This window comes from Tyto alba, unplaced genomic scaffold, assembly GCF_018691265.1.
Source record: "Tyto alba isolate M040663 unplaced genomic scaffold, T.alba_DEE_v4.0 Super-Scaffold_9, whole genome shotgun sequence".
Taxonomy (NCBI): domain Eukaryota; kingdom Metazoa; phylum Chordata; class Aves; order Strigiformes; family Tytonidae; genus Tyto; species Tyto alba.
Window position 1 is genome coordinate 36,353,275 of NW_024881330.1, and position 101,567 is coordinate 36,454,841.

At 42.1% G+C, this 101,567-nt stretch overlaps 1 protein-coding gene across 1 annotated transcript; it reads left to right on the forward strand.

The window, feature by feature from the left end:
* Positions 1-22,146: 22,146 nt before the first annotated feature.
* SLCO5A1 (solute carrier organic anion transporter family member 5A1) lies at positions 22,147-100,453 on the forward strand. The gene is given in 10 exon segments (XM_032995118.2): positions 22,147-22,757; positions 22,759-23,377; positions 55,581-55,713; positions 62,174-62,400; positions 69,242-69,406; positions 74,247-74,445; positions 87,247-87,406; positions 91,019-91,260; positions 91,916-91,980; positions 93,223-100,453. Coding segments are annotated over 10 exon segments (2,616 nt in total). The 5' UTR covers positions 22,147-22,397; the 3' UTR covers positions 93,669-100,453.
* The last annotated feature ends 1,114 nt before the right edge of the window (positions 100,454-101,567 follow it).

Genomic DNA, 101,567 nt, shown 5'->3' on the forward strand with positions numbered 1-101,567 from the left:
TTTCCTGTAATGAGTGATACTTGGAAAGGAAAAGAGTATTTCTTCTATCAACTACTGCAAATGATCACTCTGAGATGTTACTTTCTAATGCACTCTTCTCTCTCCTTCCCTCCCTCCCTCTCTCTCTCCCTCTTTCCCTCCCTCAAGACCCCCAAATCATGTAAATTGTTGTGCTGGCAGCAGATCCATTTGGACTACTGCTTCGTCTGCTTCTTTCTTCTCCCTTCCCAAGCAGTGTCACTATCTGGATATAGGCCTATGTTCCTTAAATGGATGAAACTGCACATTCAGCAACAGGCAAAAATGCATTTATAAATGGGTTAACCTCTTTTCCAGTTGAGTTTATTTTCAGGGAATCTTAGCCCTTTCTCCTCTCCTGGATTTCTATATACACAGGCCCATGTAAAGCTAATGATATAAATCAGATAAACTCCTCTGAGATTAGAGGTGTGGGAGCAAGGCAGAGAGAACATAATCAGTGCCTGCACACTGCTACAATGCTAACGACATGGTTACAAGGAGTAACCTTAACCCCAAATGTCCTATGTGTTCTGAAAAAACATGTCAAGCCAACCTGCTAGGATTTAAGATAAATCCACTGAAATGAAGTGAACCATGACTTTTACCATTTTTTTAAGTGGCAGATGTGAGTTTAAAAAAAAACCCAAACTCACTCAAATGCAGAGATTTAAAAATAAACGCTAAAACACTTTCAACTTTCTGGCTAGATGGCATATCTTCTGGCTGCAAAAAACAATTTAAAAACTATGGCCAGAATATATTTTAGAAAACAAAAAGTTTCATTATAGCAGTGAAGAATGAAAACTAGAGGAAATCCATATTTCTCCAGCATTTTCAGCATCACATAGGTTCTGGCTTCAATTGTCTGCAACAATTGTGATTCAGCATATGCAAAACTATGAGCTGACTAACTGTGCAATTCCATGCTGTAATTATTACAAACATGAATAATTAATATTTGGGGAGAGTATTCTTGGTAAAAAGGTCCTTTTTAAAAATTATTTCTCAAGGTGCTTTGTTATGTAAGTATATGAATCCCAGCTTGGTACTTCTAATTAAATCAGAGGTTTCTTCCCAGGTGAGCACTTCAGATAACAGTGACACAAAGTAAAATGACCAAGCACACAAATCTTTGAACATATTTTTGACCTTTTTACCATAGTTGGTTGTTGTCGTTTGAGCCTACTCAGCAGCTAAACACCCCGCAGTCCCTCCCCCACCCGGGAATGGGGAGGGAATCGGAGGGGCAAAGGGAGACTCGTGGGTTGAGATAAAAACAGTTTAATAACAGTAACAGAACTATACGCTAACAGCAGTATCAGCAGGTAATGCACAATACAGCTGCTCGCCAGCCGACACCCGCCTGCCCCCGGCCTGCGATCCCCAACACAAAGGCCCCACAGCCACAAGTGGCCCTCTCCTGCCTTTATATAGTGAGCGCAAGGTCACGTGACACAGACTATCGGCCAATCGGGGCCCAGCCCTCCAGCTGTGCTCCCCCCGCCCCCGCGCACAGGTGAGGGCACTGGGCCCTGGGGAGCCCCTGGGGTCTCAGGGGGCTGCAGCTCCTCCCGCTGCCAGACCAACGGGAGCTCTAGGCCAGCCCCAACCAGGACATTGGTCCACCTTTCCTCAAACAGATCAGCCACTAATAGTAAAAGTATCTCTTACTGGTTTTGGGACTTGTTAATATTTTTGTAGCATCAGTCTGCATCAGTCTGCCAGCCACTTTACATGGGGAGCCTAAATTTTTAACACTGATGGAGGATTTGGCTTGAAAATGCCAGAACCACAGCTACAGGACCAGGATTTAATCAAATACAGTGGGTAGCACAGCACAAGTAACGAGCTCGAATTAGATATTTGAACCTCACTGGATGCTACCAATGTTTGGGTCCTGCTAGCCCCATCTTTCACCAGGTGCTTTTATACTTTTGCATTTAAATTGATAGTGTATTTTCTGGGTTTTATGAACAGTGTTTTACTGATTTAACATAGCAGTGTAGTGCAAATTTGTACTAATGGTTGTTCTCATGTTTACAGAGTTCGTGGCTTTGGATAATAAGATCTGAGAACAATCTGATGTTTCACTGAAACAGGTAGATTAAAGAAACAATTTCTTAATGGGGGAAAAAAAAAAAAAAAAAAACAACAAACAAACAACCAGAATGCTCCTGAGAAGGAAGATTACAAGAAAACATTTAAAGAATTCACTCCTTTTATTCAGCGACAGGTTTCAGTACAGGATCCAGAGTGCATGCAGCTGCCTGGGCCCTGCCTGCCTCAGGCTCTGGCCCTCTACCAAATGGGTACAAAAGGTCTGGGGAGCACCGAGGGGACTGCTCTGCTGCTGCAAGGTGACAGCTGTGCTTTAGGGTCGAGATCCTGTTGCTGGGTCATTGGGCAGTGGTTGTGGTGGTCCCAGCTGGAGGAAGGCAGTAGGGAGAAGGGCCAGGATGCACCTCTGGGGTCAGGAGGGTTACGGAGATGTGGGGAGAAGGTGAGTTGTGGGTCAGGCCCCTGTACCATAGTGGCAGTGATCTGGAAAGCAAGAGCCATACTGGGAAAGGAGATTGGAAGGGATTAGGGATTGAGAAGGGCAAGGAAGAGAAAGGCAGATGTTTCAAGTTGACCCCATAACCAGGAGGTCAATAGAGGAGAGAGGAACTGTTGAAAAGTGTAAGTCAGATAAGCAGGGTGACAAAAATGGTCTTTAGACTGATGTGTGGTTTTAGTACAGGGATACATAGGTATAATAGTCAAAAAAGGATAGCCAGTGTCCTCTACCCATTATACAGGAGGAAAGACAAAGTTCGGAGCATTGGAACAGAGCTGCCTACTTCAATCTGTAAAATAGTCAGAGGTACAACACTTAATGCAAATGCAGATGCACTGGAAAGTGCTGACTTACAGCTCTTCTTTCTTCACACTTGATGAGGAGGAAGCACTCTTCCTGGTGCCAGTCTGCATTGGTTCTGCAGGGTGAACGGAGGAAACAGGCTTTTGGAGTCTCTTGCGGAGATACACAGCCCATCTGTACATTACAGAACTGTGACTGTCCTTCCAAGTTTAAGCAAGAGGGTTTGGGGAACAGGCTGGGGGGCATACAGCCAAGGTGAGCAGATCAGCATCCTCTTGACCTTTCAGTAGAAATATCAACGAAGCTTCTGGATGAATGATTTATTAATTGCAAATGCACTTGGCACACATTATTTGGCTGAATGTAGGAAAATTATGGTGGCTGGAGAAATAAGACCAAATTAAGATAAGTTTGGCTTTAAAGAGCATCTGAAATAACCACACCTTTCATTTGGGAAGGTTGATATTTTTGTTAATTTGTTTTACTATGGAATGAATTTTTATTTTTTACATGAAATAATCTCTATTTGAAGATTGCCAGTTTCCCCCTCCCCAAATTCTTAGCTAATTACACAGCTCCTGAAAGCGTAAATCAGGCCTAAGACTTCAGGTAGGTCTAGAGAATCTATTCAAGAAAAGGATCCTTCCGGCTCCAGTAAGGAGTCATACTTAGGTTAAATAACAAGACTAGGTTTTTTTTTTTTTTTTTTAAGAGCTTAAGGTACTAATATTTTCTTCTTTGCCATATATTTTATACCAGAAATTGGTTTTTCCATGAGAACATGACCATTTATTTCTGTAATCTTTCAGTTCAGCCCTGGGAGTGAGGAGATCTGAGTTTCATCTGAGGTCACAGTAGTGAAATTCTGGGTGAACTGAGGATAGATGAACATTTTTATTACAAAGCCCCCATTGGCTATGGAAGCATCCAGTAGTCAAATGCTTCTTTATGGCCATAAATTTATTTGCAAAAGCCTATTTCACAGCCTCCAAAAAACACAACAAACTTTTGGGAAGACATGTTTCCTGACTCTTTTGCCAATTAGTTATAGTCTGCAAGCTTCCTAAAGCTAAATTCAACTTCAAATACTCCTGAATCAAAGACATGTGCCTGAATTGCATGTGCACTGCAGAACTAAGATCATGCACCTGAAGACAAAGCCCCTGTGTTGCTTAGAGAAAAGCAATTTCACCAGCTGATGTGTGTCAGAAAACTGCTGGCAGCTACAGTGGGCACTTGAGCATGATGAAAATGTGATTTTGTATTTACCTTATGACTATGCTCAGAAATCCATTTAGCCGAATTTATTTCTTTTCATATTTCCACTGAGGTGCACAGCAGACAGGAGTTGCAAAGTCTTGTGCATGGGCATGAGATTTAATGTAGGACATCATGTGTATATAGACGGAGCTTGAGTTCTGAATCAGCAGACCTGTTAAGCACATCTTAAATTCTCTGAATATGCTACAATGCTTCACTGAATAAAGACAAAACTTGTTGCACACTTAATGGTAAATACTTTGCTGGAGTGGGACCTTACCCATCAACTTATTCCAGGTGGTGTCTAATTCTGGAAACTGCTGTTCGCTGAAACAACGGTGTTACCTGCTGCACAAAACATTTTACTTCTGTCTCTGCAATTCCCAATAACTTTGTGTTCTTATCTGCACACCCATGCTGAGATTCAGCACCAAATCATGGCCACTTAAATTTAGGTACCTAGATGTAGGTAATGACATGGGAACTAGGTGTCTAAACTTTGTTGCACTCAATGGAAACCCAAGTGATGCAGCTGGCAGACTGCTTACTGCTGTTGAGTTCTTCAAGTCACCCTTAAACAGCAGTTCACGTGAGGAGCTCCAAACTCTACGGAGTTTGTCTAATGGAGGAGTCTAATGTCCTTTGGGTGTCCTGCCTGATCTCCTGCTGAAGTTTGGAAAGCCATGGGTCTCCTCTGTAACTTGTGTCACATCTGCCACCTTTGTGCAGTGCTCCCAGGTGTCCTGTGACATCTCCAATGGCAACTGACATCTATACTTGGCAAATGAGTTAAGTACTTTATCTTCAGTGACTAGAGCAGGAACATCTACACATAGACACCTACATTTAGACACTAAAATGTCCCACAGGTTGGAGAGTGTCAGCATTTTTTTAACATATTCTCACATTATCCATACAAAATATATTCAAAAATAGTTATATTCTTTAATGCTAAAAGCAACAACAGAGTTTTGCCTGAGTTTTAACACAGCTGATTAAAAATCTGTGCTTCCTTACAATTCATTGAACTGGCAGCAGAGAACTGACTGTATGGTGGTCTTTGAGGGAAGAGTAAGAGCTCTGTATAGCTAGGAGATATCTGAAATCCTTTTCCATCTACAGTGCTTTGAAGCTCTCCTTACAGACTCTTCACTGAAACTCTTGACTTCACAGATTTTATTTTGCAGGCAAGATAGGAGAAGTAACTGTAGAAAATCTTTTTCCCCCAGGGCCAGCAATTCTGATCAAAAGAACCCAATGTATGGCCTTTTGCAACACTAGCAAAAGGTATGAGATTTCAATATCGATGTGCCATGCATATCCTGAGCTTTAAGAAAGAGCTGAAAAAGCTTTTTGCAGCTGAAGAGTCGAAGCTGGGGGGGAAAGAAGGGGAAAAAAAGAGATTTCTAAGTACTTTGCCCCAAATGTAAGCTTGTCTAAGGCAGGTCACTCTGTGGACCATCCATACTATTCCCATAGTCTTAGCTAGTTGTAACTTCCTATGCTTGTATTTGGATGTGCTAGGATATGGCAGTCTTCAGTCATTTCTGTTATTTTAGAGCACTATAGATGGTGTTTTACAGCCATTAATCTCTCAGCTATTAAAACTATTAAACTTAAGGAATTTGAAGTGTCTAAGTGCTGGGAACACTTTCTAACTTGTGCATTTCTTCTGCGTATTGAGGTATGAGAAAGGTTATAATAGAACTTGCATGTCTATAAGGTCTGTCTGTATTAAAAAAAAAAAATAAATTAAGAGCTTACTAATGCATTTAATGTATCAGGTGCAATACTTTGTTACATCACGATGCCTCTGATGATATGACACAAGCTCTGCTTGTGTAATGTAGTTTTGCTCCAAAAGGTAGATTCAGGCCAGCTTGTTTGGCTGACCAAGATGAGAAGAGTACAAAGCTGTGCCATCGTGTCAAAGTGAGGCTGGTAGGAATGATTCGTTCTTGTGTGATCAGCACCTTCCTTATGATGCAGAGACCATGGGCCGTAGGAGCTGGATGTCCTCCTGCACACCTGCTAGGTGACTTTTGGAAGTGCTGGCAGAGCAATGGGCCAGACCTTTTTGGAAAGGTGGATGAGGAAGGGGACAGGGATGGATAGGAGGAATCTAAAATGTAAGCAAGCCTGACACTAATCACTGTACTTTTTAAAAGTTTTCTTTAGGATTTCTGACTAAATATGAGTAATAAAATATACAAACTGTACAAATTCTGTGGGTATTTTTGTTTGTTTGTTTGTTTGTTTGTTTGTTTGTTTTTCTAATAACTAAAAACCTAAGGACTTTAAAATCCCGTATATGAGAAATGTATCATCCAAGCACTAACACTGAAGGGTACAGAGATAGATGTAACATGTCTGGATAATACAAAACAGGTAACTGAAATCTTAAGTCCTCACCCATTTTAGTTTTTTATAAACCCTGCTGATACTAGGCAAAACTGTTCAGAGTTACTTCATTGTACAGCTGTTCTAAGTATTTTCACACTGGAGTAACCATTTTCTGTGGGCATATAAAGTAAAGAGCAAAAGATACCTAGAGGACAATCACAGACTTCCCTCTGTATTCGTTGAATATGGAGCCTAGTCCACAAACCCAGCATGGATGGCCACATACTAGACAATTACAGTTAGGTGAGTTGGATCCCATCCACTGCTTTTAAAATTTCTTGGCCTGATAAGAGGGAAATTAACTGACTTTCCGCAACATGAAACTATAATTTATCTGAGAAAAAATTTCCTCTATGAACTTACATTTTCTATCTTCCACAGCTGCAAAAAGAGTAACTAACAAATGAGAAAAACACCACAGACTGATGTCATGTGAATGATGACACCTTCAGCTGATGGCAGTCTACTAATAGATAAGTTTTAAAATAAATAAATGAAGACAAATTTAAATAATGATCTGGCTCCACACATGATTATATTCTATATTCTGCTTAAAATTGGGTGGTGAAGTTTCCTACTGAATGAGACAATACACTTCCTTGCTATGCAGTGTCTGCTCCAATCTTATCTAAATCAGGGGAACTACATCTCTGTAACCTCATTTTGGTGACAGAACACAGTGTTTATGCCAGTAATATTGCAAAGATGAGTATAGTGAAACTGGCAACTCAACATGAACAGTGCTGAAGGCCTTAATATGGAAATCTTCTGTCTTTCAGTACCCACAGTTTTAATTTTGCTTTTTGAGGTTTTAAAATTCATTAAACTAATCCTTGCCTTATTCATCTGAGTCATTCTTCAGTCTCCTTCCAGCATTCTGTTTCTGCTTAATAGTTATTAAGTAGTAACAGCTAGCATGGGAAAATGACTGGTTTGTCCTGGAAAATTTAGCAGTTCTAGTAACTGTTAGTATTTCCACAGCTGAATGTGAACATATAGAATACTATCTGAAGCAATGCTAACCTTTTAAAATATCTCTCTCTAAAGAATATTGTATTTCTTTTGCATTTTCATTATGACTGCGAGCTACTACATTTTTTCAATAGTTCATTTTAATAAAGCTGATATCTCCTTATGTGTAGTAAACAATAAAGCTGATTTTTCTACTGCAGAAACAATCTATGCTGTAGAAATAATTAAAGCTATAATTGTACAATATGCCAAAAAGAAGGGTAAATTGGCCAAACATCTGTTTTTGTTCACAAATGCAATGTAGAGCTCCATAAACCCATCCAGGGTAAATACAGACTGCTTTGTATTTAAATTCAAATTAACTACCTACAGAACAGTATGTCTATTTTTTTTTATTAGACTGGTTGGGTTTCAAGGTTCTTAACAATGAGACTCAGTACATATTTCAGGTGAAACCATGGAAACAGCAGGAGCCATTTTACTCAAAATAGAAATACCACAAATGACCTTGACATTTAAAAGCTGATGCTTCACATTGTGAATGATGGGCATATTATCATGTCCTCTGTTCTGAAATTGTTCTTGGTCTTCCAATAAGGAGTATTTGAAATCTGGGGACTTCTATCATCTTCCCTTTTTATGGGTGCAATGTAGAAAAGTAGGAAAGACGCAGGAAGACATGACAAATTGTAAATGATGGCAGTAGAGCTTGAGAGAGTGGCACTCAGAGGAATTAATTTGCACCTATACACTGTGGTTTGAATTCTGTCTGAAGACCCAACGCACAAAACTTCTCCCCTCAGGTAGCTGAGTGAGGATGGCTTTTTGCTGTCTATGAGCAGAGAGACAGAATTTTTCCACCTGACTTGTCTGATCAATACTAAACATTTCAAAATACTGCTGAATATTTCCTCTTTTGAAACATTGCCGGACAATGCGATTTCTTACTCTACAACACCCACATAAAAACTTAACTTCTACTATCTTTAAACAGTTGAAAATTGCAAAGGTATTTTGTTTTTTTATTGTCAAGCCATCCTTCTGGAAGCCATATTCCTGTTCAAATGATATGCTTGTTGCTGAAACATAATTGCTGACCCAAGGCCGAGGGAGGGACGTGAGTGTCAAACTTCTCAGCATAGGGCCCCTCTTAACAGGGTCCTACTGGAAAACACATCTTCCGAGAGGGGCTGTCTGCAACTGCTTGTCCCTGTCATAGGACCTGCTGCCAGAAACAGGCAACCTGAGTGATGGTTAGCGCATATGTTCTGGCATCAGCACCCTGTGACCTGGCCCTTGTCAGCAGTGAAGAGTCGGGCAACGCCGTGTTCAAGTGGGGTTGATGGTTCAAGACCATTGGGTTAAGTTCTTTGCTGGCGCTACTTCAGAGGCACTAACTGGAAGTCACGTTCAGGAGGACGGGACCGGAATTCCCAGTTCTCCAGCCTGTTCTCCTTTGAGAAGACTGGGGCATGTGTTTTTTCCCCAGGTATTCAGGATCCCACAGATAGAGAGTCAAAGACACTCCGAAAGGGGTTTCAGATGTATGTAGGTTCATTGTTTCTCAGAAGACAATACATGGGTTGAAGGTGGCAATAACCTGGAGAATAAGTGCCTGGCAATGTAAATTTTACCATTGACTTTCGCAGGGCCAGGATTTCACCCTTTGACTTTGGACAGCATTTCATCTCTTGGGTGTATCTAATGCTTAAATACCCCCATGTTGAATTCACCACTGTCCTCATCTACTAATTCACAGAATACAAACCAACATGTCAGTGGGAATTTCTGCTTACATGATGAGCAGTAAAAGAGCTAGCACTGGGGACCTTATAAGGGGAGAGTTGAAATGCCTACTGCAGCTTGGATTGTCTTCTCCAGCGGTTTTATACAGCTCCATTGAATTCAGACCCTTTCTTTCAGTCTTCAGTTCAACTCTTCCCCTTTATTTATTACCAGTGTGAGTGTAGTCTGTGAGTGTGCCTGTGTGCATGTGTGTGTGCAGATAAGTAATAATAGCTTTTACTGATCTTCTATTTCACTTTGTTGAATAATATTTGTACTTCTAAATAGGATTTTTAATACTTAAAGAAGCCTGCTGACACTGCCCTTGAAGCTTTACTTACTTTGTCTTGTCCTCATGATGGGAGCAACTCCTTCCTTTAGGTGACAGATGTGAAGCCCATTTTCTGACATTTTAGATCCAGTAGTGTCATGGCACAAAAGGCAAAATAATAGCTGCAGGGACAACAATGACAGACTAAAAACATCTGAGTGAAAATCTGCTTTATGATCGTCATTCTAGGTAGGTTTTCCTTTTAAAACTATTTAGGATTAATTTTATATAACCATTTTATATGTAAAATCACTTAACTCAATTCATCACAGGTAACATTGCATGTTGAATGTGAATGCACCACAGCATTTCTTGTATGAACACAAGCTCTGCCCCTGTGGGCTGGAAGGGTTTATGAGGAATAGTGAAGACAGTAAGGAAGACAAGGTTTGCTCCTGCTGCCAATGGGAGCAGCAGTCCCAGAGGTGTTGTATGTGTCTTCAAGCCTACCGTGAGAGCCTTGAGGTCACACTCCACAGTGTATCCTTGAGCATTACACAACACCCAGGTCTTAATGGTCCCACAGACATCTAATATTAAGTTAATAATTAATCCAAAACATTTTTTTAAAATAAGAAAAAATTACCATCTGGGTGAAGTGAGGGCTGTAGTGCTTGGCTTTGGCTTGTGCTCTGGGACACACTTAGGTCAACAGCTTTCACACGCTGCTCCACCCCTAACTCTTTTGCAAGTTTCATGATTGATCACAGATATAACAGTCAAAAAAACATTTAGAATAGAGTAGACTAGACTAGACTAGACTAGACTAGACTAGACTAGAATAGAATAGAATAGAATAGAACTGGAACAGGTTGTCCAGAGAAGCTGTTGATGCCCCATCTCTGGAAGGGTTCAAGGCCAGGTTGGACGGGGCTGGGAGCAATTTGGTCTAGTGGAAGGTGTCCCTACCCACGTCAAGGGGTTTGGAAGTAGATGATCTTTAAGGTCCTTTCCAACCCAAACCATTCTATGATTCTATGAGCAGAACAGAATAGTTTAGTTGTAATGGACCTACAACGATCATCTAGTCCAACTGTCTGACTACCTCAGAGCTGACCAAAAGTTAAAGCATGTTATTAAGGACGTTGTCCAAATACCTCTTAAACACTGACAGTCTTGGGGCATTGACCAGCTCTCTAGGAAGCCTGTTCCAGTGTTTGATCACCCTCTTGGTAAAGAAATGCTTCCTTACTTAGTAACCCTGCCAGTATCCAGTTTCTAGGTGAGGTGAATGGAGAAAGGGAGCAGAAAGAGGCTCCTCCCTCCACAGCAGAGTGGAAACTGAATTTGCAGAAGGGGAAAGTACAGTCCCTCAGTCTCTCTCGCAATTCCACTTCTGGCAATGCTTTTCTCTGTTCTAGCTCGTACTTCTAATGAAAATCTCCCACCTTCCTCCTATGATTTAATCTGATAACTGAAGCTAAAATGAAAATAGGCCTTCCCCAAAATGTCATAAGTATCTTACAAGTATCTGTGACCCTAAGCTGAAGTGCTGCACAGACCAGTGACTTAGTTGATACAGAATATTATTTTTTAAAGAAGCACCACAGCAGTCACCTTCCTCTTCTTGGCAGCAATGAGGTAGTGTCCTGGGTTGAGTGAGTGGTGGAGTTTTTTGGTGGCAGGGGAGGGGGCTATCGGGGCGGCCCCTTGTGAGAAGCTTCTTGAATCTCCCCCAGCTCCACGTCAGCTCCACTTCTGTTTGGGAAATTGAGCCCATCAGCTGTGCCTCTGCGATAACGTATTTAAGAAGGGACGTGGTGATGGGCAGTGGGACTGGTGAGGAGGAGTTGCTGCAGCTGCATGAACACCAAGGTCAGTGGGGGAACGGAGGAAGAAAGGAGGGGGGAGGTGTGCCGGAGCAGAGACCCCCCTGTATCCTGTGGGGAGACGGCAGGGCGGCCCCCCCCTGCCACCCGTGAAGATCTACGGTGGAGCAGACATTGATTTACGGCCTGTTGCTCCTGCTCAGCTGATCAAGGTGCTGTGCCCGAAGAAGGCTGGGGTCTCATGGGAAAAGGCAGCCCCGCTGCTGTAATTCAGCACTGGGAGGATTGCAGCATGCGGGGGTGTCCCACGCCGGAGCAGCTCGGGAAGGGCTGCAGCCGTGGGAGGGAATCCAGTCGGAGGAAGTTAGTGACCCATGACGGAGCAGTGTGGGGAACGCTGCGGCCCATGGGAGGGACTCATGTCGGAGAAAGTTTGTGGAGGACTGTCTGCTGTGAGAGGGGGACCACGATGGAGCAGGGGGAACAAGTTTCGGACACTCCCCTCACTGAAGATGAAGGAAGTGGCAGCACTGACTGCACCCCCCATTCCCTGCCCCTGCGCCACTGGGGGAGGAGGTAGAGATATCGGGAGCAGAGCTGAGCCCGGGAAGAAGGGAGGGGTGGGGGGAAGGTGTTCTCAAGATGTGGCAATGCTTCTCACTGTCCTACTCTGTTATGTGTTGTTAGTGTCTGTAATAAATGTATGTTCTTTTTTTCTTCCCCTAACGAGTCTGCCTCTTGCTTGTGATCATAAAGGGGGAAATTTTTCCCCATCCCAGTCCTATCTCTAACCCCAAGCCTGGCTCTCTGTCCCTTCTCATTGCCGGAGGGGAAGGGAGAGAGAGCTGCTGCATTGGTTGGCTGTCAATCAGGCCTAAACCACGACAGGTAGCTGGATCACATCTGGAGGTAGCACTAGAGCCTGCAGTAAGAGGCGCAAGGCAGGAAATTCACTGGAGAAAAAAATGGGGCTAGCTTGCTTTTCCCCCTTTGAGAAGGTGTCCTCTCAGCCTGATGTATGTCCACCTGCCTCTGGTGACATGCAGGAAACACTAGAAACACCAGCCTCACTGTGTTCAGGGTCCATCAGGTCAATGGTCACCGCATCACTGCTCTGCTGCCTCTCACTTCAGTGCCAGTGCAGCAAGTTTCCCCAATCTCTACCCAACTGTTGAATACTGGATTAAAGACTGTGTTCATCCTCAGTGGCAACTGGATGGCTGATCTCAGTCCTGTGGGTAGAACAAACCCAATGGTATTTTCCTGAAGCCAGGGGAATTGTTTTGTCCTGTAACTCAGATAAGAATTTGGGCCACAGAGATTAGAGCTCTGGGCAATAGTAGGGTGGTCTTTAATACAGAATGGGAGGCTGCAGTAGTTTAAATTTACCATTGTTTTTCATATATAATCCTCCATGACTGCCATGCCTGAAAGCTTTCTTGGGTCAGCAGCTGCAGAGGCTACTGCTTGCTGAAATAAGCCTTCAGAGTGCCCACATCAAAAACATGTTTTCAAGGACAAAAGGTGAATGTTTCAGCATGTGGTTCCTCTTGGAGCATTTCCTTCGGTTCTTTTTTTAGCATGATAATAATAAATACATAACTTCAAGATAATTTTGCATGCAGTTCTCTAAGAGGTCTGCAAGTTTTATTTTTATAGGCACCCTAAGGCTGTAAAATATGCCTTGCTGGACAAAATATTCTTCCTAAAACACAACAAAACCATGCTCTCATATCTGGCCTAAATCTGTTTTGAACAATGGTGCATATTTACCAGCTACTTTCCTGTCTAGTTTTTTGTATCTCTGCTTTTTACACTGTATTGCCTCAGACCAGATAATTATAAATAGCTGACTGCATTCCCTGCTGGTTTTCATGTTCAAAGGGACAAAGGTTCTGTTACCCTGTCAAAGGGAAGGGGTTTGAAAGGGCCAGTTGAATCTGGCAAATCAACAAGCGGTCACGGGACTAGTGCCACAACGAGGGGTTCAGCTACTTAGACCACGGGACTTGCTTTGAGAAACTTGGGGGCTGATGGGGTCCATCTGTCAGAGAAGAGGAAGAGCATTTTTGGACATAAACTTGCCAAGCTGGTGCAGAGGGATTTAAACTGAAGTTGCTGGGGGAGGGGAACCTCAATCCATCCCACTCCTACCATCCTGACGCCAGTGCCAGCAACAGATGCCCAGAGCCTGGAGAGAGGTCACAGGTCAGCAGGAGAGCACCTGAAGGGCAGAACAAAGGAATTCCAGCCAGTAAATCAGCTTCATCGGGGGCCCAACTTAAATGCCTCTATGCAAACGCACATAGCATGGGGAATAAACAAGAGGAGCTGGAGATGTGCACATGCCTGAAGGGCTCTGATCTTATTGGCATCACGGACATGTGGTGGGATGGCTCGTATGACTGGAGTGTTGGAATGGAAGGATGCAGGCTCTTCAGGAGGGACAGGCAGGGGAGATGAGGAGGGGCTGCCGCCCTCTATGTCAGTGACCAGCTGGAGTGCCTGGGGCTCTGCCTGGGGATGGATGAGGAGCTGACTGAGAGCTTATGGGTCAGGATTAAAGCGAGGGACAAGTAACATTATAGTGGGGTTCTGCTACAGGCCACCTAATCAGGAAGACTGAGTGGATGAGGCCCTCTATAGACAGATAGGAGCGGTCTCATGTTCACAAGCCCTGGTCCTCATGGGGGACTTCAACCACCCCAGTATCTGTTGGAGGGACAACACAGCAGGGCATAAGCAATCCGGGAGGTTCATGGAATGTGTTGATGATAACTTCCTTCTCCAAGTGATACAGCAGTCGATGAAGAGAGGTGCTATGCTGGACCTTGTCCTCACCAACAAAGAAGGGCTGGTGAGGAGCGTGAAGCTCAAGGTCAGCCTTGGCTGCAGTCACCATGAAGTGATGGAGTTCAAGACCCTTAGGGAAGTGAGGAGGGTGCACGGCAAGCTCGCTGCCTTGGACTTCAGGAAAGCAGACTTTGGCCTCTTCAGGGATCTTCAGGGAAGAGAAGGTTTTGGTGAGACTTTATGGCAGCCCTCCAGTACTTCAAGGGGGCCTACAGAAAAGATGGGGAGGGACTCTATCAGGGAGTGTAGTGATAGGACGAGGGGTAACAGTTTTAATCTGAAAGAGGATAGATTTAGATTAGATATAAGGAAGAAATTCTTTCCTGTGCGGGTGGTGAGGCATTGGAACAGGGTGCCCAGAGCAGCTGTGGCTGCCCCCTCCCTGGAAGGGTTCAAGGCCAGGTTGGACGGGGCTGGGAGCAACCTCGTCTGGTGGAAGGTGTGCCTGCCCGTTGCAGGGGGGTTGGAACTAGATGATCTTTAAAGGTCCCTTCCAGCCCAAACCATTCTACAATTCTATGTTCTAGGCAAGGAATTTGGTTTAAGTGCTGGAGGTATACAGTAGCTTCGGGGCATTGAAATGGCTTTACCACTCCAGTGGTAGGGAGTAGAAGTCTTATGGACTTATCTCAGAGTATCATTCTCTTAATTTCAGCATTTTTCTCCCCTTTCAGGTCTACTGAAACAGGAGGAAGCTAGCTTCTGTACTAGCAATTGAAGAACGTTTTTGATATTCTCAGATTTACTGAACTGATCATATTAAATCACACTTTAGATGGCAATGTGTTTCATGAGAGTCTATTCTCATCACTCCTTCTTGTGTTACTCTCATTTTGTGCTACCTTTCTCTATATTCATCATTGTTCAATTACTTTATTGCTACTCACTAATTAAACTTGCTCATGATTTTATTTAAAGTTATTGGTTCTGAATGATGTGCACTTTCCCTGGAGAAATCCTCTTTCTCTTTGTGTGAAGGCACAAGTGCTGATTCCAGCTGGCACATTGCTGACTGCCATCTGAGGTGACTGACTGGGGTGACACCTTGAAGCACCAATTCAGATACTGTCATGGTCCAGAAAGATGTATTTGATGTGTCAACCTCTAGATACACAGTAGATTTACTTAGAAGCTGGCAATGAAATACTGATTTTTCTCTTGCTCTCTGTTTAATTGTGCATTATAGACTTTGTGGGGTTTTTGGTGTTTTGTAATAAACCCCCTATGTTTTGCAGTTAGTGATGTTTGTGGTCAGGCCACACGGTGGCCCACAGTAGACTAAAAGCCAATAGTGTCATGGTAAGTGGGACCAGGGTTTGATAATGCAGGAGTTCCCAGACGTTTTTATGTTCCTGCGTACTGAGTTTTGGAGAGGATATTTTTACTTGGTGGCATTCTTCCATGATTCTTCTATTGTGGTGCTGATATTTTGTGATTTTGCCAGTGCGCTTCCCCTGAGAGAAACTAATGATCAGGTGGGGGAAAAAACAATGAGCAAATGTTCTATTTTAATTTGGAATTTTGAATTTGGATCCGGGCAAGGAATTTAAGCAGATTCAAACTGTTATTTCAAAGTATTTTGACTTTGTCACTTAACATTCAAAACTAGCACACTTAAAGGCCTGTAAGTGTAGAGAGGAGAATAATGTTTAAGCATGGTTAAGGTCATAATGCATATATTAACCAAATATAAATGCATTAGCTTATACATGAATACAGAATTCTTGCCAAAAGGCCGCTGAAAAGTGACATTGATATAAAGTGGCAGATGCTGAGAAACACGGTCTCTATGAATGAGAGTGAGAGGGAAATCTGGTTTAGTCTTTGTTCATGGCTTTGATCCTGGGTTCAAACGATGCTTCCACAGTTTCAGATGAATGCTTGTATCATTTTAAAAGCAGGATGTAGTAGAGGAACTGGGACTTCCAGGGAAAAAAATGTGAACATAATGAATGAAATGGCATAGAAAATCACAGTACAACTCCCTTCTTCCTCTCTCATGTAGACTGTGTGAGTTGCTCATGTCTCCTTAATTCCTGAAAGTGCTCGGGCAGTAGGAAAAAAAAAAGGCTTAAACCCAGAGGTATAGATCTTAGGAAACAATTGTAGGCACTAAACATGTCTTTGCATCCAAGGCATATACCGTATCTCATCTTACTGCTGCTAGGCTACCAGAGCCCTGTGTACATTCCTAGCAGGGTATCCTGGTGTTTAATACTCTGGTATATCTTACTTGTAAATAACCTGGAAGAAGGATATCTTTGATGACTAGCTAGTGAATTATCTGCCTTTAGATACTCCTTGCTTGGGGCCGGAGTGCAGCACTTGCAGCACTGGTGATCCCAGCAGAACGAGCTGTGGCTCAGGGCTGCCCAGAGCCTCGGTGCCCTGCGGTGCGTGAGTGGGGGGGCTCCAGCCCCGCTCTGGAGTGAGGGAAAGGGCCTGCTCCTCTCCTCACCGCAGGGATGGAGGAAGCCCTCGTGGCTCTCCTCAGACCTGAGACTGCTCATATAGAGGTCCTGTGCCGGCTCTGAAAGCTTCCTGAATCCTCCCCCCTTCCCTCTGCCCCACTAGACAAATTCCTAGCACAGTCTGACATGTTGCAGGGTTGGGAATTAGGGCCCCTGCCTCCTCGTTTGTCACTCAGCATTTATCAATATGATCTCCAGAGGTTAATGGCATGTAGAGAAAGAGAACACACTTTGGTGTCTCCTTGTTTCTTCTATGCTTTCTCTTATTTTTAATTTCATTTTATTTTATTCCTTATGCTCCTTATGCATAAAAAACCCCGAGACTGTTTACATTTAAATTTATTTTTCAAAATAAGAGTTTTTCTGTGTGCACTTGCATAGGAGATAGACATAAATAATTGAGAGTCAGTCCCATTTTTAAGATGCTCGACTAACTTTTTCAGACAAACACACTTAAACATTGGGGTCTTGCTTGAGAAGGAAACTCTAATTTTGAACACAACTGTTAAAATTATCTCAAGTAGATTTACTAGAATTTACCTCTTGAGAATTGGCATCTTCCAAAATAAACTGGTAAGACCTACAGAGCCATCACTATGACTGATCTGGGTGTCATGGGCTTTATCCTGCTACTAAGCACTCAAAGGGGAGGCCAACTTTATAGGCATGTTGCCAGATTCAGCCCTGCGATACGGGCAAGGCACGCCAGAGCCTTCTCTGCACGCCCCTTTGCAGGTAGCCCTACCACCTGCTGCTTCTGACTGGGCCCTCCCACTGGTGGGAGCCCACCTCACCACCTCTCCGTGCCCGACGATCACTGGCCAGCCAGCTGAACCCACCGCTCCCACCGCGCCGGCCCCGCTGCAGATCGTGGGGCTGCCCCCTGGGTGGGAGGGCATGGCACAGGGCAGACCACAATGTAGAAGAACGACCTCAGTGAGAAGAGGTAGCCCTTCCTTCTCTGACATGCAGTTTTAGTGCTGATAGCTGTCGCCTCGAAGTTTAATCATTATTTCTGTGACTATCCTTCTCTTTCCTTCCTTTCTCCTACTGCTTTGCACGTCCCTGGCATTCATGGTTTCTTTATTTCATTCATGAAACTGTAGCTAGCTCTTCTCTGGAGACTGACAAACATTGAGGTGGATTTATCTGACCAATATCTGAGCGTGGTTAAGCTCATTTCTGGTACTAAATGAGCTGTTTAGTTTAGGATCTGCCGTTATAAGTTCTCTCTGCGACATCCCAAATAAAAACAATGAGCTGCTCTCTTCCAGCAGTCAGCTGCCCTCGGGACTTCATTAGGACTCTAGCTTGGTGAGGGACCCCGAGGAGCAAAGTTACATGCCCTTTTGCTTTATGCTTCCCAATGCTTATGCTCCTGAAGGACCTAAAGCCCATTAGCCTCTTAATGCGCATCCCGTTTTGCTTATTGCTTTATTACTATTGGGCTGGGAATGAAGAGCAGATGTTGTCCAAAAATGGCAGCAGTGTTAGGGAAAAGGGGAAGGAAGACAAGAGTGTTGATGTATTGCGTTTGTGGCATAGCATCGACTGGAAAACTTGGCTGGAAGTGTGAAATACTGAAGGAAAAGCAGAACCATCAGCTCACGTTACCCTTCAGCTGAGTTCTTCCCTCTCTTCGTGGCCTGGAATAGACCAGGCTGAGGCACCCTGTTGGGCGTCTGCAGCTCCTTGGACAAGCAATGTAAAGCCTCAAATTTGTCACGATTAAAGTGTGACCTTAAAAAGATGGTGCCTTTGTAGCTCCTTTACCTTCTCCTGAGGAACTGATACAGCTCACGAGGCTAAGCCAGCCTGAGCCAAGGTACTGCTCAGCCCCTCTGCTGATAGTTACCATCTCTCTGCCAAGAGGCCGTGTCCCTCAAAGGGCAGCAGCCGCGAGCGCTCACCACCGCGGCAGGAAGGAGGTCGTCAGCTGGGAACTTAGGCGAGCATTGTTAAGATGAAGGGCCTGTCTCCCACTAGTCCTGACTTAATGTCTTCCACTGACATGGATAAATCAAGAGTAGGATGGCAGCCCATGTCCTTAATCTAGCAGAATGGGAACTATGTTCTTTTGCAGCTGTAGCCATAAAGAAACTGTTCTGCAACACCAACTGATTGCTTTGTTCTTGAGGGATACTGTATATTTTAATGTCACTATGGCGAAACTTTAAAAGCAGAAAGTTTGTATAATAAGTCTTATACATTTATATTTTATTGTGAACTTGGGTTCTATCATTGCACCTTCTGTAACCAACCTGTCAAGTGAAGAGAGCAATATTGATTTCCCATTCATCATTTGGCACTGGATGCTCATACCCACTGCAGACTACAAATACTCTCTTTTCTCAGCTAAATTTAAGTATTCAGAGCCAAAAGTAAGCAGGGAAGTCAGGCATTTTGGCAGCTGTAGTTCAGCTGGGTTAACTTCCGAAAACAAACACCTTCACCTAGTCCTAAGGACAATTTTATGTCTTGATGGGTTTGCCACTGCAGAAAGAATTGAAATGGTACTTGTTTGCAGGCTGTGCTGTTTGCAACTGCTGCGAAGGCTGCAAATGCTAAACCCTTATATTTTCCCATGGGACTGGAGAATGCTTTTGTGATATCTACTGTTATTCTATGATCTCATGAAAATTACTGTTGGTTTTATACAATAATGGCTAGGAATCCTGGTCATAGAACAAGATTCCCAATTTGATGTATAAATACATGATCCAGAAAGCTTACAAACTGCAGTTATTGGTTCATATACTAGTTAAGTGCAATGGAGTTATTGAAGTTTAATGGATTACTGCCTACCAGCTGAATTACACATATTTTCTCAGGGATGGCTCAATCAGATGACTGAGTTGAATTAATAGCTTGTCTTTGTTGAAATGGGCTACCCTCTCTTCATCTTTCCCATGGAATTCTCCTTTTCCTTCCCCACCATTTTTTTTTTTTTTTTTTTTTTGCAACTTCTCGTGCTCCCATCCTTGGTGAAGTGATCCAGCTTATAAAACCAGCAAAAAATGTTTCTTTCCCTTGGATTGGTTTCCTGCCAGCTCAGGGAGCTGAATCAGCTTACTGAGAGCTGAGCTGAGCGCCAGAGCTGGCGTGAAGGAAGCTGTGGCCATGAAGGGCTGACAGGGCAAGAGGAACAAAAAGAGAGTAACTGCAGTAAAAACAAGCTATGGGATAATGAGACAGAAGAAACCATGTTATGGACTTTATGTAGAAAGAATCATTGAGATGAGTTTTTCAAGGATGCTTGAAAACCTGTCTGAATGGAAGAGAATACTAAAACTACAGGCCTAGACAACCACTGAACTTGAGGTACCTTATCGACAGCAGAAATGCCGTGAAACCCTAGGGAAAAAAAAAGTATCGTTTTGGCTGAGTTTGAGCTGTTTGAGTGCTCAACAAGCACAAAGAGGTATCAAGCACAAGCTTGATAAAAATGGAAAATGGTATGCTATGAAACTGTCTTATCAATCAATAAACGAACAGTCTTAATTTTTTTTTTTTTTTTAAAGGAGAGGAAACAAATTCAAAGGTAAATCCTCTATTCTGCCACAAAAGCACTAGCTATTCAGAATTGTGGTTATTATACTTCTTTGGTGTATTCCTTAGCATTATTTTATGGTAAGACTTTGGGCAAAAAGTAGAATACCTCATCAGTTCATCATCTATCAAACCATGACAAATGTAACAATTGCAGGACTATCTAGACTTATCTTAGTACTAGGGCTTTAAAAGCATAGACTTGGGAGGAAACAGACCTGTGCAACTGAAGACACTACATAAACTGAAAGAAGGGAATTACGAAGAAACTCTACAAGGAGTAAACTCCTAACTACTTTTCCCAGGTTTTGTGCGTGTTTCTCAGTTTTGGAGATGGTTTAAATTGGAGACATGACCCTGGACAAAATGCATCATCAGGCGGCCTGGCTATTTTCCTAAAAAACCCCATGAAATAATAATGATAAAAAAAAAAAAAAAAAAAAATCCCTCTGTTCTTTCATCCGACTCTTCAGCAGACGCAGTAACCGAGGTCTCGTCTTCCGACTATTTCATTAGCTTTTACACAACGCGATGCAACACCGCCACGGAGCACCCGCAAGCCCTCCTGGGGCCCACAACCGTGCCTCCACGTCGCGGGGCGCCCCGCTGACACCCCCCCCCCCCCCCCCCCCCCGTCACGGGCACGAATGGGCAGCACTCCGCAGCTCCGGAGGGGAGCAAAAGCACCGACCAGCCCCCCCCCCCCCCCCCAAACCTCCGCCGGGCTCCCCCTTCCCGCCGCGGCTCCCGGGCTGTAATTTGGGTTTATCGCGGGCTGCGCGCCTGCGCTCCGCCCGGGGAGGCGCCCGAGGGGGACCCGGCGTTGGGTGACAGACGGGGCGGGGGGCGCAGGGCCCGCCCGGCTCCCCGGCCCCCCCACACCCCCTCCCCCAGCCGCAGGCAGGGTGAGTAGCCCCGTCTTTCTCCTCCGCGGCGGCCGGGAGGAGGGAACCCGGTGCCCCTCGGCGGCTCCCCCGCCCTGCCCGCTGCCCACCCGCCGCGGGTGGGGGGGGTAGCGGGGGGAGAGCCGCGGGTGGGGGCGCGGTTGCCCGGGGCTGCCGCTGCCTCCCCCCGCCCGCCCCTGTGCGCGGCCGCGGGCGGCGGCAGAAGGGGACAAAGGAGGCAAAACGGCGTGTTTTCACGGCGGGGCTGGGCATCACTCGGTGCTCGGCGGTTCCGCGTGTCCGCGGGGCAACCGGGCGAGCTGGGGCGGTGAGGTTGGCCGCGGGGTGCCCGCCGCCGCTGCCCGGGCACCGGCTTTGTTCCCTTCACCTCCGCCCGCTACCGCTCCCCGGGCCGCCGAGTTGGAGCGGAGTATTTATTTCAGCGTTGCTTATTTTTAGGCTGGAAAATCAAAGGCTTGGCACGGCGACCTTTGGCAGTCGCAATCCGTCGCCAAAGAAAAGGGTCGCGCTCCGGCCGAGGCCCGCGGGCGCGTATGGCCGCCCCTGCCCTTACTTAAAATCGAGGCGCTGTCCCCAAGGACGCCGCGGTCCCCGGGCCGCTCCCGCGACCCTTTCCCCCCGCTCCGTGTGCGGGCGGCGGGGCGCAAAACCCAAGCCCCCGAGGCCGGGCGGGCAGAGCCCGGGGCGGCGGCGGTGCGGGGGGGGGGGGGGGGGGGGGGGCGCGGAGGCCGGCGCCTCTTGACTTTCCGTGGTTGCTCTCCGCCCCGCAGATCGGCAGCACGCACAGAGCCCACCCCTCCCCCCGGAGCTCTGCCACCGGCACCGGCGAGGCGGAGGATGCGGGCGGCGGAGCGGCGGGCGGCGCTCCCCGCGGCGGCGGGCGGGCGGGCCGGCCGCGGGGCCCCGGCGGGCGGCTGCTGAGCGCGGCGCCGCGGGCATGCGGCGGCGGTGGCGGCGGGGAGCGGGAGCCGCCGGCAGCCCGGGCGCCCCGGCGGGCGGGCGGGCGGCCCCTTGAGCCGGGCGGCGGGAGGATGGAGCCACAAAGGACTTTGGCTGACACGTGCGGCGGGGCGGCCGGCGGCCGCGACTAGGGCCACCCCCCTCCCCTCCCTCCTCCCCTCCCCGGTATGCTGCGCTCCCGCCGGGCCCCTCAGCGCGCTCGACGCACGGCGGCGATGGAGCCGGCCGGGCTCCTCTGAGGCGGCGGCCGGACCCAGCATGGCCTCGGCGGGGACCCCGGCGGAGCGGCGGCCCGGGGCGGAGCGGCCGGCGGCGGCGAGGGGCGGGGGGGGCCGGGCGGAGGCGCCGCGCTGCCGCAGCCTGCCCGCGCTCGGCGGGGCGGCGCCGCGGGGCCGCGGGGCCGCGCTCGGCTCCCCCCTGGCGGCCGGGGGGGGCGCCGGCGGCGGCGGCGGCGGCGGCGGAGGGGCCTGGCCGGGCCCCGCCGCGGGACCGGCTGCCGAGGGCGGGCGGGGCGGGGGCGCCGCCCGGCCCCCCCCCGCCGCCGGCGCCGGCGGCGGGAGCTTCCCCCGGAGGACGGAGCGCGGCCAGCCGGCGGCCGGCCCAGGGGTGTCCCCCGGCCCCCCCCCCCCCGCCGCCGCCGCCGCCGCCGCTGCTGCTGGCGGGCCCCCCGGGCAGAGCCTGCCTGCGGGCCGTGCTGGCGGACTCGCGCTTCTTCTTGGTGTGCATGTGCTTCCTGACCTTCATCCAGTCCCTCATGGTCTCCGGCTACCTGAGCAGCGTCATCACCACCATCGAGCGGAGATACAGCCTCAAGAGCTCGGAGTCGGGGCTGCTGGTCAGCTGCTTCGACATCGGGAGCCTGGTGGTGGTGGTCTTCATCAGCTACTTCGGGGGGCGAGGACGGAGGCCGCTCTGGCTGGCTGTAGGGGGGTTCTTCATCGCCCTGGGGGCTGCGCTCTTCTCCTTACCTCATTTCATCTCTCCGCCGTACCAGATCCAGGAATTGAACTCCTCCGTCAGTAACGAGGGCTTGTGCGTGGCTGGCAACGGCACTGCCAAAGAGCAGTGGGACTCGCCGGCCTGTGTCAAGGACTCCGGCGGAAACGACCACTCTCTCTATGTAGCTTTATTCATTTGTGCCCAAATCCTCATTGGCATGGGCTCGACACCCATCTATACCCTGGGACCAACCTACTTAGACGATAACGTCAAGAAAGAAAACGCCTCGCTTTACCTAGGTAAGGCATCTAAGTACCGGGGTACTTTGAAGGCTGAACCCCAGATCTCTCTGAGGGACCACTTGCAGGTGCTTCTGCCCCGTCCCTTTTGAACAACATCTGTGCTAAGCTTCCCTTCCAAAGTGAACTTTTGAAGTAAAATTGCCGTGCTTTCTTTCCTATTTTAAAACGTTCCGTGGCGTGGCGAACAGCAGTAACAGGTGAAGGTAAGGCAGTGTGTGCGTGGGAAGCAGCTGTACTCACACCCTCCCGTGCGGGGGACGGGACAGCAGGGAAGGGCGGCTTCTCCTAACACTTTTCAGCTCCTGACATTAGCCAGTGACTCTTTCAGAAAGCAGTGTTAAAGTTTGCTGTGCCCCTTCAGGTTTCTTTTTGCTGATACAGAAGCCGTGCATGTCTGCACTTTGGTGAGCATGCCTTTAGCCCAGAGTCTCAATCTATAGTGTTAATGTTTTATAAGCACTTTGAGAGATTTTGGCATGCTTCATTTTACTTTTCCGGCATTCATTTATCTTTAACTGGCAATGAATTTTGGCTGGCTTTGATAAATCATCTTGCAACTTAGAGTTGGAAAAAAGTTGGTAAAACAGTAAGTAAAAACCTTCAGGGTTAAGAGCTCAGTCACGGGAGCTCAAGGGACACAACAAAATGAGAATCCGATCTGGCACCTGGCAGGGACAGACTAGTCTGCCTGATAGTCGTTCTTCTGATGGGAGAAGGGGGGTTTCTCAGATAACTGCGTACTAAACCTTTTTGGAGTTTGAACATGATAATAAACACCCTACATTTTTGATAGTTTATGTAATGTGTAAGAGGGTTGACTGTTCTCTGAATTTACGTTAGCATCTCACAGGATTCTGTAAGAAATGAACCTCGTGTACTCCTTCAAATACTTTTCAAATAAGGAGAGGCACTTACGAGGCTGAGAGGGCTGCCAAGGGGTTTTGGATGCTCAGAATTACCATTTGCAGTTCAATTTACTTGCGCTTTATGATAACCGTGGAGATAATCATTCCATGTAAAATAGACATGCATGCAGGGAATACACTCAGAATGTGTGTGTATCAGTACTTTATAAAGCAAAAGTAGCGATCCAGATCAGAATTTTTACTCCTTTTGACCCGTTCTTCAGCGATTTGACTGCTCCCTGAAGCATTTCAAGCCACGCGCAGTCTACCTGCGGTGTCTTGAGAAAGCTTTGAGGCACTGTCGGTTTTCGGAAGGAGAGGTATTACCCGTGTTTTTTCTGTTGTTTTCACAGCATTGCGGATCTGCCCGATGAAATACTTGACAAAATGTTTTTCCTCTCTTCCTCCCCTCTGAGAAAGGTTAAGTGGCATGGAAATTTAGATTAACTTAGAATCGACTTTATTGATGGTATGAAAAAGCAAAACGTCTTGTTGCTGCAGTTAATAATTGTAGTTTAGAGCAGCAGAGAGGGGACTAAAACTTTTGCAAACAGATGATTTCACACTGTCCTCAAAAACGTGGAAAAAAAAGGAAATGGAAAAGCTGTAGGTGAGGAATGAAGGGTAAAAGAGATGAACAGTGCGAGAGGAGGAAGAAGTCTTCACCAAAGGGGGAAGCAAGGTCAGTGGTCGGAAATCCTCACAGGGCAGGAGGAACGGTGCCTACCGCTGAGGCGCTGCCAGCATAGGAAATTGTAATAAGGTGACTCCGGTAACTTTTAATTGCGGCAAAGATCAGCTTTAAAGTTAACAAAGGTAAAAGACACCAGCAGCTGTTGGGAGACTGTGTGTGACCCTGTTCAAGCCGGGCACTGAAGGCAGCTTTGATTTATGCTGGGAGTACCCTTGTAGAGTTGATGTTCGTATGTTGTGATTCAGAAGAGTTAGGATGAGGTACCCAGCTGCAGCGTACATGAAAAATTTATGCCCACGATCTGACTGTGTCCACAGGGAGAAGAATTAAAATGAACACAAAGCATGTTTAAACATCAAGTAAAATGTACTGTCACCTCCTTTCAGAGTTTAAGCCACTCGGCTTGTTCAGGTTTGAATATGTACCACGCTTTAGACTTAAGCCAGTGACTTTTTGAGGGGCAGGAGTAAATCCCGGGTTCCGTGGGAAAAAAGAGCATTGTTTGGCATACTGATGTGAGCAAACATGTTTTTTTGGAGCTTCTCAGTGGTTTGGAATGCTTCCTGTCCTTGAGGAGGAGAGGGATTTGTGGGCGGCAGGCAGCCCAGCCGGGTGTGGGGATGGGGTAGAGGTGGCCAGGCCATGGCTCGTCCTGGCCAGCCACCGCACATCCTGGGTTGCGCAATGCCTGTTTCTCAAGGCAGTATGATTTTATTACCAGGGCAAGCTGTGCAAATGATGTCAAGATATAAAATCCATGTAGGCATGAGCTAACAAAAATTCTTGGAATGGGCCATGGGAGTTGAAGTTTTGAAGAAGAGAAGAAAGCCCGGTGAAACAGATCCCAGTCACACAGGTGTCTGAGTGAGGACAGTTAATTAAAAAAAAAAAGTATCGTCTAACAGAAAGCAGAAGGTCACTAACACGTTTGTCTGTAAACACGCTGGTATTGCATTCTATGTTTTTTTTCCAAAGAAAAGTAACATATATAAAGATGTGTTCAGATGAGAAACATTTGTTTACAAGCACGCACATGATGAAAGGTCCACCGAGCTGCAGAACTGAAGAGCTCCTCAATCCCACCGAGTGTGCCCACTAATAGTAGGTCAGTAAAGCCCCCCTGAGTTATCACTAATCCCGATTCTGCAAAAACTCACCTTATGTGGCTGTGGAAGCTATTTTATTTATTTTCCAAGTTAATCCAGCTCAGGGCTGGAGTGGCAGTAGCATATCCTCTTAAGTGTAGGCATGCAGGCTCAGTGTGGACAGCTGTTTTAACATTCCTGGCTGGAAGTCCTGCTCTCAAAAAACGTATTTGATGCTTATACATAGTCTCTTGGCTGCCTACACTGAAGTCCATCTGTCAGGGTGGCATGGTGCCAGTTTACAAGGTGGTATATCATTTTTAGTAGGACAAAGGTGCCAAGCAGGGATGGGTATTTGGGCCGCCTGCATAGCAATGTGCGAGCTCACTATCATGTGGGATGTTTGTTCCTTGTGAAGGCAGTGCCACCTCCGGGCCCTCCTGCCCCTTAAACCTGGCGGTACTTTGATGCCCTGATGCTAACTTTGCGAAAATGTATGACATTAGGCTTGGAAGCGAGTCGTGGTTATAACAGGTGCCTAGGAAATGTAAGAACCGGCTGCCTTAATCACAGATAATCCAAAATGGATGTTACGCAGTTTCTGCAAAAACTGAGTGATCAGCAAGTTGTCTTTGTCCTCTCCTGAAGCGTTTCCCTTCTGTGCTCAGCTGTACCGTAGCATGTCTGTCGTCAGCTGCCTGATGTGTGCAGGTTCTCCTTTTAATTAATTAATTAATTAAATTGCAATTTAATTTGGAGTCGAATTGGACTTTGCAAGTCTTGTTTTATACTCTTGATGGTGTTTCTGCTACTTGTCAAATTCTAGCACTTAAAACACAGTGTGTTTTTTCTAAACACTGTGGGTTTTTTGGTAGGGGTTCCATGGTTTGTCTTGAAGGTGAGTTTACTTTGTGATTGTATCATGAATGCTAATAGCAGTTCCTTAAAATTAACTGTGGCACTTGGAAAGAGAAGTTTTATTAATGGCATTACAGTGCCTGAATAATTTTTAAATATTTTGCTTCTTTTGCAGGTGGGTTTTGTAATAAAAAAGGAATTTACTTTGAAAATTCACGCACAGGAAGGCAATATGAGGTTTTACAGAAATACTGCATTAATGAAAATATTTTAACATTCAGGAATGGTTTTCACTGGTACCCCCAAAAATGACTAGTGATTGAACTAGTCATTGTGCTAAGGATGTTTTATTTCAGTTTCCAGAATGCTATAGGCTGTGATTTGAGGAAAGGGTCTAAGTCAGTTTAATTTCATGCAGACCCTCCATAGTTTTAGGAAGAAACAGTAATTACAATATACAAAGATAAAGCTTCTATGAGATAAGAGGTGAAAAATTGGATAAACCTGTGTGAATGGGGTTGGTGCAGATAATGGCTTGAGAGCCAGGGAAGTAAAATCCTTCCCTAACCTGGAAAAAGAATAAATATTTAGACTAGTTTCAGAAATATTTTGAACTCTGGCTTTGTTTTCATGAGGATCATTTGTGGGTTGCTGTTTCTCGCAGTAGGTAAGCCATTTCCCTCTGACTGTATTCCGCTTGGAAATCACCTTCTTACCTCTGTTTTACAGCTGCATGCTCTGTGTCCCCCTCGTGTCTTTTACAGACATCCCCAGCGCCTGTAAATATGTATATATGTTGATTGTATTTATTGTATTTGTAGTTAAATCTGCCCCTATACCCAGATCCCCCCCTGGAAGGAGCGGGCAGGAGGAGTAGCTTCACTTACTCCATCAGAAACCCACCACTTCTGCCCTCTGGTCCCGGGGCAGAGTCCAGCTGCCGAACACGCTGGGCCTCTGTAACATGCCATTGCCTGAATGTTGTCATGGGAAGCGCTGGGTTTTTGTGCTGCTTTGGCTGATTCGTTTTGGTCTGGCTGCTTCTGGGGTTACGGATGCCACTGGAGGACAGGGGCTGGAGCCCGCCGAGGGCAGCGGGTCCTCTGTATGGGCGCTGCGAGATCACTGAGGTTTTCCAGGGCAAGATCAACTTTCTAGCTGAACATGAGGGGCTGTCTGGAAGCAGTGAAACAGCTGACCAACATTTCATTTTATTGTCATCATTCAGCCTGTAAGCACTTGTGGTTTACCTTGAATATGCTTCCTGCTACCTGATACCCGAAAAGGTTAGTTTCCTACAGGGTTTTCTCAGCACTGATCCCTGTAGTTGGTAAACCCTACAGACATAGTACATTTATTTTTACAACACGCTCATGAGGAGGCAGGATTTTATGACTCAAAAACTGAAGCAAAAGGGCACTGAAGCTGAAATTGGCAAAAAACTTCACCAGCATGTTGTATGGCTTGCTATATTTCCCTTGTAAAAGAGCACCATGCTGAGCTTATTCCGCAAATACAGGATTTCGGTTTATCTGAGTGAAAGGCACATCTTGGTTTATCTGTAGGCTAACACTAAGGCTTGGCCCATCAGCAGTCTTTTGCACAAACACGTGCTTGCTTTGTTTGCACGCTCAGCTGGGCAGAGCTGGCTGCAGGGTGAGCGCGCTGTGCTCTCAGCTGGCCGTGGAGAGCATCTTGGGATGCAGGTGAAGTGACTGTGGGTCTGTTCGCGTATATGGATTGGACTGTTTTCCCACACATGATTTAGCACTCAGAGGGTTCAGTGTTGTGCCTCTCTGGCATCTCTGTAACATCATTTTTTGTTAAAATGCTGATCAGGCAGCAGGCACGGTTCCCAATAATTATTTAAAGTAGCACTATGCAGTTTTATTGCCCTGAGGAAGTAGAAAGATGAATTTTACTTTTCTTCTCCACTTTAGTCTCCTGCTCCATAGGTGGACTGATACTTTGTTTTTTTTCATAATATAACCCTAGATAACATTTTCTTAGGCATTTAGAGAAGGTGGGGTTCTGTGTCCGTGTAAGCAGTATATGCATACAGTGAGTTCAATGAAAGGTGGGAGCAGCCTTTCCTCTGAAATTTTCTGCCTGCGGGATTTAATGTCATGAGTGATACTCCTTCACTCGCCCTGCCAGTGTCGTGTCCCTTAGGGATGCTTTCTGCATCTTTCCTGTCGTGTCCTTGCCATGAGCCATGTCATTGTTCACAAGCAGCTGTATTGACAAAGCATTGCTTGAAGTAACTGGAAAAATGTGCTTTGCCCTTATTAGGAGCAAGAAGACACTTAAGCACATACTTCCCTGATTGTCTCTTTCCTCTTAGATTAAAGGAGAAAAACTGGGCTGGAACCAGGGGTCTGAAACTCACAGAAGGCCCAGGCCCAGTTGTTTTACTTACTTAGCATTTGTCAAAACGCTTAGCATCTTGTTTCTGAGGCTGTTTCTGACAGTGCCCTTTTCACCTGCTCGAGCTTGGGAATGGTGTTTTCTTGGAGAGCAGCTCCTTTCTTCTCTGGCGAGCTCTGCTGCAGGGCTGGTTTGGGCAGACAAGAGTCTGAACCTGCCCCAGTCCCCGGAGTAGCTTGGAAATTTAGACGTGAAAGTGGCCTTTAAGGAATAGCTTGTTTGTACCTTCTCCCAGGAACTGAAGGCTTGGGATCTAGTGTCTGATTACCCCAGGGCTGGAAACTTTATCTGTCTGCTGGATACCCTGACTATTTTGTAAAGGGTCACTGTGACTACTCCTGTTGCAGGTGGATTAGAGATGCTTTGTGTTTCATGCATTTTCCCTTAACTTTCATTCAGTGGCCGCCTTACCTGGGAGGACTTAGTTGCTGTGGAAGTGCTTATGCAGTCAAAAGAGAGGAGACCGGATTTTTCTCTACCATCATTCAAAGATACATAGGTCTCTGTCTTGTCTGTGCAGGGAACGTGGGCAATTATATAAATGAGGCTTGACCTGCCATTTCATCCTGAAATCCAGCGTCTGAAAATTCTGATTTTTAAAGTAGGTGAATGGATTTTATCCACCGATTTTAAAAGAGCAGAAAAGCAGCTCAAATCATGTTAGCTTTTTCAGTCTCCCACTCTATTTTTAATCCTGTTTTAAGTCTTTTTCACCCTGATAGCACTTTTAAAACCCTTGCTGCTTGGGAAGCATGAACTCAGTTTTCCTTTTTTGTTGTTTTTACATGCCTTTCCCATTTCTTTTGAAAACAGTTGAGAAGTTACCATGAGAAAATGGCACATACTTCAACTGGTTCCCTCTGGCAGTTGTTGCCTCTGTTGACTGTAGGGGTCAAAGTAAGTGTTAGCTCTGTCTCACGCTGGTGATGGATGGGACGGTGCCACGTGGACTCTGAGGGCAGGGCAAGCTGACCGCCTGCCTTCCTGTGAGCCGTCGCTGGAGCTATCAGAATTTCAGCTCCAAGTCCGAGGGTGCCTCTGGAATCCCCCTCAGCAGCTACCGGGGACGCTGGGAGTCACTGGGGCTGTAATCTGAAGGTGCTGAAGCGACACAGTGAGAAGAGGGAGATGTTTTCACCAGGGAACCTCTAAAAGTGAGGGCTCTGCGCAAGGAGCAAACAGCTCTGTTGGCTGCCTGAGTCCTGGTGTCCATGCTTTCGTTCAGTCATCGTGGTGCTTCCACCACTGCTCAGTCGGACTGTCTGGGCACGGGGGTTGGAGCCAGCCAAGTTATGACAGCAGACACCTCTGCAGTGTGCGTGCAAGCTAATGTCGCTTGAGTCAGCCAGATCCATAACCCCAGCTCCTTCCAAGTGCCCAGAGAAAACCAGGACATTTCCCATGATGGGAAAGAGTATGTCAGCGTCCAGCAGCACGGAGAAGTATGGGCTGTGTCCTGCTTTGCTGCTGAACAGTTGGGAGTTTGAGCATCTGTTGTGCTGTCACAAGGCCAGAAATTGAGACACACTTCATGGTGTTAATGGGAGAAATAACAAACCTGGGTCTTTCCTCTTCCCTTCTCTTCTGCCACAGGGAATTTGTTCTTACCTGAGAAAGTGGGAAGTGTGAACACAGAAATTTAAGTGCCATTTTATGCTGCTGTTAGACCTGACAGTCTAATCTGAAAGCACTAGTTCTCATGTAGGTAAACAGCTTACTTGGCAGCAAAGACAAATTACACCAGTGAAAAACATTGTACTCTGGTATAAATTGAACAAGTAGATTCGAAAATTATTTGAAGAAAATACATGTGAACTGTATCACGTGAAGTATTTGCAAAGCAGTACTACATGTCCACTAATTGTATGCTCCCATGCTGTTCCTCTTTGATTCTCTTCTCCATTTTCAATACAGGTTCCTTTTCAGCAGCTTGCTTGAGGTATTCCCATTTTTTCCCTTACATATATTGATGCTAACTCTTTCTTTGCGTTGCAGCATGCACGGTAGGACCTCAATCTGACCGTTACCCTTTGCGCATTTTATCTTTGGTGCTTACAAGAATGAAAGCCTCAAGAGTGTCTCAGCATTGATTTTCTTAATATCCAGTGCTGCCCTGAAACCAGCTACCAGCTCGTCAGTTGCTTGGAATTAGTAAGCTTTTGTAAATTAGCAACTACTTTCCGTATTTATCTGTCTGTTTTCAATCAGCTTCTTCTAAGTGATAAAAAGTAGATCCTGGATGGATTCTTCTGTGGTTGTAACCTTTCCTTTCTGAATTAATTAAGCTATCCTCTAGAGTCAGAATATTTCGGATAATCCATGTATTAGCTGAGTGTATCTGCTGATATCCTCTTACTTGCTGTTTCATGCTAAAGTTGCCCCAGTGTTTGTCACAGATGTATTCACAGCGGTTGACCTCAGGTGTCAAGTAGGCACTCTAAGGTGCCAGTGCGCTCCTGAAGTCAAGTGCTGTCAATCACACCTTGGTTCCCACTTCTCCTGTTTTTCAGTCCCTGGTTAGATTAAAATCTGAATACCTGACCTCCCCAGAAGTCATTTTAAGTAATGTGTTTTTGTAGATAAACCAAAGTAGATAGAGAAATAGTTGTGAGCATGCTGTGGTGGCTGCTGACCTGTAATTACTCAAACAGAATGTGTCAAGCAAGCCTTATTTGCATCTAAAAATATCTAAAGGAAATATTCTGTAAGGTATTGTGTGATGTGCTCTGTGTTAAGCATTCCCTGTACTCAAAGAGAAATTGCTGTGTTCAGCTGAGCTGTTGACTCAGTAGATTTTGCTATGTGTAAGAAAACTGAAAAAAGTACCTTTTCCATCAAAGGTCCCAAAGGAATCAGTTCACAGGCTCAGAGGTCAAAAACACGTGAAACTCATGATCAGAATACCCTGAGGATGCTGGTTAGGTGAGATTTTTCAGCTGAAGCAAAAGCGGGAGAGGTGAGGGAGGAGGGGAGGTTTAATGCCAGTAGTGTGGGACCGGCAGTGCCACTGGTGCGGCCCGGGGCCGTGGGGGGCAGAGCCGGGGGCGGGGATGGAGACCATGGGAAGAGCTGAAGATGCTGCTGGAAGTGTCTGTGGAGTCCAGAAAGGACCCTGGCAAGGCTGAGGAGTTTTGGAGATGGAGAGAATGGAGAAGCTTTGCTTCTGCCCACACTCTTCTTCCCCCCTGCTCAGCATTCCCTGCTTTTGCCCAACATGCCCCTCCACGCCATTCATTGATCATCCATTTCAGCAGCTGGAGCTTAAAAAATAGTAACAACATGGTTTGACACTTTATGATTTTTAATCTGAATTTATGTTTATGTTTGTAACTTCATACCAGTGAGTGAAAAGGAGGTTTAATAGAGAGTTTAACCCTCTGGAGTGCGAAGAGCTTCAGTAATAAGCCTCCCATTTAAAAAACTAAAAACTTTTGCAGAAGACCACTACATAATATTAGAGTCCATAATTTCTGTAAATGTGATGGGCAATTTATGTCGACTTGATTCAATACAGCTTTCTAGTGACAGAAATAGTGAGGGTATCCCTAGGGAAATTTTATAGTCATGGGGGACTACAGATAACACATGAGCTTTTGAGCCTGCAATATGGTCATGTCGATGCACAGAAATTCAGGCATTTTTCTGGTAAGCTATATGATTGACCTAAACGAGGAATTTCTGAGAACTATGTTTCTTCTGATAATAGCATGACTGAGGGAAGGAAGTGGGATTTTGGGGTTGTCTGAAACAAGTAGGTGTTAGTTTGTTACCACACCTGAATTGTGTTACTGGAGGAATATTAGTACTGTTACGCAAGGAGGGTAAAGAGGCTCTGAACTTAGCACTACATCACTGTACTGTAATGGCATACTGTCAATAATTTTTCAGAAGCATAGCTGAGGACTGCATTGATGCTTGTAGGAAGAGGTGTACTCTTAGCTTACAGCTCCTAAGTAGAAACTGAACTCTTTTGATATGTAGAAGCTCTATATTGATTGACGTCAGTGACTGAATATTTTAATGGGACAGTGATTAAAATGGCAAAGATAGAGCTGGCCGGTGTGAATTCCTTTGGCTGCAGAAGCAAAGCAGGCAATAGTATACATATGCTTACTTTCATGGCTTCATCAGAAGCTATGGGAGAGGGAAGATGAGCACTTCTAAAAGAGTACTGGTTGCATTTAGGAGTACCTGTGTGACTGAGCCCATGCAGAAGTATAAAAAACGACTTTCCCTCATTAGCTTTTGCTCCTTGCCTTACTTGGTATTTGTTAGCAATTGATTTTTTCTTAGATGTGGACATTTATTATGCTTATTGAGTTTATGTGTAACTGCATTAGCTTTAGACACTCAGAAGCAAGTAGGACACAGACAGCAAGTAGGGAGGCATATCGTCTTGGAAGGCAAAATAAAAAGAATGTGTAAGTCTACTGCACCCATGCATTTGTGATAATTAAAAGAAGGTCAGCCTCCTATGAGAAATGAGATAAAACTGGTTAACTAGTATTTGCCAAGCCAGCTAATGGGAAAGGAGTTGAAAAAAGCTTTTAAACCTTGTGAGTTGGAAGCCTTGGGTACCTGTGTGCCTTCTCAGCCTGCAATAAGGATAAGAGATTCAATTAACCAGAGAAAAGTAGAAGAATATATGAACTAATATAATCTTAAGAGTTCCTACACTGATGACGTTAGAGCAGCTATTACTCCTTTGGGTAAATAATAATATTTTGAGTATTTGGATAAGGTAAAAGTGAGCTATTTACGATCAGACAGATCTCTAGTTAACTTCCTTTCACCCTTATTTCCCTCTTCATCCTCCCCTGCATCCCCACACTCCAAATTTAAATCCTACAAAAAGAAGAGCTTACTGTGGGTCTGAGGCAGTGCAATGTTTTCAAGAAAAAAACATGTTTTAATTGTCAGAGTCTTACTGTGTATTTATACCTATCATGAGTATTACAAAGACTGAAGAAGGGACCTACCATATGTCACGGTTTCAGGGGATGAGAAGTGACATCTCATTGTTTGCTGAAGTTGGCGTACTGCAATCTTTTACTAACAAGGTTGACCACTTTCCTGTGGGAGAAGAAGATTTAACTGGTCCAGACAGTGAGAGGACTGCTGAGTGGTCATGGTAGAAACGTTTGATAGCTGTGAGGTTTATATTAGCAGATAGGCATCCTGCACTATGAGCCAGCTGCTTTTTGTTTGAATTGTGCTTGACGGGAAGATAATGGTGTATATTTCCTTTACCTAGTTTAATAAGATGCTCAGATCGGTTATTTTGTGATCTGAGCGTTAAGATTTCTCCAAAGTACAACTGCTGGGCTAAGCAACTCTGCCAGTGCTGGATTGCATGACCTGTCTGGAGGTATTAGAAGTAGTAGCATAGCATTAGAAGAGATGGTAGCATAACCTTTATGACTTGTCAGAGAGTCCTTGGATACTCTTAGTTTTGCTGTCTGCTGCTTTTCTAATGAATTGGGATACAGAGTGAGGAGCAGCCTGGTTATTTTTGTATGCAGAGGACTGAAAAATAATACAATTCTGCCCCTTAATTTAGGCTGTATTGCACTCCTGTTAAATTGAAAACAAAAGACTTTCTTGACTTTTTTGCTTCCCCCCCTGTCATTTTCTTGAGTAACAAAATAGTGTTGAGGTCAGGGAACTGACAGCTAGTGGTTTTCTGATGTGGGAGATCTTACTTGAAGAGTATATGTGCGCGTGTGGTGGTACGAGGCAGCCTCTGTACAACCCCTTGGTGATGTGCTGTATACTGCTGTTATACATAGCGCCAAAATAGACAGTAATCCTCTTACGTGGGATTGTGCAGCAAGTAATAGTAGAGCACAAGTCAGTGTCATCAGTTCAGAGCTTGTTTTTTGATAAACATATTTGTCTTTTGTATCTCCTATATTCTTTAGTACTTCTTAATCTTTATATTAACTAAGTCGTTCTGTCCAGCTGCAAATGTTAATGTTTCACAGTTGTAATGTCAGCTGCAATCAAGACCTTTCTATTAATCTTTCTAATTGATGTACTTGCTTTAAAAAGGCCACAAAGATTTTGAGTTTTACAATTCATTTCATTTCCTAATATGAAAAATACCGATGAAGAAAAACTGTAAGATCACATAGTCTGCATAAAACATTTCAACTGTCTTATGAGGCACCCTGGAAAGGTCTGAAGCAATCACAGTTCCTATCTGCAGGCTGTTCCTCCCATTTAGAAAACATGAAGTTGGCTGCTATGCAGCAGGGCAGGCACGCTAAGCATGTGCTGGAGGAGAGAAGCAATTAGCTCTACAGCAAGCACAGTCAGAGCAGAAAGGAAGGTCTGGAGGCGTTTAATTAATACTAATGCTTTTGCGTTTATAGGGGCCAGAGTCATGATAGGTTACTGCTGCCTTGGTCTTGTGGTTTTCAAGTCTGGCATCTAATGAGCATTAGATTCAGAAAAGCTTTCCAGAAAAGTTGATAAATCACAACTAACTATGGCACATTCATATTCCCCCAAAGATAAAGAGGTACAACTGATACTGAATGGGAGCGGGATGAGATCTGTAAAGCTTTTTCATTTTTAAACAGATAACAAGTCCTCTTGGGATTTTTGTACCGAATTTATTCAAGTAATCGGAAATAATGAAAGTGCATGGTTTTTATTAAACATTTCTCAAGTCACCAATCCAATTAGGGAAAAATAAAACAGGGTTTCCTTTCCATTGTGAAACCAGTTTGGGAACAGGTATCATTTTTATTAATCTGAGTTTGATGGCAAAAGTACTGTTGATGGAAAAATGTTTAGCTGTCAGTATATGCTTATATGCATAGCTTGACATTTTGAGATACATTTTTGCTCTTCAATTCTCAATTCTTATTATTCATATTAACTTCCATTTGTTCTTGGGTGGAAAATACAACTCATGTCTCATTTGGTTTGAAGACCTCTCTCTGTGTAACTCCTCTTGCTTTCATCCAGAACACTGTTCAAGACATATTTAGACTCCAGTAGGCTGGAGAATATGAATTTTTCCATTTGCTCCCGCTGAGAATACCAGCTCTGTGGCTTCAGGCTTACCTGTTTTGACATTTTGTAAGTGTTTTCCTGATGGGTTTCAGCAGTGCACATTAATAAAAGGATGATCTCTGTGATGATTTACTCTTTGTGCAGGAGCACTAATATAATCCAGTTCGAGGCATACTTGTAATCACAGACAATTTGTATAACTGTAAGGGGCCATCCACAGACTTTTCAGTTTTGTTTAGAGATTGTCTGTGTTTAGGTAACGCAATGTCATCTCTTCTACTGATGGTTATCTGTACAAACAGCTTTATTGTTCCATTTTGGGAGCAAGCTTCCATATCACATTGCATTAAATATATTGTTGTATTGTGCTGATTGCTTGTTACTATACATATTCAGATTTTGCAGCTATTGTGTGATTAAAGTATCTTTACTGCCTATTACTGTATGGTCCAGGAGTTACATATCAAGGTAATTAGTCTATACGTTCTCCAAGGAATAAGTGAGAAGTACTGGATTAGAGTTACAACATTTAATGATTATTTATGACAGAAGAAAAACGGTGAGCAAAAGCATTTGGATTTTTCCTATTTTGATGGGGTTTTAAGTGTACAGCACTTAGTTTCTTTAGTCATCTGGAACTCTCCAGCTGAATGTTGTTAGTACTGTGGTAATAACATGCAGGTCTGGTAAATGAACATAAGGAACTGAGTTCTGAATTACGGGCTTCTGAATACCGCTAATAGCATCGATATGCTGTTAATACAACGCAAAAAAAAAAAAAAAAAAAAGGGGTTATTGTTAACTTGAATCGTGTTTGGAGGCTGCTGTCCCTCAAGGCTGTCCCCTAGGTCTTTGTCAGCCAGCAGATGCGTGTTCATGCGTGTTCATGCCGCCTGGAGGGAGGTCTTCGGTGACACCGCTCCTTTCCCTTTGCCGTGGGTGTGGGCTGCCGCCGCCGCTTCCCCGGCGCTGGGTTCAAGGACTGCGTGTCTGCAGCGTGGGTCAGAGCTCCTGCTGCTCTGACGGGAACCTCCCTCGCCACCACTGGCAGGGCCAGCTTCACCCCAGAGCCGCTCCCTCCCGGAGCTCGCCTGCCGCTGCCGGTCCTCGTGGGAAGATGGGAGACAGCGGGGGGCACGCGGGGAGCGGGTGGGAGGGGGACAGCGGGGGGCACCCGGGGAGCGGGTGGGAGGGGGACAGCGGGGGGCACCCGGGGAGCGGGTGGCTCTCAGGAGCACCCGGGACCTCAGCCCTGCAGACACACGGGTGAAACCACACGCGGCGGCTGACCCGGGGGCTGCCCGCCGGCCGTCGTCCCTCTGGCAGCCTGAAGAGAGGCAGCTGCAGCAAACATCTGGGTTTTTAACAAGCTGTCTGAAACTTTCACTCCTTTCGTCACACTCTTGCCTGAAATGAGGGGTGTTTAGCTGACTACTAAAAAGTGCTCTGGAAGAGAGGATTTTTCTTTAATATCGTATTTGGAATGATGACGTCCTCATTGAGCGTCTTTCGATGGAATATTTTCTGTGCATGGATTTCTCTCTATTACTGTGAATGTTTGAAGCTCCCACACTGTAGGTAACAGTACATTATCCATTGATATGCTTCTTACACACTTGTAAATACAAAATTTCAAGGTAATACTGTAATTTATAGCAATACATTATTCATTAATATGGTGCTTGTGTAGGATAGCAGCTAAATTTAAAACCTATTTGTTTTTATGTGATATTGGATATTGAAAATAAATGATAAAATGATAAATGAAAAATAGATGATGAGGGTTTGATCGCCCCCCATAACAAATATACTTCATTTCTTTCCTCTGCAATAGGAGTTTTTCTCATAGAATCATAGAATGGTTTGGGTTGGAAGGCACCTTTAAAGGCCATCTAGTTCCAACCCCCCTGCAATGAGCTGGGACACCTTCCACTAGATCAGGTTGCTCAGAGCCCCGTCCAGCCCGGCCTTGAATGTTTTCAGGGATGGGGCATCCACCACCTCTCTGGGCAGCCCGTTCCAATGTCTTGCCATCCTCACTGTAAAAAATTTCTTCCTTCTATCTAGTCTAAGTCTACCCTCTCTTTTAGTTTAAAACCATGACCCCTTGGCCTGTCACAAGAGGCCCTGCTAAAAAGCCTGTCCCCAGCGTCTTGCACAGCCAGCATCTCTCCAGGATGCTGCCAAACTCACCTTGTTCTCTCTTACCTCAAACACTTCTTTTTCATTTCTGAAATCCAGGAAGAATTAAATTCATGCAGAAGTGTCCATACTGTAATCTGCTTTCGGATACTGTGATGATGAATCTGATCTAAAAAAAAAAATAATAGTTTAGAATAACCTTTGATTAAGTGCTGTCCTTTCACTGAGTAGCACATAGGGAGGTGGATGTTACAGCCTATATATAAGGTATTCCTTTTGATTCTGAATATATTATTATTACAATGGAAGGTCAAAGAATTTTAATTTAAAAATTTATAAAATAAGAAGATAGAGAAAATACATCAATGTATTATATTTTTTTAGAAATAGCGAGAAGTAGGTGGTGCTGCAGAATTGTTAGCTGGTAAAGTTGTGTGAAGGCACCAGGCAGGACACCACACACCCCTCTGCCAAAGGGAACCCCTGTTGAACCCCAGCAGTGGGGAAGGACTCATTTTCAAGCCTGGCTTTTCTCTTTCCTCTCATGAATAACGTTGATGGGTCTCTGCAGAGATCAGTATCTCCAGTGTCACAGGAGCTAGTTGTGAACATGCATGAGCTTTTGGTTTTATTTTTTATTTTATTTTATTTTATTTTATTTTATTTTATTTTATTTTATTTTATTTTATTTTATTTTATTTTATTTTATTTTATTTTATTTTATTTTATTTTATTTTATTTTATATTTGAAATGCAGGAGTGGGAATAGCTTCCATTCTTTAAGATTAAATCTTGATTGTTTGTCCTTCCTTTACATCTTTCCAGTGCAGATATCTGAAGTAGTGACGCCATGCTGGTGGAGCACTTTGGAGAGGAAATTAAACAGACTATTCAATAGTAATAACTATAATATTTTAGAATTGTTGCAAATGTTTGTTTCCTAGAACAAAATCTCTACAGAAATGAAAGCCGCCTATTTCTTTTGAGTGGAATAAAGTATCGACAGTAAATACGGCACATAAAATGTATGACTCAGGTGAGCATGCTGAATAACTAGCTGGTAAATAGCTGTTCCCCAAATCAGTGCTCCTCTCTTCCACCTGAAAGTCTTCAGGATATTCCTGAAACTGGGCAATAAGGAGAGAATTTTATTTTTGCTTCTTCCTGTAACAATTTGAAGAAACTTCTGTGGATTTTTTTTTTCTGTATCACATCGATGTAAAGGAGAACACAGTATGATCTAAGCTTTTTACTATTTGTTTTCTTTTTTAGGCCTATGCAAATAGTTTATTTTTTTAGTTCTTCTCCTGAGCCAGTTCTTCTGTGATTGAAATATTACATATTTTCTGTGATTAGACGAACACAAAAAAACCTAAAAAAACCCCAGTAAAATACTCTTTTAAATAAAATATTTTCTCTCTGGACACTTACAGGGGTACAACTGAAATGAAGGGATGGATTCACTGAAGGGGCTAGGGAAGGCAGCGTCCATCAGCCGTGGGATAAGTGTCCTGAAGATAAGAGCCTGGGGCGGTACCTCTGAATTGTTCCTCCTCTGGAAAAGGAGATGCATGCTCTTAATGAGTTTTCTACACGTTTTTCACCCCTGTGAAACTGAGAAGTAACATTTTAGTTTGGTTATTCAACTACGTTTCCTAAGAACAAGTGTCTGGTTCTGCTGCCATCTCTTCTGGTGTTGTCACTGCAGTGTTTTGATCTTTTAGTTGCTAAGTTTTTCCCAACAGTTTTAGTGTTTGAAAAGCATAATGCTGTGTTACTATCATTTGTCTGTTTTGAAAGAAACATTTGCCTGGGTAGTTTATTATACGAATTGGCAGATGGCGATTTAACTGCTCTTGATCCAGCAAGCCTTGGTTCCGTCAGTTTGACTTTGGCTTAGAAAATCTCCACAAAGCACTTAGAAAACGGTGAGCAAAGTAGTAGTAGCTGTGCTGTTTGGGAGCACAAAAGGAGCAGCCGTGACGTGTTTGACAGGGATTTATGCAGTTTCGGGTGCTAGAGTCGGCCTCTAGACAAGGACGTGTCACTCCAGTATAACCTGTGGTGATCTCGGTGATGCAACGGGTAAGCTGCTTGGTTGAGGAGAGAAGGAAATTACGGCAAGAGATATCTCAAAGTTGAATTTACTGTGCAGTGTTTGATTCCTGTATTCTGTGTATGAGTGTTGCCATGATGTACTTCATAAAACAGCTGAAGAACTTCACTTGTATAAGAGGTTACAGTAGATGAAGGCCTGCATTTCTCACAAGTTCTGCAGAGACCCTTTTTCTAACTTGGTCTGTTTTGTCTGAGGCATTTGTGGTCTGAGTGTTGTGTCAGCACTGATGGCATAAGTAGAATCGTAATATTTGGATGTTTTTAAAAATTTACTGTAGACGCGCAATTTAGATTAGGGATAGGAATGTGTCAAATATAATTACCCTTGTAATGATATAAAAGTATGGATCTACAATAAAACATTTGCCTTAAGAACAAAAATATATCTGGTTATCACATTCCCTTGAACTAAAAATGTGATGGAAATTATTTATAACTTAATAGAACATGCTTAGATCCATACTTTTATATCATTACAAGGGTAATTATATTTTTGTTTATGGAGTTTTTTAGAAGGAAGTATGAGTTAAACAATGATTGAAAATTTAAGAGTTTTATTGCTTGCATTTTCACACTTGATTATTTTATCTTTCATATTTTAACTTTAGTTGTTTTACAAGAGACAAAACCGAGGCTTACACTGCATCTTCAAGTGTGTACGTGTAATAAATATTTGTGAGTCCTGTATTGAAACTCAATCTATACTGTCACAAGTTAATCTCATGACAATATAGTTTGTTAAAATTATCAGTACAAAGGCTTACAATTGCAGTTAAGTATAACATGCAATACAGAAATGTATTGAATGCTTTATACTTGCTCTTTGAAGGGGTACTAGATGTTTATGTTTTCTGGTGATTAACATTTTTGCTCTTTTTCTCTGCCTATCAGCTGCATGCTTCCATTTGTTTTGTTGGCAAACTTATCAGTGTGAATCTGAAAATGTAGTTAAGAGTCCAGAAGTGTATGAAGACATCTCTATTCTGTCACACATTGTAAAAAACTTCCATAGAGTAGAAAGATGCCATATCAATTTTCATTAGACTTGGAAAAGCTCTGGCAGCAGCAGAGACCACTGGTAACACTTGAAATCATGGTTATTCGTAGCAACTCCAGTGTCATTCTTCGCGGACCTCCCTGTCAATCTCTCTCTCTCTCTCTGTCAGAATAATTTAATAACTGAGGTTAAGATTTCCCAAGGAGCCTAAGGAAGCCAAGGGATCTGACTTCTAATGAATTTCAGTGGGATTTAGGGTGCAGATTTAACTTTCTTTGCAAACACAAATCCAAATAACTTGCTTGTGGTAAACTGATTGAAAGCTGTGATAGTTTTGCAGATTGTGTACATAAGTGTAATATTCCAGTTGAATCTTCCTAAAGTGAATAACCAAACCCATGTTCCCTATGAGAAGGGATGCAATTGGACAAAGGCGCTAGGAAAAAAAGGTCACTGATTTGCTTGAGTAAGCGAAATCCAAGTCATGAAATATATTTATGTTCTCATTGATACTTAATACCTGATTTCCTAAGCCTGGCTGAGCGGTTTCTCAGCGTTCAGGCATCAGTACCACCTCCTGTTTTTCGGGGTGCTCTTGCTGTTCGGTGCTCTCGCAGTCGGGCTGGCAGGGGGATGCCCCAGCCTGGCTCAGGACAGCCCGGAGGTGTCCCGGCCGCCGCAGCCGGTACCGAGGCCGCCCGCGCTGGGGCTGCCCCTGCGCCGGGCTCAGCCGAAATACGGGCCGGCTCTGGTCCCTCCCGTACCTGGGCAAGGAAATGTCTCAAGGCAGTGTGGGCACGACGGAAACGTGAAGGGGTTTCTTGTCTCTCGGCATCCTTCCCTGCAAAGGACGATGACTTTCTGCAAGATGTACCGTGTTAGAAACAAAAAGAGAATCTGTGGGATAATTTAATGATTTATTGGGCCAGAAAGGGCTGTTAGGTTCATTTGCTCGGGCATCTGTGTTGAATCAGATTTTATTAAAGCGTTATCCCTATGCAAAGCTCTATTTATATAAAACCATTTAGCTTAAAATGAACCACTCTCAATTACAGAGAGTCTGCCACATCCATAGGAATATAATATAGTTAATTATCCTGTTAAAAAAGTTACTGTAATGAAAGTGTGCCTAAAGTTGGCTGAAAGTCATTTGTACGTAGCGTCTAGCCACCACATTTTCCATGTCTGCCTCCTAAATGGGAAAGCATCTTTTACTATTGGAGAACAACAATATGCTTAATAATCAGCTAATCTAAGTAGTTGAGAAACAGAGTTGTCATGTCTAATTCTACTCACAGAAGGGAGAAACAATGAACAGTCTTTCTTTAAAAACAATTGCAGACTAAATAAAACGATATTGGCCAATTTTCCCCCAAACATGTCAGCTGAATAATTAGATTACCTAGTTAGTGAAAATAGCTTTTCAAATAGCTGATTTAAAATTTTTCAGGTTTTGTAAATCAACCATGTATGGTGTTTTGAAATATCTTGGAAGGATCCCTGTAATATAAATAATTTTATCTTGGAAATGCTAACACTGCAAGTTAGTAATACTTTTCTGTTTTATTAATATATTAACATATCTTCCTGTGACTGGGAGTGTGCTGCAAATGGAGCCCTAAATCACAGTGACAATTTATATATTAAAAAGATGAAAGTAATTATAATATTACCATTAAGGAGAAGCTTTTGTAAGAGTAATTACTTTTTTAATACTACACTTGGTGTTTAACCTGTGCCATTTAGTAGCACTGATAAAGATGTTCTGATGGTTTTGTTCTGGCAAATTATGATTCCATTAAATCTTGATTTTTTTTAATATATCAATTTAATATTTTTTTCATCTAGAAAAAATGTTTTATTTTTATAAGGTTGAAATATTTAACTTACATTGCATTATTTTGACCTTTATGTTGGAATACAGGTTAACATTTAAAAAAAAAATCAACCTATATTTCTTCAATTGACACAGACAAAACCAAACCGAGCCATGGGTTTTTTCTTCTTTAATTCAAGGTATTAAATACTAGGAGTCTTTTAGTTCAGTGAATCCAAGTCAGGGCTCAGAATCTCACACTGGCCCTGGTGTTTGGTGTTGCCACAGGGATATACAGAAGTTTCTTCTGCTTTGCTGATACTAATGCCATGTGGTCCATGGTCAGTCTTGTCATGGCTTGGCTTCTTTGCAAGACCCGTTATTTAGATAATACTGATCCAAGATCTAAAGCCTGGCTATCAAAGATCACACCATTTCCTTTTAGGTGGTTTTACCTCTCCTGCCCTAGTTCTATTAGAAGTTGTGATTAGAGCCATTTTGCTATTGCATCAAAACCAAAAGCTTTTTTGTTGTGGGCAGTGGTGGAGAAGACAGGGGAAACCTGCTGTTTTCATCATCCATCTATTGTTGATAAGGAGACTGTGCCTGAATGGTGAAGAAATTAGTTTTGGTGCTGCAGCAAAAAACTGTGCTGTCTCCAAGCAGATCATGGAGTTTAATGAATTCTCATGTCTAACTTACAGTCCCTCTATGGAGACACAAGAGAAGGAGAGACCCGTACCCAGAAGCCAAAGCTCAAGTGTTTTTCCACAAACAAACATTTCAGCTTAATTCCAATTTCATGAAAATGCCCAAACAATGTTTGTTTCTACGAGAATAAAGAGCAAATTTTGAAACTTTGGAGGTTCTCATAAAATGGTGGTGTTGTCCGATAGCCAAAATAAATAACCTCCACTATTCTATTTATATACAGTATATTACATATTTTTATTATATATATTTATAACTGTTACACATGGATGGAAATGTTTTTCAGACTCTTTGACCTGTAATAATATTTTCAATAGGGTTTCAAATACAGCTATACGTCTCTGCATTTCACTTTACCGATTGTTATTTAATTGAGGATATTGCAGTTTTCAGCCGCTTGAATGCAAAAAAATAATTTCTGTAGCAACACAATAAATTTTAATAAAACTAGCAGGGTCATCTGCAAATTACTGGAATAATGTGCTTTTGCTTACAGGCAGATTTTCAGTCAGATATGAGTAATGAACTGTAATTCCTGTTGTTTCGGTTGAAAGATGAAAATGTGAGTGCAATTTACAAAGAAAACAAGAAGAAATGCTATTTGGCTTGCCCTTCTTTGCAATCTATTAGTGAGAGGCAGTCAAGGGAAAAATGATCACCAACTTTTTCAATAATTAACCCATGCCTCCTAGGCAGAAACCAGTTTCTGAAAGGAAATTAATTCTGAAAGAACATGATTGAAATAATTTATCCCTTTACTTCTTTGTTCTGTTGTCTTGCTGGTGGGACAAAGGAAAGGTGTATATATATAGAAATTCTTTGAATATCAGCATCTAATCTTCCCTTTCAGTAGATATTTAGTCTATCTCCATTTCTTCCTCACAATTTCTTTCCTAGGCACAAAGGGTCTGGTTTTGGATAATGATGAAGTATGCAAAATATGTGTCAAACCTGCCTCTGAAGATCAGATATTGATGTGTGCCATTACCTGGTTAGTGCACAATAACCAGTAAAGCCCAGATCCATAGATATTATGTATTTAATGTACATAGATTTTGCTAAGGAATTGGTACTTAATTCCTGGTTCTTCCCGTGGTGCGTGGTGGCATACTCTAACATCTGGTTCTGTGCCTGATAAATCTCACCAGGCTCTTCCCTGCTTTTCCTCCCAGAGTGGGTGCATTCTCACAGCTCAAAGAAATGAGAGGACCTGAATGATATATTCCTGTCTGCTTACACTGTTAGACTGCCTGAACGTGATATAAAACTAGGGCAGATACAGATATTCTGAAACACTCCTCTGGGCTGATCCTGTAGCTATGGACCTGGACCTTCTCACTGAAATTTTAAATTCACAGGATTTAAAAATACTTCAGTCTCTTATTTGCTTATTCGTGATCTACCTGGTGAAGTCTGCTTGCAGGCCAAACTTCAGCTTTCACAGCTTAATATTTTTCAGTTATGATAACCTAAAGAAAAGGGGATGAGATGCAAATGAACAACCCAGTCTCACTCTGGTTTAGTTAGAAGTAAAACTAAAGAAAGGAAAATTAGTTTTAAGAAGTTGAGATCAACAGAGTCCGAAAGCATGTGCCTGGGCATAGTCCCTAATGAAAATTAAATGTGTATGTGTAGCCTCAACTGCCAAAGCATAAAAAAACCCAAACCAACAAAGCCAAGCAATTAAAAGGCAGAGATGAGGTATTCCCATTTGACATGACTTAACGGAAAGAATGACTATGAGTCAAGAGGCTGCTCCAGTATCTCTTAAAGGCAGCCAAGAGCTTCAATGTCCTCTTATTAGGAGCATCACTGAGTAACAGAAGTGCCAAATCCTTCCTGCCATATGAGAGTAGCCCCACTACTAATCCTAATAATGCGCGTGATAAATTCACTACTGTGGATTAAGTTTTCAGTGGTTGAATGAATGGGAAATAAGACAGTGAAATTATCTAACTAGTTATTTCTTGGATTTGTGATGTTAAAAGCTTTTGAAATGATTTGGAGTAGTAGTTTGCTTGGGATTTAGGTTTGTGGTTAGATACAGTAGATCATTTTCTGTATGGAAATGAACATTACTTTTATGGTGTTTCTCTGAAGGTAACTTCGGGATGCTGGCAGATCAAGAATTCAGAAGGGACTGAGGAGTCACTCAGTAGCTATTTACAGAAATGATCAATGTCTCTGCTTAGTTTCCTTAGTTAAAGGTATTCACAAAAGAAAACATCTTTAAGAAGCATGCTTTTCTGAAAAATAAGGGTTTGGGAACTCACAGCTAGTGACCTTGAGATATGTGAAGTTGTCTTATGTTCATAATGCAGCATACTAACAGAAGCTTGAAAAACCTGAAGGTGAGATGTGGAGCTTTCTTGAGAACTGATTTCCAGAAAATAACAGCCGAGAGCGAAGTTTTGCCTTTTGGTGCATCTTTAGACATTCTCACTGTGTTCAGCACAAGTAGAGTGTGCATCTGTCTGACAGCTAAATTTCAGTGACAGCACATTTCCAAATCAAAATTCCTTACATGTGGAAAAACACCTTGGAGGCTTAAGAAAGACAGTTTTGATTGCTCTTTTATTCTTGCATTTAAGTAATTGCTGACACTTCAGTTTTTTTAAAAAAAAACATCTGTTTAGGGGACCAGCATCTCTTAGTCCATGGAAAGAATGTCAGACCATCTTTGTTTTCAGTTTAGGTTCTGATCTTGCAAGTATAGACGAGCTTATGTTTGGTCACGCAAACCACTCACGTCAGTGGGGACTTTCCATATGCTTAAAGTCAGAGATAGCTGTATGTGCTTTTGGAATATCATCACCAGAGGGTTCTTGCCTTAGAACTGGTTTAAGAACTGATAAAGCTGATAAAGCCTGATTTGCTTAATTATCCAATCTAAGAATTTCCTCATGCATGGTGTCTAAATTCAGTTAACCACACTGATACAGAAACTGCACTTGGAAATTGCAGATGCTTTCACTAAGCTCTTACAGCAGATGCGTCTTTTTCATAGTTACTAACCACAAGTCATGCTTGGTAATGTTATCAGCAAATGTTTATTTATAGGCGAATATAAAGAGACAAAGCACAGGTTTTGAAGAAAAAAACTCCAAGTAATATTTGTTTCCAAACAAGACAATTGTCTCTAAAGAATGGTACAGTTTCCAGTAGCCCTTTGGGTTTCAACTTGCACAGTTCTCAGGTTTTAGGAATAAAGAAATAAAGACTCCATTTTAAGCACTGGAGTAGTTTTGATTCGGGCAATTTTTTCTTAAACCGAGTATCTCAAAGGCTGAAATAACATGCTACAAATGTGTCCTGGGTTGAGTGAGTGGTGGAGTTTTTTGGTGGCAGGGGAGGGGGCTATCGGGGCGGCCCCCTGTGAGAAGCTTCTTGAAGCTCCCCCAGCTCCACGTCAGCTCCACTTCTGTTTGGGAAATTGAGCCAATCGGCTGCGCCTCTGCGATAACGTATTTAAGAAGGGACGTGGTGACGGGCAGTGGGACTGGTGAGGAGGAGTTGCTGCATCTGCGTGAACCCCAAGGTCAGTGGAGGAACGGAGGAAGAAAGGAGGGGGGAGGTGTGCCGGAGCAGAGACCCCCCTGTATCCTGTGGGGAGATGGCAGGGCGGCCCCCCCCTGCCACCCATGAAGATCTACGGTGGAGCAGACATTGATTTATGGCCTGTTGCTCCTGCTCAGCTGATCAAGGTTCTGTGCCCGAAGAAGGCCGGGGTCTCATGGGAAAAGATAGCCCCGCTGCTGTAATTCAGCGCTGGGAGGATTGCAGCATGCGGGGGAGTCCCACGCCGGAGCAGCTCGGGAAGGGCTGCAGCCGTGGGGGGGAATCCAGTCGGAGAAAGTTAGTGACCCATGATGGAGGAGTGTGGGGAACACTGCGGCCCGTGGGAGGGACTCATGTCGGAGAAAGTTTGTGGAGGACTGTCTGCTGTGAGAGGGGGACCACGATGGAGCAGGGGGAACAAGTTTCGGACACTCCCCTTACGGAAGATGAAGGAAGTGGCAGCACTGACTGCACCCCCCATTCCCTGCCCCTGCGCCACTGGGGGAGGAGGTAGAGATATCGGGAGCAGAGCTGAGCCCGGGAAGAAGGGAGGGGTGGGGGGAAGGTGTTCTCAAGATGTGGCAATGCTTCTCACTGTCCTACTCCGTTACGTGTTGTTAGTGTCTGTAATAAATGTATGTTCTTTTTTTTCTTCCCCTAATGAGGCTGCCTCTTGCTTGTGATCATAAAGGGGAAATTTTCCCCCATCCCAGTCCTATCTCGAACCCCAAGCCTGGCTCTCTGTCCCTTCTCATTGCCGGAGGGGAAGGGAGAGAGAGGTGCTGCATTGCGGTTGGCTGCCAACCAGGCCTAAACCACAACAAAATGCAAGCCTTTCCTCTTTGATATTTTCAATGTTTCCAGGTTTTGCATTGGATGGACACATCTGTTGGTAGTGTAACCGAAAGACAAGTGCTGAGTCTGTGAAATTTTGATTTAAGATGAGATGCTTTGTAGGCACTGTGGCTCCACAGCATAGCAGGTGACTTGGAGCAGCATTGCAGTGACAGTGTACGAGAGGTACGCTTTTTGGGATAGGCAGCCTATTTACCTTGTTTTGTTTGGGCTTGTTTTCCTGTTTTTTTTTTTGGTGATGTTAGAATTGGATCCTGTGAAAATGACTGTAATATTTTAGAATATGACCAGAAATGGAGAATACAAAGCATAAAGCAGCTTAGCTGTTTAAGCCAGGGAGTGATACCTGTTTTGATACAAATGGTATCTTAGTAATAAATCTGTAAGAGAAAAGTGAAAATGTAATGCTTTTCATCTGGCATTGGCAAGTCACTGGACATACTTGTATTTAATTTAACCTTCAGCATTTTTTAATGGAGTGGTAAGCTGGCCTGTGTTTTAGTTTGCATCGTAGGCATGTAAAATTTTGCTTTGGTTATGCTCCTCTGTAAATTTGACTCTTAGACCTGTAGAATCTGGCTATGAGAATAGTGACAAATATATTCTATACAAAGATCAAGGGAGGCTACCGGAGTAGTTTTGTTGCTCTATTTATTGTTTTGATTTGAGAGACTATTAAAGTCATGGTAATGCTAATATATTTTGAAAGGAAATGATTTAAAGATTTGATCTGTATATTGTTATCTGAACTTCAGTAATGCTCAAAGCATTGTTTTTTCCTGAGCGAATCACCACATTAAAGAAAAAATCCCAATGCATGTATAGATAGGCTTGGCTCTGTGTTCATAAAGAAAAGAAGGAAGTGAACTGATTTCCTGACATAAAAGCTTTTGAGAAGTCTGCCTGGCTTCTGCTCACAACTCCTCTCAGTTGTGTGTCTTCAGGCTTAAAAGAGTGGTTAAACCTTATGTTGTTTTGGGTAGCTTCTGTGTGGGTGAATTTAGACAGGGTGAAGTAAATACGCCTTGATGAATCGGAGCAATGTGTTTTTAGAAGCTGCTTTATGCTTCGTGTCCCTTGCTACCCCATCATGGTGCTGGGACCTAAGGGGAACAGGGGAGAGCAGAGACACGTTCCTCATTGTAACCTCTGCCTTTCAGCTTTGTTCTGTGCAGAAATTAAAACCTGCTCTGTATCTGAGAGAAATAACCCACTACTTATTCTCCAGTGACAGCATAGCTCAGCTTGCCGAGGAAATGTGCTGGCAGTAAGGCTAGAGGGGATGCTATGGTACCATAGCTTGCAAATTCACATGGATGTTTTTCTTTTTTGTTGTTTTTATTCTCCCTTGTGCTGTTCTTTCAAGATGAGTGTTGTTCAGCAGGTAGGACACTTGAGTTATTGCTTTGATGAAATAAATTATACTTCTGGACTTCCTGCTCTACTCCATGACTGTGGCGGGATTCATTTTATCTTTTGTATCTGTTTCCCAAGCAGTACCTTCATGTTAATGACAGTTAAGTTTTTGGAGTAAAAATTTGAAATCTACAGATAAAAAAGGATTATGCTTCTACATAACTAAAAAGTATCCTGCAAAATCTACTAAAACGGCCATACTGTTCTGACGGGAAAAAAACATGCATATATATCTATATATATAGATAGATGTAAAACCTCCAGAATGCATACTGTAGCTTTTGCAGGATTTTGCAGATTCTAAACTTTCGTTGAAAATAGAATAAAGGTCAAATTCTGCTTGCCTTACACATGTATGAAGTGAACAGTTGTACTATGGTGATATGCTGCCAAGATTTGAACAATGGGGTCTTTCAGAAATGTTCCTCCTCATCCAGTGATAAATTCTGTGTGGTGACATGTGTGTGCACACAGAGGAGATGAGAGGGACTGAGCAATATATGTCTTTGTTTTTACTTTTTAAACCAAAGTGTATTTTTTAGAACCCAGAAGCCGGACAGCCTGTTGTAGCTCACTAATGTTGTGTACTTTCTGTTCAATTAGGCACAATATGAGGCTTGCAACTTTAATTGGTACTAGCATTACTAATACAACAAGGCACAGTTAGAGGGTTAACACTGTATGCATTTGAGGATGCCACAGGGGACATATGTTATATATTCCCCTATGCAAAGCGTATTGAAGTTGTCACTTGGTGTGACTAGAGGAAGAAAAGGACATTCGAAGTATTTTTATGACCTCTGTCTCAGTATATATCTTTAGTGTGGGTAGTTTACAAAAAATAAAATCTTTGGCAACAAAGTTATTTCATGCATGTGATGTGAGCACAGGGATTTTTGGACCCCTAGAGAATTCAGTCCATTTTACTGTAGTCATAGAGACTTTGCTGCAGTAGGGTATACGTAAAGCTTTCTTCTATTGAAGAATCTCCTGTGAATAGAAGCAATAGACAATATTATAATTTTGTCAAATGTTGTCAGAATGACAGCATTCATTGCAACATGTCCCAGTGGAGAATGACATTGCTTAATCTTATTTTGCTTTGGTAGGTAAATTCCATGTGTAATTCAGTTACTGTTGCTTTGACTCCCTTTCTCTCTCCCATCCAGCATCTCCGCTGTGGTGGATGTTTGTGGCTAAGCCTGACTAGCCATGCCCAGCTGCAGTTTTGAAACTAGTCAGCCTTGCTAGTGTGGTGTTATGCCTGAGATCACAGGCCATGCTGAGGGCATACTCAGGCAGGCAGAGAAGCTCCTCAGGTGCAGAACTTCAAAGGAATTAAAATAAGCATGGCTGGATAGCGTGGGGGGGTAAATGGCACTTAAGTGTGTCTGAACCAGGGTATTTTTACTTATGTACAGTCTATGTCAGAGGTAGAACTATGTTCTGAAAGACCAGGTTTGGGAGAGCTGGGAAAGGCTGTCCTTTGTCACTGAAGAGAAGGTGCACTGAGGCAGAGGTATGGTTGCTAGTGCAAACTCTTCCCCACAACACATGTCTTCAGAGAAAAGGGAAACTTTAAAGAATCTGCAAGGTCTTTGGTCTTTGACATTGTCTTGTTAAAATACCATGTAATTTTACTAGACTCACCTGTGCTTTGGTTTGAAGCCTGCCATGACAGGCTTCTGGGGAAAAACTTTTGCAAGGTCCAGTCTTAGCTGGTTGTGTTGAATGTCATGAGTAGTTCTCAGATGGCTCTAATTCAGTGAGGGGTGGGTGACCTGCAGATGCTCTTTCCTAGAGAGACCCACGTTTCCAGAAAAGTGTTCTCAGTGACTTGCCAGCATTGAACATGCATGGCTAATACAGTAACTCTGAGAGGTACAATTTTTAATTTCAGTGGAAACCAGTCAGAAGAGAATCAGATGAGTTTTGCAGCCCATATGTCTGTATTAACATCAGTTTCCTCATTTTATCTTTTGAAGATGATTTATTGTTTGGAGTAGAGCTATAACATGTAGAATGTACATCATCTCTATTTCATCCTGGGAAAGAAGATACTACTGTTATTTTATAGCATAGTTTTTTATGACTTAAGAAATTTGAAGGCAGCTTGCAAATCTAAGCACCAGTCAAGGTTATGACTAGGAGGTTAAAAGACAAATCCTGAATTTCTTTAAGTGCAATTTAAAAAATCATCTGGATACCATGTGGCCCGCCTCTACATCACAGTACTCTAGCATGTCCCCTGATAAAATGTTTGTTAATTCTGTTGTTGAAACTTCTCAACTGTTGAATCGGTGCAACTCCCTAGATCAGGACCCCAGATCATGGCCCTAAGAGGGAGGACCAAGAAGAGCTAGCTGAAATGCCAGGTAGGAGGCTGAAAGGAAGGTTCTCCTACGTTATCTACATGTTTCAGAACTTTTTTCATCCAGAAGCTGGAGACCTTCTGGTGACCTGAGTGGAAAAAATTATGGAGCAGTTCTCCATAGAATTTTTTATTTGTGAAGTGGGTTCAGTTTTGATGATGTCCCGATTGAATCTGTTTCTGGTTTAGTTTCCTTTTCATGTCATCCAGTGCTCTTGGTGGCCTGCTGGGAATCAGGAACCTCTTTATTCCTGGGCAGTGGGGTGCATAGCTGTAAGGGCTGTGACCAGAATTTCAGTGGTCCAGGACCCTGGAGCGGTCTGCCAGGGTGAGTCTTGGAGATGGCTCTCCGATCATTTCCAGAGCAATGTTTGGAGGTTTGGGCCAGATTTTTTTTTCAAGTACCTCATTTTGAAATACCAAAATCTTTTACTTGCCATGCTCTATCTTAGTTCTATTTAGAAGTCCAAATCAGTTTATTGCACTTGGTGTCCAGTTTCTGATAGTGGCCATTACTAGGTGCTGGGGAAGATACTGCAAAGTGTCTTAAAATGACCATCGTGGAACTTGTGTGCTCACAAGTTTCCTCTTGCCCTTGTCCAGGCACATGGGGGATTTCTGTTTTCTGAAAGATCCAGAAAGTTACACGTTGCCTGTAAGTTATATTAAAAAAAAATACTGAAGCCTGAACAGCATACAGTAACTTTAAAATACTTCTGAAATGGTTGACAACATTCCCTCCTCTAATGTATCACAGTGTACACTGTTATTTTTAGCTTTACTGTACAGTATTTCTACTGATGGAGAAAAACTGAACACTGAAATGAATGGATTAGGTCACTCTTTTACTCCCTTTGTGCTTCCTCTGTAAACTTTTGAGAGACCTGTGTTTGCTGTAGTTGCATGAATCAATTTTTCAAGCAAACAAAGTTTTGTTGAACAAAATTTATTATAGTGGATGGAGTTTGGTTTTTGTTTCCCTCCTCATGATGTGGGTTTTGCAAATAACAGTTACTGTGGGGTTTATCTAACCACTTACTGCTAAGGAGCAGTGTTACAATGTCTGGTGGAGCATTTTAGGCATACAGAGAATTGTTTACAATCAGTCCAGAAGGGAACATGGCTGGAATAAATTTAAATAGTGAACATGGTTCTGGAAACCATTATGCAAAAAGCATTTCAGCAAAATCTAATTATTTGAAATTACAGTTTTATAAAAACTGATAATGTGTTTAAGAAAGAGTAACTTAAAAGTGATAAATCTGTTTAATCAATTTGTAGTCTGTAAGCATTTTTTACTATAGGCAGTTTAATTTTTGTGGTAGCTTCTGTGATTTTTTTTTTTTTCCCTACAATATAGCTCTCAGTTAGCAGCCCCTTTTTACTCATGAGAATGTTCTCTTTCTTTTTTCTCTTATTTCAAAATATAAGACAAAAATATACAAGTTCTTTGGGTTTAATCAGGCAGATTTAGTGATTTATTTTTGTTTATTTTGTCTGTGAGATATAATTTACTATAACTGGTAACGCAGAAACTCAAGCTCTAACAACTCAGTTATGACTCCTCAGCTGCTGCGGTCTAGGACACAGCGTATATCACTGAGAATGGGACCAAAAAGGATGGAGTCTGCATACTGCCATGGAGAGTGACTGCTCCACAGAAACCATGTGGAGATAGAGATTTTGCAGTGAAGATGATGCTTTCAGAGAACTAGATAATCAGTTGTTTTTTCATGTGCTACATAGTGGGTCTGCAGCAAGCTGTGCTGCTGGAGTTTGGGTTTTGGTGGTACCAGAAATGTGAGTGGACAGCAGAGACCATCCCTTACCACCGCTCCTGCCTTTTGTGCTTACAGGTAGACAGTATGGGAAGCAGGTCAGAAGCATCTTAGAAGGGATGAGTACTGCAAGGAAGGAAAGTGATGGAGCAGGGGAGTAAGAGAAGAATCTTTGGAAAATGGCTATGGTCAAGGTCATATAAGGTTGTGATAACTGATCTTGGTTTAGTTCAAAAATTGATTTGATATTGCAGACGGAGAAGATGAAAGGATTGGAATTGGCAAGATTTAAGGGCAAGACATATGACAACCTTTAAATTATCAACCTATCAGACCCTGGAAATGAGACCAGGATTCCTAAATCTCAGAACTCGGTTCTCGTCAGTAAGGACTGAGTTCTGTCTGCTCCTGCCAGTGTCTCACAACCATACCTCTACGGGGGCGTGCAGAAAGGTTTCCTGGGTCCCAGGTCCCATTGTGTCTTGGCCCCACGCTGAGATGTAGTCTTTCCTTGCATCTGTCTCTCCCTAGCTCCTGACAGCACTGGCACACGAGCTAAAGGGGAGCTACGATGTTTTCTCATCTGTGCCCTGGTGTAGATGGCTGAAGGACCAGCACTGGAGACTGTACTCTAAAGAGTATCTTGTAGCAAACACAGCAGATAGGAGCCTTCAGTTGGTATCTCCTACTCTGTTATTCCAAGTGATAAGGATTTCTCTGTCATCCCGTGTTCAGACAGCGATGATGGCGTTAAATGTGTGTCTGTGTAGTCACACATGAGTTTTATTTTAATTTTAAACACTTTCAAAATAGCATTAAAATTTTAAATGTGAAAGATCAAATGTTCTGAACAAGGCAGGAGTATTGCAGGAAATACAGTATATGTGGTCTGTTGGTATCAGCATATAAAACAGCGGCAAGTCCATGGCTACACAGATGAAAACATACTTCTGTCAATCTCTAGAATAGGAATATTTTATTTCTCAACTTTGATGGTTCTTTTAAATCCAGTATTAGTCTGATGGTAACTGGAATGCTGCACTTTGTTCGTTGGTGTCTTACACAATTTTTATCCTTTGCTTTTCTGTTTGCTTACCATTAATTATACTTTTTTCTATGTATTAAATTTTACTTTGATTCAAATGAAGTGTTGCCAAATATAAAAAATATTGTCAAAGTCAAGTATGGCTTTCATCCAAAATAGCTAAGTAGTATATACTTGCATCCATGATTTGACTGAAAATTTACAGAAAGCAGTGGTTTTTTTATCAGTATGTTACTTATGTAGAGTTTTCTGCCTTTGAAAGCTGCAAAAAAGGGCTCTGAAGGTTTTGGGGTATGAAACTCCCTGCTTTAAGAGGCATCTTTTACTTTTGGATTTGATGTGTAAATAAGTAATGAAACATTATTTTATTGATGTACGACTCTGATCTTTTATTTCCTCAGCCATCATGTACGTAATGGGAGCACTTGGTCCTGCAGCTGGATACTTACTGGGAGGACTTCTTATTGGTTTCTATGTTGATCCTAGGACAACTGTTTATATTGACCAGAGTGATCCCCGATTCATTGGAAACTGGTAAGGGTCATCTATTTTTCAAAACGGCTCTCTGAATTGCCGGTAGGGAATTGAGACAAGTTGGGCAATCATATCCTTTGAGGGCTAATTTAAGCTTGTAGAAGGAGGCCTAGGCAGAGGAGGTTTCTGTCGATTACTACACACTGGCCTCTGACAGAGAGGGAATGCTTCCACAGAAGCGCGTGGGCACATTGCATGGAAAACCTCTTGGTTTTGGCTGCTTCAGGACCGCTGTGGGCACTGACTGGCCACTCAGCACAGAGGTGGCATGACAGAACAGCCGTGTTGCAGGAGGCCATCAAGGATCGCTGCTGCCCACGGCCAAGCCCTTCCTTTCTGGTGGAAGGTGGATTATTCCCTTTGGTTTTCCAAAGTGTGGAAGGCTGAGCCGTGCTGCCCAGAGGAGAAATGATGGGCTTCATTTACCCTGGTCTAGGAGAAGGGGATAGAATGGGGTAAGAACGTGGCCTTTCCAGTCTTGTTTCTCAGGGTGATGGCTTGTGTTTGGGCAGCAGATGATGTAAATCGTCACTTTACTTTCTAGTAAGTAGTAGGCTTCCAGCAGTGCTGAGATGTAACAGCCATAATTGTTAGCTGATGTCTTTGGGCAGCCTTTGATATGTGGTTTCCTTGGAAAACACCTTTTTGAGGAAGCAGATCTTGAGGAGGCTTTAACTGGCTTTTCTCAGATAATTCATAAATCTGCCTTGAAGTTGTCATTCAAACCTAGAAAAGGCTTAAGTTCGTCATCCCGGGAGATCTCTATTTTGTAGGTGTAGGGTGTAATGTCAGTTCTTGTGTACAGTTTTAGTGTTTGTCATTGTGCCATCACAGTCAGACTGTATCTGTTTTTATTTATCCTGCAGTGATCTCTCCTGACAGTTTGATGTGAAAAATTCTCTCTTTGGAGTGTTCTTTAAAGTTTTGAAGATTTAGTTGTGCTTTATTTATCTTACTTAGTCCAAGAGCACTGCTGTACAGGACTGTCTAGCTGAATTTTCAGTGAGAGATAGGGAAACCTGAGTGCTCAGTTAACCTGTGACCTTGAACTTAACGACTCTGTGCTCTCACATATATACTGACTTCTCCCACAGAAAAGATTTGTTCTGTGAATGTGCTGTAGCGTCAAAAAATTGCTTTGACTATCCTTGAATAAAAGATTTGAAATCAAAGCAAAATATTATACATTATTCATAAAACTCTTAGGTTTCATGTGTTTTTAAGGACATGTCAGAACTGGTAATCATCATCTGATCAGTAGTTTTTAACAGAAATGGTGAACAGGCCCATAAACATATTTGTTAATTGAAATCAGTGGGGCTGTGCGAACGTGGGATAAGCTTTTGACTTTATCTATAATGCAATCACTGATAAAACTGCCTTATCATGTGGGCATACCTGTGTGAGTTTTGACTTAAATAGCTCTGGTGAAGATAAAATAACTAAAGCAGCATGGACATATCTGTTTGCCACTTCTTGGGCTGTTTGCACCAGGCACTGTGCCACAGCAGACGGATGGCCACTACCTTTAAAGCCAGCTTGAATATACGTGAAATGTTGCCATAGCCAAATGTGTGAGAGAGATCCGGCAAAAAAATGGCTGTCCTTGCTCATGAATTGCAAGTTTAACTACCCTCCCTCAAAAGAGTGAGCGGCAAGGATTGATGTCTGCTGCCAGGGGAATGCTGTAAGCACTGGGCACCATGGCAAAAGTGGTGATAAGTCACCTCTTTCAACCATTTCTGCGGGGAGACTTTAAGAACATCTACTGTACAGACCTTGCAAGTAAGACAGGGAAAAGAGCCTACTTTGTGCATTCAGAAGATCTTATGTCAAATTGGTAAATAGATTTTATGTCTCTCCAAGGTTTAATGTCACCTGAACGAGTGTCTTGGTGATTTCCACTTTGCACAGGGATGCCAGCAGAGGTGATGCAAATATGATTGAAGCCAAGGTCAAGAAATCAGCTGTCATAGGATCTCATGAGGCGAGTCGTATTCTAGCCAAAAAAGAGAAGTAAAAGGCATTCAAAGTTTCCTTTTTCCATCATGTTGATTAAATCTGTAGAGGCTTTCCCTGAAGGGTGTTCTAGGTCCTTGTACTACTCTTTAATTTTTGGCTCTCGATCTTTTCTCTCTTTAATTTCTAGAGAGAAAAATACCCTGCTATCTGGTCTCTGGTAATTTGATTCCCAGTCTGTGTGACCTCTCAGAAAAGTTTGGTGGTGTTCATAGCATTTGTGGCTCATTCTCTTTTCTCTTTCTGAAGCTTTTTCTATCCATTAAAATGAAGACTCGTGGTCTGAGGATTGGTCCTTTGTCCCTTGCTGCTCACTGACTGCCCAGTTGCAGAGAGCTCTGGAAGTGTAGACTTTCATTCCAATGAAATCTATTTTCTGGGACCGTGACATTTTCTCCTTGCAGGGAAGTGCTGCATAGCCAAGTTTATTTTTATTTATATAATCTAACAATGTGAAATATAAGAGTAGCCTAGCACTTACTTCAGCTGACATGCTTTTTAAAAGTAGGGTGCAGTTGAGATAAGTTAATGGGCAATCATATATGAGTTTTCTCAGCCTTGTCTCCTTTGAAGTGAATTAGTGTCTTTGATTCCCATCTTTCCTTTATTATAGCTGTAAGGTTTCTAATTCAACTTTTCGCAGGGACCCTGTGAACAAATTCCATTATTAAAGGAGGTAGTGATTACAGACAAAATAGTGAGTACAACAACTATGATACATGGCAACAAAAATTGCACTAAAGCCTATTTTTTTACTTAAGCTGTTATTTTCTAAGAGGTATATTGCATAGATGCAGGATGGGTAACTTGGTTTGCCTCTTGTGAAACCTGATAAACAAAGTAAGTGGTTGTTTCTTGGGGTTATTTCTGATCTGATTCTTCCTTGAGTTTCACAGAACTTGGGTTTGTCTCCTGGGTTTTGCACACCTGAGCTTTCTGTAGGTGCTCTGGGCTAAATTACAGGCCCACTGTCTATGCGAGCCCATCAAATGATTAAAACTGCTTTTTATTCAAATGTGGTAACTGTAGGGATATCTGTTAGAAATCATCCATCATGTTGTTGTCTTTGAGAAATGTTAATGTGCTATATAGGGATCTCATTAGTTGTGGAGTAGCCCTTGGCGGTCTGTCAGGTGCTTTGAATAAAATTTTCTTTTGCTGACATTTTTCTGAGTGTTTGCCTAGTTATGAATCTGTTTAATACTTGGACCTTCCCATATAGTCTTTCACTGACATTCCACATAGGAAGTTTAAAGAAATTCCTCCAGCACCGTCTGGTCCTTCCTTAGCTTTAATTGCTTTTATTTGAGGTCCTCTGGTTTGTGGATATGCCTTTAAGGTATTCTCTTGCATATTTTCCTTGACTTTAGAAGGCAGAAAATCAAGGGCTTTTTAATTAATACAGATCCTGTTCCGACCTCTCATTTCCCATTGTAGGTGTCTTTATTATTTTTGATACCATCTTTTGTCTGTTTTCCAGTTCTTTGATATTTCTCCAGGAAGATGTAAAGTGTAGACGTTGCAGATAATTGCATCCAGTGCTGCATTTGTGACATCTCCGGCACTCAGTATGCTGCCATAATGGTCCCTTTGGATTTGAATTTCATCTCGTGCTATATCACAGTCCTTGTCTTCTTTGCTGTTTCCCACTGAGTGGGTGGTTTCAGATTTCTGTCTATTATTACCACAGATCATTTCTTTGATCAGTGCCTTTTCAGCTTCTGCCTTTGAGATCCTGAAAGGGATGTTACTACATTTTTATACAGCCTACCAATTTATTCCCTGTTTGATAGTGCTGACTAATCCTCCTAAAAGTCTGGTTTCTAATCCAGGTATGTTATCAGCTAAAATGAATGAATAGAGGATTTTCTGTTTACATAATATTAAAACTAGTCAAAACTTTCAGTCACTTAGATTTGCCTCACAAAAGCTTCTCACATAATCTTTCTAACAAAAATGAGGTTACATATGGCTTTTTGTTTGGTGTTTGCCTTTGTGTAACCATTTATCACACAAACTTCTATACATGCATATGAATTTGTCTTAATTTAAAAATTCAATTTGCAATACCTTTGCATTACAAATATGAGGCCAGATGTTTTTGTTTCTTGTGCAAGTAATCCTGTCTACTCAGTACTCTTAAATATTTAAAGTTGGAACAAATATATGATTAGTAGCTTCCTGCTGTAGCTTCCTTTTTTAAGTGGAAAGGATGTACAAAAACTGTAAAAATGGTTCTATAAACTGTGATTTGAAAGCAAAGAGCTTCAGTCTTTCATTGCCATGGTTTGATATTGCAGTAACGTGATGGATTTTACTGAAACTTCCAAAAGCTGGTGTAGGTCAGTGTGGTGGGTTGGCCTAGGCTGGCTGCCAGGTGCCCACCCAGCTGCTCTCTCACTGCCCCCCCTCAGCTGGACTGGGGGAGGAAATATGATGAAAAGCTTGTGGGTTTTGATAAGGACGGGGAGAACGCTCACCAATTACCATTATGGGCAAAACAGATGACTTAGGGAAATTAATTTAATTTATTGCCAGTTATTAACAGGGTAGGATAGTAAGAATTAAAACCAAAACTACAAACTCTTTCTGCCCACCCCTCCCTTCTTCCAAGGCTCAACTTCACTCCTGACTGTTTTACCTCCTCCCTCCCATGGTGCAGGGGGACAGGGAACAGGGCTTGTAGTCAGTTCAATACGCTTTGTCTCTGATGCTCCTTCTTCCTCACACTGTTCCTCTGCTTCAGCGCGGGGTCCCTCCCATGAGAGACAGTCTTTCATTAACTGCTCCAGCATGGATCCTTTCCCCAGGGTGCCGTCTTTCAGGAACAGACTGCTCCAGCGTGGGTCCCCCCATGGGTCACAGGTCCTGCCAGAAAACCTGCTCCTGTGTGGGCTTCTCTCCACAGGCCACAGTTCCTGCCAGGAGCCTGCTCCAGTGTGGGTTCTCCACAGGTGGATATCTGCTCCACCATGGACCTCCGTGGGCTGCAGCGGGACAACCTGCGTTACCATGGTCTTATCCGGGGCCTGCAGAGGACTTTCTCCTCCAGCACCTGGAGCTCCTCCTCCCCTTCCTTCTCCTCTCACCTTGGTGTCGGCGGGGCTGTTTCTCTCACGTTTCCTCCCTCCCCTCACGCAGCTGCTGTGCAGCGTTTTTTACCCTTTCTTAAGTAAGTTACCGCAGAGGTGCTGTCAGCGTTGCTGACGGGCTCAGCTTTGGGCCGTGGTGGATCTGGTTTGGAGCTGTCTGGAGCTGGCTCTGTCCTGCATGGGGGCAGCTCGTGGTGTCATCTCACAGAAGCACCCCTGCAACCCCCACCTTGCTGCCAAAACCTTGTCACGTAAACCCAGTACGATTAGATTAGTGTACACAATTAGTTCATAGTGAGAATTTCACTTTCAGTACATGGGAAGAAGTCTGTTTGTGAATTCGGAGGTCATCCTTCTTTGTGAATTTTGAGGTCATCCTTCTTTATGGAAGCATCAGAATGAGTTTATTCACATTTCCCTGTAGTCTTTCACTGCAAGATGAACTTAGAGGAGAAATTATGATACTCAGCTATCAGCCTTCTGACTATGGAAAGTAAACTCTAGAATACTTTCAAAGTAAGGCCCTTTTGCCCATCTGTGTTGCTGTGGTAAAGTTCATTAAACTTCTTGGCCTCAGGGAGGATAACTGTATGCCTGCAGTCTGAAGGGCACTTTTCAGACATCCCATACGTTGTCCCTTGCGTGGGTACGTCCCAAGTCATTCCATGGAGGCAAAGGATCATTGCAGGGTTGTTTATATCCCATTCTTACAAGACAGAGGGAGAGAAGAGAGAATTCTTTGTGAAGGGATATTTCAGGTTGCGATCACAGAACAGAGCTGCAGAGTTTTAGGCATAAACCCTGGCATGAAGACCTCAGTTGTTTGCAATCAGGATTTTGGAACTCTTCGTTGGGAAGGGAGGGAATTGGACAGTCAGGGCAGTAAGAGGTAGGCACTGGAAGACAGAACAGATTTAGCTCTGATGTATCCATCTGGACATTTTATCTTCTCGTGCCATGGGTAACTTTTTGCATGTTCTCCGCGGGAAAGCTGTATTGCTTTACTGGGAATTATCCATGAAAGGCAAAGTAGAAGTGAGTATCTCAGCACTTGGTACTGAATAATTACGAAAAGTGAAAAATTATGGGAACTCAAAGCTGACGTTACTTTATAATATTTGTTGAGTTCTGGGTAATTTATCAGTAGACAAGCCAACAGAAACATCTTCTAATTAAGGATTTTAGTGCACGGAAGGCTCTCGCCCACTCCAATCCTTTACTCTTAATGTCAGTGTTCCATATTCTGCAAATATGTCTGTCCAGCCAGTACAGCCTGTAATAATCACTTTGGTTTTTTTATTTCATGTAATGCGTTGGCTTTCATTTCTGTTCCTGTCTCCTGGCATTAGGTGGAGTGGATTTCTCCTTTGTGCCATTGCAATGCTCCTTGTGATATTTCCCATGTTTACCTTTCCGAAAAAGCTCCCTCCTCGACATAAAAAAAAGAAAAAGAAAAAGAAGATGAACTCCGATGATGTTTCAAGTGATGATGAAGTGATGAAAGAGAAAACAAATAGCAAAATACAAGCAGACAGTGCAGTTCCTGCCTCTATGGGATTTGGAAAGAATGTTAAAGGTGAAGTTTGTTTTTAATTTTTAAATGCTTGAAATTTTGTACATGGGCTCATCTAGGATTGTATGAGTGTAATTGAAGGCAGAGTTGTGACATCCTGTATTTAATACTATGTTTGCTATTGAGATTTTAATAGATGGTTATCCCCTAAAGTTACAAAATGCAGTGATGCGTGTAAGACATCCATTTACTTAAATTACTGAAGTGTTTAATGTGCACCTGCAAAAAACAGGTAGCTTATTTCCTATGGTTATAGGACCTCTATTAACAAACGTATGTATATAGCTTACAGTTTATAGATGTCATACTTGCTTTAAGCTGTCCTTCATGGAATAAAGTGCTGTTCCAAAATATAAGTGAAACAAATAAAAAGAATTCTAGTTGGTTAGTTCGATTACATTAATGCATTTGTGTAAATTAATTAAGAAAGGTTATTTGTTTCATATGCCTTTCCTGACTATTTTGTACTGCAAACTATTTATAAGGCTAGGACAAATGAATCCTGCGGTGATTTTGAAACAAAAAGAGATCAAAAGATTGACAAGTGGTAGAGATTTTTATTTTATTCAAGAAGTAAACCATTAATGTGAAATTTAACAGTAAGAGTAATCATTGATAAAATGCCATGGGAAGAAGGGCAGTGTTGTTAAAAATTGATTTATGTGAAGCATATACATTTGGAGTCGACAGTATACACTTAACTGTGACATAATATTGAATAGTATAGGACAAGAATGGACATGCCTTAATGCTGTTTTCTTGTCACTGCTGTTATGTCCTGCTTGGATTCCACAATGTGAATGCTGGTTGTGCTGTTTTGTGGTAGCCTGATGAAAGCAATGGGACTAGGAGAAACCATGAAATGTCATTTGTGCCATTAAATGTAATTTGAACTAAAAACTTCAAGTGTTTGTTTGTTGACAGGAACATTAATGTTACTTTTTAATTGGATATCAGTCCAGGATATAATGATTGGCAGATTTTTAAATGACACATTTATGATCACTCTTTACATTGAGGAGTCAAGGCTTAGCAAAACCAGTGTGCTGGTTTTAGACTAAAACCAGTGTAATTCTAAGTAATGTTTGCCCACATGCATACTGATTTGCTCTACATTGCATTTACATCTGTACTCTCAGGGTACCTAAAGTTACTGTTAATTTCTATGGATGTAAAGTAAAAACAGGAGACCAGAATTTGCTTATGGTGATTTTATTAGCTTACAAAACAGCATCTTAATCAAGGCACAGAGCAAACAAGGTAACGCTGCAATTTCAGATCTTTCAGAACCATGTTTTCCCTTTGCAAAGTAGCTAAAAAACCAATGGAGAAGCAAGAAAAGCATGTTGTCTGCTTCCTTCTTTGAAGACGCTTCAGGTCTTGTTGTGTCACTACAGGCATAGAAGATACACAGAAAACAAGCAATCTCTTAGGAGAATGTTTCCTAGTGCTATTTTTCACAGAAATGGAAACTTATGTATATCTCATTTTAACATGCGTTACTTTGATACATATCTGCCTAAATGTGTACCATGCCATCTACAAACCCCTATATTAGTATATTAACAGAGCTACCAAATTAGAGCTTTTCATATACAAAACTTCTCATTTTCTCTAGAGGAGAAACTTCACCATGTGTAACAGTGAGAAGCAGCATTGTATTCCACATGTCAGAGAGATACCAAGCAAGTCAGGATAACGCAGAGAGAAGTATTTTGCTCTAAGCTGATAATAGCTTTCCCATTAGGTGTCATTTACCCTTGGAGGGTAAGAGGGCCTGCAGCAGGAATGTACTATCTAATTATTTTTCAAGTTTAAGTGGGCTTTATGGAATGAGATCATTCTTCAAACTTCTCAGTTGATGTAATTTCGTTTATAATGGGAAGGAAAAAAGGATCGCATGTGTCTAAGTCATTCAGCATTGCTTCTTCTCAGATGCAATGTACATTTTATACTTCCACATTGAATTTCAGGGCTTCATCTTTTTATAGCACCATGGGCAGAAGCTCCACTTAGGCAGCAGCCACGAGACTGATGATTTAGTAGGTCACATCTTCTGCTCTGTACTGGTAAATACAAGTGATGTCGTAGTCTGCAATGACAGAGGTCAGTGCCATTAAATCTGTGAAATCCATGCAACTTTGATAAAGTAAGTCTCCGGAAAGAAACTGTTTTGTTACTCTGGTATGATGTCGTCTTACCTGGGAATCCAGGCAAAATGATTCTTGTCCTGCTGTAACTTGTCCTAAGTTCATGTAAGTTACTAGATGAATGAAAAGAAATCAAAAAGACATGGTGGGAGTGGGCTGGGGTCTTTTTTCCTGCAGTGGCTGCTAGTATAGGCTGAAGAAATAAACCAAAACTGGCTTGATCTGCGAGTAGCCTCCCAACTTCAGTGACCTGAGCTTTATTTTGGCCCACTGTAGAGCTGAGATCGGATAAAATTACAGATATATCTTTGCTTTTTCTCATGTTTTGAGATGTGAGGGCTTGGAATTCAGTCTTATTTGTGTTGAAAGTAAAAAAGTGAGAGGGAGAATGCTTCTGAGGCTGGTATCAAAAGTATTAAATAAAACATTAAATAGGTCACAGGAGGAAGAAAATTGGATGTAGTTAATTGGGAGAAATAGAGGTAGTGTAGATAACATGAGCTAGAGGAGATTTATAATGAAGAAGGCATACATGCAGATAAATCGTGAACCCAAGCAGACAAAACTGCTGTTTTCATTTATTAAGTAGATACCCTTAGGGTTTTGTACCATCGAAATTATATCTGCAGTCCTTTCTACTTACCACTATAATGAAACTTACTGTGCAATTGAATAAAGGAGCAGTGTAAAGAAAGCAAATGTATGTAATACCTAAAATGCACTGATCTGATCTGAAGGGTGCTAATTAATTACACATATTTTGTAGTCTTTTGTTTTTGTTTTTGTTTTTTTTTTTTTTGTTAACGTTTTGAGTTTTATCCCTATGTACAGCCCTTTATTAAATGTGGAATATTCCTGTCTGCCTTTTCACGTCTATCAGCTGTCATATGCTCTTCCCAGTCAGTCCCTGCCGGGGATGGGGACAGGATAATAACGCTTGTCAGGGTATCAGCAAAGGTAAAAGAAGCTTCTGAGGAGCTTGTGGCTGTAGCATAAGCCCACTGCAGTGCTTCCCCAAGGATCTGGGTTGGAGTTTCTGCAGTACCCAAAGATTAGTTGGCAGGGATGGGAGGAGGAAGAGGAGACAGTGGTGTGTGTGTGGGGGTGCTTGGTGAGCACTATAAATGTCAGAGTTCAGCAGACTGTGGGCTGGAGATCCGGCTGTGCCACTGACCTTGAGCGAGTCTCTCCCTCCTTGCCCTTTCTTAGGGCATCTTGGAGAACTCAAAATAGAAGAGGTTGGCATGGCCCCGTGCAGTGATGAGCACTGTTAGCTGGAGCCTCGAGGAGCTGATCTAAATGAAGTTAACAAAGGTAATAATCAGATCAAACTCCCTCTGAACCTCCCTGCTCTTGATGGGACATTAGGGGCTGTTCAGCAATCTGGCTGCCACCCAGGTACTTAAGGCATATCCTGAAAATGCTTGAGGAATCGAGTTGAATGAGGTTGTTTAAATGGTATGTGAGTAGATAATGAAATGAAATACATGGCAAAATATTATTCTAGAACTTAGTGAGTAGTTCCGTGCAAGATATATTTGAAGTAGTTGTGTGTGACTGAAAACGCTCATTTCCATTCTGATAAACAAACCAGAAATTCTGTCTCAAATTGTGGCTCTTCCTTATACTGCGTGAGAGCAGAAGCTGCCCCTGAGACCTTGGTGTGGAGGCTACCTCCTTCAAATTACAGACTTGGGTAGAGCTGTCCAGGCTTGGAGCGCCAGCAGAAGGGAGGTGCTTCAGCTAATATCTACGTCACTCTTGCAAGGGGCTTCGCTGATGGAATACAAGAGGACAGTGCTGTAGACTGGGATGGTTTATTCCCCTGGTTCCCCTTGGGCTAGATGGACAGGAACAGAGATAAAAGAAAATGTATTAAATGAGGAAGAAGGAGGTGAAATCAGAATTATTTGGGTTTTTATTGAAATTCTGTTTTCAGTACTTTAAGAGGTTTGCTTAGAGCAGTATTTGCAAATATTTGTATTGCTTGTGGATTTTTCCTATGCTTTTCCCTTACCATGAATCAAGCAGTGGTCCAGCACACAAGTGAAAGAAAAATACTGAATAGGGAAAAAATATTATCAAAGACCATGAAGGGAAGAAAATTTACAGTAGACTAATACACCAGTCTGGCAAGGCAGATTTCAGTTTACTCTTCGTTACATATTAGTTTATTAAAAAATAAAAAAAATAAATAAAAAAAAAGAAGCTAAGGTTGTTTAAGATTTGAATTACTGCACAGAAGTGTAAACACGTTTGTGACCATACTAAAAGATCATTACAGTTTTAGGAATGTGATTGATATTTATTTGTTCAAATGACAGAATGAGGGAAGATGCAAGTTTTCATAGGTTTGTTTCTGATGCACGCTTGCAAAAACAATAAATGCTTTTTGAAGACCTAAAATTCAGAACCTGACAGGTTTAATAATGACCTTGAAATCAAAGCCTAGGCCTATGGCTAGTCACACAAAAATAATGACATTGAAATGTTTTAAATGCATGATTGATTACACAGTACAAAGGATCCTTAAAGTGTTTAGCATTCTTGCTTTTTACTAGAATTAGTGTGGTTGAAAGATATGAGGTACTTATAGTGCCTTTTTATTACAGGTTTTAAAATTCAGAAGTGTAATACAGATTCTGTCACACAGGATTTGACTATTATCATAAGAGGAATTCGGGGAAAACCTAATTCTGAATATGTATTTTTATTTGCAAATTTCGTACTATATAGCAAATTTTCCTTGTATGCCAGACAGTTACTTTTTATAAATCACAAAGAGCTTCAACCCTCAACGGCTCCAGGTGGTATGTATTAGTGCAACATGCAGGAATAATCTCTGTTGTATTTCATGCCAAAAATTATAGTAATCATCAGAGCTGTTCCCTGAAGAATCCTTTACATGGGTGTAAGAGAACTTGTTGTTATCCCAAGACACTTGAGTTTTATCTATTTATCAGTAGAAATCCAATTTCAAAATACTAATTAGTTTTGAAATCAATAATGACCTTCAGACTGAGCGCTTGGATGAGATGCAAGTAGCAGTCAACAGAAAGTACAGCTCTGTATCCGAACACCAGAGCAAAATGTTCATTAGGTTCTGAAGTTTGTACACTCACATTATGGTTTCCATATATTCGTGTTGGTATTAAATGGTCTCATACTCCTATTATCTTGTTTCTTTCTGTTCCTCTGTTGCAAACAGTGCCACATTAAACAACAAAAAAAAAGCTGTAGGTGATAAAAAACATTAAGATTCAAATAGATGAGTGCTTCTTAATATGATTTATTCATTGCTTATTTCCACCAAATTTCATATTTAACATTTAATACATTTCTTCAGAGGCAGCAAGAAAGCATTTGACTACATTAAAATTATAAAACCTGTACTCATAATGAATTCAGTATAAATTTTGATGATTGGCATAGGCTAAGACTGGATGCAGTCAGACAATTTAGGTGCTAATTTGCAGCCTGACAAGTTTTGACATGACAAGTCTAAATTCTGTTTGCTTTTATACAGATAACCTACTGAAATCAATGGAGAAAGTGAGACAGATTTTTGACTTGACAACTTTTAACATCAATAAAATTCGCACTCAGGAGTTCTTACTCAACACGTTGTATTTCTAATGGGCGCTCTTGTCATTGAATTCAATGGGCTTTGATTCAAGCAGCGTTCAATTTCTGTATGAAGTGAAAAGCAAATGAAAAAACCCACACCATAGTAGGCTAGATATAATACTTGAGCAGAAAATCAGATCTCAGTAGAAGCCCCAAGGAAGAAAAACCATGTTTAAAATCATGCCATCTAATCTGAAAAAATTGTCTTGAATAGAGTTATTATCATTTTGTGATGATAATGTGACATCACTGCACGTCTGAATTAAAAGTATTTGAGTGTTTCTTTTAAATACAGTGTTGAATTTCATGGGGTTTTGATACTTGATTTGTGGATAATTGCAATACCTATGAATGGTTTTTCAATTTAAGTTAATGATGTGCTCTCATTTTTAATTGATTGTTTTATCCCTTCTGAGAATATTAAATGAGTTGTATCTAAGGTATGTTGAGATTCATTGATATCATTGACATAATTTTTTCAGTATGCTTTGGCTGCATCTATTATAAGTACTTTTAAATCATGTAGAAAAATGTTTAATTAAAAATCTTTTGGTTCTCTTTTAAAATTAGTAGTATTATCCCATCTTGCCAAGTGTGGTCCTTGAAGCAGAGAATTACAGGGGGAGTGTATGGTCTTTTCCTCCTGTGGAGTGCAAGACTTAGTAGTCGGTTCAACAGTGTGCTACGTGTTGTCTCATAGAAAGTTTCAAAATATAACATCAGAATAATTCCAAAGTCACTACATTTTATTGCTGTTTTTCTTTCCTTTATAGTGTTACTGTGTAGACCCTGTTTCTTCAGATGGTTTTGTTAGAACAGACCTCAGTTGTGTTTGTGAAAAGTGGGACTGCACCCCCAGGGCGATGCAGTGAGATAGGGTCAGAGCAGACAGGGAAGACTGCAATCCCAAATATGCACTCTCCCTTCCGCTTAGCAAATGTAGCCAGATGCTAGCAAGCCATTATTGCCAGTCCATCTCAAAGAAAATAAATTTGTTTTGCTTCAGTTTGCTTTTGTTTCTCGCTCATTATTTATAACATTCGTTTGTCATTTTTGTCATTTTATAGAGCTTCCAAGAGCAGCTGTCAGGATCTTAAGCAACATGACATTCCTTTTTGTGAGTTTGTCATACACAGCTGAGAGTGCCATTGTCACAGCTTTTATTACCTTCATTCCCAAGTTCATCGAGTCACAGTTTGGCATCCCAGCTTCCAATGCCAGCATCTACACTGGTAAGGCATTGCCACGTAGCGTAACTGTGCAAGGCTTGGCGTTCTTTGACTAATGAAATGAATCAATGTAGAAATGAACCAAAAATGTGCCTGCTAGAACAGATGATTGGATCCAGATTTAGGCATTTGGTTAGATATTCAGGTCATTTTTTGATGTTTGCTATATGTGTTTGGTGAAATATGAACCCATTTATATTATTAAAGGGCTGGGGTTTTTTACATAACCTAGACAGACATTTTCTAGTAGGTTAATGGTCTGCAAGGGGGAAAAAAAAGCAACAAAACCAAGTTAGGAAACCCATAGGCATTACTGCGATTTGTGTGCCTTAAAAGATCTTTTGAAGTTGTTCTTATTTTCTGTGAATTTTATTTCCTCTTTGATCTTTAAAATATCGTAATCTTTCTTTTTTCCCCAGTGACGAGTTGTTTATCTGTCCCATCCTTCAGTTATCTCTCCCCTTCAGGCTGGTGGTTTTCTCATTATTTACTTATTAACAGAGTGCACAATGATCTAGTCTAGACAGGAAAGCTCCCCAAATCCTCTCCCACCTGTCATTTCAGGCCTGAGACCCCTCTTTTGCATGTATATCACCGCCCCCGCTGCCGCAGCAACATACAGCCAAGTGCAACTTCCAACAGAGCTATAAACCACAAAATTTTAAGCTTCTTACTGCTCTGTGGAAGGGAGAGATGGGAACTTCCCTGGGGAAAGGGGCCAAAATGTTGTGCAGAATTGGGGCCCATGTCATGCAGATCATCTCCCTTCTCTCATCAAAGACACTTGTCTTTATAAGCATCTTTTTGACTTCTCCATGGTGTTTCTTGTGTAGAATAGATGCTAATTGCTAGGCAGGTTAGTTCTTTGTGCCCTGTACTTCCAGATACTGTGCCTGAGAAGGAGTGACAGAGTGGGGAGCGAGTTGTGGGAACGGGGAAGAAGTATGGGGGTGAAGCTGCCCAGGGGCATCAGTTAAGGAAAAGACAAAAAGTATCAGAAAAAATACAGAAGACACAGAGACCACACATGCAAATAATTTGTCACCTGCAGTGACTGGAAGGAACACGAGGAGTCTAGAGTTTGGAGGGGAAACTTCAGAGAAGCACCGTGTGGTGACTTCTTTTTGAGAGCTTGCTGGGATGAGATTTTCTTTAGGGCATGAAATCCCTGTGTTCTGTATATACGAAGGAAACATTGATTGATGGGACCATGATTCTATCTGAAACTTAGGGTAGCTACACACGCAGGGGAGCTTACTGTAGTGAGTCTTGATGGGATTGCTACTCTGTAACCTGCTTCATTTTCAGGATAAACCAGAAACATTATTGCCAGACAAAATATTCAACAGCCAATACATTAAAAAAAAAGAAAAAATTACGTGACCCTGTCCAGAGTGTGAAGCTATTAACATCTATTGTTTTCCTGTTATAAATTACTTGATAAAGACTATTATAATGAACCAGAAGAAGCTGATGAAATAGCTCAGGCTGGATGTGGAACATGGACAAGTGAGCACTGCTTCCACAACCCCAACTCCTACACTTAGCATTAAAGTCAACAGTAGTTACTAATTTTATAAATTAATTTCGTGGGAAAAATGAGAAAAGGAAACCTGGAGATTCTGTGTTAGGTTGCTACTGGCTAATCTAGTTTACAAAATTCTGGTTAGCAAAAGGAGGACTTACATGCTATTTATATTACTACATCTGTACTTCATATGTACATTGCCAGCTGAATACATGTGCTTGCTGAATCTCTTTGTGTGACCGATGTAAAGTTTTTATTGGTCATTTTCTGTCTCAATTAATAAGCATCAATTCTTTAATTTCTTTATGTTTTTAAACAATCCTGTTATTAATCATCAGCAAAAATGCTATGTGCCAAACTTCATGTCTTGGATATGTGCAACTTGTGCTGCAGTCTTGCCTTACTTGGATTTTTGTTTTCCATTTGTAGAGCAGGTGTCATTTAGACTCCAGGTCTCAAGTCCAGAAAAAAAAAAAACACAAAAGAACTTTAGGTAACTGGTAGATCTTAGACAAATCCAGGTTAGAATTTCAGGTGCTTTGCTAGCAGATTTACTTGCAAAAAAGAGTTGCAATTTAAATGATGTGTAATTGGAAGATCTGCACACTATATATTATAAAGCACTGTTCTGGTAACTTCTGCTAAAATGGTTGCAAACACATTGGATCTACTTTTAGTTTTAGAAAAGGTATAATACGTATCCCAGACAGAATTGATTTGAAAATCTCCATGGTATTCCCTTTGGAAGTGTAGCCTGCTTAGCAGATACTGCAGTTTTCTGTTCCCAGGCTATTAGTAGCTGTTAAGATCATCTTTTGCTGCTCTGGAAAGGCTCAAGTGCCACAGCATCCTGACAACAGCAAAAAGGACAAATCTTGGAAATTGCTGACTGAAAGCCAATATTGCCTCAGAGCACTGTACCCAGGAGTGTATTTAGCCCATGCACAATTCCTATAAGCCAAACTGTCATTGTAAAATGAATGAGAGTGCAGTACAACAGCTTAGTATCAGATTTTAAGCTTTATTCCTCTAAATGCCTTTGAAAAAGAAGAATGCATGTCCTGATTGGATGTACAGGCTTTGCTTTACCCTGGAAGCTCATCTGGAAGTGTACTGTAGTGGCTGCGTTTCTTTGACAGGACATCACTTCTGATTTCACAGCCCCTGTGGAAGGAGAGGGGCATTAAGATGAACAGTTTGTACTTAAGGGAAAAGAACCTGTCTGGGCTTCCTGATACATAGGAGGGAATGAAGCTTCTCTCTGGTGCCTTCACCACAAACAGAAAAATCTGTTTCTGCCCTTCCAGTTTCTCCCAGAAAGGAAGCTTTTCCATCTCCAGATCCACTTTGCATGGAAGAATTGGTCTTTATATTTCTTCTGTGTAGGCTTTCCTTTACCTTTCCATCCTCCTGAATGAGAGCGAGCCTTTGCAGGCAATTTTCTCAGTTTGTTCTCCTTATTTTTAATGTTCTGATCTTCATGGTGTGGTAGAGGATGGATGAAAACAGCAGTGCAGTATAACTCACTAATGGAAGGACCACTAACCTAATACCTTGCAAAATGTTCACATGCTCAGTTTGACAAGGTAACACACAGACACACAGAGTCTCAGTTCTAGAGAAAGGCTTTTCCAATATCTGTGCTCTCAAGAGAATAGGAAAGAAAAGGTAAATTCAGGTCCGAAAGAGGTTAAGAATTCAAAGCTAAGCTGTAAGGTGGGTGGAAGGAATAATAAAATATTGAGGTTAATATATTGTCAGTAATCCCTTACCTTGGGCTAGATCCTTAGTTCATATAACTGTTGTAGCCACAGATTTGGTCCATGGAATTTGCTTCACCTGACAAAGGTGTTTGAAGAGGCATTGTGAGTGATCCCAGTGTGCCTTTGGTGTGGATGTTGGCTTCTCTGACACAGATTTTGTAGAGCAGGGCATGCCTGGTAGACTCAGATGGCTGAGTTACTGTTTTCACCCAGAGAGAACATTTTCAGTGCAAGTGAAAGGATTTGCATTATTTCTTTCCCTCGTTCATATTCAGTCATTGAAATGAGAGATATAACAGCTCGAGAGAGATAACAGCTTTGAACTTTGTGAAAATCATTTAATTCTGCTAGAAAGATTTATACATTTAATTTCTGCTCTTACAAGAAAGAGTGATTTTTATTCTGTCAAGGGTTATTATTAAGAGTCTTATTCATGAAACGACATCTTACTTTATAATGCTATTGGTGATAGCAGAATAATTAAGGCAGCAACTACTTTTAGCTCTTCCTTTTACTTTCACGATCTCAAAATTTTGATAAATATAATGTCCCCTTCACCTTTAGACAGATGAGTAGAGAATGAGAATGCTTTGCAATAATACTAAAGAAATTTGCAAGTGATAGTTTTACTGGCTTCTTTAAAAAGAAAGACCCATCATCTTCAAGAACTTGGATTATAAGTTTAGCTCCTTCTCCATAGATGCAGCTGCCAGAAGTTGTTCAAATTCCATATTTATGTGGAATGCATCTTTATTAGCAAAGACCTAATTTAAAGACCTCACATGCCAGTGAGAGCAGAAGCCAAGGAAAGAGAAGAATTGCAAGACATTTGCTGACTTAACACCACCTCACAGCCTGACAAGCAAGGACAGCCCGGCAATGTGTTGCTCAGCTGCCACCTTATAACTGCAGCAGCAGCCCAACAGAAATTTCATAGGCATGTCTTTTGTGTCTTAAACTTACCCTAATACTATTGCTAATATCTTAATTTCTTTAATCATGCTTGATCAGTTTACACTGCACGTGGCTGTGCTGAGATGAATCAGGCTGTAGGAAACTCACTCAGCTTGAGGAAAGTATCTAGAAGGCAGAATTTGCAGCCAGGCTCCTGCGTGCACTCCCAGGTGGGCAGGCTTCTGGGGTGCTGCCTGAGGTTAGCATTTGTGCTTCACTGGAATTAATCATGAGAGTACGAAGAGGAAGATTGATGTCCAAATCTGGGTTTCTTCAAATTTTCAGTAGTTAAACTGGAGCAATATGTAGGGCTTCTCCCCATTCTAAAATAAATACAAAGCAATGTTTCTGCTTGTAAGTACAATAGTTCTCTCATAGTGCTTTGGCTGCTGGTAATATCATAAGGAGGCTTTTATTAATTCTTTGACAACACTCCAGAGGTTTGAAAATTCTGACTCAGTTTGCTAGCAGAGAATCAGACAATGGAGATCTTAGTGCAGCATTTGCAGTCATCTAATTAGGGAATGAAACCAATATTTATGTTTTATACCATTTCAATAGGTCCTGTTTTAATGTTGCTTGAATTTCTTCCTGGCAGGTGTGATTATTGTCCCAAGTGCTGGTGTTGGTATTGTCCTAGGCGGCTACATTATAAAAAAACTGAAACTCGGTGCGAGAGAGTCTGCAAAGTTGGCTATGATCTGCAGTGGTGTATCTCTGCTGTGCTTTTCAACTCTCTTCATTGTTGGATGTGAAAGCATTAATCTAGGGGGAATAAATATACCTTACACGACTGGGTAAGTGTCTTGGAATCATCTGTGACAAAAACAGCTTTTTCCAATAAACCTGATAAATGTAAAAAATGCTGATGCCTGATGTACTGAAGAAGCCACATGTTCAAATGAGAACTTGGTGAGTGTTGTGAGATAAACACATGCTGTTAGTATGTGGCCCTTCGGTTTTACATCTAGTTTATAATGAAGCTTATGTAATAGCTCACCTTTTCAAGGAACGGGAAAATGTGTTAACGGAGTTCAGTGATTTTTACAGGAAAATAAGAACAGTATCCTCTGTAGATTGCTCACAGTTTAGTTGGTGTTTCAAAATGTTTTACTTTCCGCTCTTGAAAATTGTGAAAATACTAAAGGGATTCTAAAGATTATTTCTGAATAAGTTTGTTCATTATCACCATAGTAGTGACGCAGGTCTACAGTCCCTATTTGAGAGAAATCACTTGGGCATGTGCTGTCGATGTTAATGGTGTGCGCTGCTTCTGAACCCAAAACTGGTTGTCTGAATGCCCTCCAACTGGATCATCATCAAGACAGCAACTAGATCATAACCCTTAAAGATATACTGAGAATGAAGAAAGTGCAATGAAAAAGGTGTGGATGTAGGAAGGTATTGGGAATGAGGGGTTTAGGCTGTGACATTGAGAAATGTGTAGAAGGGCATTTTAAAAAGGATATTTGTAAGGAAGACAGTGTGGTAAAAGTTGTGAGAAGGAGTTTCACTGGAAGGCAATTCATTAGAAGCCTGATACTGAGCTTTCATTTTCTTTCTTATTTTGCACATTAGCTTTTCCCCAAAATTACCTTTTTCATGTAGCTTAAACACAAGAACAGAGTGTTTGAAGAGTTCAGTCTTACCTGAAGCAATGTTTTTCCCTTTGCTTTTACATCCAAGACAACATCTGCCTTTTCTTTATGGCCAGATGCTGGGTATCAGATCCATTTGAATTTCATGCTTTTAAGGCTCAGCTCTGGTCTCTTAATGATTTAAGGTTTGGAAGAGAGTGTAGAAGAAGTGTGGAGCAGGAAAAGAGATGATCAGCTGGGGAAAAAAAGAACTTCAGTGGGGCAGTGAGCTAGCAAAGTGAAAAACAGAGAGGAAAAATGAGAAACAAGGGAGGAAGAAAGTAAGCACTATTTACACAGAGAATATTTTGCATTGCGTATTGCTGGATGTTACTACATTGCTGTCAAATCTTAATCCTAGAGCAAGAAAAAAGAGCAGCTGAAAGTCATGAGCTGATGGAAGGCTGGTTGACTCCTTTGTATTCTTAATACCTAGAGTTAAAGCTTGGTGCTGAGGGGCTGACTGTAGAAGGGAGTAGCATGGTGATATATCCTTGCCTGAGCATAGTGGATTGAAGATAGAAAGAACAGGGATGTGAAAGGGGTGGGATGCTTTTGTTGTCCACCTTCTACTGATGTTTGTGACAGCCTGTGGATGTAGATGAAGAAATGAAAGTTATTATGAATTAAAACAGAGATTTCAGATTGAAATTAATTGTACCATGTGGCAAGTCACAATGTCCCTGATTGGCTAATGAGAAGGCTATAGTTTTCTGTTTATGAACAAGTGCTGTTTAATTTAAATCTATTTCTAAACTGAAGACAAGGCAAACTATTGCTGTGTAACACATACCCTTTACACTGGAATTGCAAGAGTATCTGTTTTGGGTTTTTTTTTTCAGTAGTACCATGTGTAGTAAATATGTATCATTAATTGAAATAGGCATCTTTTCACAGCTGTTCTGAAAGTCTGCAGTAGCATTACTTCTTTTCCACCTTCATCTAACTGTTTTTATTGAGAAAAGAGGTGAGAGATGGTAATGGCAAAATTCTCAAAAGTGTTGAGGTATATCAACTCTTTCAAATCAGTGTATAAGTTCAGTATGTTTAGACTATAATGTCATCAGAAATTGAGAATTACCAGCATGTTATAAAGCATGATTCAGGAGTTTGCAGCACCAGACTTATATGATTTTTTTAATGCAGAGATCAAATCCAAATTTCTAATCAAAATTATAATAAAGAAGCAGCACTGAACATAAATTCATCTTGAATATCTGGCATGGTAAATATTCTCTTAATCCTCATGGTCACTCATTTGATAGCTTCAAATCATTTACTTAGTAAGAGAGTTCTTTAACTCAGACATCAAAGAGTGTTCTTGTTCATGTAACAAAAAAGCATGCTTTCCTTTTGAGGTTTAATAAAACACATACTTCATTCTCTAGTTCCAGTGCAGTGCAGTATATGGACATCAAAGCCAGTTCAACAGGCTAGATCGGGTAGGAGAAGCAGTACAACTACTTGGTTCAGACTAAATGTCTTGCCTGATATTCTACCTTAGCATGGATATGCCAGGTCTGATGTCTGAGCTATACCTGTGCTGGCAGCAGCCTGGGGATCTCAGCTGCATTGGGCAGTGTAGACATACCCTGCAGGAGTTCACTTCTACTGTACTTCTGCATTTAAAAAGTAGGTTTTTTTCTTTGATGAACTAAGCCATAAACCAGTACAGAGAAGGATAAACTGGGGTTTAGTTAACATAGAAGTACGTGTGTACCAGTACTCAGCGAAGTAGGCAATGATATTTCATAATTCAGTATGTTTTGTAAGTCAGTATTTTTCTAGCTGTACCAGCTGCAAGGAAGTGGAAGGGACCTGAAGGCACGTACATATTAGAATACATTTGCAAGGGTTTTCTGCTGTTTTATGTTGGGCACAAGCAGTTTTGCTGTTGCTGGTGTGTCGTCAGCAGTTCTGTTATCAGGAAGGTCAAGGGCACCTCTGTATTATACAACTCAGCATTTTAGAACCTGTTTTTCTGTTCCCCAGCCTTGTCTCTGAAGGCGCATTTGATATTTGAACATAGTGTAAGGAGCCTTATGTCAAACCACGATATGACATCCCTTCTCTTGCACCTTAACCAGCATCCGAATGGGAAGTTCTGAATCCGTGAATTGTCTCCTTGCCCAGGCAGCTTTTGAATATCTCCAAGAAGGGAAGCTCCACAGCCTCCCTGGGCAACCTGTGCCAGTGCTCGGTCACCCTCACAGGGAAAAAGTGTTTCCTGATGTTCAGAGGGAACCTCCTGCACTTCAGTTTGTACCCATTCCCTCTGGTCCTGTCACTGGGTACCACTGGAAAGAGCCTGGCTCCATCCTCTATGCACCCTTCAGGTATTTAGATACATTGATAAAGTCCCCCTGAGCCTTCTCTTTTCAGACTAAACAGCCCCAGCTCTCTCAGCCTTTCCTCAGAGGGATGCTCCAGTCCTTTCAGCATCTTAGTGGCCCTTTGCTGGATTCTCTCCAGTATGTCCATGTCTTTCTTTTACTGAGGAGCCCAGAACTGGACCCAGCACTTCAAATGTGGCCTCACCAGTGCTGAATAAAGGGGAAATAGCAGAGATGAGCTGCCTTCGTTGTTTGTAGACCTGTCTCCTCCATCTTTTGTGGTATAAGGCAACTAAAACAGGCTCCATGGGGAGCTTACTCATAGTGACAGATTCCTGGATTAGTTCAGATCTGTCTCTCACATTTCTGATATGTAATGAATCAAAACAGACCCTTTTTGATTGCTTTCTGTTTTGATGCAATTAAGGTTTAGTTAAAGCATGTGCTTGATGTACTGAGGCACTTCACATAAAAAGAAACACATTCTATTCTCTCACTTGTACAGCGCATTTGGGTTTCTGTTATTCTTCTGTCTCTTTCAGTCCAATCAGACAGTTGGATCCCTTAACTTGAAAGCAGTGACTAATTGGATCAGAACAATAACAACAAAGAAGGAATCCAGCTAACACAGTGAGAGGGTCCCTTGTTTGACAGCTACACAAAAATTGCATCATTGCTGTGATTCCAGCTGCTTGCCAGCAAGGAGACTGCAGATCTCTACTATCCAGAATGTCCTTTAATACCAAACCAAAAATACTGCTATCAAATTAAGATAATCTTTATCATATAACCTAATATTAAGTTTATAGAAATTATGTGTGAGGGGTTATCTCCTTTCCTTTGTGTTCCCTTGGTCCTGTAGATTACTACAGCGATCTAAATAAATGTGAATAAAATCACGTGCAGAACAATTCTTTGTTTAGATGTTACCAAAATATAGTCAGGCACTGTTTGTTTGTTTGATTGGCTTTTTTAACTGCATTTCATTTAGGTTGTAGCCTTTTTTTTTCCAATATTTGTGAATTGACTGCCAGCACAATGAGATTTCAGTCCAAGGCTGGGTGTCTGAAGTAACAGATAACAGCTCTGAAAATTCCAGGCAGTAAATCTTACTTTATACTTTCCCTTTTCTTACTTCACTCCTATATCACAAGCCTTCCACAGAGTAATAGTTGGAGAGGAGAACAGGTTTTAGAAAAAAAATATTAGGAAGTAGAGTCTCTTTTGTTGTTAGTCACATCTAATAAAGGTCTCCTCTTCATTAGCTTTAGCAGCATCGTGTCATGGAGACACAGAACAGTCTCCCCGAGAAGTGAGCAAATGCAGTTTTTGTCAGATGGGATTTTTTGGGTTTTGTCCTAGCACACATGTTTAGCAAACTTGCAGTTGAATCTTATTAATGAAAGGAGCAGTGTCATTGTCTGTAATTAAAAGAATAGCTCAGGAAACGCTGTGTGCTGGGGCTGGTTTCTGTTAGTGCGCTCGTGCATGATGGGTGTCCTTGGCAGCTCAGGTGCAGCAGCTCTGCAAGCTGACAGCACCTGCACCCACTGAAACAAGCGGGGCAGCTGTTTCTCAGACACCCCATGTGTTTGCATCAGTGGGTGCATTGAAACAAAGCTGCTTTTCCCCCAGGCCAGCTCACAAGCAGGGCATACGAGCTTCAGTGCAATTTCCATAACAGCCTGCTCTTCCCGGCTGTTGCAGGTGGATCTGCGATGTGCTGTGCAGTGAATCAGTGCTCTGTTTTCTTTTGTTGAGTGTGGGCAGCCTCCCAGTGTCAGAAGGTGGGATTAGTAGAGTGCTTTGGTTCAGTTTACTGCTGGAAAAATACATACCTTCAAGAAAAAATTATGCCCTCCTAGTAGAAGTGTTCATAGAAACCTCTTATAATATGTGCTATGTGGTAGATCACAAGTGATGAAAATGGGGTTATGTAGATAAGTGTCAGTAGAGATTTCATGTCCCCAGCATCTGAATTCCTTTATTCTTCATTAGTTTCTCATCATTGAAAGAGGAGTGAACAATGAGTGAACAGTAAAGGTAATAAAGATGAAAGCATGAACCTCTTACAACTCTCTGATAATGGGCTTTTGAAACAGAATTAATAGATGATTTTGTGTATCGCGTGTTCTTGAAAGGATGAAAAAAAAATCTCTGTGTAAGGCATTTGCTGTAAACAACAACAAAAAAATCCCCTAAATAAACCTTACAGTGATTTGCTGAGGTACAAAAGGTGATGAAAGCTGGAGAGACACAAGCTGCAATAGCTTGTTACTAATTTGAACATACTTGCTTTGTGTATCTGTAAATGGAAGGCTTCTTCTGGGGCAAACAAAAAAATGCCCCTGAGATTAAATTATCACAGTGATCTCAGTTCAGTTTCCAGTTTCATGCTTCTCATTTCTTGCATGCCTGATTTCATTCACCTTTATTTTTAAGCTGATTTCCTAACTTCTGTGTCATGGTAAAGTTCAGCAGCGCAGCTGAAGCGAGTTAGCCGTGTAAGCGGAGCGAGCCCAGGAGCAGGCTCTGCTGCCTGCGGAACAACACGACCCATCTGCTGCAGAGAAAGGCTTTAGGTGACAGAGGGGTAAGAGGGGAACCCGAGCTTTTCCTGGCAGCCTGGGCTGTCCCTGGACGTATCCGTGTGCCGGGAGGCAGAGCCCTGCTGACAGCCGGGACGCGGGCACGAGGGTCGCCCAGGCGGGCTGGGGAGTCCCCGCTTAACCCAAGTGTTCAGGCATCTGGGGCATCCCGCTCAGCAGGCTGCCGAGGAGCTGGTGAAACTCCAAAAATGCTGCCTCTCCAGTTGGTGTGAAAAACTCCTGTCGCTGTGCTGCTGAATTCAGTATGTTCCTGAGGAATGTTTTGTAGATTTGGTGTTTTCCATTGGAGAAAAGGTTCTGTTGAGAGATTACTGGAACAGTCTGCTTGTGGCTATATGATGTGTTGCTGTGTATTGCTTTCTGGAATCCAGCATGATATAATAAGACAAGTTTCAGCTGATAGCTGAGAAGGTGACAGAACCAATACCAGTCCTAGATATTTAATTTCCTGCTCAAGCTGCAGCTTGTTTCTAAAACTGTGACTTGTTTGTTTATGGTGCAAGAAAGAAAACACTCAGAAAGGCTTTGGTGAACATCCAACTAGACCATAAAGTATAAAGGAGCTACAAGAGCTAAATTTGTGAACCTGATTTGTGTGATCAATAGATGGTTAATAAATATTTAAGAGCTACTTAGTAACATCTGATCAGCTGCAAAAGCGCCCAACTGGAAAGCCAAGCATATTCAGCAAAAGCAAATAGTGGTGTATAAATACATTAAAAATGAGTCAAGTGGAAACCGGTAAGCAGCAGTCGTACTGCTTAGCGTCACTAATGACAGGAGGTGGGGATACGGCCAACACCGGTGACAGTCGCTGCGTGTAGAGTGGCTCCTGATCTCTGATCTAGTTGGGTGGAGAAGATGGGAGCAGAAGAGCATCCCTTGCGGTCCGTGGGGTAGCTGGGAAGGAGTAAGTCTGATGCTAACTGATTACCTTTGCAGTGGTCCTGCCCACACATTACAGATGTGAAGACAAGCAAACAGCAGCCCTCGTGGGGCTCTGCAGCCATGACAGTCTGTGAGCAAGTTGTACAGGATCTTGAGGATGCAGCCACAAACCCAATCCAGATTCCTGTTCAGCTGCTGCCTGGATAAGGAGGTGCTAAAATTCCCTGGATATCTACTGATCTGCGTAGAGCAAAGATACTTGAGCCTAGTTTTAAACAGCGGTGGCCATTGAGCAATACTGAGAGCAGGGCAAACAAGGCAGCACAGTTAATTCAATATTATGCTGCAGTGCCTGGTGTGGAGAGGTTGTGCATACCCAACATTATTCCCAAGGCAAGATTTTTGCCTACAGTTCATGTGCAAATATTCGTGCCTCAACAGAGCTCAGTACTTAGTTCTGTCTGGTTTTGCAGCTTCTGCAGGGGTCATATTGGCATTTGTTCTCAGAAATTCAGACTGGACTGGACAGCACACGGACCGCAGGCAGAAATAGGATGATGTCTTCAGCTCTGCTTATGACGCAGGTGTGAGAAGGCAAAGGGCACAGCCTTCTGGATTTGGGGATTTTCATACATATATTCTAGTCTCTGGAAGATGCCTTTCGATTCTGCTCATGCAACCTGTCCTCTTTATCACATTCAACTTTGCATGGATCGCTTCAATATTCTTTGGAACTGAGTTTTTATATCTAATTGGTGGACTACTGGATAAACAATGCAATGAAGGACACTTTTCACTATTTGTGAAAAGCTGTCAGCTCATTTAAAAGTACCAGACAGGAAGAGTAAGGAGGGACAGCTTTGTGTCATGGATCTAGGCAGCTCCAACCTCTTGGGAGAGGATCCAGAAGCTGTGCCCCTCTGGATTGAGGCCAGAGTGACTGCAGCCGTGAGCTGTGGTATCTTGCAGTGTGTGAAACACTGGTGAAAGGTGGCACATGGAGTGTTCAAAGTAGTCTTTCAAACTAGGCTAATGACACACCAACGGGTTCTGGTATAAACCTACAAGAAAAAAAATTATCCAAAACTGCATTCTCAAAGCACCACCTTTCTTCACTGTTCAGCTATCATGTGCTGTAACTATGAAGAGTCACAAAACCATTCAGATGACAGACTGAATGGCCCTGTCTTCTGAGCTAAACTAGATCCCTGCCGTTCTGACCACTGTGGAGAAGGTAGAGGAGTGCATTGACTGAAGAACAACTTTGCGACATGCTTGAAATACGTGAATTCTTTGCAAAACCCAGATTAAGCGTATTTTGTACCCTTCAGTCTCAGACATTAGTATAGTTACCCATTCTTAAGGACTACTGAAGTGAAATAAGCTATTGCTTGGTTTTTGGCCAGAGTTTTCCAAGTGACCAAACATAGGCTCATGTGGTTTTAGGGAGCCAGGTAGGTGCAGGTGTTTAACCTGCTGTGGCTCAAAGATGGGAACGAAGCATTTGAAGTATGTCCTGATCCATAGGGATGTGTGTAGATCCAGAGTGATGTGTGTGTGTTTCCCACTGATAGCCGCTTTATTAGCACTGGGCACTGCGTTTAACAGTTACTATGGAGGAGATGTGAACTGCCTGATGGTTTGTTTTTTTGCTAGGAAGTCAGGAAATTGATGCTGCAGAAATTGCTCACCTTCTTTGTGGTAGCCTTTATCCAGCGTTAATCAGAGAGAATCTGACCCTGAACTCCTGGTGTCCCCAAGAGTACCATAACCACTGCACAAATGGATGGTGGATGCAAGGGAAGAGAAAGAAGGAAAAATGAGAAATGTACAGAGATGTAGAAGAAGAAAAATAGTAAGCAAGAGAGGAGCCTAACTTTAAAACCTTCTGAAAGGAGATTTCCCTTAGAAGAAATTAGTTCAGTCCTGTTCTCTGCTGCAGGTTTTGCTCGTAGATATGGCAGTAAAGAGTTATTGATGAGGAGGCATGGACAGGATTGAGATACATTCAGCTTCAGCAGAAGGGATGGAAAGAAATACCATTCTGGAGCTTGCTGGTAAGAACGACTATCAGTGAGATAAAGGTTTGAACCCCTTCAGGTTGAGGAGAACTGGGAACCCCAGTGTTCCCACCGCAGGCAACTGCAGAGCTGATGAAGAGGAAGCTTCCTCCACCACTTCAGAAGAGATCTGTTACAAATCCATGACGTGTGGTGTGTCTCGAGAAGGCTGTCGGCACAAAGGGGCAGCTTTTTGCTCTGTGTGTAAGAACTCAGCTGTCTGTAGCAGGCACCAGTATTCCTGTACAATGTCGGGGTGCAGAGTGCATCCTCCCGCTTCCAGGAGCTTGGTCACCTGAGTTAAGGAGTTCAGCTGGCTGAGATCAGGGTCAGCTCCATCCCTGCTAAGAGCTGTTGTGGACTGGGTCTGGCTGTCATCATTGTCTCTAGACCCAATTCTGATCTGGTCTTACCATCATTTTCAGCTCCCATTTCACCTTCACTGGCCAGACTGCCAGTCAGAAAGTCATTGAGGGGAGGTCAGGCCCTCACTTCCATGTTCTGAATTTTTTGAGATCTTCAGAAGTGCCAGCTGTCTTGATTCCTTACAGAACCTGCCTTTCTGACTTAGGCACCTGGAAGGACCGAAAACTTTCAGGTTTAGGTATTGAAAATTAAAGCCTGTAAAAGAAGTGGCTTGAAACTGGCCCTCTATCTCCTGACGAACTTGTGCATTGCAATACTGAATATTGCGGTCCCTAACATTTGGGTACTTTGAGATACAAAATAACACTTACAAGCTTAAAGTGCAGCTATGACAGAAAGTAACATAAGAAAATGGGGGTTTTCCTAAGTAACAGGAGAAGCTTAAGGTAAAAACGTTGATATCAGCTGCTTTTCAGTTTTCAGTGGCTTGGAATCATCTTATGCAGTGAAGAGGGAGTGCGGGTGCAGAATTCAGGAACTGTGATTTCTTCAGACAGAAAGGTATTTAGGAAATATGAGCTAGGATCCCTAGCCTCAGCCAGCTGTATCACTTGGAAATAGATTGGTATGAATAAGGTCATTCAGGTAACTTTTCCATTGCCTTAATGCATTCATGTTGCTGGCAGTATTTTAAACCCAGATGAAATTCCAAATGAGATGCAGAAAATTGAACTAGCAGTAAACCGCACTGCAGACTATTGCTTTTCCACTTATTAAATTAATTTATCAACCTGAAATGAGATAGAGAGCATGACAAGTGTAGTAAAAATAGATATAAATATAATATGGGCCATTTAAAAGTCCATGCTTGTTATAATTTGACTGCATAATGACAGCAGAAAATAACTCACATAGTCAAGGTGTGTCTGCATATATATCTAAGCAGAACAGTTACTTTCTTTTTGTTACCTGAACCAGCAAGTTCAGTAATACCATGGATAAAAGGTAATATTTATGCCTATACTGCTGGGTACCTTCTGGCATAATGCCCTCAGGTAATACTAGATGTGATTAGATTAGAGTAGTTAATATTAGAAGTGGTTTATTTAATTGCATCTACAAGATTTCACTAGGGCTTGCAAATATTTTCATGTTGGTTGGATTAACCCCTTAAATTTATTTTTCCACGAGCTTTTATGTGTTTGGAATTTACAAGCAAAGAAGTAGAAGTGGGGGTTCTCAGATAAAGCTAGTAAGAGCCAGATTTAAAACAAACAACAGCTCATATAAAAGGCTGTGGACTGTCAAAAAATCCTTGCTGTTGGATATTGTAGATGCAAAGAATCTAATCTCAATGGGAGAAGTACAGGGGAAAACAAATGAGGTTTACTAACTAAAAAAACACATCAGACTTAGAAAATATTTTGGTCTGAGACTCATTAGAGGCTGAGATAATACTTCTCTGGGGGAAGTTACTTGCCCTGTTCTTGCTCTTTCCTAGTCACCTTCTTATGGCTACTGTTAGAGACAGGATACTGGTAAAGAGACAGCCATGGACTCAACAGCCATTTTCATGTGTTTCTAAAGGTTTTCACATACAAAAATAAGTTTTCAATTAGTCTTTAGCCAGCCAAGGAAGAAAAACAATGCTACAGAACTCATCTGAGCAATCCCAGTAACTGAAAGGGGCAAAGGTAGTATAGTAGCTCTCTATAAGCTAGCCTGAGGTTTTTAAGAAAATATGCAGATCAAAAGTAAATGGCTTTTCAGACCAGTTATTTGTCAGAAAAATATGACATGATCATCAACTACTTCCTCATTAATGAGGAGCTTCTGGATAATAGAGATTGACACCTTACATCCTCTGATATTAGCTCTATATACACTGGGTCCAGTTATGCTAGTCTGTTTTTAATTTGGGAACAAAGAAACTAGTATCCATTTTCTCTTTCTTTAACTCTTTCATTTTAACTTTCTCTGTTTCTCTATCATCAGAATTTGTATATACAGTTATGTAGGGGTTTTTACTATTCATTTCTTTCAGTGAGGTTGCCTTTATGCCTGCTAATGCTTTTCCTCTTTTGTTTTGTGCTCAAGACCTTAGCCTACCCAGGAATGTCTAAAAGTCCAGTGTCACCTTGGGCTTTCCTTCAGTGCAGGGAGTAGCTGAGTGTCTCCTCCAGGGTTTGTGCCCAAAACTGGGCATTTTTAAGTGACCTAAGTGTTGTTTTGGGCAGGGCTGAAGTGATATGGTACGTACGACAGGAGCTGGTTAATTTGGTGACTGTGTGACTTAGTCAACCTGAGTAAGGACCTGTGATTGTCACAGCCAATGTCCTGTTGTAACCCGCCTTGATTTCTTTCTGCTGGTAGCAAAAAGCACCATTTGATCAGTGTTTTGTTTTGTTTTTTTTTTTTTTCCTATCATCTTCTGATGAAGAGTCTGTGATTTTATAGATATGGACACTGCTATTACTAAGGCCTTTGTCACTTCTGAATTGAGCTACAATGGTTCAACTGATACGGTAAAGCAGTGCCACAGTGGGATTATATGTTTATGAAATCTCGATTCTAGCCGTGAGTTGCACACTAGCACTCAGTGGTTTGTACTGGCTGCCCCTTGGCAGCTCAGGATATCAGGTGTTGGTTCTGTCTTAGGAGTTTGTCTTGCTTCGAGGCTCCCAGCACCCAGGGCAGTGCCATCTCTGGGGACCAAAACTGCTTCTGAATGACCTGTTTTCCAGACAGGGCCCGGACGTACCATACAGAGGTGTTAGCTGGAGGAGAGAGTGCTTTGGGAGAGACCTGTAGCTACTTCAGCGCAGTGCTTCGCTTGGGCCTTGCTACATGAGCCTCTGAGCTCAGATGAGTGCCCTGAGCTGCTGCCTTGGTTGGGGTCCCTTTGCTCCTCCGTCCCATGGTGAGGATGTGCCCAGGCTGGCATGGCTCTTGCAAGTGAAGAGTTGATGCAGTTCCCTGCTGTGGCAGCTGAGATCTGTTCAGCCACCTCTTTGGAGCAGCAGTGACAGATAATGAAGAGCCTGCTTTTTGTGCGTGTGTGTGCTTCAGCTTTGAAATTCCCTTTAGTTCTTTCTAAGCATATTGCTGGACCCTTCCGGGGAGGACATAGAAAGCTGAGTTCTGGCAAGACTTTGGGGAATGGTCCAGGGAAGCGGAGTAGTGGTTCTTTCACAGACATTTAGTGAAAGCACAGCACTCCTTCAGATCTAGAGAGCTTCCTGTACATTTCACATATACATATAAATGACACAAGCATTAAGTTTTCTGAACAGTTGTTGGTATGTAGGAAGAGATGCCTATTAGTTCACATAATGCTTACATCTCATTGCTGAGCCCTTCACTAGTAATCAACAACAGGTTGCTGCAGCTTAGGATAGATGCATAAAATAGTGGTGTCAACTCTTAGAGGTGAAAAAACAGGGGAAAAATACAACTGTTACCTAGGCAAATAAGGTACAAGTTTTAAACTTTGGTATTATTTTTGTAATGTGTTTTTAGTTGATGGCAGGGATGTCTCGGGTGTTCTTCAATATTGTTTAAATTGTGTACATAACCTAGAGTTAACACAGTCTTTCTCTGATAATCAACTCTCAGTTCCAGAGTTAATGAGTAGAATGTTTTCTCCCTCTGAACAGCAGGATATCTGTGCTTGCTCTACCACCATGTTCTTTTTCCTTTCTTCAGTCCCACTCTTGCCATGGCCCACAGGAATCTGACTGGGAGCTGTAATGTTAACTGTGGATGTAAGATTCACGAGTACGAGCCTGTCTGTGGATCAGATGGAATAACATACTTTAATCCTTGCCTAGCTGGCTGCATCAACGGTGGAAACCATAGCACAGGGGTAAGTGCTTCACCCACCCACCCATCTACAACCCGTGAGTAACCCCTCAGGACTGATGCAGATCAACAACTGCTTTGTTTCTAGTGCAAGCATCCCTCCTCTAAGCTTCAGAGAAGCTGCTCTACAGCTGACTTGTGCATAAGTCTTTCCATGTTTTGAAAGGCTGGTAACGCTACTATTGAATGGTCCCACCCCCCTTCCTTTCTGTTATAAATTTGAGGCACAAGTTCTTTTGTACTAAGTGAATCCTCCAACCAAGTGAGTGCGAAGTGCCACGGGGTAGGGAGGGCTGGTGTTTCCAGTGTAGACTCTGAAGTCCCCGGTGGCAGTAGCTTGCGTGTCTGCTGTTCCTGGGCTCGGAGAGGGGACCTTGAGTCAGTGTCATCTAATTCAGCTTTCTGCTGACAAAGGCAGCTGTGTCAGACTGTCTTTCTGCAAGCTCATCAGTGTTGCTCTTAAGAGCAGTTTGGGGTTTTTTTTGGCTCCCTCTCTGAATGGAAGGAAGAACTTAACTCTTCAGGGAGTTGGAAGTGTTTTAAACTCCTGTTTTAATTTAGTTGTGGCCTATTTAAAGGCATTGGTGTTCGTGTCAGCCTCATCGTTTTGCGTAAGTTGCACCCGCACCACTGTATTGTTAAGTGTTTTGTTTGCATAGCCAGGTAAAGACAGCCTGTGTATTCTGTTCTTGTAAAACACTTTGGATATTCTCATAGCCTTTCTCTAAACCTCTTCTAGGCTAAATGAAGACATTGACATTGAACTCAAGTAACCAGAACTTAAAGAATGTTAATAATCTACTTTCTTTCTTGGAAGTACATTACCTGTTACAGTCCAGTCTCCCAGTTATGCTGGACTAGGGAAGGGCATCCATCTGTTAAAGTCAAACCATGAATATTTGGCAGTTTCAAGGACTGGGCACAAGAAAACAGTTGAAAAGTAGAATGTGAGCTAAGTATCAACAGAGAATTATGATTGTGCTCATTTTGTACCAAAAACAAACTCTTAAATTCTTCTGTTACAGAGCTGTCCTTTAAAAAAGGATAATTAAGAAAGACAGGAGGTAATGTAAACATTGATTTTCTCAGGACTTGATTGCGCTTTCCAGAAAGCTTATTTATAGTGTATCAGTCTCCTGATTTGCAGTTTTGAGCCAGCCGATGAAGCAGGGAGATGTTAGGTCCAGTGCTGTGCTTTCTCAGGTTGACTGGATAATGACCTGAAAATGCAGATTCATACGTAGATGCCACTGAGAACAGATTAGTTTCCTTTATAGTTTTTTTTAGGAGTATCTTGCTGGTTTTTAGTAGAAAATTGCTTTGGCCCAATTGGAAAAGCCTGTGACGTGAGCCTGTGGTTAACTTTCAGTGTCTATATAAATCTTATTTGTGCTTTGCTGGATTGAGACATTGCTGGATTTGATCTTTGCTACATTTCACCTGATATCAAAGTGGTACATTAATTCATTTGGTAAGGAGGTACTTTGGGAGTATGTACTCTTCACTACAGATTTTGAAACATACTGTGTCCTCTTATGATTTAAGAAAAGATCCTTCATGGCCTGAGGTTTTAACAGGATAGCTGATGGTGAATAGAATAGATCTGACATTGGTGGGAAAATGTGTTTTTTCATTAAATAATGCTTTACGTAGGGTACTTTAGAAAAAACAAATGTAAGCTTGTGCCACTGTATAACACACATAGTGTTGCTAACCTCTAACACTCGGATTTAAGCTTATACCGTGTAGTGTTTTCAGATTTAACCATTTAAAAATTGGAAGTAGGAGAAAAGGATGCCAGTTTTCAGTTCATACCTGTTTTATATGTGTATCTGTATACTCTAGCATTTCTGTTGTGTCATGTCTGTCTCATTTAGTACACAGACCTGATTCCTCTGGTGATGAATCAAGATTGTGTAGTAAAAATGACTGTTTTCTGTAGGATGCTGATTCGGCATTTGCACTTGGAATCAATAAGGAGATTAAGGTGAGGGTCTGTAGGGAGAAAGCAGATACTCCTAGAGAGTGGCGTGCTGCCTTGGGAAACTGGATTCTGTCATTGTCTTTGTTCCTAAACAATGTCGGGCAAGTCACTTAAACAAGATTTCTCCCATTTGGACATTAATCTTGTATTCTTTATGTTCCTGACGATGGACATGAGCAATAACCAGAAGTGCCATTTGTAGAAGCACTGAGTGCCTAAATCTGCATCTGAAGGCATTAAAACTTACATATAGAATATATTAAGTTGTATATAATGGAAAATGTTCTGAAAAAGAGGATCCTGATTATCTCAAACTAGTGACCCACATTTGTGAAACTTTTAATATATTTCAGTTACTTAGCTCCAAAATAGAGATAACAACATCAGTGCCTCATAACTGTTTTGAAGATAAATGACACCTTTTTGAAAGAGTTAAGCTATGATGATGACTGTGATAGAAAAATCCCTATGAAATACGACTCGTTCTGTCTTTGTAGTGGAATATGATTAGTGTGAGGAAAAAAAATACCTGGAGCCACATTTTGAAAACGGGACGTAAAATGATGAATAAATTGATATATTAAGATGTTCGGCTAAATACCATGGGAAAAAAAAATGTGAGACTACATCATAGCACAGACACATAAAAGGGTATACATTGAAGTTGACAAACAACCATAATTTGGGTATTTCCTGATGTCCCAAGTGCTTAAATTTACAATCATAAGATGGTCTTGTAATGTGGCTTCTGTGTATGTGCAGTCCTAGGTTTTATGAATGCAAACATAGAAACCAGAACCTCCTTTCTGTAACATCACATGGGTCCTGACCTTTTTTTTGTCTAGTGCCGGAGTATTCTTACCTGCTACACACCCCTTTGCCATTAGATTGGTTGAAAACAGTAGAATAAATGTGATAGGAGGCTATTTCTGATGTAGCTTGTCCTCACCTTGCTCAAATCACAATCCCCTTTGCCTGTGAAATGCCACTTCTTTATTCAGTCTATTCATCCTAATTTCAGCCTCTTTGTCCATTCGGGAATCCCTCATGTCCTCCAGTCTCACTGTTTAAGTCTCTGCTTTCCCCTTATTCTCTGGTTTTGCTCCAGTCCACATCCCATCCACATCCAAACCCGCATCCAGCTGGAAGGTCCTGGGCTCCAAGTGTGAAGTGCAGCTTGTTGCTCTGTAGCCAGATCTGGGTAGATTTCCACTGGGATGGCAGAAGACACCTCGCGAATATGAAAGTCAACAGCCTGCCAAATTCCAGAATATGGCATTGTCAGTGCTGCTTAAAGAGTGTTTCCTCACAATTTCTGTAATACAACGGAAACAAACTCTCCAGCCTCCCTGTCAGAAGCGATTGAATTATTTTGGTAGCATCTTCCAAAAATGTTCCAGAATGTTTTTTGAATTCAGCCTAAATAAAGCAATGGAAAGACAATCTCATCGTGAAGAGTCCTGGCCAGCTTTAAAAATACTTGTGGTGGTAACTTTTGCACTTGGGCTGATGATGCTAGAGACGGAAGATTCCTGATGGAGAGATACCATGGGACTGTAGTTCCACATCTCTGTTCAGTGTCTTTCTCGCACGAGTTTTTCATGTGGAAACGTTCTTTTTCGTTCTCCCCAGGTAAGGAATTACACAGAATGTGCCTGTGTCCAGAGTCGCCAGGTGATCACTCCGCCAACGGTGGGCCAGCGCAGTCAGCTCCGGCTGGTTATTGTTAAAACCTACCTGAATGAGAACGGCTATGCTGTTTCTGGGAAGTGTGATAGAACCTGCAACACGCTTATCCCGTTCCTGATATTCCTCTTCATTGTTACCCTTATAACAGCATGCGCCCAGCCATCCGCAATCATAGTGACGCTCAGGTGAGAGCTCAGTTATGGTTTTTAAGTATTTTTGCTGTGCCTGCTGTCACCAGTACCTGTGTCAGAAGAGGTTGGGGCAATGCAGCCAAGCTCCTTCAAGCTTATGTATCCTTAAGAGAAGAATAGAGTTGGGCTGACATATGGATAGGGTGGAATCTGCTTGTATTTAGAATATTTAACATGATAATTCTAAAGTATCTCCAAAGTGCTTTTGCTATGCAGAGAACTGTTAGATTCAGAAGCCGAGTTCAGCTTTCAGCAACTTAGTTCTCCATTAATTCTAATTTATGTGAAAAAGCTTAAGAAAATAAAGCAAGACATTATATGAAATAATAGGAAACTATTACGAGAAGCCATAAACATTTTGGATAGATTCTTTAAATTTCCTTAATGGTTTTGGATCAAATTCTTCAGACCTTACACGGATAAAGAAAGATTAAAAGGTGTGATTGAGATTTTGGTTAAACCAGGACAGGAGAGACTGGCTGTATTTTTTCCTAGCAATAAGAGTTAACAGTAGTAGAAGCTAAATGGAAGAAATTTAGACAAAAATTTTTGATATCTCAGAAGGAAGCCAGGACCTAGAGCCAGAACATACCACAATGATTATTTGTTATGACTGTTTCTTCAGAAGAGTTTTCTCTTCACCTGCTAGGTCTGTGGAAGATGGGGAGCGGCCCTTTGCACTAGGAATGCAGTTTGTTCTATTACGAACTCTTGGTAAGTCGAGGAGTTACCCAGCATTACCATAAAGGCTCACCATGTTCCGCTTAAATGTAGCATAAAAGTACTAAAATTCCATAAATCTGCAACTAATTGCCTGACTAATTGTATTAGAAACCTAAAATGAATAGCTTCTGAAAATGTTGTAACTCAGAATGTATTTGATTGTCTTTTCTTTCTAGTCACTGACTTTAGCACAACATTTTTGTCTGAGGAAGAGATAATTTTACAGTTAAAAATTTTATTTAGAAATTAATAGTTACTAAACATTATTTTGTAGAGATATTTTCTTTTCTAAAAATAGAATTTTATTGCTTTCAGCAATAACAATAGCATTTTTAAAGTAAGAAGCAATTGTTACTTAATGTCTAATTTCAAATGTTTCAGAGCAAAAAGGATGCATGTTAAAAGTCTTTATTCCACAAAGTTCTTTCTTTCAAGCTCTTGAACTTCTAAAATCCTGCCTATAAAGAACACTCCAGGTGTTCAGCTACTATGAAACATATGACTAGAGCAAGCAATGTCTATTCTAAGAGAACATGAGAAGTCCGTACAGCTGCATCTCAGAGTTTTCTTTGAGGAGGGAGGTTTCTGGCTTGTTGTAAAGGTGTCGTATTTCTGGAGAAAGCAGGAGCATTCAGTGGGCTGGCTGCATTTTTAGCAGCCTTAGGAGTTAAAGTCTATTTCTAAGGAAGATCTATTCAAGGAGAAAATTTACAACTTTGGTGGTCTCATTGCTTCCATCTGTTTTCATTAAGAGAAACATTTTGCAGTCTTTGGGGCTTTTTCTCCTTAGTCTAAAGGGGCAGCCCCTGCCCTTTCCCAGCTTATGGGCAATGGATGTGCAGCAAGTAATGCTCTGGAGATAATGTTGTATTTTATTCATCTCCTGTATTTTATTTCATGAGAGCAACACTGATTTTTCTTTTGGGAGACACCTCGTTCAAGAAGAGCTGTCTGAGAATGGCAGATTGAAGCAGCAGCTGTTTTAAGGTGCTGCTACATTGTCTTCTTTGCTTGAATTCTTTCACATTTGTGCTATGTTTCATGTGTGGGATAAGCAGTGTTGATGGGAAGATCGGCTGACCAGTTTCCCATGTTTTACATTTTATGTGAGAACAGTAGTGTACAAATCTCAGAAATTCTCGACCTACAACATTTGGCTAAGGCATATAGTTTCTTTAGAATTTTTCCACTATATGCTAACACATATTATTTCTATTGCTATTTTTGTTTCAGCTTACATTCCCACTCCAATTTATTTTGGGGCTGTTATTGACACCACGTGCATGCTTTGGCAACAGGATTGCGGCGTACAAGGATCTTGTTGGGAATACGATGTCACCTCTTTTCGTTTTGTCTACTTTGGGTTGGCAGCTGCTCTTAAGTTTGTGGGATTCTTTTTTATTTTCCTGGCCTGGTATTCCATTAAATGTAAAGAAGAGCAACTGCAGAGACGGAGATGGAGGGCTTCACCGGTGAACACTGTGAGTGAGATGGTTGGCCAAGCTGGACCCCAACAAAACTATGCACGGACTAGATCCTGCCCTACCTTCAGTTCCCAAGGAGACATCAGTATGGCACAAGGAATGAACTGCGTAGCACAGACATACCCTGGCCCTTTTTCAGAAGCAATAAATTCCTCAAATGAAAATGCGTTGGAAGAAGTCACTGCTGAGATATAGACCCCTGGCTTGGTAATGTAATATTTAGTTTTGTTGGTTGACTTAATTATGGCGCCTTGTAAAACACCTGTGCCTTCTATTTTTAATCTAAGTGTAACACGTGATAAAACCAACAAAGCTTAATGCAAACAACCATAGTATGTTCCTGAGGGCTGGATACCTCAAAGCAACCGAAGTTCTTATTTCTCCTCTCCCAACAATGGACTTTTAAAAATTGTGTTTGTAATTGTTTCAGATGTGTCCATTAAATGTCCATGCTCTGATCTAATATCAATGTAAGGGTGAGGTATTATGAACAGCAGAAGTCAGTGAAAGTGTGACAAAAACTCACATTGTTGATGTCTAGATGTCACAAAAATGCTTAAATGTATTGTCAACTTCACATCCGTAAATTGTATTTTTAAGAGATGAGTAATTACTGTGAGTTCTGCTACAAAGCACAACTGAACTTATTTAAACTATGCAACTTATTTGGATAATTGTATGTGCAACAAATCAGTTAAAAGTTTGCTTTGAAAGACGTTACTGCAACTGAATTTGAAAGGGGCTATTTTCAGACATAAGCATTAAAAAAGAACATAGGGTTTAAAGTACTGTTAATAACATGTTAAGCCATACAAAAGTTACGCACCGGGTAATGTTTGCAAAAATTGAGTTGTAATTTCTTTATCCTCTCAAAATGCACGTTAATTTTCATTTGATGGCATGTAGTCGTTCTTCACAAGGTATACAGGATGGAGAAGTGTAATGCTTGGAGTAAAAAACTTCAGTATTAATTTATAATAACATTAAGATGTAGGAATCATACACACATACCAGAGCGGATATGTGCGTATTTCTGTAACGTTATTTGGGTGGCTGTTACTAGCACCAGATCCATACTTTTCCCGAAGAAGAAAATAAGCAGTTTTAGCTTGCTTGGAAGAGCTTGGCAGTCCATCAGGAATGCCTCCCAGTCTAGCTCAGCTCCAGTGAAAAAGCCTGGAGGGAGAGCTGACGGCCTCGTTTCATGTCTGAGCGTGCGGCTGGGCCGTTTATTCCAGGTTCCTACAGGAGATGCTGTGACTTCCTAATCAAATGTATTTGGCATTTCATTTCTTGCTCTGGAGGCTCTGTAGTGCCGTGCTTATGATATACTAATGATGTCTCAGAGGGCAGAGAATGATTTCAGGTGGACACTGGGAAGTCAGAGCTGTATTTTGCCCTGCAGGGAAAGTCTTTAGAAGTTTAGGAAATTAAAAGCACTCTTTTAAAAGGGCTCAATGATTGGTTTGGATTTTGCCACGTAGAGAGCTTGCATGAAAATAAATAGGAAAGAGCAGGACTTCTACAAATTTTTGAACAGACATATTCCTGGTTTAATTTTTAATTTATAATATGTAAGTTGATGAAACATTATATGAAACCAAGTCCTTGAAATTAAAAGCAGTACTCTCCTTGGCATCCACTGAGTTGTCCTGGGAAGAGTAGTTTTCCTTCTCCTCCTTTGCTGGCTGCCTTTCCTTATGTCCTGGCTCTTCTTGACCAGCACATGGGACTACCCACAGGACTGGTTCCCCTGCTTGAAATGGTGGCTGTTTATTTCAGAATGTCTCAGTCCATTTATGTGTCTTGTAACGATTCCCACTCGCTCTGTCTGCAAACTAAGATACTTCTACTTCAGGCTACAACGTAGAGGAATATCGTTTTAATCACCTCCTGCTACTCTGTACATATTCACAGATTTTGGGGGTCAAGCCTGAGAACTACTTTTTTGCCTTGTGCAGCCACCAGGTGCGATACATCCTCAGTCAGCATGTGCCACCTGACATGTTAGCTTCTACACTTCTCATCCTGAGGAATAAATTTCCTTGGCTCAAAGGTATTTGGTATATTTTTTTTTCCATAGGGTATCAGAACAGATGATGCCAAAAATGTCTCCTTTTGCTCCAGTCTCAAATGCTTCTTGCACCAAGAAATTCCTGACATGGCAAAAATTGAGGCAAAGCAGTAGGACAAAGTGTAATTGCAGCCCATCACCCATCCATTTTAATCACTCACCCATTTTAGTCAGCACAGGGTGAGGTGAAGAGGGACAATCTTTTCAAATACCTCAGAAACAGAGCATTTAGGGAATTGTAAAAGGCTGGAAATGAATCGTCTGCACTGATGTATTCTGTTTCATGCCTTTTGTGCTCTTCTGTTCCATGTGAATAACAAGGGAGAGCAGATTAGGCTTGTAGGATTGTCGAGCTAACACTGATGGCAGAGAATGAGAGTGATAGAAGTGACACATCTGCAACTGCTGCCACTTCTGAGCTGATTTCAAGGGAATTCAGAGCTTGTTGGAATGGAGAACACCTGCTTTTTAGGAAATCCTGATGCCTACACTTCTAAAAACATTATTTTTTTGAAATGTTTGAGAAACTGGAATGTAGAAGGAAAAATGTTCAGTTTGGAAATACTGAAAAAGCATTGTTTACATACTTTCAATAGCCTTTTAATTTTCCTTTCAAAATTATATGGAAAACATAACAAAAAAAATCATTAGTATTTTTTTATACAGATAATTTTGACAGTAAGAATATATTTCTACAAAATCACTTAATTAAATCAGAATCCTCTGAAAGAAAGAAAACCCTAACTCTGGCCAGTTTTTGATTGATTCCTGAAGGAGGCTTTATTGTGAGTAAGCTATAACAGTCTAAAGTAAGCCAATAAGACGTGCAGGGGAAACACATTAACTTCCTAGAGAAGTCAATTCCAGCACTGTCAGCACTGGCTGAAATATGGACTAAGACCTGCTGAACAAACACTGTTTCCTGAGGTTGTCATTGCTGAAGGAAGCAGAATCGCTGGAGAAATTGTGTGCACCCCTAGCAGTAGTCTTGATCGATGTGTGGTGCTAAACCAACTCACAAGAAGAAAAAAAGGAGCTTTATCTATCACCCAGCGGAGGTGGCCATGCTGTCTCCCTGCTGTGAAATCCTCTGGCCATAGAATATAAAATTCCATTAACCTGTCATTTCTGCCACCTTCCCTCTCTACCCCCAAACACGGAAGGTTGCACAGCAGCAAGTACAAGAAGTAAAGCAGGGGCCCTGCTCATTCGCAGGCTGCTATCAGTAACAAACCAAGTCATCTACCTGCAGCTTACCAGCCAGGGATAATGACGGAGCAACAACATCTGGCAATTAGCTACAAGTCCAAAGTGCCATCATGCCATCACAAGGGCGGACTAATTTCCTCTTATACCGCTTATTCCTGATGTAGAGAGACATGGGAGGAGGAGTAGCCCCAATATATGGACTTGACTGAACAGATAATCGCCTCTGTTTAGCCTCCCGTTCATCCTTGTTTCCTCAAAAAGGGGAAAACTTCAGAAAGGGTGTAGCCCTGGCCTTGGGTGCTTATGAGTGTTGCACGCTCGGAAGGCGGTTCATAGAGCTCTTGGGCACTGGAATATCCGGAGAGTGGGACTCTGTATTTCCAGTTCTAGGCAAAAGCCCTGTGGTTTTGGTCTCTCTTCTTCCCCGTGAGCATACTGGATATAATATGGTGTAATTTGGAACTGGTGGCATTTTATATCCTTTCAATACAGTGTGAGCAGCTGCAAGAAATGCATTGAATATTATGGTGCAATTTACATTTAATTGGAAACTCAGGTCTTCGACTAGTCATTTTATCTTTAAAAGTCCGTGTGGTAACATGCAGTTCCTCAGAACTTGCTATTCTGTAAGTGAAGTAGGGGCACAAATCTCTTCCTAGGATTAGAATTGTAAGTTTGAAAGGCCCTAAATTAGTTACAAACACTTGAGTGTAGTGTTTTCAAAAATACGTTTGTTTTTTTTTTTTTTTTTAAATATAGCTTATTAATTTGTAGTAATAACTATTCATTCATTATGTCTCTGATCCAGCAGAAGACTTAAATGTGTGTGTAAGTTTATATACTCAAGTAATGCACTTAAAAATAATGCATTTATGTAAGTGTTGGACTGAATCACATCTGCATTCAGAAAGGAGTTCCTTTACCCAAGGAGTAAATTCCATGCTGAGCTTTTTTCCCCATGGATTCAGTGATCACTGAAACGAGAACAGCACGAGGTAGCACTCAAGTACTCCCCTGTGGCATTCATGTGTGGCTACTTTTATATCTGGCAATGGAGGAAAGCTTTCATTTTCAAATAGAATTCAGAATCAAAATATTTTGTGGACATGCTCAAAGCTACATTCTAGCTCTTCCTGCCATTCACTTATTTTATGACTTTCTGGCTGAAAATCTGTGCGTTACGTGGGAAGATAGATTAAATAAGGGCATCCTTCCGACCAATGAAATTGCTGAAGTAATTCTGAAGGTTTGGAATGTGCCCTTTCACAGAATTTGAACCTAGGGGTTCGATTGACAAACTTCCAGTATCCCACACAAACAGAGCAGGGTACTGCCTGCTCTGGGTAACTCTGGACATCATGGCTGGGAGGGGGATCAGCACCTTCTGTACCTGTTCTTGCAGGTTTTCCCCCCAAATGCCTGAATTAATTGCTGCCTTACTACACTTCCTGTGTGTGTGTAATACCAGAGCTCTTCATGGTATTATATTGACATGAAACTGATGATAAATAGGTCCAAAGTGTCTTACTGATATTTTGGAGCCAGATTCTCAGCCTTATCAGTCCAGTGATGAGGCTGAAGAACGGGGCCAGTACCTTGGGATGGACGATAACAAGCTGGCGCTTTAGCAAGCGTGTGTGAACTAAAGGATGCCAAGTGCTTGTTTAGCTTTTTTACTCTGTTCACTGGTTATTGCTACTGTTTTCAGACATCAGAAGACAAAATATTTCCTAAACAAGCTTATCTTCTTCTGCTTTCTCAGTAATGTGTCCTTTATAACTGCATGGGAGTTGCCATGCTGCATGCTGCAGTGTCTGGGTTCCCCCAGCTGAAGCCATCTACTTGCGGTTGCTTTCCAGGGGATTAAAACACCTGGTAATGGAGAGGAGATTTATCTGGACTGCAGTCTGAATCGGCATTGCTTTGGACAGAGTGTTTGCCCCTTGTAGATTATACCTGTATCAACACATTTCAGGTTCTTCGCATAGTAGACTAGATTTTATAGACATTTAGAGTGCTTAGAAGATGGACAGTCAACATCATGGTGGTAGATTAATTCTTTGGTACAGAATTAGAGCTTTCTTTTTTCCTTGTAACATCTTGTTTTACAAAAAACAATTCAAAAAGGTTACATGTAAATGCTGTTGCAGAGTGGAGATGTAGGGCCTTCAGCGCTGGGGACTAAGTATGGCCAGGGTTCACATGATTCGTCTTCTTTACGCTGAATATCACCAATACATGTTATTATGTGGCCAAAGGTTTGAAAGTCTACCTGATCCTCAGGAGGGAAATTTTCCCTATCCTTTCCACAGAATATGTTACATAAATTAAACAGGACAGCTAACACTATCCATATCCCATAGCCATATCCATATCCATTACATCACCTACAGTGAATAACTGTAGTTTTTAGCAACCCCCCCCCTCCAGTCCTTCAGATAAACTATTTTCTTTTGTCTTAATACAGCCTTTTCAACACAGATGTAGCTCTGCAAGTTCAAAATAGCTCAAATCTTTTCTTGGTTTCAGGCATTATGAAATAAATGCTTATTTATTCAGGTTCCATGATACTCTTCTAGTTATTACTTTATCCGTTGCGTGTACTGTATTTTTTAATTTTTTCTATCTCAAACCATTTGTCACAGTGTTACCCTGTAACAACATTTTGTTCATGATACAGAATAGGTGAAAAGCTGTGGAATTCACGAAGGGCTACGAAAAGCATCCAAAACTTTGTTCACCTCGAGGAAGGGTGAGACAGCTTGATGATCTTTGGACGAATGACTAAACAACATTGTGGTGCTAATAGGTACTGAAGTATTTTATGATGTATTCACTACGACTTAAATGACATAGTGAAGGCGTGTCAATGACGCAACTGAACATGTTTTTGTTCTTAAAGTCTGGACTGCTCCAGCAAAGACAGTGTTTGTAATTGCCATTGGGCCAATTCCTAACCAGCTCTTCTGTGGGAAAGTGATTTCAGGAGGCAGTGTAGGATTTCGCCCAGCGCTAGCAGCTAAGGTAAAAGCTATACAGACCACAGGAATCTCACATAGGATGTATTCATCCTGCTGTAGCGTGTTACTTTAGTGGCTTTGCATAAGCAGAGGCTGAAAATAAATTCTATAGTAATGAAAAGAAGCACTAGGCTAAATTCTGGGACCCCTTAACCAAGCAACGCTAGTAAGTGTTTGAATTAATTTTGAGGATTCAGATCTGAAATATTAATATACTTCCATGGACTACCAGAAGGAGAGGGGTAGAATAAGAGTAAATTCTACCTCTAGCAATGGAAAAAGGCCAAATCTGGTCAACTTTGAAGTGAGCTACGATTGAAAACAGAGGGGTTTGGTTTTAAAATCGTCAAGACAAAATTTTTCCCTTTCGTTTTGAATTCCAGAAGGTCATTATTTTGTGTTGTGCGTGGACTGCTCATGCAGAGGAGGCATCTGTATCCTAAATAGCACTAAGAGGTACACCTCTGACTGATAGGTCAGAAATTCTACCTCTTTAACAAATTCCATGTTTGAAAACATGGAGGGAAATTTGAAAACAAAGAAAACATACAAAATCATCCCAAACTGAGTTTCTGTGAAAAAAAAAAAAAAGAAGGGAAAAAAAGGGAAAAAAAAAAAAAAAAAAAGAATTTGGAGTTACTGAGATCCATGGCTGAGCAGCGAAGGCTTTTCTCAGAGAAGACCTGATCTTTTCCCCAGTTGAGCAAATGGGGGTTTTGCCCTTGGCTGCAGTGCATACCTCTACCAAATGATTTAAGCAGAACAGCAACAGTCTGGGTAGTATGTTAGGAGCATGGAGTGGGCACACTGCCTATAACTGTTTAGTTTTTAAAAAACTCATTATTAAGCAAATGTGTAGAGTATTAAAGAAATTTGTAGAGTATGTCTGACGGTATGACTGTGTGGGTGCTGTGCTGTGGTTAAAAAGAGACTAATTGGTTTATGCGGTTTGTTTTGCATACTTTAGGCTCCTGTATGGGGATTTTTAATTGATATTTATTTCTCAGCAGAGCTTAGAATAATTTTAAACCTGTGTAACACATCATTTAATGAAATCTATTGTCAGCATCTGTTGTAAACATGTGTTTACAAAACAAACTCTTGAATACTTGATATTTGGAAATAAAAAATAGCATATCATGTGTGTTTCATTTTTGACAAAAAAAAAAGCGACAAAACAGGTACGTGGGTAGCTGTGCAATCATTCTGGAACCAGCGATGAAGTATTTGGTCTTTAGTGCATAGTCAGGCAAATCCAAATCTTTCCTCTTAATTCAGTGACCACTGAGTTCTAACTAAGTATTGATCGTGCAGGAGTAAACTGTACAATTCCACCTTTTCCTATAGCACTGAAGTTGACTGATATTAGTTATATGCTAAGAAATACAAATTTGTTTAAAATAGATATTGACAGTTGGAAAAAAATACATAGGCATCTATGCTGCCCAATAAAATAGAGCCAAGGCACGAACCCGAGGACTGGGCTCCTGATGTCCGCACTGCTTGGTTGCCTAGCTCACTCCCTGGCTCTGATTTGGACCACAGCAGCAAGCTACCTCCGTGTGGTTTGCGGGGAAGGGCCGTACCGCAGAGAGCTCCCCCACATCAGAAGTGCCTGAGCCAGGTTTGGTTCCCCCCGTTCCTGCAGCCACCCAGCACCCCAGGCTGTGTGCGTCGGGGACCGCTGCGTCCTCACGCATCGCCCTAAGAGCTCTCCTGGTTGCAACGCAGGCCCTGTATTACCGCAGGCATTTGGAAATGAAAACAGGTGGAATTTGTATTTTGGGTCCA